Source organism: Paramisgurnus dabryanus, chromosome 14 (assembly GCF_030506205.2).
Source record: "Paramisgurnus dabryanus chromosome 14, PD_genome_1.1, whole genome shotgun sequence".
Classification (NCBI taxonomy): domain Eukaryota; kingdom Metazoa; phylum Chordata; class Actinopteri; order Cypriniformes; family Cobitidae; genus Paramisgurnus; species Paramisgurnus dabryanus.
The window spans coordinates 12,134,006-12,251,430 of record NC_133350.1 but is presented as its reverse complement, the minus strand read 5'-3'; the positions used below and the strand labels follow the sequence as shown (position 1 = coordinate 12,251,430).

Genomic DNA, 117,425 nt, shown 5'->3' with positions numbered 1-117,425 from the left:
CAGTCTCTAATAGTGCTATGCGAATGTCGTGAAAAGGTGCATGCTGAGAGAATTCCTCGTGATGTCTTACCAGCTGAGGGATCAGACCCATGGATCCTCAGAGTTCGCAAAGCAGAGAGTAATGCATCTGATGTTAGAGAGGAAATTTATGTTCCACCTGAAAGTACAGAGCAAAGTGAAGAAAGTGGAGACATACATTCACCTAACGTATTAAATGCTTCTACTCCCGAGTCAATCATCAGGGCTGTAGGTGACCTGTTGGCCAAAACAACCAAAGGTTCAGGAGATAGCAGTTCCTTTCGGCGTCTGAGGACTTTTTCAGGAGTAATTCCTACTCCGGCTGGAGAGGATAATTTGGAGAATTGGATGGAGCAAGCCATGCTTATGGTTGAAGAATGTGACCGTTCTGAAAAAGAGAAAAAGTTACGGATAGTGGAGAGTTTGCGTGGACCCGCCTTAGAGATTATTCAAGCAGTAAGGTTTACAAACTCCAATGCATCTCCCAAAGAATATTTAGCAGCAGTTGAGAGTGCTTTTGGAAGTTCCGAGTCGGGTGAAGATCTTTACTTCAAGTTCAGAGCACTACGACAGCGTCATGGAGAATGTTTGTCTGATTTTTTAAGAAGACTAGAGAAAGTGCTAATTAAAGTTGTACAAAGAGATGGGCTACCTTTACAGTCTGTTGGAAAAGCTCGACTGGAACAACTAATTAGAGGAGCCACTCAGTCTGATATAATGCTGCTTCAGCTACGCCTGAGGGAAAGAAAGCAAAACCCGCCTGACTTTCTAGAGTTGTTGCATGAGATTAAGGAGGAGGAAGTAAGGGAAGCTGAGAGACACAAGTCTAATCCTACAGTACGCAAAGTGCATATCGAAAATGAAAAACCCAATGACTTCTCCTTACAGGACCTCGCAACAGAGATCCGAGATTTACAATCCCTGGTAGCAAAGCTAGCTGTAAAAACTCAGGAAGACTTTGCGCCTGAAAGAAAGCAGAAAAGCCATCAAGCTGATGAGTTTTCGGAGGACAATCATGAAGTGAAAGCTTTAAAGAAGGAAGTTAAGAAACTTAGACAGCAAGTAAAAGCAATGTGTGTTCAACCAGCCTCAACAGCTGACAAAGAGGAGTCCCAGGAGAAAAAAGAAGTGTGTTCAGTAAACTTCACTCGACCCAGAGTAGCTGGAGTAAAAAGCTCTGAAGATTTCTTTTGTTACCGATGTGGCGGTGATGGACACATAGCTTCAAAATGCAAAGCTCCTGAAAATGAGAAGAAAGTGATTCAGAAACTCATTAATTCATTAAGAAAAGTTAAAGGAAAACAGAGAAATGAAAATACCTCTGAGGAAGAGCAGACTTGTTCTGTAAAAAGAAGTGCAGTTCAAATAAAGCGCATCCCAAGTATTCCTGACGGTCTGGTGGGGCCATCTTCAGTTATACCCGTGAAAATAAATGGTACGCTTTGCCAAGCTTTACTGGACAGTGGATCAGTAGTAACCATTATCTTTGAAGATTGGTATAACCAACACCTGTCCAACACTCCTATTCAGCCCATTTCTGGATTATCCGTATGGGGCTTGAGTGAATCCAGTTTTCCCTACCGCGGATATATAGAAGTGGAACTTCAGTTTCCTGAGAAAATGACAGGTGTGCAGCAGTCTATTAGTGTGTTGGCCTTAGTGTGTCCCGAGCCCTCTGGACCTAAACAAGTCCCTGTGCTTATAGGTACTAATGCTAGCATGTTTACTAGATTAGCACAGCTGTGTAAAGAATCTGCTGGTGTAGACATTGCTCGTACAATGCCAATAACCCTTCAAAAGCCAAAGGATGCTGGAAATGAGGTTAGCGACTTACAAGACCCAGATGATGCAGTAGCTGAAATACGATGGTCAGGTCCAGGTTTATTGAGTATTTCGCCAAAAAGTGAATGTCAAGCTATCTGCAAAGTTAAGGTAGTAAAGTCCATTGACAAAAGTATCCTTGTGGTAGACCAGCCAACAACATCAAGTAGTTCTCCTGAGGTGTTTGTTAAGCCTACCATCATTCCCTCCTCAGCAATACAAGTAAACAACTTTCCTGTGTTTCTAAGAAATGTATCACAGAAAGAAGTCTGTCTTCCAGTAGGGAGTGTAGTTGCTAAAGGATACACCACTGAAGTTGCCACAATCGTAGAGCGAGATGATTCAGATAAAGGATTACCTCTTGATACCAGCCTGTTTAACTTTGGAGATTCGCCAATTCCCCAGTATTGGAAAGACAGATTAGCACAAAAACTGTCAGAGAGACCAAAAGTCTTTTCTGTCCATGAATGGGACGTAGGATCTGCCAAAGGAGTGGAACACCGCATCCGCCTTAGTAACAGCACGCCTTTCCGGGAAAGATCTCGTAGGCTGGCACCTGCCGACATTGATGACATCCGTCGCCATCTACATGAGTTACTTGCGGCGGGAATCATAAAAGAATCCAGAAGTCCGTACGCTTCTCCCATTGTAGTGGCTAGGAAGAGGAATGGGGCGGTGCGTATGTGCATTGACTACAGAACACTAAATTCAAGAACAATTCCAGATCAATATACAGTACCTCGGATTGATGAAGCGCTCGACTGTCTAGCTGGTAGTAGGTGGTTCTCTGTGTTAGACCTAAGGAGTGGCTATTACCAGATCAATATGGCTGAGGAAGACAAGGAGAAAACAGCCTTTATATGTCCCCTTGGTTTCTACCAGTTCGAGAGGATGCCGCAAGGAATTTTTGGGGCACCTTCCACGTTCCAGAGATTAATGGAGAAGGCAGTCGGAGACATGAATCTACTGGAAGTACTGGTGTACTTAGATGACCTCATAGTGTTTGGCAAAACACTAGAAGAGCATGAGACACGCTTGTTTAAAGTCCTAGACAGACTGGAAGAAAGTGGATTAAAAGTTTCACTTGACAAGTGCCAATTCTGCCAACCTCAGGTAAAATATGTAGGGCATATAATATCTGAAAAAGGCATTGCCACTGACCCTGCCAAAATTGAAGCAGTGACAAATTGGAAACAACCCACTGATGTAAAGTCTCTTAGATCCTTTCTGGGCTTCTGTGGGTATTACCGACGTTTCATAGGCAGTTACTCTGCTATAATCCGACCCCTCACTGAACTTACCAAGGGATATCCTCCCACGCGACTTGGCGTAAAAGTAGTAAAGGATGACAGGAAGTACTATAAAGAGTCTGAACCTTTTGGAGTGAGATGGACAGAGGAATGCACTGAAGCTTTCCAGAAGATCATACAGTGCCTTACCCATGCACCAGTGTTAGCATTCGCTGATCCAACAAAACCCTATATTCTGCATGTGGATGCCAGCCTGAATGGTTTGGGAGCGGTTCTAAACCAAGAGTATCCAGAGGGGTTGAGACCGGTAGCATTCGCTAGCCGAAAGCTGAAGTCATCTGAACAACGTTACCCTGTCCACCAACTTGAGTTTTTAGCACTCAAATGGGCAGTGGTAGACAAGTTTCATGATTACCTGTATGGAGCTAGGTTTACAGTGAAAACTGATAACAACCCTCTCACCTATATCCTTACAACTGCTAAACTCAGTGCTGCCGGACATAGGTGGTTAGCTGCGTTGTCCACCTACAACTTTAACATCCAGTATAGGCCAGGGAAATCTAACATTGATGCCGACAGCTTATCCCGCAATGTATTTTCAAATCAGAACCAAGAGTGGGATGAAATACCACCATCAGGTATTCAAGCTCTCTTTAAAACCACTGAGGTCCAAAAGTGTGTAGATCAACTTGGCGTGTCACCAGAAGTCATACCTGAATGCTATGCATTTCCTACTAGGTTGGATGTAGGTTCACTTGAACAGTTGAGTATTCAAGATTTGAGAAAGGCACAAGATGAAGATCCTGCTATCTGTATAGTGAAAGGTGCTGTAGCCAAAGGTCAGTTATCCTCATTGTCTGATGCTACCTTACTAGAAGTGAAACTACTACAAAAGGAAGGAAGGAAACTAGTAATACAAAAGGGATTACTGTTCCGAGAAGTGAATAATCAGCAAGACAAGCACTTACAACTTGTCTTACCTCCGAAGTATCGGTCAGTGGTCCTACAGTCGCTTCATGATGAAATTGGCCACCTAGGAATAGAGAAAACATCAGCCTTAATCAAAGATCGTTTCTACTGGCCAAAAATGTCAAATGAGATTGAGCAGTATGTAAAAAACTGTGGAAAGTGTATACTTCGAAAGACACAACCCCAAAGAGCTGCGCCATTGAGCCAAATCACAAGCAATGGTCCCATGGATTTAGTTTGCATAGATTTTCTGTCGCTTGAACCTGATTCTAAAGGAGTGTTTAACATCCTGGTAGTCACAGATCACTACACTAGGTATGCCCAAGCCTTTCCAACTAAAGATCAGAAGGCAGCTACCGTAGCCAAAGTGTTATGTGAGAAATATTTTGTTCACTACGGAATACCTGCACGTATACACTCGGATCAGGGACGTGACTTTGAAAGTAAATTAATCCATGAGTTACTGAAGATGTTGGGAATTCAAAAATCAAGGACTACCCCTTATCATCCTCAAGGGGATGCACAGCCAGAGAGATTCAATAGAACTTTACTGTCTATGCTTGGAACTCTTGATAAATCTCAAAAACCAAAATGGAGCCAGCACGTCAGTCAACTAGTGCACGCTTACAATTGTACGAGAAACGACTCGACTGGATATTCTCCATACTTACTTATGTTTGGACGGGAAGCAAGACTCCCGATTGACCTTTGTTTCTCTGTTTTATCAGATGGTAAAGCTGAGAATTACCAGCAATATGTGTCTAAACTCAGGAGTGACCTAAAAAATGCCTACCAGGTTGCTGCAAAAGCTGCAGATAAAAGTCATGGAAAAAACAAGAGACTTTATGACAAAAGAGTACGAGATCAGTTGCTGGAGGAAGGAGACCGAGTTTTGATGAGAAACTTAGGAGTCACAGGAAAAAATAAATTGAGGAATGTATGGAATTCCATGCCTTATGTAGTCATCAGTAAGATGCCAAACTTACCTGTCTACCGAATAAAACCTGAGAAAGGGCAGGGAATTGTGAAAACCATACATAGGAATCACCTTTTGCCTATTGGATATCTGGTAAGAATGCCAGAAGAGAAAGAGGAACAAAACAAACCTCAGATACCAATGACAAGATCCCGTTCATGTCAACAAATTCAATCCAGTGGTGAAAACACTGATGATATTCCTGTGGAGGGAAGAAGTGAGGAAGACAGCATGTCTTCTGATTCCGAATCTGATGCCCGTTTACCTCTACAGACTGTGGAAGAGTTACTGAATTTATCCAACTCTCAGACGCTAATACCTCTTCAACGTGAGAAGAGCAGATCCATTCTTCATGAAAGTGAATCTCTACAAAAGAGTGATACTATTGAAGTAGTATACACTGCAGACAATCAAAATCAGGAGCATGTAGAGAGGACTCAGGAAAGAGAACGTTCTGTGGAAGAAAAAAGACCAGAAGTTGAAAGACCTACCACTCCAGAGGAAATGCAGAACTACTTACCTTTCCCTGAAGATCAAGATGGTGATGATAATCCCAGGGGTCTAGAGCCTGTTAGAGAAAGTAGACCTAAAAGAGAAAGAAAACCTGTAGTGAAACTTAGTTATGATGAGTTGGGTAAAGTAACAAACCGTCCAATCTATACAATTACCCATGGTATGCCTGTCCATTGCAGTTTTGTTTCAGAGGGTAAGAGAAGTAATTGTAACACTGTTTGGTGTCACCCTCTGGCTATTTGTAATATGTGTAGCAGAACATTTGTAAAAAAGGGTATTGAACATCTTTAACTATCTATCAGTTTGATGAGGACCTCAAACATTTAGAAGGGGGAGAGTGTAACCCGGTGAGTCTATTCAGACTACCATGGCAACGGGAATGAGGTTTTAATTATAATTTGTTATAATGTTATATTGCACATTTTAGTTACTTACTCTTTCATTACAGATGTGTTTTATAAATGTACATTTAGTTTTCTTGTTTAAATAATGTTTTTAAGTTATTTCTTTTTACGTGATGACGTGATGCCTGCGTGTGACGAGGAGGGGAGAGCGAAAGCTAAGAGGGAGTAGAGCACGCAGAGTTGAGGTTATGAACACGGGGATTTTAAATCGATAATCCTCTTAATATACTGGTGTTAAGACTGTCACTTAACATACGTGAGTTGTGTTTTGCCTATAAGCACTTATTTGGCAAGTTTACATTGAGTTTCGTATCGTGTGGGACTGAACTGTTCATCACGTGCGTTGAAGTGGTTAGCCGGAGCTAAAGCTAACGGATTGTTTACATTTGCCGTGGGTTACCAGATAGCGCTTCGGGCATAGTTACACGCCCGAAGTTCCTCTGGCATCGCGGGAGAGATCGACGCCACAACAGATAGCGCTCCGGGTGACCGGAAAAGCCCGGAGTTCCTCTGTTGCAACGAGGGACATCGCCATTACTCCAGCTCGAGACGAGGGTTTCCAACGTCGCGGACGCTGCACCTAAAGCACCATCAGGCCTGCAACGTAGGGTGTATGTGTGAGTGTGTGAGAGTGGGCCCACGTGTGTAAGTTTATATATCATTTAAAGTGATATTGAAGATACTGTGATACTTTCGGTTTTGAATATTGAAAGCATTCATTTTATTTAAGTTACTATTGTGTTACATTGGGGTACAAAGTTGTTTGATAGACAACTAATTGTCTATTTGTTGCTGACGTAGTTATCTACGTGTTATTTCTTGGAAGAGTACATTTGGTTGTGAATTTCAAACTAATACATTTTGTTTACATATCTTACTTACATTTTATACTTTATTTATTGATTTCATTTGCCAATTTTATACATAAAAGACACAAAAGACACAATTGGTATTTGCTGATCTTTATTGCTGCTGAAGGGAAACAAAGTAAATAACTTATCTGTTAAAGTTAAGTACCAAGTTAAGTAAAAGAACTATACTTACCCAGGCCCCATTATTATTATAGTTCATTCTATAAAAAGGGGTTACATATGTCATCCAAGCAGTGATGGTAAATATTGCTTCAGATCATACGTCATCAAAGCAGTGGCGGCCGGTGATTTTTCTTTAAGGGTGCTCGATGTGAAGTTCGTCACAACATGTATGTAGCCCGTCATGTGTGTGGTACCTTTTTTCAAAAATGTGTTCTGCGCATCGAGAGATCCTGTGTGCATCACTTGTCTGGTCAAATAAGTGCCTGCTGCACATGTGTCAAAACCGTTTATGATAAAAGAGACGCTCACGTTCACAAAATACACGCAAGACACTTCCTTAACAGTAAACTCTGATTACGCATGAGATTATGCTGGCAAACGCGAGCGTCTCTTTTATCACAAACCCTTTAGACGCATCTGACAAGACACGTGATTCACATTAATCTTGTGCCATCAGTGATTGTGAAAACTGGGGGGTGAGGTGACTTTGGGATTCTGATTTACGTTTCCTCATTCCTTATAGATGCATATGTGGTTTTTCTTTAAGGTTTGTTTGGTCATAGCAATGTTTTATTTTTTGTTTTTGTTGAAGACGCAACTTTCATTCTGACATATTGATCCTATCTTAGCCTTCACTCTCGGAAGAAATTATACAAAAGTTGTCACTGGGACGTTACCTTTTGAAAAGGTCCTAATATGTACGGTACATATATTTACCTCTAAGGTACCACTGTGTATCTTTGAGGTACCAATATGCACCCTATAGGTACAAAAGTGTACTTTTTTAAAGGTACCGCACTAGTGACAACTTTTGAGTGTACATAGGCAACATAGACTACTCTACGTTTCCCAATCCTGGTTTTTGAGTACCCCATCCCAGAACGTCTCCTTATCACCTGATTTAACTCATCAACTTTGTATGGGGAAACATGTTTACCATTCTGGACTTAATAAAGGAAACATTTAAAATTTTCTAAGATGGGGTACCCGAGGACCAAGATTGGGAAACACAGCTCTACCCAGACCATATTTCTGCTTTTCACCCTCAGCAGTAATACTAGATTTTTTTTACAAATCCATACTCAAATTTAGGTACAAAGAATATTCATTTTCTTTTGCTTTCCATAATAATTCATTCAAGCTGGATTCATTTAAAGTCTTTTTTTGTCAAAATACTGACCATTTGCAAATGTATTTATTCGGATTCAAGTCCTCTTAAAACCTTAAATGCTGGTAAAGGAAAACATGCAGTCTTCACCCTGTTCATAAAATCATCAAATACACCATGGGCACATTTCATTGAACTATAAAGAACTTTTCTGTCGCTCATATAAGAACTTTTAAAATGGGTGTATTTGTTTAATAATCATATCCATATCTTTTCAAGTTATGGTCAATTCAAGACTTTGGCCTCACCTATTGGACTAACTGTGAAATTAAAACTTTATTTATGAGGACTTTTACAGCAGTAATTCGGTTATGGACATGATGATAAATATTGCTTAAGATCATATGTCGTCATTGCATGAATGATAAACTTTCACTTTGATGTGAAATGTGATTCAAAGTTACTATAGCTTCTGTGGGGCAAATATGCAGCACTTGTGTTGCTTTATGTTTTTACAGTAATATTTTTTGATGTACTAGAATGAGTCATAAAGGTGTGGATATACAGTACAATGAGTAAAGCCAATATGCCACATTAATCTTGTGCCATAAGTGATTGGAAAAACTGCATTGGGATTCTGATTTATGTTTCCCTTATTCCTTATGGATGCGTGTGTGGTCTTTCTTTAAAGGGGCAATCAGTAGGATCTACCCCCATCTAGTGGTGAAATTGTATTTTGCATTTAAACGAACAGTGCTCTCTAGCGCCTCGCCTTTCCAAATGTGTGTTGCAACTACGGTAGCCGTTATAAACTCACTGATCTCCTTGTCCGTTGCAGCTGGTTCATGTGTTCTGAATGAAAACGCGTTGTGGAAACGCGTTGGTAGGCTAGTGCTTTCTGTCCCTCTCTGCTACTATAGTTTATCAATACCGCGTGACGACATGAATGCCTTCTTGGACTTACCCGTTTAATGTTAGTAAAGAGAAGAAATTCTAAGCTTACAAAGAAAAGTCAGATCATTGGCAGAGGTCATTTGACACCAACGAGGACATATTTATGAATAAAGACATTCATTTTGATTAATAAAACAATTAAAACCCTACTTACTGTCTCTTTAAGGTTTGTTTGGTCATAGCAATGTTTCAAAGAGCATTAATGTTAGTCTGACATAGTGATCATATCTTAGATAGGAATGTTACAAATGGTTAAAATTTTGACATTTGAACTTAAAGGGACACTCCACTTTTTTTGAAAAAATGCTCATTTTCCAGCTCCCCTAGAGTTTAACATTTGATTTTTACAGTTTTGGAATCCATTCAGCCGAACTCCGGGTCTGGCGGTATCACTTTTGGCATAGATAAGACCCTTAGCATCGCGCTCATTAGCAGCAGGCGAATGATGTTACACAGCCCCCGAAAATAGTCACCTGCTATTGAAAGTTACCAAGGGGACTTGTACCATGCTGAAGCCATGTTACGGCAGCAAAGTCTTGATTATTACGCCAGTATGAGAGTACAGTCCTAGCCATATCTGCCTAGAAAATCACAACTTCTCATTTTCCATCGGCTTAGTACAAGATGTTACTACAGAAGAGTCAAGTTTTAAATAGGAAAAATATGGTCACCTGACGTGCGTAAAACTCCTGATCATTCTTTAAAGATGCCTCGGTATATTGTAGGTCAAGACAAAAGTGGTGTTCGACTTGCGGCATCACAACACAAGTGATGATGTAATGAGAAACCTATGATGAGGAGAGGACTAACATAAATATAAATGCATCACTGGTGCCCCCTAGTTACAATAGACTGTTACTGCAAGTGTACTTATTAAACTATTATAAAAACTGTCCTTCTTGCCTTACAATAACTGTGAAAATCACACAGATCAATACAGCCAGTCCCTGTTTAGATTTTAAAGGTTTAATGGTTGTTTCAGTACAGATATTTGCTATATAAGTTATAATACAAGTAAAAAAGAAAACAAGAACAAATGAATTGCTAATATTATACTCCATAAAAAGACAAGAAAATTATTCTGTTTTGTAACAAATAAATGATTCAGTAGCAACAAGTTGTGTAAAGCAAAATATATTAGTACTGTACATACACTGTAAAACATTATGTGATTCATAGCAACATGTCTTTTAACTCAATAATATCATTCAAGCAATTTTAACTTTTTTTATAAGTTACAGCAAGTCATCATGAGTTAAAATGACTTTTACAGCCAATTTAATAAAAACGAAAAAAAAAAAGACAAAAACAATGTAAAAACATGATTTCCAAGATTATGTTTCAATGTAAACATAATTATTTGTCAACAAATACAAACATTGCAAAAATAAAAACATATCATGCCAATGTACTATAGCTACGTCTAAAAAGAGCAGAAAGTAAATAAATAAAAAGATAATAATAATAATAATAAAATAATAATTTAGGTCAAACCCCACCCCTGCATGTATCACATTTCTCTATTTTTAAAGAAGTTTAACAGTCAGAGTTTATCAAAATGTTAATCTACTGTCACCATAAGCTAAAAGTCCAGTTTTTTATTGTTTACCTATAGCAAAATTAGCAGACGAGCTTGCTTAATCCAAACAATCATTTCAGAAATTCAAAAGATGCTCAATAAAAGCAAGCATTATGCATCATTGAGATTATAATGTCGACATTCTCCAAAACATCAGATAAATATTCTCCATCTCTCTTTACATCCTTACATCATATTGCTCTGGTCTGTGTGTGGTGGAAGAAAAAAGTATTGTGATTAAATATCCAAACTAAACAAGTAATAGTGAAAAATTAAACATACAATCAATTAATTGAATCTGATTCAGGTATGGCTTAGATTTTTTTAATTTGATTTTCTTAAAAATTTAAATCCATGAAAAATCTGCATTAACAACATCTTACCCTACAGGTGCATTATCTTGAAAAGGTCTATAAGTACTCGTCGCTGCATGTTCTGCGACAGAATGGTCAAAATGTTCAGTATTTTATGTCGTTTTATGATGTATGCACATTTAACAATGCAACAAAAAGCAAACATACCTCGTGATGTAAAATCGAAGAAGACGTCACCAAATAATGACAACTTTCTTTTGAATAACGCCTTGTTGCTAGTGAGCAAACAGAAATGAGATTGATAAGTTGTTGATTTTTGGTCTTTAAATAATTTAAATAATACATAAACAATAAAAGCAGTTGTACTGACCTATTGCCTCTAAACCGAAGCACAACCACCACAATCACAACAATGACAATCACAATAAAAGCTGCTAAACTCCCAAACAGAGCAGCATAGAAAGCGGCTCCTCTGCGGTAAAGCTCACAGTTGGTTCCATAGTACTCCTCAAAGTTTGATCGATCACACCTGGACAATTACACAAAGGTTAGGAGAGAAACTGTGATGATGTCAATCACTAAACTGAACTGACTCTTATGCATTGCAGAACTTACTGGCATTCTGGTCCATTTATCGCATTGAAGCATTGACCACGTTTACTGCAGTAATTCGTATTATTTTCACATGGCCCCACACAAACCCATGTATCATTTTTAAGCTCCGCTGTAAAGTTTGCAAATCCCGCAGTGCAATTCACATATTCCTGTAAATCTGTAATATCTACTCACACAACAAACACAAAAAGGTGAAAGAGCTTTAATTACATCATACAAAACATCCAAAGCTTCACTTAAAAAGTTTATTTAAACTGAAATAGAAAATAATCATGTTCATATTTTAGTGAAAAACTTAGACATTTTATAAGATTACTTACCTGTTATATTAGATGGCTCCATGGTTATTTCTGGAATCTCAATGGAAACATTGCCGAGAGCAGCAGAGAGATTATTAAAAGAGTCTGAATCATTAAAGATGTTTTTCAGTGTGGGTTCCAGATCTTTGTTTAAAAACTGAATTTGTGTGTTATTGTTGGGATAGTTGTATTCAGCAATACTGTCAGCAATAACACTTCCTGGCCTGGAGAAAAAAAATGCATTATTATGTATACATACAGTAGGCCTACCATAATAATATGATTTGCTTGTGAAGTGTTGCTGTTTTTTGGGAAAAGTATCTTACCGTAGTTTTGTAATATTTACATCTTTGAAGTTTCGTACATCTGCTCTTCTGCAGAGAATTGAAATCTGTCAAAATAATAAATAAACACATAAACAAATAAATGAAAAGAGCAGACAAAACATTTTTGTAAAATTGCAATGCATAAAAGTTTTTATTTTCAATGGTAAAATTTGGAAAGATTTTGTTCATCAGATGTCAGTCTTAAAGTAAGATTTAATGGTAACTTTACAATAAGGTTGTATTTGTAAACATAAATGCCAATTATGTATAAATAAATACTCACACATGCATGTATAATTTTAAGAAAAAAAGTATTTTTATATATTAAGTATTTATAAGTTTATAGTATAAATTATATATAAATATGAAAATGTATATACAAATGTAAATATTTCATAAATATATACTTGCATCTTGTGTATTTATGTATACATAATTATTATACACATATATATGATGTAAACAGAAACTTTTATTTTGCAAATGATTAGTTGCGATTAATTGTTTTGCAGCCCTAAATTGCCAACATGAAGTAACAATGATCAATAAAGCTTTTTAGCATTTACTATTTGTTAATTTGTTAATGTTAGTTAATGCTAATGCAGTTATTTATGTTATTCATTGTGGTCATTATGTCCCAGATAGCACATGTACATCTGTAAGATGTGTGGTAAAGATCTGGAGATCTGCCCTGCGTTCCAGTTTTTATGACCTTCCCTCGCTAACGTCACAATCGTATTGCATTGTGGTATATGGAGCTGCCTGAAGTGTACATATGAGGTAGACTCGCTCCCTCAGTCAAAATCAAGGGAGCGAGGGTCTGTCCATATAAACTTCCCTCGTCCACTTGATGAAGTGTGACGCACTTCAAAATGGCGACAGGGATTCCCAGAGGGGAAGTGTTTAGGGAAGGTCGCGAATGTGTGTCTTAAACTGGAGTGGAACGCAGCCCTGGAATACATTTGGTGTTTAAAAACATCTTATAAAGGTCTTAGAAAGAGCTGTTTTACATACATTCTAAATCAAAAACGTCTTGCAGACGTCTTTAATATGTCTATATGACATACTTTAGGAAACGTCTCATTGATGTATTGCAGATGAGCAAACAATCTAAATAATATGTCTTGCAGATGTAAACGCAGACATCAAATAGACATCTCCGAGATGTATGTGTGCTATCAGGGGTGTATTATTGTTAACAGTTAGGCTACATTTCATTTTAACAACATAATAATATATGCTGAAGTTAACATGAACTACTGTACAATAATAAATCCTGTAGAAGTATCGTTTAATAATTAATGTACAAATTCAACCTTATTGTAGTGTTACCAATTTAATTTAAATTTAAGATATCGCGTGTAGCCACATAACTAACATTTAGGTGCGAAACAAAATACTAAAAGTAATTTACAAATCAAACACACGTACAATTTAAATATATTGTAGGCTAGCTTACCAATATCAGTTAACACTTAACTTAAATAGGTCACCTGGCTCACAGTGAATAATCAACCTAGGACAAACAGCTCTATGTCCATGTATGTTTTGAGGATTGCTCTAAATCTGATCTCTATCAAAAGTCCTTCACAAAAATGGAATTATCTCAGCTTTTTGCTCAAAATTTGGTGTTTTTAAAGAAACCTGCCCATATTTGATAGGTGATAAAAAGAGAAGTAATAAAGGTAGGACGAAACATTTTTTTTTAAGCAGAGGGTCTGTTTTTTTTCATTTGGTATATTGTATGCTTATATATTTAAAGTAGAACATTTTCTGTAAGGCATTAAACTTTTGTGAAAATAATGAAAAATGCTGGTGCTGACTGGCCACATTTTTAAAAAACGCTGGAGGGAAAGAGTTAAAGTCCCCATGAAATCAAAACGGACAATTCTTATTATTTAATGGAATATTGCAGTGTTCATTATAAACAATTTATCTGTGTAGGTTATTATAATTTTTTTTTATTTTAAAATCAGAAAATTTACTACCGCCTACTTTTATATATCCAGTTGATTCACAGTAAAAAACATAAGCCACACCCCTTATTTTCCACATGTGATTTTCTGTTTCAGGGTCATTCTACAGACATTTTTCTGTCCCTTGCCTTTACAGAAATATTACTTTTGAAAAACTTTAGGGTTACAATTTCTTCATATTTTAAAATGAAGGAATATGTTTTTTTGAACAATTACATATTCTTGAGTCATCAATATGGCATTCTTTTTTATTTCTTTTTTTGAATTCCAAGCACCACAGTGCTCGTCCACAGTCATGTAAAGAGGGTAAGCACTCTAGTTTAAGCTCAAAAAGGTCTACATTTTAAAATCTAATGATATATACATAACTATCAAATATATTATGTAAATGGAAAATAAACCCAAAATTGTTTGAACACATAAACTCAAAGGGTAATCTAATAATGTGGTGTAAGTTTTAAAAAAAGAAATAAATCTTGTCATACCAAAAATGCACATTTCTTTAAAATGACCCTTCACTTGAAAATACTGAATTTTAAGGACAAAAGTGAGGATTTACAGTAGACTTTTCACAATAACATTGCATGTTTCACTGTGGCACACCTGGCTAAATAATTTGTAGGGGTGTGCTAATATATCCATTTATGAAGGAAACATTGAATTAAAGGAGACTTTAATATCTAAGTTGTTGTCATAAGGTTACTGGATGCATGCATGGAATTAAAAAGGTGTAGGCTTTTCACAATTTATAAAATAACTATAAAGAATCTTCTCTTCTAGACAAAGTTATAAAATTAAATACAGAGACATTTAAAAAAATATTTAATAATACACAGCATTGAAACAGTTTAAACGTGTGTTTAGAACATACAAAGTTTTCTTTTAATAAAGGTAACAATACTTACCTCACGTTTTAAAATGGAAGTTAGATTTTTGTATTGAGGAGAATTTACATTTCCATACTCTGGAAGAAAGTCCATCATAAGTGTAAGAGAGATCTTTGCCTTCCTTGTGGGAGTGTTTCCAGCTGCGATTAAAATATATATATGTATAAATGTTAGAAGCATTTAAATTTTTCAACAAACTTAAACATTTTTAATTTTAATTGCATATAATTACATGATGAATACTCACATAAATCAGCTGGGGAAGAACCAGTTACAAAATTGCATTTATCCCCGAAAGTAGGGGGTTTGCACAGACATTGACATTTTTTAATTGTCTGATTGAAGAAGCATGGGGACCCATTACAGTCACAATCCTGACAGGTTTGAGCTGTTGAAATTAAAGTTGATTTTACTGTTGTAAATAATGTAACTTTTGAAGTTCTTATTTCCTCTGTCGCAGATGATGGTGAAGGTTTAGATGAGCCTGTGGTTTGTGTTTGCTTGCTTGTTGAGCCTTCTACTGTAGTTGATGATATTCCTGTTGTGGATAAGGTAACTTCTGAAGTGCTCGTTCCTTCTGTGGTAGGTAATGGTGTTGATTCAGAAACACTTGTGGTTTGTGTCTGGTGACTTGTTGAGTCTTCTACTGTAGTTGATGATATTCCTGTTGTGGATGAGGTAACTTCTGAAGTGCTCGTTCCTTCTGTGGTAGGTAATGGTGTTGATTCAGAAACACTTGTGGTTTGTGTCTGGTCACTTGTTGAGTCTTCTACTGTAGTTGATGATATTCCTGTTGTGGATGAGGTCACTTCTGAAGTGCTCATTTCTTCTGTGGTAGGTAAAGGTGTTGATTCAGAAACACTTGTGGTTTGTGTTTGGTCACTTGTTGAGTCTTCTACAGTAGTTGATGATGTTTCTGTTGTGGATAAGGTAACTTCTGAAGTACTCGTTCCTTCTGTGGTAGGTAATGGTGTTGATTCAGAAACACTTGTGGTTTGTGTCTGGTCACTTGTTGAGTCTTCAACTGTAGTTGATGATATTCCTGTTGTGGATAAGATAATTTCTGAAGTAATAGTTTCTTGTGTTGTAGGTGATGGTGAAGATTCAGAAACACTTGTGGTTTGTGTCGACTCACTTGTTGAGTCTTCTACTGTAGTTGATGATGTTTCTGCTGTGGATAAGGTAACTGCTGAAGTTCTCGTTCCTTCTGTGGTAGGTGATGGTGTTGATTCAGAAACACTTGTGGTTTGTGTCTGCTCACTTGTTGAGTCTTCTACTGTAGTTGATGATATTCCTGTTGTGGATGAGGTCACTTCTGAAGTGCTCATTTCTTCTGTGGTAGGTGATGGTGTTGATTCAGAAACACTTGTGGTTTGTGTCTGGTCACTTGTTGAGTCTTCTACTGTAGTTGATGATATTCCTGTTGTGGATGAGGTCACTTCTGAAGTGCTCATTTCATCTGTGGTAGGTGATGGTGAAGATTCAGAAACACTTGTGGTTTGTGTCGACTCACTTGTTGAGTCTTCTACTGTAGTTGATGATGTTTCTGCTGTGGATAAGGTAACTGCTGAAGTTCTCGTTCCTTCTGTGGTAGGTGATGGTGTTGATTCAGAAACACTTGTGGTTTGTGTCTGCTCACTTGTTGAGTCTTTTACTGTAGTTGATGATGTTTCTGTTGTGGATAAGGTAACTTCTGAAGTGCTCGTTCCTTCTGTGGTAGGGGATGGTGTTGATTCAGAAACACTTGTGGTTGGTGTCGACTCACTTGTTGAGTCTTCTACTGTAGTTGATGATGTTCCTGCTGTGGATAAGGTAACTGCTGAAGTACTCGTTCCTTCTGTGGTAGGTGATGGTGTTGATTCAGAAACACTTGTGGTTTGTGTCTGCTCACTTGTTGAGTCTTCTACTGTAGTTGATGATGTTCCTGCTGTGGATAAGGTAACTGCTGAAGTACTCGTTCCTTCTGTGGTAGGTGATGGTGTTGATTCAGAAACACTTGTGGTTTGTGTCTGCTCACTTGTTGAGTCTTCTACTGTAGTTGATGATGTTTCTGTTGTGGATAAGGTAACTGCTGAAGTACTCGTTCCTTCTGTGGTAGGTGATGGTGTTGATTCAGAAACACTTGTGGTTTGTGTCTGCTCACTTGTTGAGTCTTCTACTGTAGTTGATGATATTCCTGTTGTGGATAAGGTAACTTCTGAAGTGCTCGTTCCTTCTGTGGTAGGTGATGGTGTTGATTCAGAAACACTTGTGGTTTGTGTCTGGTCACTTGTTGAGTCTTCTACTGCAGTTGATGACGTTTCTGTTGTGGATAAGGTAACTGCTGAAGTACTCGTTCCTTCCGTGGTGGGTGATGGTGTTGATTCAGAAACACTTGTGGTTTGTGCCTGGTCACTTGTTGAGTCTTCTACTGTAGTTGATGATATTCCTGTTGTGGATAAGATAACTTCTGAAGTAATAGTTTCTTTTGTTGTAGGTGATGGTGTTGATTCAGAAACACTTGTGGTTTGTGTCGACTCACTTGTTGAGTCTTCTACTGTAGTTGATGATGTTTCTGTTGTGGATAAGGTAACTGCTGAAGTACTCGTTCCTTCTGTGGTAGGTAATGGTGTTGATTCAGAAACACTTGTGGTTTGTGTCTGCTCACTTGTTGAGTCTTCTACTGTAGTTGATGATGTTTCTGTTGTGGATAAGGTAACTGCTGAAGTACTCGTTCCTTCTGTGGTAGGTAATGGTGTTGATTCAGAAACACTTGTGGTTTGTGTCTGCTCACTTGTTGAGTCTTCTACAGTAGTTGATGATGTTCCTGTTGTGGATAAGGTAACTGCTGAAGTACTCATTCCTTCTGTGGTAGGTAATGGTGTTGATTCAGAAACACTTGTGGTTTGTGTCTGCTCACTTGTTGAGTCTTCTACTGTAGTTGATGATGTTTCTGTTGTGGATAAGGTAACTGCTGAAGTACTCGTTCCTTCTGTGGTAGGTAATGGTGTTGATTCAGAAACACTTGTGGTTTGTGTCTGCTCACTTGTTGAGTCTTCTACTGTAGTTGATGATATTCCTGTTGTGGATAAGGTAACTTCTGAAGTACTCATTTCTTCTGTGGTAGGTGATGGTGTTGATTCAGAAACACTTGTGGTTTGTGTCTGCTCACTTGTTGAGTCTTCTACTGTAGTTGATGATATTCCTGTTGTGGATAAGGTAACTTCTGAAGTGCTCGTTCCTTCTGTGGTAGGTGATGGTGTTGATTCAGAAACACTTGTAGTTTGTGTCTGGTCACTTGTTGAGTCTTCTACTGCAGTTGATGACGTTTCTGTTGTGGATAAGGTAACTGCTGAAGTACTCGTTCCTTCCGTGGTGGGTGATGGTGTTGATTCAGAAACACTTGTGGTTTGTGTCGACTCACTTGTTGAGTCTTCTACTGTAGTTGATGATGTTTCTGTTGTGGATAAGGTAACTGCTGAAGTACTCGTTCCTTCTGTGGTAGGTGATGGTGTTGATTCAGAAACACTTGTGGTTTGTGTCGACTCACTTGTTGAGTCTTCTACTGTAGTTGATGACGTTTCTGTTGTGGATAAGGTAACTGCTGAAGTACTCGTTCCTTCTGTGGTAGGTAATGGTGTTGATTCAGAAACACTTGTGGTTTGTGTCTGCTCACTTGTTGAGTCTTCTACTGTAGTTGATGATATTCCTGTTGTGGATAAGGTTACTTCTGAAGTGCTCATTTCTTCTGTGGTAGGTGATGGTGTTGATTCAGAAACACTTGTGGTTTGTGTCTGCTCACTTGTTGAGTCTTCAACTGTAGTTGATGATGTTTCTGTTGTGGATAAGGTAACTTCTGAAGTACTCATTTCTTCTGTGGTAGGTGATGGTGTTGATTCAGAAACACTTGTGGTTTGTGTCTGCTCACTTGTTGAGTCTTCTACTGTAGTTGATGATGTTTCTGTTGTGGATAAGGTAACTGCTGAAGTACTCGTTCCTTCTGTGGTAGGTGATGGTGTTGATTCAGAAACACTTGTGGTTTGTGTCTGCTCACTTGTTGAGTCTTCTACTGTAGTTGATGATATTCCTGTTGTGGATAAGGTAACTGCTGAAGTACTCGTTCCTTCCGTGGTAGGTAATGGTGTTGATTCAGAAACACTTGTGGTTTGTGTCTGCTCACTTGTTGAGTCTTCAACTGTAGTTGATGATGTTTCTGTTGTGGATAAGGTAACTTCTGAAGTACTCATTTCTTCTGTGGTAGGTGATGGTGTTGATTCAGAAACACTTGTGGTTTGTGTCTGCTCACTTGTTGAGTCTTCTACTGTAGTTGATGATGTTTCTGTTGTGGATAAGGTAACTGCTGAAGTACTCGTTCCTTCTGTGGTAGGTGATGGTGTTGATTCAGAAACACTTGTGGTTTGTGTCTGCTCACTTGTTGAGTCTTCAACTGTAGTTGATGATGTTTCTGTTGTGGATAAGGTAACTTCTGAAGTACTCATTTCTTCTGTGGTAGGTGATGGTGTTGATTCAGAAACACTTGTGGTTTGTGTCTGCTCACTTGTTGAGTCTTCTACTGTAGTTGATGATGTTTCTGTTGTGGATAAGGTAACTGCTGAAGTACTCGTTCCTTCTGTGGTAGGTGATGGTGTTGATTCAGAAACACTTGTGGTTTGTGTCTGCTCACTTGTTGAGTCTTCTACTGTAGTTGATGATATTCCTGTTGTGGATAAGGTAACTGCTGAAGTACTCGTTCCTTCCGTGGTAGGTAATGGTGTTGATTCAGAAACACTTGTGGTTTGTGTCTGCTCACTTGTTGAGTCTTCTACTGTAGTTGATGATGTTTCTTTTGTGGATAAGGTTACTTCTGAAGTACTCGTTCCTTCTGTGGTAGGTGATGGTGTTGATTCAGAAACAATTGTATTTTGTGTCTGGTCACTTGTTGAGTCTTCTACTGTAGTTGATGATATTCCTGTTGTGGATAAGATAACTTCTGAAGTAATAGTTTCTTTTGTTGTAGGTGATGGTGTTGATTCAGAAACACTTGTGGTTTGTGTCGACTCACTTGTTGAGTCTTCTACTGTAGTTGATGACGTTTCTGTTGTGGATAAGGTAACTGCTGAAGTACTCGTTCCTTCTGTGGTAGGTAATGGTGTTGATTCAGAAACACTTGTGGTTTGTGTCTGGTCACTTGTTGAGTCTTCTACTGTAGTTGATGATATTCCTGTTGTGGATAAGATAACTTCTGAAGTAATAGTTTCTTTTGTTGTAGGTGATGGTGTTGATTCAGAAACACTTGTGGTTTGTGTCGACTCACTTGTTGAGTCTTCTACTGTAGTTGATGACGTTTCTGTTGTGGATAAGGTAACTGCTGAAGTACTCGTTCCTTCTGTGGTAGGTGATGGTGTTGATTCAGAAACACTTGTGGTTTGTGTCTGGTCACTTGTTGAGTCTTCTACTGTAGTTGATGATGTTTCTTTTGTGGATAAGGTTACTTCTGAAGTACTCGTTCCTTCTGTGGTAGGTGATGGTGTTGATTCAGAAACACTTGTGGTTTGTGTCTGGTGACTTGTTGAGTCTTCTACTGTAGTTGATGACGTTTCTGTTGTGGATAAGGTAACTGCTGAAGTACTCGTTCCTTCTGTGGTAGGTAATGGTGTTGATTCAGAAACACTTGTGGTTTGTGTCTGCTCACTTGTTGAGTCTTCTTCTGTAGTTGATGATGTTTCTGTTGTGGATGAGGTAACTTCTGAAGTGCTCATTTCTTCTGTGGTAGGTGATGGTGTTGATTCAGAAACACTTGTGGTTTGTGTCTGCTCACTTGTTGAGTCTTCTTCTGTAGTTGATGATGTTTCTGTTGTGTATAAGGTAACTTCTGAAGTACTAATTTCTTCTGTGGTAGGTGATGGTGTTGATTCAGAAACACTTGTGGTGTGTGTCTGCTGACTTGTTGAGTCTTCTACTGTAGTTGATAATATTCCTGTTGTAGATGAGGTAACTTCTGAAGTGCTAGTTACTTCTGTGGTAGGTGATGGTGTTGATTCAGAAACACTGGTGGTTTGTGTCTGGTCACTTGTTGAGTCTTCTACTGTAGTTGATGATGTTTCTGTTGTGGAAAAGGTAACTTCTGAAGTGCTTGTTCCTTCTGTGGTAGGTGATGGTGTTGATTCAGAAACACTTGTGGTTTGTGTCGACTTACTTGTTGAGTCTTCTACTGTAGTTGATGATGTTTCTGTTGTGGAAAAGGTAACTTCTGAAGTGCTCGTTACTTCTGTGGTAGGTGATGGTGTTGATTCAGAAACACTTGTGGTTTGTGTCGACTTACTTGTTGAGTCTTCTACTGTAGTTGATGATATTCCTGTTGTGGATAAGATAACTTCTGAAGTAATAGTTTCTTCTGTTGTGGGTGATGGTGTTGATTCAGAAACACTTGTGGTTTGTGTCGACTCACTTGCTGAGTCTTCTACTGTAGTTGATGATGTTTCTGTTGTGGATAAGGTAACTGCTGAAGTACTCGTTCCTTCTGTGGTAGGTGATGGTGTTGATTCAGAAACACTTGTGGTTTGTGTCTGGTGACTTGTTGAGTCTTCTACTGTAGTTGATGATATTCCTGTTGTGGATAAGGTAACTTCTGAAGTACTCGTTCCTTCTGTGGTAGGTAAAGGTGTTGATTCAGAAACACTTGTGGTTTGTGTCTGGTCACTTGTTGAGTCTTCTACTGTAGTTGATGATGTTTCTGTTGTGGATAAGGTAACTTCTGAAGTACTCGTTCCTTCCGTGGTAGGTGATGGTGTTGATTCAGAAACACTTGTGGTTTGTGTCTGGTCACTTGTTGAGTCTTCTACTGTAGTTGATGATGTTTCTGTTGTGGATAAGGTAACTTCTGAAGTACTCGTTCCTTCTTTGGTAGGTGATGGTGTTGATTCAGAAACACTTGTGGTTTGTGTCTGCTCACTTGTTGAGTCTTCTACTGTAGTTGATGATATTCCTGTTGTGGATGAGGTAACTTCTGAAGTGCTCATTTCTTCTGTGGTAGGTGATGGTGTTGATTCAGAAACACTTGTGGTTTGTGTCTGCTCACTTGTTGAGTCTTCTACTGTAGTTGATGATATTCCTGTTGTGGATAAGGTTACTTCTGAAGGACTCGTTCCTTCCGTGGTAGGTGATGGTGTTGATTCAGAAACACTTGTGGTTTGTGTCTGGTGACTTGTTGAGTCTTCTACTGTAGTTGATGATATTCCTGTTGTGGATGAGGTAACTTCTGAAGTGCTCGTTTCTTCTGTGGTAGGTGATGGTGTTGATTCAGAAACACTTGTGGTTTGTGTCTGCTCACTTGTTGAGTCTTCTACTGTAGTTGATGATATTCCTGTTGTGGATAAGGTTACTTCTGAAGGACTCGTTCCTTCCGTGGTAGGTGATGGTGTTGATTCAGAAACACTTGTGGTTTGTGTCTGGTGACTTGTTGAGTCTTCCACTGTAGTTGATGATATTCCTGTTGTGGATGAGGTAACTTCTGAAGTGCTCGTTTCTTCTGTGGTAGGTGATGGTGTTGATTCAGAAACACTTGTGGTTTGTGTCTGCTCACTTGTTGAGTCTTCTACTGTAGTTGATGATATTCCTGTTGTGGATGAGGTAACTTCTGAAGTGCTCATTTCTTCTGTGGTAGGTGATGGTGTTGATTCAGAAACACTTGTGGTTTGTGTCTGCTCACTTGTTGAGTCTTCTACTGTAGTTGATGATATTCCTGTTGTGGATAAGGTTACTTCTGAAGGACTCGTTCCTTCCGTGGTAGGTGATGGTGTTGATTCAGAAACACTTGTGGTTTGTGTCTGGTGACTTGTTGAGTCTTCTACTGTAGTTGATGATATTCCTGTTGTGGATGAGGTAACTTCTGAAGTGCTCGTTTCTTCTGTGGTAGGTGATGGTGTTGATTCAGAAACACTTGTGGTTTGTGTCTGGTCACTTGTTGAGTCTTCTACTGTAGTTGATGATGTTTCTGTTGTGGATAAGGTAACTTCTGAAGTACTCGTTCCTTCTTTGGTAGGTGATGGTGTTGATTCAGAAACACTTGTGGTTTGTGTCTGCTCACTTGTTGAGTCTTCTACTGTAGTTGATGATATTCCTGTTGTGGATGAGGTAACTTCTGAAGTGCTCATTTCTTCTGTGGTAGGTGATGGTGTTGATTCAGAAACACTTGTGGTTTGTGTCTGCTCACTTGTTGAGTCTTCTACTGTAGTTGATGATATTCCTGTTGTGGATAAGGTTACTTCTGAAGGACTCGTTCCTTCCGTGGTAGGTGATGGTGTTGATTCAGAAACACTTGTGGTTTGTGTCTGGTGACTTGTTGAGTCTTCTACTGTAGTTGATGATATTCCTGTTGTGGATGAGGTCACTTCTGAAGTGCTCGTTTCTTCTGTGGTAGGTGATGGTGTTGATTCAGAAACACTTGTGGTTTGTGTCTGGTGACTTGTTGAGTCTTCTACTGTAGTTGATGATATTCCTGTTGTGGATGAGGTAACTTCTGAAGTGCTCATTTCTTCTGTGGTAGGTGATGGTGTTGATTCAGAAACACTTGTGGTTTGTGTCTGCTCACTTGTTGAGTCTTCTACTGTAGTTGATGATATTCCTGTTGTGGATAAGGTTACTTCTGAAGGACTCGTTCCTTCCGTGGTAGGTGATGGTGTTGATTCAGAAACACTTGTGGTTTGTGTCTGGTGACTTGTTGAGTCTTCTACTGTAGTTGATGATATTCCTGTTGTGGATGAGGTAACTTCTGAAGTGCTCGTTTCTTCTGTGGTAGGTGATAGTGTTGATTCAGAAACACTTGTGGTTTGTGTCTGGTGACTTGTTGAGTCTTCTACTGTAGTTGATGATGTTCCTGTTGTGGATGAGGTAACTTCTGAAGTACTCGTTCCTTCTGTGGTAGGTGATGGTGTTGATTCAGAAACACTTGTGGTTTGTGTCTGGTGACTTGTTGAGTCTTCTACTGTAGTTGATGATGTTCCTGTTGTGGATGAGGTAACTTCTGAAGTACTCGTTCCTTCTGTGGTAGGTGATGGTGTTGATTCAGAAACACTTGTGGTTTGTGTTTGGCCACTTGTTGAGTCTTCTACTGTAGTTGATGATTTTCCTGTTGTGGATGAGGTAACTTCTGAAGTACTCGTTCCTTCTGTGGTAGGTGATGGTGTTGATTCAGAAACACTTGTGGTTTGTGTCTGCTGAGTTGTTGAGTCTTCTACTGTCGTTGTTGATATTCCTGTTGTGGAGAAGGTAACTTCTGAAGTACTCGTTTCTTCTGTGGTTGGTGATGGTGTTGATTCAGAAACACTTGTGGTTTGTGTCGACTCACTTGTTGAGTCTTCTACTGTAGTTGATGATATTCCTTTTGTGTATGAGGTAACTTCTGAAGTACTCTTTCTTTCTGTGGTTGCTGATGGTGATGATTCAGGAACACTCAATCCTTCTGTAGTAGGTGATGGTGAAGATTCAGAAACACTTGTGGTTTGTGTTAACTCACTTGTTGGGTCTTCTACTGTAGTTGATGATATTCCTGTGGTGGATGACATTAATTTTGATGCAGTTATGTTTAGTGAGTCTATTGCAGAGGCTGATTTATTGGTTGATATTTAGACATTTTTATTTTTTATTATTATTATTAGATTCTCTGGTTGGGACATTGTTCTCAGTGTTTCCCATAGATCTGAAATTTACTTGTGGTGGTAGCTGGTGAAAAGGGCAATCATTATCCACCGACAAAAAATGGTCTACTATACATGTGACAAAGAACTAATAATGTGTGACACAACACAATACTTTGATTTATTAAACATTAATATTAATTTCACATTATACTGCATTAATCTAACCACCCCAAACTTTCTTTGCCATAAACAAAGCTGACACTGTTTGTCAAAGCACGACGAAAACATTTAATGTTTTTGCACTGATATATAAAGTAATTTGATGACCCTTTTATTCAAACTCAATATTTACAATACTATGTATACTATAGCCTATTAATAGACAGTGCAGGTCAATAGATTATAAATGTGACTGATGTTATAATGGTAATCATTTCTATTAGATAGGCACTTTTACTGCTTCTGCTTTCTATTCCTCTTTTGCCGATTAAAAAAAGCTTAATCCACTCATTATTTCAGATTTAAAAGTCTACTTGCTGCCCCAATGACAGACTTTACATTACAGCTTTGCGTTTTTTATATCCTGAGTAGAGCTTTGCTCGTTCAGTATTAGCACTGCTTTTTGCTACAATCTTTGTGAAAACTGTTTAGATTTTAGTAAAGATATGGTCTATTAATAGTAAGATTATTAAAAAATGGAATAAAGAAAATGAAGCGGCACGTGGTCTGAAACAGCACTCGAGCTTTAGCGCGGTAGCGCTCGCGGCCGTTCTCCGATCGACTCGGGTTTTACACACAATATTAATCAGACTTGGGACCAGAAGCAATGAACTAGGACCGACCCGGACCGGACTGACCATTTAAAATATAAACCCGGAACCGTACGGGTCCCTCAGTGAAGAAAGACCTCTAATGGTAAAACTCTGCTCAAGTTCAGAAACATGAAAGAATACTATGTGACACTGAGGTTGCTTCGCGTCGCACCCAATTCATTGAGAAACAGAGAGCACGTGAACGGACACTCAACGGGAGAGACACAACGTGCTTGCACGCAAAATGAAGCCAACTTGGATGCTATAAACACATATGCACATAAGCATATGCGACCATTTTGGTTGCAGTGTAGTTCCCTGGCGGCTCCGTATGTGCTGCAGTTGATCCAGTTTGCCGCGCTGGATGATGAGTTTATGACGCGTACATCATCTTCTCGAAGAAAATATATAACTTAGGCTGTGCGATAAGACAAAACAGATAAACAGACACAAATCTTTTTTTGGACGTATAATAATATTTTTAACTTTAAGAAAGTGAAACAACCTCTTACTGAGTAAAGTAACTTAATGCAACTTATTTGTTAATATTAAGGAATGAAATATGTGTATTTATTACGAATGAATATGTTTTTACCATGTTATCTTAAAGGGACATTCCACCCTTTTTTGAAAATATGGTTATTATCTAACTTTCTAACTATGCTCATAGTTAAACATTTGATTCTTACCGTTTTGGAATCTATTCAGCTGATCTCCGGGTCTGGCGCTAGCACTTTAAGCATAGCTTAGCATAATCCATTAAATCTGATTAGACCATTAGCATCGCACTAAAAATAACCAAAGAGTTTCGATATTTTTCCTATTTAAACCTTGACTCTTTTGTAGTTACATCGTGTACTCAGACTGACGGAAAATTAAAAGTTGCAATTTTCTAGGCAGGTATTAAATTAAGAGAATATTTCATAAATATGCAAAATCAATGTTTATTTCATTTCACGAATTGCTTGTATGTTTCTCAGTTACTATAATGATGTATTTGAAATATTAGCCTTATATCGGCCACATTGCTCTCTTCATATCGGCATGGTCAAAAACCCCATATCGGTCGAACTCTAGTTATGTTTCCTATGGTAGATTACTGTAAGGTCGCAGAGGTAAATGTTTATTCCGTTTTGTTGATGGGTGAAATATTTTTTGTATTTGGTGTTTAATGTATATTATTTGCAATATAATGTTTTTTTAAATAATCTATTTTGGAATACATTTTAAGGTAATGGTTATGGTAATGAATGTATAAGACAATGTTTACACAATATTGTCTGGTCATATTAGATATGTGCATGCATAATACATTTATTTTTCTTATTCACAACATTTGATAGTTAGCCTAAATTTTAAAAAAGTGTCAATAGAAGGTAAAATTTAAGCTAGTTTAAGTAAAAAGTCTTTGTTTTGGGATTTTTATAAACTATAATAAACATATTCTATATTAAACGCCCACACACACACAATTTTAGATTCATATATGCTTCACAATCCAAGATAAATCAGTATTAGTACGATTATAAATATGTGGTAAGCAATATGTTAACATCATAATAAGTATTTTTATAAATACATTTTATTGTGTTTAATACAATTTTGATTAAAACTTATTTGTATTTGAGAGTTTATTAAATCTTACCTTCCTGTGTTGCAACAGTCATGAGTGTTAAATACACCAGCAGAAATGTTTCGTTTTTCCAGAAATACATTATGAGATTCTTTCCACTAGATGGTTATTTCTTTTGAGAAAATATAAATATTTGTAACAAATCCTGTTGTTTTGCTGTCTTCAGAAAGTCTTTTTAAAATTCAAATAAGCATCCAAAGGCACCTGCCATCAGGGTTTTGACTGATGATGAAGACCTGCGCATGTTCCTTATCAGTCAGTGTCATGAGGTATTTTTGTGTTAAAGAAAGTTAAGTTCACGCCTTGAGTAAACCACACTGATTGGGGTTGAGTGAGGTTTGGAAATACCTGATACAGTTATATGACCTCAAGTCGTCACTTGTTACACCCTTTACAAGTAATGTTCGGTCTGACCTAATCCAATAAATCCAAGACGAAAAGAAACACTTTCGTTTACCTGTAAAATACTGTATTTATTATTAGCATAAAGTTTTGAAAGATTTAGTAATACATTTTGTTTATATTTTAAGTAATATATTCAATCTGGGGCTTCTGTTCTCATATTTATAATCACTTGGAGTTAAAATGTGGCACATGTTCATTGTTTATATGGCAACCACAGGAAAACAGTGACTCTAGATAATAATATATTCACTTGACCTATGGCCATGTCTTCCACACCTGTTTACGATCTCAAAATAGCTTTTACGTCATTCTTAATATATTACTTACAAAATGTCAATCATACACGAGGTATGCATTCATTTTTAAATGGCATTATCAACCAGTCACTACTTTTTTGTGGTCAGATGAGGGGTAAACCAGGTCATGTCAAGATGTCAGAGAGTCAATACACTCACACATAACAGCACTATTTACTTATGAGGACTTTTACAGCAGTGATTATGTTATGGACATGACAATTAAAGTTGCTTCAGATCATATGTCCTCAAAGCATGAATGATAAACTTTGACAACTTGATGTGATGAGTCCTTGATCTGAAATGTTATTCAAAGTTACCATAGCTTCTGTTGGGCAAACATACAGCATTTACGTGGCTTTATGTTTATACAAAGTAATATTTTTTGGTACTAGAATGAGTAACAAAGGTCTGGAAATACAGTACAATGAGTAGAGCCAATCTGTCACATTTATCTTGTGACATTGAAGATTGTGAATACTGCATTGGGATTCTGATTTATATTTCCTTATTCCTTATGGATGCTTATCACAGTTGCAAACTCTCATGAGACAAATAAGCAACTGCAGCTTCAAAAACAAGCCCAATATTATTTAATTTCAGCATTATAATTTATATTTTATTACCAATAAATGAGCCTGCAACATATTAAACTGAAACCTCATCTTTATTATAAAAAGATAAACAAGTTATTTAGAAAATCTAACACCTTGGAGGCTGTGATATGATTGGAGAGATTGAAAAACAAGGAGGAAAAGACAAGAGCATTAATGGGAGCTGTAACATATTTAGCTTAAAGGCAGGGTATCTCATTTGATCCAGAAATTTTTTTAGTTATGCTGGTTAAAAGTCTCCTCATCCTGATAGCAATCACTATGTTAAGTTGTCTAAATGTATTTGTAGATATTTATGTCATCTGTGAAAGGCGTAGGACCAAAAAATGTTCAACCAATCATAGATCTCGGTCCGAACAGACTTTGCCTTTTTTGTCCCTCATCCATAAGCGTAATTTGAATGCCACTGCGCAGCCTGTTCACGCAGACACCATACGTCATTGGCGCGTTTACGTGCACTCACCTCCCGTCTGTAAACAGAGGGAGAATGGCAAACGTTCCTACTGAATTGACAACCTACACAGGCGGCACAAAACGAAAAACATGTTTTATAACAACAACAGCAAAAACTGCTTGGATCAGCAAAGAGCAAAAACCCAAATTAACATCGGTAACTTTACTGCTTTACCACGAGATGCAAACTACATGGAGATAAATGGTCTGAAAGAGTCGTTGCACTGTTTATTTTGGTAAGGTAGGTACGCGATATGTTTGTATTTAGATGGATTCAGATATTCTACTTTGATGAAACATTGTGTTGCTTATGAAATTTGTGTTCGTTTACGGATTAGCGTAACGATATAGTTACTATACGTCTACACAACCGAAAGTTTGCTTTAACTAATTCTGATGTAAACACGTTGTTTATGTTGGTTATTTTGGTAATGTTATTCACTTTGTACTGTAAAGTTTTCTCACTGATGAACGATATATGAGATGTGGACGTGTTCATGTGTTTTGAAAGAGGCGTGACTTTGGATGGTGATTTGAATGGAGGGTGGGATCGTGATTTCATTGCTAGTTGGCTACCCTTAGCATTTTTCAAAATAAGATACCTACCTTTAATCGAATAAATTTGAACCATATGTCTCTACTTTTAGTATTAGCATAAGACTACTTGTTTTATACATTACATATTCATACATCACAAAAACATTGTAAAAATTACACATTTACCTTACCTGTCCATCATCTCCTCAGCTATCTCCTCTTGTCTATCATAACAGGCTAACGTTAGTTTAAATTACAATTTTGTGGAGTTCGGTCTCGCGAGCACGCTACCTGCACAGTGAACATGACTTTTCTCCAAAGAGGGGGAGAAGGGGGCGGATTCGTTGGGATGTTTATAAGAATTACGCCACAGAACTTATATCAGCCGTGTGCAGACAGTGTCAATTAATGCATTGGATATTGAGAAAACAGATTTCCTAACAAGCAACCTTTTTTTATATACCGCTAAGCACAAAAAAACGCAACCCGCAACACATTTTTTTAATGCGACTTGCCAAAATAAGAAGCCCAACGTCACGTATTATAAGCGGACTTGGCAACTCTGATGCATATGTTGTCTTTCTTTAAGGTGTGTTTGGTCATAGCAATGTTTTATTTTTGGTGAAGACACAACTTTCAAAGAACATTGAAAAAAGTGTAGTGTCACTTTAAAATGGTGCTAAAATATGTAACATTTTGGTATAGATATGTACCTCTGAGGTGCTGTACCAATTTGTATCTTTGAGGTACCAATATTCCCCTTTTTTTTACAAACGTGTACTTTTTGAAAGGGTACTGCCCTAGTGAGTGCCCATGCACAACATACTCTACAGAGTATGCATACAGACTGTACAGAATACATAAATGCATATAAACTGTATGAATTTCTGCTCTTATCTCCAGCAGTAATCCTAGATGTGTTTTTTTTTTTTCATACTCAAATTCTTTTTCTTTTCATAATAATTAATTCCAGCTAGAGTCATGCAAAGGCTTTTTTTGTCAAAATACTGACAAATATCCTACATTTATTTATACGGATTCAAGTCCTCTTAAAAAATCTTAACTGCTGGTTAAGGAAAACATGTCTTCACCCTGGTCATAAAATCATCAAATTCACCATGGACACATTTCATTGAATTATAAATATCTTTTCCATCTCTCATAAAAGAACCAAATGGGTGTATTTGTGTAATCAAATATCTTTATCGTGCCAAGTTATGATCAATTCAAGACTTTGGCCTCACCTATTTGACTAACTGTTAAATTAAACTTTATTTAAACAGTTCGACTTTTGACCTTTTAACTTAAGAAAGCATACTTATTTGAATAAAAATACTTGTAAACTATTAACTGGTGACTATAGTGCTCTACCAATTTTTTTTTTTTTTTTGCAACATTGTGCAGTATTTTGATGTCGGTCTGCGTGGCACTGAACACACCCGTCTGCGTGGTTTTTGACTCGTGAGACAAAAATAAATTTTAGTCGCATAACATTGGGTAATATTTTTTGTTGACATTTAGAAAAACATTTTGCGCAAATCTTTTAAAGCAATCAGGCTAATGTTACTTAAAGACGGAGTGCACAATATCTAAAAAATGCTTTGGAAAAGAGAGTCGGGCCGACTACCAAAACACACTCGTAGCCAATCAGCAGTAAGGTGCGTGTCTACGAAACGATATCGTTGCCTGGGTGGCGTATTTGTGGGACGGGTCTATCAACAGTAGGGGTTTCACGATTCTCCAAATCCTCAATTCGATTACATTTTCGATGCTAAGGTCACGATCTGATTCTTGATTTTAACTTTGTTTTTGAAAGAACAGGTTGCTATGCCATTTTTAAACTAGACTTTAATGAAATATAATATCTGACCTTGAACCCGGAAATGCCCTCCCATGTTAGTCGTGCTGCCAGTGGAAAAATATGGTACACGCATATACCTGATAAAACTAAATTTCCTGGCAGATGAACATTCCTGTCAGTACTTTACACCTTAAAGATGCTTTTATTACCGTCAGATGAGATTGTGAGACTATACCCCATTTAATACCGTGTTTAAATGCTGTTTTTATAACTCTTAAGCAACTGAAATAGGTTCTGAAACTTAATCAGATCTCAGTTGAGAGAAACGACCGGTCTTGGCACAGACGCCGTTCTGCTGTTCAGGTGCTATAATTGAGTTTGGGCAGTAGGCGCTTGCTGTTTTTTGTTTCCATGTAAAGATCAGTTGGCGTGCTGTCTCCTGCATGTGCCATGCTATCTTTTAACTGGCTGTTTGTTTAGGTGATTTCAAATGTCAACATTGGCTTTCAGAGATCATGGACCCTGCCTTTAAGAAAAATAATATAAGATAAATAAAACAAACAGGATATGGCTAAATGTAGCATTAACAAACTTTTGGATCAACCTCAGTATTTATATAGAATATGAATTCAACCATTGAAATCTTCTACATATCATGTTTATTACCTATTTGTCAGAGTACTGAAAGATAAAACAAGTAATATGTGCCCTTTAACCTATTAAATAACTACTTTTATTGTTTACCAGAATATGAGTGTACTCATGTAGATACGTCAGAGTTTCTAGCTATAAAGCGTTACACAATTGTGTCTAAACATTTATAGGGACTGGCCGTTTGGCCTGATATTAAATATTTAAGGAAGTGTATTTCAACTCAAGTTTCTCTGTTAGATCATTTATTAATTTCTGAGTCTATCATTGGTTTCAAACAATTTCAGATAAGCGGTTTTAAACAGATTAATGATTATAGGAGTCAATTTAAATGAAAGGCGAGTTTTGTACTTTGGGTAACAAGGTTTACATAAAGAAAAAGATCTGTCATATGATGTTTAAATGTAAGTTTTCAACATGTTTTGAACAAATTATTATAATAGTACAAAAAACATTTCAGTGAAATGAAATCTTAGTGCATCAACAGTAAAATGTGACGACATCACTACTGAGAATCGGATAAATAATTGTGAGAAAACTTTAAACACTTTATTTTGCTTTTATAGTACAACTCCTTTAGCTTTTCACAGCTCTGCCTGCTTTTCTTCTGCATCTTCAATGTCCAACTTTATTTCTTCTGTAGAAGCTGCGTTCCGTCTCCGCTCTGCTTCTGTTACTGTCATTGGATGCAGTGGGAAAAATCCAGCCAATCCTATTCAGAGCAAGACATAAATCAGTCTCATATGCACTCTCGCTTCAATTTCATCTCAAGTATATAACCTACAGACAGATAAAAGGGAAATATACAGGACCAAGCGTGCCGCACAAGCCCTGAAAAGTGAAGCCAAAACGTCTCAATCGCCCCCCAGTGACTGGTCCCAGTATAGGTCATAAACCCCGCCTCCCCATGTTATTCAATGGGACTTGAGACCAACTAAAAAAAATTAATTACACTTCAATTATCTTTTTTCAGAACCTGGTTTCTGTCATTTATTGTAGTTTTTATCACACTGATGTAAATTAAAATGTTTGTTTTTAAAATAAGTTTGTGTTTAGTTAGTTATTTAATGATATAAAAACGGTGGAGTCACGTCATGATTGACAGCTGTGATATCGTGTGATATGCGCATTCTGCGATAGCGAGGGCGGGGTTTTGATTTCGTGGCTTCACTTCCTGCTCACTACTGCGCATGACTGGTCCCGAAATCGCTACTGCACAGAGTCAAGACCCAAGATGTCAGCGCCATATCGGGACACTGGCGGCTTTACTTTTCACTAATGGAAGAGAGCGAACAGGCGTCGTCCATCTTTTTTTACAGTCTATGTACAGGACACATCGGATGCATCCTAATTCGTCTAATTATACTATTCCCTAAAAGTATGTACCGTTTTTTCAGGGGTGGGACAAATATCAAAACAACCAATCAGTGCATTGTTCAACGACTGATAAACAAAGCAAAAGTATCACAGCATTTGAGCTGTAATGATTAATTGTGTAAATGCGTCTTTTCTCAATGTATGAATTTTAATGAATTACGGTGAAATCCCAGGACATCCAAAAGCCAGAGGGCGCTCTCGTGCAGAAACTCATTTGTGCCACAGAAGAAATTCGATAACAAACACTATCCTAGGAAATGTCTATATAATTATTCTTATCGCTGTTATTCAAAATGTTTCTGGTATTTTCATGATAATAAAGAATAATTTTTTTTTAATTAAATTTTGTTTAACGAGTGTTGCTTTTTAAAATGCACGTTATAATTGACTTCTTATGGCTGTTTCACACGGTACGTGGCAGCCGCGAGTGTTTACTTCATTGTCAAATATTCTTATCGCTGTTATTCAAAATGTTTCTGGTATTTTCATGATAATAAAGAATAATTAGATTTTATTTATGGACGTTTCACACAGTACGTGGCTGCCGCGATTGTTTACTTCATTGTCAATAGAAGACGTGCGGAAAGTGACAAAACGGGGGAGGTTGTAGAAGTGAAGCGGAGTCAGTCTGCACGCCTTGCTCGTGCAACCAAAATCATGCCCCTTCCACGGACAAAGCTCTTCACAGCAGGCGCCATTAAAGATAAACATATTTATAATAAATGCTGCACAAAACACTTACATAACACAAGAAAAGCTGTTGCCATGTGGTGATATGAATACTGTTTGAAACCCCATTACTGACCCCAACACCATAGTACACGCATAAGCTGCGCATGAAACAAAGAATGACACCCTTGCGATTCAGAATTGATTTCAGACAGGTATTTTTGATGGGAACGCAATTAATTGTCACAGCCCTACATAGCATCCAAAGCGCTCAGCTGAATAAAAGCTGGCAAGCGCCTACAGTCAGCGTCCGCCTGGCGTTTTCAGCCGCGTTTAAACGCATTGGTGTACACTCCCCCTAACTCTATTCTATAGAACGTGTAGTAGGTGAATTGGGATGCAGTGATTGTCTTTACATTGTCTGCACTCAATAAAATATTTTGAAAGATATAAAAAAATCTGATTACAGTCTTGGTTTATAGTTGGGCTTTACTCACCCAGAAGTTTGGCCACAGGTTTGGAGGGATGGGCACCACAGCCAATCCAGTATTTGATTCTGTCGTAATTAAAGGCTACAAGTTTTTCATTATATATGTTAGGGAGAGGGTCGTACGACCCCAGCTGCTCGATATATTTACTGTCTCTCGCCCGTTTATTATAGGCGGCCACGATGCGGTAGAATGGTCTGTTGGTGGCGCCCCCTAGCGCCAAGCGGATCACCACATGCCCACCGTGATATTTTTTTAGCAGTAAAGATGCTGTTATGAAGAGAAACAAAGAATCACGTGTAAGAATTACAACGAAATGAAACCTTAAATCTTTAGTTAAACATTAATCTATTAAGACAACCACACACTACTTACACAGGTGGACCATGATTCACAGAATATCCGTAGACAAGGAAAGTAAAGCTAGTTATGAAACACAAAATATTATTTAGTACCACAAAATACTAAGTGTGTAAACGCATGTTTCGCTTGCTATACAAAATGCACATAATATATCCAGCATTTTTGAGCATGGAACCGCGCTATGTAAATACATTTCGCAACAGATCGCAAGTAACGTTACCTTTATAAATCCGGAAACTGCATGTAGACACCTCTATAATCGTATTAAATGTACGCTTAAAGTGTGTATATGGCTCAAACAGACGCAACTAAATGCAAGCATTCAACAACATGACATTCGCAAGGGCGCAGCCATGTTTCTCTTGCACGACCGGAAGCGCGTGTACGAATTCTACTACGCTGAAGGATTCGGTTATGAATATTAAGTACGTAACGTGCGTCTACGTTGCAGGAACCTAACCAACCATCAGAGCGACGTAATTAATATTCATGAGGTAGGCGTTCGCCACAAGATTCACCACTTCGGCCATTTCTCAATCCGAAGGCTGCAGCCTCCAAAGGACGCATTTTGAGACTGCATACCTCATCAAGACTGTCTTATTTCAGAATTTTAACAATTTAAATGTTGACTATTAATGTTAGTTAATCGTAAATTGTTGTAATATGCTCATGACTTGCGAATATAATGCTCAGTTAACTTAAATAAACCAGGGTTGATGACGTATGAGCCTGCATATGCGACCTCCTTTTGCAGCCTTCGGATTGAGAGCCTTCGTTTCCTGAAATAATGGATTTTGGCCACAAGGTGGCGGCTTTGAACTAGTTTGTGTTTTGCATTGTGAGACATGTTTGTAAGAAATGTTTGAGTGTTTTACGTTGCGTACTTTTTTGGATGTTTCACAGTAGCTATAGATTTTTGGTGCTCTTACCAAAATTAACCATGGTTATTTTGTGGTAATCATGGTTTAACTAGTAACCATAATGTTTTTGTTATAACTCTATTAAAACCATGGTTATTATATTTATCATAAGGGTGGTAGTATAATGTGTGGTTCAAATAATACCATAGTGTTACCCGAAAACTTTAGTACTAACTTTAGTACCATAAATACTATAGGGTGAATTCAGCTATAAAGACACGGTTTGTCATCAAGATGATCGTGTCCCAATTTATCTGAGTTTATCCTGTGTTTCACTGTTTTAAATCATTTCAGACAGTACGTGCAATGGGTTAAATGTTGCAACATTGAAATCAATAAACAAAAGATTTTTAAGAAAGTCAATGAAGAGTTTAGTAATGCACAGCAAGCCAAATGCATCTTATATGGTAAATCAGCAGCTGAAAACTCCCATTGATTTTCACATGTGCCTGATACTCTTGTGAAGATCTCATGCTCATCTGGACTATAAGACAAGCTTTTACAGCTGTAATCATGTGTGACACTCTTGTTCAGCATTTTAAGATGAAAGAAAATTCCCCACCTAAAAACAAGGTCTGTTAAAAAAAAACAAGCGGGACCTTAAAGGAATAGTTCACCCAAAAGTAAAAATGTTGTCCTACTTTATTTTATTTCCCCCATGTCGTTGTTTGAACCGCCAATGTCTTTCTTTATTCTTCAGAACCCAAACAATAATTTTTTTTAAAAGTGTGTCTGAACTGTTGTATAAGGATGTTTACTTAAAAATAATTTATGCAACTCCACAAGTAGAGGAGTAAATGTCTTCAGGACACCTAAAATAAATGACACAAGTATATAACACGTCTGGGTCATTATGAGGCTTGAAGGTTTTTTTTAGTTACTATAGGAGTGGATGGTGACTGAAGATGAAATACCCATTAATATTCTCTTTCTAACACTTTAATTATTGGGAAGATGTGATGAACCCATATATGTGTCACATAAATGCACATTTTCTAAGAGCTGTGATTTGTTATTGCACACCTCCACTTTTATTTATTTATTTATTTAATCAGAGGCCGTGCACATTAATAATACATAAATATGTAAAATGAGCAACCAGTATTGGCTATTTTTTTTAATCACTTAGGTGTTATTTGTCTGAACGTCTTCACATTTACGACGAAGAGTGGCCTCGCGTGTCAGGGATCAAATGATGTGTTTTATCTGTCATGGGCTTGTGGATGGATTTCACTGAAACTAATTTGGACTGCATGCAAAATGAACTTTTATCACGGATAAACAGAGTTTCCTTCATTCTATTAAAGGAGAGAATTGTCTTAACTGATTAACAGACATACCAGCATGTTTATCACATGTCATTGGTGAAAATCTCATGATTGTTTTATTTGGGAGCAATATTTAAGCATACAGTGGCAAGAAAAAGAATGTGAACCCATAGAAATGATCTGGCATAAGGTAACAACACACAAATAATTCTAGTTTCTTGTGTCTTTTTTTAAACACCAATTAAACATTCACAGTGCTGGAGGAAAATGTAAGTGAACCCTTGGATTTAATAACTTGTTAAACCTCATTTGGCAGCAATTACTTCAAGCAAGCGCTTTCAGTAGTTCTGAATCAGACCTGAACATCATCCAGAAGGGATTTTTGCTCATTCCCCTTTACAAAACCGCTTCAACTAAGACACATTTGTAGGATTTCTGGTGTGAACCTCTGTCTTGAGGTCATTTCTGTGAGGTTCAGGTCTGGGCTTTGACTACTAGGCCACTATGAAACATTTTGTTTTTCTTAAACCAATCTGTGGTGGATTTACTTCAATGCTTAGGGTCATTGTCCTGCTGCATTAACCAACATCTACTGAACTGTCGGACAGCCACCCTGACATTATCCTGTTGGATATTTTGTTAAACTTGGGAATAAATTTTCCTCTCAATGATGGCAAGTGGTCCCTGAGGCAGCAAAGCTTGCCCAAATCATGATATTCCCTCCAACATACTTCACTGTTGGGATCATGTAGGTGTGCCATAGTATTTTTTTCGAATAATTAAACTTTTGTTTCATCAGTCCATAAAATATTTTCCGGGTTTTTAAGTTTTTTGCAAACTTCAGGCTCACAGCAATGTTTTTCGGGAGAGCAGCGGTTTCCTGATACTCGTGGGTTCTTCCTTACTTTACTGATTTTTCTGTGTTGTGCCTTAGGAGTCATCTTGGTTGTGTGCCCACTTCTAGAAAGGGTAGCTACTGTATTAAACTGTCTCCATTTATAGAAAATTTGTCTAACTGCCGACTGATGGATGTCTAAACATTTTGTGATTGTTTTGTATCCCTTTTCAGCCTTATGGAGTGCAACAACTCTTGATCGGGTATCTTTAGAGAGGTGTGGTTCATAACATACAGTATACAGTACAGTACAGTATGTATACTATAGAAAGGATAAAATGACAGCATGCTTCATATAACATGATCATACGTGCATTAATAAAAAGTCACGTCACTTTTTTTACATAGTACATAGGGACTTTGTTATCCAAGAAACCAATCTATTTCATAACATCTAGTTCATGGATCACCGTTATCTTAAAATGAGATGGTCTTTATGAAATAATTTGCATGCATGTTTGACATCCGTAAATGTTACAATTATAATAAAAATTATTGAAAGTGATGATACACGATCAGATCAGTTTAAGTGGCCTTATATATGTCCTGAAGGAGCGCAGAAACAAATCATTAAAAAGAATTTATGAATGTAAAAGCTCTTTTTTTAGAATTGGGGCTGCGCTCTTCTTCATGTCTTTAGCTGAAAGGGAGGTCAGACCAGACAGTGGCAGCAGAGGATAGTCACACTTCATTAAAGATAAGAGCGTTTAAGAAGGACACTTAACTCACTGTGACCTTCCTGCTGGGTCGTGACCTAATCACACTCTGGAGTGTCCAGACCCTGAATGAGCAGACGGGTTCAAGGGGTCATGCCTCTGTTTGCGGGATGCAAGGGGATACGACCGTGGCTTGTTTGATCGTCTGATGATGCACGACAGATTTTCAGTGAGATCACACAAAGACAGTTTTGTAGAGAACTAAAGTTGTGCTCTTCAAAAACAGGCATAAATCTATAGTAAATGGCTGCTGGAGTGATATAGGTCTACATCTAAAGCGTCTTTTTATGTTTAAATGCATCAACTACCATGACAAGGGCATCTATCAGTGTTCTTTTTTAATGCATATATTACAATGTATTTATTTCCATTCTATCCCACGAGAAGCACATATCCCCAGATAGGAAAATAAATTGCAATTTTGTACCATTACAATGTTGTCAGAGCTGGTGATCGGGAACCCAGCAGGATCTTAATTTAGGTCAATGAATCCTAATATTAGTTTAATTTTCATGCTGTGGCATAAACAAAATGTCTTTACAGAGAAATTGCTTCATACAGTCAATTTGGAAGGAATATCACTCACAAAACCATAAGTTTGAATGGATTGTTGTTTTTATGCATTGTGTGAAGTTGTTGTAATATATTACACATATGTGACCCCAACAGTCATAAGCTGAATAAATAAGCTTTCCATTGATGTATGGTTTGTAAGAATAAGACAACTATTTGAAAATCTGGAATGTGTGGGTGCCAAAAAATCTAAATTTTGAGAAAATTGCCTTTAAAGTTGTCCAAATTAGGTCCTTAGCAACACATATTACTAATTATAAATACATTTTTATATGTTTACGGTAGGAAAATTACAAAATATCTTGAATATGATCTTAATATCCTAAAGATTTTTGGCATAAAAACTTTGACGCACACAGTGTATTGTTGTAATGCTACAAATCCAACATGATCTCGAGCAAAGTCGTGTTATAGTCACGAAAAATTTGATTAATTTATTTGTGTCCATGGCAAGAAATGCAGCTTTTTTGTGCCTTGAGCACAAATGTCTTTTTTGTATCACTCGCACAAATTTCTATAAATAGTTTTCCATGTCACGCATTCTTTTTCGTGTCCTTTTATGTATTGTTTTTTAAATCATTGTCGCTTGGGGTTGGATTTGGGGTTAAGTGATTCTAACCCCAACCCAAAGCGACAATGTTAAGAAAATATAACAAACAATGAGAAAACAATACATAAAATGACACTAGAAAGAAAGTCGTGCCACGGACACGAAAAATATTTATAGAAATTTGTGTGAGTGACACGAAAAAGACACGAAAAAGCTGAATTTCGCGCCACAGACACAAATAAATTAATAAATAAATGTAATTTTTCGTGACTATAACATGACTTTCCGTGAGATCAGTCTGTACAATTCCGACTCATTTTGTGGTCCAGGGTCACATATCATTTTTGTTATTTGTTTTAAATTGAACACATGAATATATAGAAACAAAATGTAAATTTGAGGTGATCAAAATAAATATTATTTAATATGAATATTCTTATAATATAAATATATGAGAATAAAAGAAACAAATTAAAAAATTAAAATGTTTTCAGTCTGTCAGGCATTATTGGGACACTGCTGAAAAATGGGCCGTGCTGTCACTGAGGCAGTACTCTTTCAAAAGCTCCTAATATTAGGGTTGTGATGACGATAGTCAGACATATGGCCGATAGCGTTCCTTTATGACGATAGTTGGCATGCTTGCCCATTATAGTTTTATATTTTATTATTATTATTATTATCATCATCATAGTTACTGTGCCAGGGAGTGGGAACAACACAGTCGCTGGTTTTAACCCTGGATATCCTCGGGTCAAATTTGGCCAATGTTAATTGCTGCTAATAACCCTGCGCTCCTAACAAACTCTCTAGTGAAAGGAAATGTCAGTATTGTCACAGGCGGACGATTTCACTATAGGGCATATCGTGCAAGATATGCAATAAAAAGTTTACAATTTGTTTAATTCACTCTGTGGTTAACATTTTCTGACTTTTTCAAACAATGCATATTGACATAAAGGTCAGAATCAAAAGCGACTTTATGCCTTTAGATCAAGCAACATTCAAAAATATCTTCAGTTAGTCTGTTCGCCTCCTAAGCAAATGCTGTACTATTCAGCACAATGGTGACGACCTAAAAAACACAATCATAACACAAACTTGTTTAAATACCAACACAACCAAACACTAAACAGTAATATGTCTCCTACTTATTTTATCTTTATTAAAAATTTGTAAAATAGCACTTAATTTCTACATTTGCTCTTATTATTCAGTCCCATTCCAAGCATGCTGGTAGCTGGAAATCTGCCTAAATTTGAAAAAGAAGCACGTTGAATTAGACTTTTTAAAGATGTCAAATAAATCTTTGGTGTCCCCAGAGCACATATGTGAAGTTTAAGCTCAAAATACCATATAAATAATTTATTATAGCATGTTAAAATTGCCACTTTGTAGGTGTTAGCCAAAATGATGAGCTGATGAAATTCAAACACTGATCACAATGATGGGGGTTTGTTGCAATTAAAACTCAATTGTGCTTTTCTCCGCACTAAATGGCAGTGCTGTGGTTGGATAGTGCAGATAAAGGGGTGGTATTATTATAATAAGAGCTCCTTATGACATCATATGTTTACCAAAACTAAGTTACTGTGTTGATCTTTTTCAAATTTTCTAGGTTGATACTGCACTGGGGACCAGTCAAATTTTCATGCCATGGCCCCTTTAACATGTTTAAAATAGTAAACTGGATGAGAAGAAAAAAATATTATTTTAAATGTTTAAGCTGCTTGACTGAAACTGAAGTTAAGCCAAAAAGTTGCAATTTCATGTCAGTTTAAAAGAATGTAACAGTTAGGGACCATTTTTTGGACATTGTGGAACCTGATTTTGATGTGTTTTGTTGCATTAGTTCAACATCTGTTTATTTTTTGTCTGCACATTTTGAGGGTTTTTTTGTGGATGCCATTGACTTCTTGAGTCTTATGCTATTATTAGACTTCTGCTGAAAATTTTCTGCAAAAAATGCTACTTTACTGTCACCATTGCTCACTCTAATCATGCTCAAAAGACATCCCATATAGATTTCTACATACGAAAGGAAAATTCATTTCAAATATCTTTATATTTGAATGACAAAGACAGGTGACGTGCATGCTTGTAGGTGATAAGGCTTTTGCCAATCCCAACAAATTACTTTTTCAACTGCTGTTTACCAATAAGTGCCAAAGACATCTGCACCGCACGCTTGATCAGCCCCCACATTCATGTTCTCCTTTAGGAGCCCCTCAAAGATCTGAAAGATGTGGGGTCCTTTTCCTATACTCAAATTCATCTCTGCAACCCAGCCGGCCTCCTACTGCGCCTCCTCTAAAGCCTGTGAGAGGAGGTGTCTCCCTTTGGCTGCATGGGTAGACATGCTTTCAGGCTTTTAAATGTACATATTTACACTTTTCCAAAATGTTTAGGAACTGCTACATTATAAACAGTAAGTTTTCTATTTTTATATTGTAAGATGTGTTGTAGCACGACTGTGCTGCTTTAAATCACAAAACCAAAGGATTAAATTTGTGTCATTTGTATCACTTGTGTTTTCGCAGACAGCAGACAACTCCGGGCCTGATCCGGACCAGATCTGCACCGGAGCCACTGACTTTGGCGTGGATCCGGCCCAGAGTCATTTGCTGTCTAAAAATTGGACCGGTTCGTATAAACAGGTGAATGCTGTTTATTTGGATGTGGGCCACCTTCAAATGCCCTGTCAATCACTTAGCCACACCCTTGAATCATAAAGGGTGAGTTTTGTACAGGTAAATATTTTTTCTTCAAACGTTCAGTTTATCCTTTTATTGGAGGTTATGCAAAATATTGAATATTGAATTGTTTACAACACAAAGTATTTTGGCAACTTCATCTGTGAAGCACATGAAAGGAATGGGGTTTGAATATAAATATGTTTAAAAAGGTTTAAAATGTAATAGTTATACAATACATTCAAAGTTCTTTGAGAAACATGAACATAACTACTCCACTGTGGTGTGGTGAATAGGCCAAAAAAGTGATATACAGTAGCATAAAGATATTGGCTTAGTCTTGTTCCTGTTAGACTCTTAATATCGTATCCTCTGTGCATGTCTCATTTCTCAGGGATAAAGAAACTGTGAAGTTCCTACAGAAAAACGTTCACACACCGCTTAAAAAACGTTAACTTTCTTTGTCTGATAAAATAATTCTGCTGGGGAAGCAATAACACATTGTGTTAATACTCAGCAGATGTGAGCATGCCTTAGCAAGTTAACAAGAGTCCATGGGGAGTGAGGACAGCGTGAAGTCAGACAGGAAGAGGTCGGACGGTCTGCGGTTGTGTACCGACCTGGCAGCACAAATCTGGAGCCCATCCAGGGTTTATAACACAGCAGAACTGGCAGGTTATCCAAAAATGCAATTCTTGGAGTTGTCACTGTGTTAATGCATAAAATGGAGAAAAGGTAATGTTTGCTGATTTGATTGATAATAATATTTCTGTTCTGGTTTGATTTCAAGACCAAAAGTTTTAGGACCCCACAAGTGTGGTTTGTTTTTTAAGCAAGGAGGTTCACATCTCTATCAAGAAGATTCTAATGCAAGTAATGAAGTAAACAAATTACATTTCTTGTTTTTATTAAAACTTAATGTAAATAAAGCAAATATAGGATAAACTATATTTAAAACAACAATTTAAACATCAAAATAATATTTCGTAGTTAACATCGCCTGCTAGTGGTCACTAGCTTACATTCACTTATGCGACATGGAGTGAATTCTTACTAAATGAATCTTACTAAATGAAGTATTTGTGGTGTTGTTGGATTTTAGTAGGCCTATTTTTAAATAAATTTCTCTTCTGAAATTGTTTATGATACATGATTATGTTAAATTCATATTAAATATAGTGTTAAATAATACAGATATTTTGTATAGACTTAATTTGTATATTTTTAGCCTTGTTCTCTGTTTTAAATTAAATATTTTGGTTTCCACTGACACCTAAACAGTTTATATTTTGATAATTATTTAAATACAAAACAGATATATATATAAAAAAAACAGAGACATACCTGTATCCTCTGAGTAATGCATTTTCCATGGTCAAGTCAGCCGGATAACTTTAAAGATGAATGTTTTTATAACATTATCCATGACATCACTTTGGAGTGTCTGTGGAAAGACATCTGAGAATTTGATCTCCAAAGATTACTTTAACTTTCTCTGACTGCGTTTTCATAGATAAATCGTAATGCGTAAAGGGAATTCATTTTTGATATGAATCTGTATCTCTATCAATGACCAAAACCTTTATTCTGTTTGATTTCTTATTGAAATAATAATAATAATAATAATAATAATAATAGGCTTATAATTATAATGATAAAGTGTTTTAGTAACTGTAAAAATATGTACCTTCCTTTAATTTAATATTTATTATTTGTTTTATTGATAATTATTAATATAACGCACCTTATCAATAAGGTGGCTTTCTGTGTTGCTCTGGCCCATGCAGCTCTCCAAACTGGGCCAGTGATGGCCAGAGCTCCGCTGGCGGGCAGCAGGTCCTTTCCTACCGGCGCATCTGCATGTGAAATCGCCATTTCACCCCGCCACACTCCCTAATTGTTGTAAAAATTATTTGTGAAATTGCTTTCCACCAGGAGTGTTCGCCACGGCAATTTCCACACAATCTTAGCGCGCGGCGGTCCCACAGAGCTGAACACGCGCACAACAGCCATTCAACTTAAAGAATTTGGAGGATTTTTATGTGCGGCAATAAAACCCACAAAAACCTCACAGTAACAAAAAGTGAAGCTACCTGAACTCTTTAAAATAAACCATCCAAATAAACCCAAAAGGTTTTACAGGACAATCTTTTTAAATGATTTTATTATAAAAGGTTCTTGATATGATTCTTTGTTCAGGTTATGAATAACCATTTAAAACATTTTAAGAATGTAAAAAATGTTACGTACACCAGATTTTACTGTGTGCCTGAACGTATATCAGATGAATGATTATTATTAACAATAAAAAGAAAACTTTGCCTTTTTAATCTATCACTTCTATTGATGGAACTGATAAACATCCATACAGGTTATCATTTCAAACTCTTCAGCCCAAATCTCTGTGTAAATATTATTATTATTATTATTATTATTATCAGGTCATCATACAGAAGCCATCGACGTCCAGAGTTCATGACGTTTGAGCTGGTGTGTTATTTACTCTCGTTAGAACTGCATTAGAAACACACTTTGCTCTGTAGTTGTATCCCCATGAATTTATTATAATATTCATAATCATAAAATGAATGCAGTAATATGAAATAGTGCATTAATTCGATGGGATAGACTGAAAGGTCGAGATAAAAAATCCTTATATTTAAATTCGCACATATGTAAAATGAATTTTATGTTAAAATGAATTTAGAACCGAACGAATGTTACATTTTTAGTACGTCTTTATTTTTTATATTTTTTTTGTCAAATATGTAGGCTAATAGAAAATAGAATATATTAAAAAAAATATTTTTAATAAAATTTATATGAAATAAGTAAATAATTAGATAAATAAAATTCAAATAGTTAACAGTTTGAGAGAGAGAGAGAAAGAGAGAGAGAGAGAGAGAGAGAGAGAGAGAGAGAAAGAGAGAGAGAAATTAGATTGACGTTTTAGTTCAAATGAGAAATGAATGAACTCCTTGTAACATTTCCTGTGTTGACTTAGAGAGAAAGTGGGAGGGCATTGAGTGTCTGTGTGTTTTCCTCAATGTTCTTCCCGATTGGACGATAGGTCTTGGGCTTTACCCCTTCTCTCCACGATGAATAAAAGACTGCTGAAGAGCCTATCGTCACCCTCGCTTTCTCCTCCCAGAATGTGCGCCAAAGTTGGCCACTTCAACAACTCCCAGACAGCAAGCAGATGCTGTAATCACAACTAGCACCACAATATTTACTTACAATTGCTTTATAGATTCATACTGTGCATTGCTCATCCTACTCTTGTTTTTACACAAAGTGCTGTTGAGCGACAAAATCTGACTTTTTTCAATAGACACTGTGTCCACTGGAGTGTTTGGATTTGTTCCTTTTTTATTGCATGTTTTAAAAGATTGGACAGTTAACAGTTTACACAGCCTGAAAAGCACTGGACGTCTCCGTGTGACTGATTTCTGTCATTTAATAGCCAGAGTTTGAATTGATTTTGGAGTAGTTGGCATGGCTACTTTACCAGGTACAGTTCCTCGAATGATGCGCCCGGCACCAGGCCAGAACTACCCAAGAACCGGATTCCCATTAGAAGGTATGAAAACTTAATAACCTTTTTATGTCATCTTCAAACCTGTATTTAAAATCGTTATTTTTAAATGCTTTGAGTAATGCAAACAAATGTCAACGACTTTTGCGCATTGACATTTAATGATTACCAAAATAGTTGTATTAGCAATTTTCTGCAACGAATTTTTTTAGTATCATTATTTTAAAATTGATAACAAATTGCATATTGTCATCTCACATAATTGTGTAAAAGCTTAAATGTATACATGTTATTTGCATGCGGTGCTGTTGCAAGTCTTTTCCACCTCAAGCAAACTCGTGCTTAAGAGCAGTTTGAAGAAAGCGCACCAACCTGCACGAATTTTGCAATCTGTGGGATTTACTGAAGTATCTCGCAGCAGTGAAGAGAAATAAAACACAGCATCACCAATATTTGTGTTGCATGACTGGGAATAATCGAGGTTTAAAGTGGCACATCTTTAGTGCCTCTTGTATGACAATCAGTGTCCTCAAGTGCTGTCTTCAGTCGTAACACGGACAGACTGCTGATCTATAGAATGAATCTTTCAGGAGGAGATTTACCATTAATTCTTCAGCCTTTAAATAAACATGAGACCCTCGGCATGAATAGTTTTATAAGTGTTTGTAGGCTATTTACATATCACGTGGTAAATGATATTATCTGATATGATAAGTACGATATGATATGGTTAATCAGAACGACAGCATGTAGATGTTTTTGTGATAAATCCTGCACAGAGCCCGGAGGACTTACTTTCCAAATGTACCCCTGAAACTGACATGAATGACAAAAGAATAATCTTCATGTGAAATATGTTTTATGTGAGATATTTTGGCAACGATTTACATTTTGTATTATTTAAAGTTACAAAGAAATAACAATGCGTAATTGCATGTGTTGCGCAAATACTTTTTTAAGCGAATTTGGTTTTCAAAATGTTTTTCCATATAAAGTGTGACGTTTCTCTTACTGGATTGTATTATTGATATTTTCTGAACTTTTTCTGGACAGTGTCCACGCCTCTGGGTCAAGGTCGAGTGAATCAGCTCGGTGGAGTTTTCATTAACGGAAGGCCGCTGCCAAATCACATTCGACACAAAATAGTGGAAATGGCCCATCACGGCATCCGACCGTGCGTGATCTCAAGACAACTGCGAGTTTCACACGGCTGCGTGTCCAAAATCCTCTGTCGGTACCAGGAGACCGGTTCCATTCGTCCTGGAGCTATAGGTGGTAGTAAACCCAGGGTAAGTCCATGAATTTAAGTGCGCACTGCACACTTAACTAAAATTATTTTAGTGTTACAAATGCATACAAATGTTTTAGTTTATAAACAATAATTAAAAATGGTCTTCTCCCCAAATTATTCTTTCCTCTCCAAATACTGGTCGGCATTAAAGCAAGTTGCAACACCTGACGTTGAAAAAAGGATTGAGGAGTACAAACGCGAAAATCCAGGAATGTTCAGCTGGGAAATCCGGGACAAATTGCTAAAAGACGGTGTGTGTGATAGAGGCACGGTTCCTTCAGGTGAGGCCTCCTCCGGTAAGCACAATTTCCTTTTTATTTAGATACAGAAAGTCACTTTGTTACTTTGCGTAATTCGTTTAAATAGCCTAGAAAAAATCATTTTGCCTTTATTCACTCCAGCACTTTGCACACAGAACAAAACGAAATTTTGATCTCTAAATAGTGTGATATAATTTATTATTATGCATGTTTATCACAGTAACATTTTTATTGAGGTAATATTATCTCTCTTTATAGTTAGTTCCATTAGTCGGGTTTTGAGAGCTCGTTTTGGCAAGAGAGATGATGATGATGACTGTGATAAAAAAGATGAAGATGGAGAGAAGAAAACCAAGCACAGCATCGATGGGATTCTCGGGGATAAAGGTCAGATGGCTTTTATATTTCTCACTATGAGCTATAAGATGCGACACAATGTGGTGCGTAAAAGTTTAAGATTCTTACAGTGAGATGAGTTGACAGGTCAGTTTATGATGGACTGGTGTCGTAATTGGTGCTGTTGTTCCAATTGCTATTTTATTAGTCATTTGAAAGAGACAGATGCTGCAGTCCTTCATTTTCGCCAGGGGGAATCTGTGCGCCCCTTTGGAAATGGCACAAATAGCTCTCATTATTCATGCTGCTAGCTGCTCAGTACTTACTCAATTATTTATGTGAGCCCTGACGTCAGGTATTTAGCCTGGTAAATTAATTTGTGTGGCACATTCCAGTCCCCGCTCGTTTTAACGACCCCCTAAACGACAACTGACAGTTTGACCCGTCTGAGAATCAATGTCAGTTTAAGCAGCTACATTGTGCGAGACATGTGGACCCTGGAGAGGTGACTTGTATTGGCAAAATTATAGATTCATGCGATGTATTATTATTATTTGTATTATTATTATTATTATTATTAATTTATTAATTTATTTATTCTAATATTTATTCTAACATTATTATTTGTTTTATATGAATTAAATACTTGAATTTTAATCTATATATTTATGTTTGTGAATTTCTTTGGATCACATACAACGACCTTTTTATGCGTTAGAAATATTTCAATTTTAAATACTTTTCACTTGTTTCTATATCGCTTTTTTAAATACTATTTTAAAATAAAATATACTTATTATAATTAAATTGTAATATTAAACATGTAGTTTATTATTCACATTTTAAACATTAAAACAATTGGCAATACTTTTATAAATGCCGATATATTTATATGTTTATTTCATTTTGGATTTAAACGGGTCACAGAAAGCAGCTAAATTTAAACAGATTTTTGCCTTTTTTTCGTGGCCATGAACGAGCTGGTTTTAAGCCTTTGTAACCTTCAAACTGAGATACAAAGGAATAAAGCTCAGGAGCGGGACAGCCAAAAGAGTAACTGGACCGGTGACCCCCATTCAAAGCACCCAGAAAGAGGGGGGAAACTTTCTTTTAAGGCTAAAGAAAACAAGAAAGGAAGATAAATTATTCAGTGCACCCCGCTGATAGATAGTTTTGTAATAGGAATGAGCGTTTACAATTGTAAACGAAATATTTCATGGTGCAAAACGGCGTATTTTGCGGTTTTAGTTGTGCGTAACTGCGTTGTCGGTTTGAGACTAAAATAATGCAAAATTAACATGATATATTTTATCCTAGTATGATACGAATTGAGTTGCTTTAAATAATAACATGAAATGGCGATATTTTGAAATAGAATTTTAAAACTACTGTAATTATTGAAGGCGCATTATCTATCCTATCTAATTTTTATAGTATTTTATTTCTATTCTCCAAACTCTATTTATCTAAATAACAGCAAAAAGGCTACACATTTCCTTATATGAATTTACACACATTCCAAACATGAGGTTTATTATTTAAAAATGGGTAAAAAGGTGCAAACGCTGTCGATGCCTACTTGTTGTTTTATGACAGAAGCAGATGTGTGTGGTTGTTGTTAATTTGTTGGAATCTGGTGAATGCGTCACAACTGCTAATTATTCCAGAAATCTGTCATTTACAGTCGCTCGTTTTCGGCGAAACACTAAATTCACTGTTAAATTCGTTGGAGGGATTCTTTTAAGTTTACCATCCGGATAACATTTAATAATGTTAAGACTTATTAGAGCAGCCGCTGTGCTGAATGGGCGTCTGTGTTGCTGTGGAGTGTAGCTCGCAGGCATTCGTAAGAAACACATTTATCCTCAAACAGCGCTCGCGCGCCGGGGTTGCGAGCACTGCGCAGTAATGTAGAAGAGGCTTTAAGCCCCGATTAAACTGAGCCCCTTTTTATTTCTTTTCACTTTCATCTCTAAACGGCTCACAGTGACTCGCCCAGGGCGTAAATTTAAGAGATTTGAAGTATATTTTATGTTGGATTTATTTACTCACTTATTTACTTATTTATCTGGCATGTTTTTTAAATGCGTAATTTCTATGACCTTAAAAAGCACAGGTTTAACATTTCAGAAAACAAACACACCACATATGCTAGATATTGCCTATGCCGCACACTGTGCAGAACAGCATGTGCCAACCTAAATATCCTTAACTATGACTTCCAGATTTGGTTTAGTGGCTAATACAATAACAATAATGTTGTGCACCTGCCATCCTCGTTACGGAAATAGAAAATATGATGAGCGACAGCAGAGTTAGCACAAACCTGCCAAACTTAATTAGTCTTCAATGGGTTATAGCCGCGCGCCTGACAGCTCACCTGGTGCTCTTTTTGTCTGGGGGCGCATCAGTTAAACGTGTCCACGCGTCCATTTTTGAGAGTGGCTGCAGACACTTCAGCAAATCTGTGGATTACCTGAGATTTTCAGTCTAATCAAACAAAGTTCAGGGAAGGGGTTAGGAGTGTTGTTATGGGATAATAGTGATGATAACCTGAAGGAAAACAGTTGTGGGTGTTTCGCAATGTGATGCTGCGGGTTCGGTTACACTACAATTAGGTGGGCCATATTAACCCACTTCAATATTTAGAACAGAATAAAGATAAATTGAAAAAAAGAAATCAGATCAGTTTTTAGTAACTTTGAATAATGCGCATTTGCCAATACCTGGACGCACCAAGCAGTCAATTATTTTCTCTCTTCCTCTCGCATTTATATGAAAATCAAGCAAATAGATTCGAGTCTAAACCCTCACTGGAAGAGACGCACAGGGAGACATTTTGAACAAATCCATCTGGAATATAATATGTTACAGGGCGAGAAAGAGAGAGAGAGAGAGAGAGAGAGAGAGAGAGAGAGAGAGAGAGAGAGAGAGAGAGAGAAAGAGAGAGAGGGGGGAGATTAAGTGAAAGTAAGGGAAAGTTATTTAGCTATTAATATTTTTTTTTCTCCTCGGGCGTCGAGAGTCACTCCATCTGCACTTTCTTGCAGCTATTTTGGCTGTGCTGAAATTGTGGGAGACCCAAATGTTGGGCAGAGATAACATAACCATCAGAGTGTGGACCGTCATTGCATTAAACACGGATTAACCTCTTCTCTCCCGTCACCCTGTCTCAAGCTCCACAATCTGACTGGAGAGGGATTTTCTTTGGTGTATAGACTTCAGGGTTTAATGCGTAGATGATGAATACCGCAGAGTGACAATACATTTTATAAAATATATTTAAAATTACATATTTATAAATATTTATAAAATTATGTAGAACAAATCAGTGTATAGTATAAACGACAGAATTCTTTGTTGGGAGATAATAAGTTGAACAGATATAAGCTCATAATAACATTACACTGCATCTACTGATTATGGACGCTTGCGTCCACTTCGACCTCATTATTAAAATCCCAATAATGGCACTTCTAATTCCTGGAACCAATCAAATTTACCGAACCAGATGCAATTGACCAGATTTGGATTCAAGCATTTGTTATGGTGAAAAGAGGCATATACAGTATGTTATATTTATATATGTTTCCAAACTCAGTTAATGTTTAAGTACATTGATTGTCATTTTTTGTTAAAAGTATTTTTTATCATTCGTTACGCATAAGAATTTAAGCAAAAATGTTTACATTGTATTTTTTCTCTTTTAATATTTCAATAGCTGTAGGTCTTGTTTAGTTTTAAGTCAGTTTTACACCACAGACTGTGAAGTTTGATTCGTAAAAGCCTTTTACTTAGACAAAACACTTGGTACAAACCAAGTTCACCATTTCTTCTCAACAAGGTTTTCTTGACTGTTCATTATGGATACATTGTAAATCTTTGCACAGATATTATGGAAATATAATTTTTCTGTTCTGTCTTTACTTCCCAACTGTTAAAGTGGAAATCTAGAGTGCACATGGAGAACTGGAGACTTTTACGCACATTAAAGCTATTTCATTATCTGCACAAGTTAATAACTAAAGAGGATTTAATTCTGAAACCCAGATGTAATACACGAATAACACATAATATATGCGTGATATTTCTGCATAGATATTTGCATGGGTCTTTATGCGTAATTCCCTCTCCACGCGTAGACTTTTAATGGATATTGCCCTGTGTATTTTGTGCGTTCCTATCTGTTTAATGTTTGTAATATGCGACTTAAATACACAATTGATTCTGACATGTAAATTGTCATTTCCGTTTTAACCATTGATATGTGAGGGCGGTTCACACTTGACACACACAAGCTGTGATGCGGATGAGCTCTGGCCTTATTAAACTGTGTGTGGGTTTGGGAGGAGGTCAGAAAATGCATGCACATGTCATGCAATTGTATATTATTTTGTTGTGGTTGAGCAACGTAAAAAAATAAAACCTGACAATTTTCTTTGTTTGACACATTTTACACTTTTTATTATTATTTTAGAAATTTAATGCAGTTTATTTATGGATAATATAAACGTTTTTTTCACAAAGTATTTCTTTACATAACCAAAGGGCAACATTTTCACTGATTGTTATACAATGTAAACAGACATGCAGCTTTTTAAACTATATGTCATTGAAAGGCAACCAAGCGTTTAGTCTTGCGCTCCTGTTGTGTCGCTGCTGTTAAAATTAAATGTTTGTTAAATTATTTAGTAGCCTAGGCCTATATGATTATTATACGGAATTAGGTTGTTTAGTTTTGTATAGTATTTTTTTTATTTGCTGTGCGTTTTCCTTTTCTCTACATGTATCATTGCGCTGTGCATTTGTTTGAATAACGTCAGTACCTATTACGCGCTGTTTTGCAGTTCAGTCGTGTGGATTTAACTCATGTTTTAGTGTTTCTTTCAGTCGGTACTTCACAGATCCGTTCAAGTGGCTTTTAAAGAACAATTGAGAATCCCGGGATGCGGTAAAATGGCAGTGACCGGTAACTTCTTTCACACTTGGGCAGGTCATCTCGCTTCAGTAACCACAGCATATAGAGTTCACATCCACCCCTGAGAAAGCAACAAGTGCCATACGCTGAATTTATTTCATTTAACCTCTGATCCTGAAATCACGTTAATAGACGCGTCAGCAGTTATTTGTAAGACAAATTGTAATTATAGATAGATCATCGTTAGGTTTGATGCACCACCTACACCTAAAACAAACACATTTACAACAACAATAAAAATAACAGAATATAAAAGTAAAATTATATTTTTTTAAATTATATATAATTAATTATACCAACATAACAACAAAATATAAAATAATATAGTAATAAAGACAATGACAATAATAATAATAGACTATTAATATTTATGAGTACCATAAAATGATTATCATGAATTATTATTATTTCCTTATTATTATTATTATTATTATATAGGCCTAGTTTTAAATATATCTTTCTCTTGTTCGTTCGTCAGTAGTATGTAACAGTGGTGATTTTTGTGCTTGACTTAAACTTGACACAGATTTTGCGCACAGAAATATACGCGTAAACCTGTCAAATCGAATTAGCGCATTAAAACGCATAAACGCATCCTTCAGAAATAGCCACAAAATACAAAAGATAATGAAATTTACTCTCACATTAATGCTGTTGTATCGAAGGCAGTACAGTTTTGTAAATATGATCAAGTTCGTAAATGTTTTGGAGTCGCTTGAGACCCCATAGGCGAGAAGGAAAACCTCGACTGTGGCGTTCCGTTGTAATTGGGGGTGAAATTCATTAGAGAAGACATCCATTAAAAACCTTTAAGTTTTCCACACATTTTAAAGGTATGAGACTGGATTAATGGCTTATAGCCAATACTGAAAATGATTGCGTCTTTAAAATTTGTCCTGCCTGTCTAACGGGTGTCACACGAAAAATGAACAAATAAATACAGATTCCTCAAGCTTAATATGTGTATATAGTAGCTCAATTTATAGCAATGGGCAATGTCTTATCCATCATTTGGTGTCTTATGCAATAGAATAAGCTTAAATATTGAAAAAGATTATACAAATGTATTTTTCTATTCAAAAGGAATACTTTTTGTGCCTTGAGAACATATTTGCATTCTCACTTTTGTTTGCTTGTCAATACATGTTTTTGTTTCTTGAATAAGATATGCTGATGTTTGGATCATCCTCACTTTTGAAAAGAGGAGAAATCAATGTCGTCTTTCCCTGTATGGAAAACATTTTGTTCCTTTAATTGAATTCTGCCTTTTTCTTCTTGTGTTGGGCGTAAGACTCCTCTGAAGTCTTACAGCTCTCTGTCTCTCTCTCGCTCTCTTCCATCTATTGTCAGAGCAACTGCTCCTAAAAAGGAAATAAAGAAAGAAAAGAGCAAGAGAAAAAAGGTCTCTGTTATTTTCTGTCTTCGGATTCAGTCCACGGCCTATTCAGACCAGTTGATGAACTCCTTCAAAAAGTTTATTAAGGCTACGAAAACAATGCGGACTAAAGCCTTTGGGCTCGCGGGCAGACAGTTTATAAACTAGCAGCCATTGTGCCTGAAAGGCAGATGCGTGAATACTATTGAATGGAGGCCTCAAAGTGACACGATGGAGCTGGACAGCAGCTTGTTTAGTAAGGAGCGCTTGTGGAGGGGATGGACTCGGTGTTGTCTGCATTAATGTACATCTGGGAGATGAATCTCCACTCGAACACACACCGATAGATACTTGTCCCTTTAGCACATCATGCTGTGCTAACTTTATTTCAATTGAGTTGCACAGAGTTTTTGTGAAGCAAGCTAACTTGGTGAAAGCTGTAGGGTGAAGCTGTCTTGTGGAAAATGCATGCTTCCCATCTTGGTTTGTGAATTAAAAAGACCTCACTCTTCTCCTCACTTCTCTCTTCTTCTTTTCTCTCCTCTCCTCTTCATTTCTCTTCTGCATTGCTCTGCGATGCCCTGGCAGGTGTCAGCATTAGCAACACAATTGGCTCTGAGAGTCTCACCCCAGCGAGACTGTTAACTTTAACTGCGTGAGATGCCATGAAAAGAGGACCATGAAGAGGTTTTGAAGGGGAGGAGGGAGATTATGCTTTGAGACAGCTATTAGTGGGGATGAAGCTTTTCTAAACAAACAACGAAGAAGAAAAGAGACGCCCAAGAAAAGATCAATAATGTGTTAGTTTTCTATACTGAGCCCCGATGGCTCTTAAGTACCTATTTTTCGTCTTTGTTATTATATTTTCTTTCTTTTTAGTGAGGTTTTTCTTGATATTGTAAGTATCGGCGATTCGATTTAGTCTCAAATCATAGAAGCCGTATTTCGATGATTTGAGAGCTTGTGTGTTGCATGAGGCTTGTATGGTAAATTTAGATCAATTGGTGTACTTTTACTTAAAGTGTTTTTTTAATCAGACGTTGTTCAGATCATCCAAGTCTTAAAACTATCTATATGAGAAATAAAAGAGATAGAAATAAGATAGCATGCAGTAAAAGCACAGAGCCATGCAATTTTGGAAAAAACTTGTTTGAGGTCATCTGATTGTTTGGGAAATGTCTGACTTTTTTTTTGCAAGCTTTTTTTTAGCCCATTTGGAGACAATAAAATTTATTGTGAAACAGGAGACGGTCAGTAGAAGCTGGAGGATAAGCAAAAGTTTCTGTTTATTTGCTATTGTTAAAGAAAAAATGAGATGTTAAACAGATCTCTTTGTAATTTTAATTCCGTGGTTGTATTGATCTTATTGCAATGACATTTTAAAGAAGTAATTTTTCATTTTTAAAACATTGAAATGGAGAAAATCTGCTTCAAATGTTATCAGAAGTGATGTGAAGGGGAACCCTTTTTCTAATGAAAAACATCTAAAGGGAGATGGAGATAATGGATAGGTTGACACCGGGGTTGCTGTAAGTGCTTCTCTTGACAAGAAAAACAAGTTTTCCAAATGTCATTTATTTGTCTTTCTATCAGTCTCTGATAGATCCTGACCCTGTGTTTGGAGAAGATGAAAGTGCTCAGTATTCGTCAGTAGATCTCATGGGCTTTGGCTCAATGATGTTATTAAAGCGAAGGCAATTTTGTTTGAATTGGTTGGTTTAGACTCAGGATAGCACTCAGGGACGTAAAAGTGTCTCTTGTTTTCTTTTGTTTCTGTGTGAAGTACGTCTTCCCAAGTGAAGATTTTGATTGAATTGTCTTTGGACAAATAAAGCTAAATTTGTTACAGCTCTCTGTGGATGATGCATTGAAGACTGAGATTTAACTATATGACAATAGAGTTACAATACAATCATAAAACCCCATTCACGTTGGTCTTTGCTTTTTTATAGGTGTAAAAGAAGTGACATTGTTTCATTGTTTTGAGATTTTGCTCTTTGTTTCTTCAATCATCATGTTTAATTTATCTAAACTTTGTCTCTGTTTATTCACAGTTTATAGTTATCTGATTTAAAAGCGTGACTTTACAGCAGACTAGCCATTGTTTGTAAGGTTTTTATGCTCTAATATAATACTGTAAAAAATACACAGCATTTTTCTCAAAACAAAATAGATATTTTTGTAACTTTAACTTATAAAATCAAGTTAAAATTGTTTAACTTAATTTTTGAAGTTATGTTAACTTTTCACAAGAAAAAACTTAGAATAGTAGGTTTAATTGACTTGCAGAACCAAGTGGTTTTAACTTCATCCTGCATTTTTTTTTACTGTGCATAAATTAACAAATTCCCATCAAACAATAGCCGTCATTTCACCGTCTAGGTAGACCCGATATAGTCCGGCTATCAGTAACCCACTTTTAACCAAAATAAACTTGAATTTGGTTTCATGTCGTTAAAATACATTGCGAGATGTGTGATGTATGTCATTTATTTTTATGCTTTGGTTAGGCGTCTACTATATTTTCACTTACAGCCCAAATTTTTCCTTGTTTTAGCCTGGACGTCTGAGCTAGGCTATTAGACGTTTTAAAAACAAAACATTTCTTGCTGGGTTCATGATATTGTGCTCAAGTTTTATTTTTAATGATTGAAGTCACTGCTAAAAGTTACCAATTTACAAAAGCACTACAGAAGCATCTTGACATTTTTCTCATGTGTCAAAATCAGATCAGCATGTTTAAAGACATTTCCCTATTTTGTCTATTGCTGTGCTTTGTTTTTATTGCATCTAATGTCCCCTAATATGTGTGGTCTATCACAGTGGTTCTCAAACTTTTTCCGCATGCGGCCCGCCTAGTGTACAGTGCATTCTTTCGCGGCCCCCCAAAAGAAAATTTATGACAAAAAACTGTTCAAAAATTTAACATTTTAATTAAACAAAAAATATTATGTTATACAGAGTAGTTCTGTTGGTTAGTAGCCTTATTTGTTTAGGTTTAATTACACAGAATTCATGATAAATTAATGTATTTTATAAAATGTCATAAAACTGGGGCCCCCCTGGCACCATCTCGCGGCCCCCCTGGGGGCCCCGGACCCCAGTTTGAGAACCACTGGTCTATCATATTCCTAGTATATTTATATTTAACCACCGCTTAAGAAAACCACTTTAGTACATGTTTTGCTTTTTCTCCTGATATATCAGAGGGAAGTCAAATAAAAATGCATGTTGTGTTTTGTAGACAAAAATATAGATATGTAGACATAATAAAGAATGAAGTCTGATGATAATGAAGTCTCATAATCTAATGATGAGATGAAGAGCATCAAAGTTTGATTTTACTTTGATTTCAATTTTTGACATTACACAGAATGAACATTTACATTATTAGCATGAAAATATTATGTAGAAAAATAAATCTGCCTGGGTTTTCACAGGCATATTTATATTAATAGACTGACAATAACCCTCAAAAGCCCTGTGTTTATCCCCGTTACGTCAAAGTTTTTGACAGTTTAGCACGAGCTGCCCAGGCGTGTTAGAAAGTACAGCATGCATTCCCCCTAATTTTATTACAATGGCGAAATGGCGCACATAATGTGCAACACTAATTACGTTTAGAGGCCTTCGCCCAGTCTGAGAGTCTGATGAATTACAGCCGCTCACACCATGCTCGAGTGCTTTAAAATCACCATTAGCCCATGCTACTTATGGCCATAACATCGCCCATTTTCTGCTTTTGATGTGCTTTGCAAATGGAATCTTCATTATTGCCATTTAACGTGTTGCCGCTCGTTTTTTAAGGCTGCTCGAAAAGACAATAAACATGTTCGTAGAGTGTTACGAATCAGAAATTAGTTTCTTCTTTCCACCAAGTTAAAGAACACGCAGGTGTTGACCGGTGAGTTTACAGAAGCAGCGAATGGTAGAGAGCAAACTTCAAACGAAACAGGCAAGACTTCCATTTTAACTAATGGGTTTATTTAGCCCTTCCCAGTCGGTTCCTCCCTGGGGCGACAGGCACACTCATTTTAAATGCCCTTACGGTCCAAAGGCACAATATAGAGCGTTGATCTCTGTATTGAACTTCAGCTGCTAGGGATGCACACCAGTGTAAACTAGTAAAAAAATTATTTTTATGTCTCTTTTAAAGTTTCGTCTTGTGCTTGGATTTGCCTTAATTACCAAATTCTGCAGGAAAAAGTTGATTTCAGTATGATTTTAAAAATTTCTTAGCAAAGTCACAATACTTTTTTTTAGTAAAATTAACATTAAATGATCTGAGCTTTGCTGTTTGTCAACAATGGTCATTTTAATTTTTGTCTTTAAGTATAGTGAGTTAAAAAGTAATGCACTTGCATTGGATTTTGTCTGTAGTCTGTACTGTATAACTTCTTTCAAATAAACTAATCTTTTTGTTCTTGCTATATATAAACATGTGCTTCTCAAAGCTCAGAGATTAGTATTTGATTTCCTACAGTATTTGTAGGTCTTCTGTACTCTTGTCATGGGCTCTTTCAGTTTTACTTTTCTCTTAACTTCATTACTTAACTGTGACCTTAATTAGCAGTGACCAAACCCCAGGGATTAATTCCCATTCTGGCAAAATGGGATAAAGGGAATGTGGTGTAGAAAAGTCCTGCTCTCTATGAACTGTAGCAGTAGGGTGACGGCTCAAGGAGGCATCTTCTATTTCTTATTTTACTCGTTTCCTGTGGAGAAGGGAATTCAAAAGGATTCGCTCCAAAGTGCATGATGTGTTTGCTATAATAAATAACCTTGTAACCCCTAGAAATGATAAATTGAATAGAATTTATGATGCAAATTGCTAATCTACCATGCACACTGAGACAACTTTTGTAGTATTGATTCTTTGGATATACAGTGTGGTCTTTAAAGTCTGAGAAAGTGATTAAAAAAGTATTTTCTATTTAACCAAAAAAAATTATATCAGATTTCATTTAAGAACAAAACCCCACAGAGATTGTAAGGCTCGTGGAAGAAAAGTTTTTTTTTAAGCATCTGTTTATTATTTATTACTGGTAGTTTCTCTGCACTGTAAAAAATCTTTGCTGCCTTAAATGATTTTTGTTAAACAACAAGAGATGAGTTGCTATAATTTATAAAATGACTTTTTTCAACTATCTGTAGTTATAACAATTCATCCCTAGTCAAGATAAATAATAGTAAGTTGAAATTACTTAAATCTGAGTTGATTCAACCAAAAATTTTAGGCAGCAAAGATTTGTTTACAGTGTGTGTCTTATCAAAACCTAATCCTAAAAGGTTTAGGATTGCAAAAAATGAAATAAAGGTATTGTCAAATAATGACAAAGCAAATTATTTCAACCTGATCTCATGCACTGTAAAAAAAAATGCAGCATGAAGTTAAAGAGCACCTATGGTCCAATTCACATTTTAGTGTGTATTAGTTTATGTTAACGATATGCAAAAGGTACAAACCCCAAAGTAAACGATGACGCGAGTTATCCTCTCCAATGTAAATCTCTTTTCTTGGACTACTACAAACACACGGATTGTAGGCAACAGTACTTCCTGGGATTGGTGATGGATACAAGACCGACATTATCATAATTCCTCTCGCTTCAGACTCACAGCCTGTAAATTAACTCCTGTTAGCATTGCATTGTGACAGAATCTTTCAAACATGGTAAGGAGCAACACATTTCCGGCTGACGTCAGAGGTATTCAGGCCAATCACAACTTACAGATTAGCTTGCCAATCAGGAACACAGAGCTTTCAAATCCGTGCGTTTCAGGAAGAGAGTGAAATCTGGAGCTACAAAAATGTACAGTATGTGGAAAATAATGTGTTTTTAATCATAAACCACGCGAACACATTGTATTACACCAAATACACAAAATAACGTTGTTTTTTAGCAATGAAATAGGTGCTCTTTAAAAAAAACTTGGTTTTGCAAGTCAATTCAACCTACTATTTTAAATTATGACTTAAAGTTGACATAACTTATAAAAACAAGTTGAAATTAACTTTCAATTTGTTAAGTTAAAGTAACATAAAAATATATGTTGATTTGACACAAATTCTGCATTTTTTACAGTGTGGGAATTCATACGTATTTTACGAGTTGGCTAATTTGTATGAATTCCTGTAAAACAAATCATACAAAACGTACTATTATTATAAAAAACAATAAAGAAACTCCACCCCTAACTAGGGCTGCAAGGTACATCGAAAATGTATTGTGATAACTGTATGCACGATACCCATATCACAGATAGTTGCGATAACGTAAAACTTATTTTACGCATCATTTGTGTGTTGCGTGCTTAGATTGTCCAAATTAGACCAATCAGAAGGGGCCTTACCAAATACCCACCAAGTAGGTCTTATACAGTTATACTATCAGCAGGGAGTGGACAATAAATATGGCAAGAATAGAGACGAGCAAGGAAAACGACAGTGTCTAAAAAGAACGGTATGTCTGAAATAGTTTTTTTTTTTGCCTGAATTAGATGTCAGAATATGTATTACCTGTTTATTTCAGTATGATAATTACATATCTAAATGATTAAAAAAGCTAATAAAAATAGCATTTCTCTAGAGAAACAATATATCGCATGAAATAGCGGCATCGAAACATTAAACCGCAGAATCGCATATAGCATATTTTCTCAATATCATGCAGCCCTATCCCTAACCCCAACATCGCAGGGGCAAAAGCCAATCGTACAAAAACGTATGAATGTGGTCGTATGAATCAAAGGGGCCATGGCACAAGACTTTTTTAAGATGTCAAATAAACCTTTGGTGTCCCCAGAGCACATATGTGAAGTTTTAGCTCAAAATACCATATAAATAATTTATTATAGCATGTTAAAATGTGCCGTTTTGTGTGTGTCCTTTAAAATGCAAATGAGCTGATGAAATTCAAACACTGATCTCCATAATGGTGGTTTGTTGCAATTAAAACTCAATTGTGCTTTTCTCTGCACTAAACGGCAGTGCTGTGGTTGGATAGTGCAGATTAAGGGGTGGTATTATTATAATGAGAGCTCCTTATGACATCATAAAGAGAGCCAAATTTCATGTGCTTGTTTACCAAAACTTAGTTACTGGGTTGATCTTTTTCAAATTTTCTAGGTTGATACAAGCACTGGGGACCCAATCATAGCACTTAAACATGGAAAAAGTCAGATTTTCATGCCATGGCCCCTTTAATACCAATTAGCCACCTCGAAAAATATGTACACATTTCCATATCTTATGATGGTGTTGTATTCTTTACTATTTGAAATCGTTTAATTAGTTATTTTGACCATTTAGATCATCCCAGAATAACACGGATAATCCAGTTTCACTCAAAGTTGTTTGACGTACCAAATCTGAAGACAATGCTACGAATAGTAATTGCATTTTCACTTTTGTGCCGTCAAGCTTTTGCACTTCATATGTGTATGTTTATGTATAAAATCCCACCCTTCAAGCCCTTCACGCTCTCATATTTCGGCACGCCTGTCCCCTGGCGCTGGAGCACAGGGAGTCAATATGTCAGTATTTATCGATACCCCACCGGTCTTCGCGGGGTTGTCAGGCCTCTATTCAACCTCTAATGGCCCCCTGAGGTTCAGCGTCTATGCAGGCTGAAAGCGAGAAGAGGCCCGGAGCCCGGCCTGTTGTTGGATGTTAGGCGTGTGTTCCTATGGCCGCCCTGCACCTTCACCCGTATGAAAAGAGCTATAAAAGACCAACGCCTTAGCTGCTGCTTCTGCCCCTCTCTTAAAGCGCCCTGAAAGAGAAAAAGGTCTAATTGTTTATTGTGGGAGCCAAAGATTATAGATCCTCCCCTCCTTTTGCTCTTTTTCCTTTCGTCTATTTTGTTCAGGCTCGTCTTTCTCCGCGCCGTAAAGGATGTGATTTTTATCCCGAATCTCGTGAAAGGATCAGGAGAAGAATGTTTGTGTCAGACAGTGGCAGTAAGACACTTTGACTCTCTGGAAACAATCGACAACTGCAACTTGTCTCACATTTTGTGCATTGCCTGTTTTGTTTTCTTGGAAAAAGTCAAGAACTTGGTTGGTTAATGTAATCTTACATGTCTGAGTTTCAGAAGGGATACAAAATGCATTAAATGCAAATCTGCCAAATGCGTAAATGTTCAGTATGCTTTTTGTCTATCCTAAAATCTTTTGAGAGAAACAAAGTTGCTATTTAAATGATATTTTCCTGAGCTTTAAAAGAGGAACCTTTAGGCAATGAAATGTTGCTATGGGTGTCCTCTTGTCTTATTGTCACCATACAATCTTGCATCATGGGATATATTATACAGATAAGGATTTGTTAATCCAAACCTTGTCACGGGCATCTTTTACATTTTGTTGTTTGAACATTTCGTCAGATCGGCTCAACCCTGTGGGGTGGATGATTGAAGAAGCACGGAGACCAACCTTCGTCTCCAACAATGCAAATTTTCCTGATCTCGCTGCAAACCTCACGCTCTCTCCTTAGGCACCAGAATCAAAGGTTCGGTCGCAAACAGACCCGGGGAAACGGGAGTTTTATATGCAGGCCGTGAGCCAGAAAGATTGCACAGAGAGGCAGATGCATGTCAGAGATATCAGATCAGATCGAGAGGAGAACTGCGGCGTTTTAATTCACTCAATCCCTGTGAGTGACAAAAGTTAAATTGCTCCAGCGACAATAAATAAACATGTAAACAAAACGTTAAGCAGGAAAGCTGTTATTTTCGTCTTGTGGGAACGTGTGGGGGATAGTAAGAAAGATACGTTGTCAGTTATGCTCAACCGGTGTCATGTGCGGCTCGGAGGCTGGTCCTATTGAATGCCTGTAAAATAGCAAGCGTAAGACTTGATTGTAATTATGCTGGAACTAATATGCTTTTCAAAATGAGCCATTATGAGCTAATGCCGCACCGCAAAAAGCTCTGCCTGTTTTTGTGCCTCTGTCTTGGGTAGTTTGCAAGGTACAGCTGATATTGAGGCCATTGGTTACGGTATTAAAAAAACGGCTGCATAGAATTTTAGCGTAATGTTGAGCTAATACTGATTCAAAGGCAATCTGAGAAGATGAGACTGGAGATTCCTCTGCCTCCCTCTCCTCGTGTCATGGAGGCTTTTTATTATCCTCCATCCCTGACTAATTCCCCGGATTCTGATGATGTCAAAGCAGCACTTTGAAACGTGCTTTTCGATTGTGTTTCTTATAAGGATCTTTGACATCCTTTTAGGCTCTTTGATTTGATAATGATAGATCGAACTATATTTGCAGAGGAGCCGCACAAATCACCTTCGATGCTATTGGCTGATATAATTAAAGGCGTTAAGATAGATCTCTGAAGTACACGTGGACAAAGAGAGCTGGAATTGGGTGGTACTGAAGGTATTACCGTTTTCATTTTACAGCTTCAATGGTAATGGCTGAAAGTGTGGAAATGCTTTGAAACATTTTGTTAGTGTTTCTTCTTTTGGCTCTTGTTAGGACTTAAAAGTTTGTTGCTCACTCTTAATGACTTCTTAATGGCCTGTACATCTGTAAGCTAAAGTTCATTAAAGGATTAGTCCATTTTCTTACAGATAATTGACTCATCACGATGTCATCCAACATGTTGATGTCTTTCTTTGTTCAGTCGAGAAGAAATTATGTTTTTTTGAGGAAAACATTCCAGGATTTTTCTCATTTTAATGGACTTTAATGGACCCCAACACTTAACAGTTTTAATGCAGATTAAAATTGCAGTTTCAAAGGACTCTAAACGAGTCCAAACGAGGCATTAGGGTCTTATGTAGCGAAACGATTGTCATTTTTGACAAGAAAAATAAAAATATGCACTTTAAACCACAACTTCTCGTCTATCTCCGGTCATGTGAGGCGCTAGCTCGACCTCACGTAATTGCATAATGACGTCGAAAGGTCACGTTTTACATATATTAAACGCACATTTGCAGACCATTTTAAACAATAAACTGACACAAAGACATTAATTGGTATCATTCAATATACAACAACGTCCGAACGGTCCTCTTTCTCCACACTTGTAAACACTGGGGCGTAGTTTCCCCTTTGAAACTGTTAAGTGTTGGGGTCCATTAAAGTCCATTGAAATTAGAAAAATCCTGAAATGTTTTCCTCAAAAAACATAATTTCTTCTCGACTGAACAAAGAAGGTCATCAACATTTTGGATGTCATGGTGGTGAGTAAATTATCTGGATTTTTTAAAAGAAAATGGACTAATCCTTTAAGATTGCATTACCTCAAGTTTTTTCCTAAAATGTGTAAGTACAAATACACCATAAAAGTGAAAGTTGGATCTACTTTATCTCCATAGACCCAAGCTTTGGTTTGGCTTACATTTTAGATTTCTTCCAGCTATTTGGGGTTAGGAAGAACCAATAAATATAATAAACAAATATTTTTCTTTGAACATGAAGCAGTGTAAGTGTTCACGTTTGTGGTTCCAGTTACACAGAATTAAGTATTATGGTGCAACAACCTTTATGTGGGAACTGGTGTACGCACGTTTCCAGCCCCGTTTTGTGCATACAAATTTGTGCGTTTTTATGTACAATTTGCTTCACCCCAAAATTGGGGTTAGGGTTAGGGGTGGTGATTCATTATAGTTTATTTCATAACAACATATGTAATCTTACAATTTACTTCATACGAATTAGCCAAATTCCCGTGAGATCAGACGAGATCAGTTTATCTTCCTCTAGCTCTCCGAAGCTCAGCTTCGGGTTTGTTTTTAAATGAAATCTGATCTTAATTCTTCAGATTCATTTAGTATGCACCTGATACGTTACACACTGGCTGAAAGTCAACATTTGGTTCATATTGGCCCCTGAAGGAAAACATTTTCAGCCTTTAGCGCAGAATGAATGGAACATAATGAGACTTTAATTGCCTGATAAGTGAGCAGAGGACTTTATCAACATCCCCAGAACCCTCAAATAGAATTACAGCTCTTTTATTGTGCGCTGGATTAGACGCCATGTACCTTATTGTTTCAAAACAGGGAAGAGTTCTTGTGAATTGACCTCACATTTGCTTAGACTTAATTGCATTTGAGCTGCAAATGAAGCGTCCCTCGGTAATTGCGTCCCTGGAATTTTAAACAAGAAAGCGGATCCAGGTATACATTTGCAGAAGAACGATACAAGGACACTTAAACTGTTGGTTTACAGATAGCAGTGTCTTATACTTGCACGACATGACACGTTGCTGTACCCCATTTGGGACTCATGCTCCCCTGATAGAGGCCATTATCCCGATCGTTGCATCTTTCTGGGACAGAGAGAGACACAGGCCTGCATGATGAACCGGTCTATCTCTGCCTGCATCTGTTTCATTATCATAATCCTTTTCTGTGATTAGAGGCCTGTTGACCTTCAGCCGGATGGCCGCAGCGCAACAGAACAGCAACAGCAACCTGAGTTTTGTTGTTTAAGACTTGCTGATGTATTACGTGTGTTTTAGGGAAATATTTCAAGTCGTGTGGTGGGATTTGACACGGTTACAGTATATTTATGGTTAAACGTGAAAAGCCTTTGATGCGTCATGTCGGACGTAAAACGGTGTCAAAAGTAAACAAAGGCAATGTAGTTTAGGCTACGCTAACAGAATCTTGCCTCATGATTCATGTGGCAGAACTGTGCGATGAAACACAAATCACAGCGGCACGTCTTTCCCTCCCCCTCAGGACGCCGAGGTGACTTTGGAAAGTGATCCACGGACCGCTGTGCCCGTCTCAAGTGTTGTCATGGTGCGTTAGCGACAAATCGTTCCGGCGCATCCTCATGAAAACCAACAAAAGGATATCCAGGATATGTACATATTCAACTTTGTATATTCAAGGGTTTTTTGTGTGCGTTGGAGTGTCGACCGTCGTCAAAAAAATCTATCTTTATTAAAAGGGGAAAGACGGAGGAATTGATTTAATGAATGCGGCCGCATGTCCTGCGGTCGTATGTAATCCATCGAGAATCATTGAGCCTGAGCTCGGGGAGACAAAAAGACATTCTGTGAAGACTGCTCGAGTGGTCTGTAATGATAGTCTCCATATAATCCCATAATTCCTTGTTTAATTAAACTTCAGAGCCGGTTTGCAGTTCGGCAACTGAATCGGTTGCCGAGCGGAAGGGGGTAGTGGTTCTTCATTGTTGAATACTCGTGGATGCGCAGGGATGCGAGAACATACTCGCGCGCTCGTATACATACTAATATACAAACACTTTTGCACTCCCACAGGCCTTTTTGTAACCTCTTTCCTGGCGGTCTGTCAGCAGCAGAAGAGTTTCTGGCAGATGGGGCTTTGAGAAAGACGATCAGGCTGGCGAATTGAAATGGGGAAACTCGTGTGAAGTGGTCCAGGGCGCAGAAACCTGCTGATCAGCAGTGGGCAGAGAGCGCACGTTGGCTCAAAGGAGATTTGTCTCTGCCCTGGCAGCTGTGGCATTGCGGGGGAAGCAGTTTTAAACACCATGCATGATGCAAGACCAGAAGGCCGGAAGCAAGACTCGCATGCTACGCCGCTTGTTAGCACTCGTGCGTTTAAAAAAAGTGAGGTTTTAAAAAGAAGAGCTCACAAATGAAGTATGATGCAATTTTAGCATCGATTATCATGCTAATGTATTTCAGTAATGTATCTTAACGCACTCCGTATCTCTCCTTACAAATGTTTCTCTTGGCTCCGGCACCGATGTGCTCGCCTTTGTGCGTTGGAAAATACTCCGCTGGCTAAAGCTGCCATCTGCACTTGTCTTTGCAAAAAAGTAATGTAAAATATGTTGTAATATATTTTGAACACAAGCTGGATACACAAAGGAAGGGATTCAATGGGCCAGAAGTCTCCTACGTTCTTCTTGCTCCTAGGAAGTCGCCTCAGGCTGCCGCGGAGAGAATGAGGAGGACGTGGCAGAGCAAGGTGTCTGGTGTAGATTACTCGAACCTTTGCGATTTTGTCCCTCAGGCCTCTCTGGGGCTCAGTGGCAGGATTATACGTCTGAAGAATTCTCACATATGATTAAGACTCAATAAAACAGTATCTTGTGTCGCATTGACATGTGGAGATAACACAAGCATTAATATTAGACCGGTGGACGCTCTCAGCTTTCAAGATCGTTTTTTACAGTGCTCGCTGGGGTGACGCTTAATGCAATTTTCAATTGTTGTCTGTGTCACGCTTTGTCTCGAACACCACACTGATTATTGTGTTTTGTGGCTAACGCAGGTAACCGCACGGATGAAGCTTCGGATGTGGAGTCGGAGCCGGACCTGCCCCTGAAGAGAAAGCAGAGACGCAGTCGTACCACCTTCACGGCGGAGCAGTTGGAGGAGCTGGAGAAAGCCTTCGAGAGGACACACTACCCCGACATCTACACCAGAGAAGAGCTGGCACAGAGGACCAAACTTACTGAAGCTCGCGTGCAGGTTGGGCATCAAGTCTTTAATACTGAGGTTGTGGGTTTGATCACACAACACTCTTAAAAATAAAGGTGGTTCACGATGCCATAGAAGAACCTTTTTTACTGTTGGGTTCCATAAAGAACCTTGAACATCTGAAAATCCATTTCTGTTTTCTTTATAGTGAAAAAAAAAATACTATGTACAGGTAAGAGAGAAATGGTTGTTTGGGAAGCCAAAAATGGTTCTTATATGGCGTTGATGTGAAAAACCTTTTGTAGTATCTTTCATTTTTAAGTTGACTTGGATAAAACAACCACGCAATGCATAAATGTAATTGATCAGATGAATTTGAACTACCTTTGTGTATATAAAGTATGATAAAATCAATTGTTCACATTGCTTTTTGAGTTTTTTATAACTCTAGTAGACGATACGTGACCCTGGAACACAAAACCATTCATAAACGGTATATTTGTAGCAATAGCCAAAAATATTACATTGATCGACTTTTTATGCCAAAAATGATTAGGATATTAAGTACAGATCATGTTCCATTAAATATTTTGTACATTTCCAACCCTAAATACAAAAAATGTATCATTAATATGTGTTACAAAGGACTTAATTTGGACAACTTTTAAGGGCGATTTTCTCGAAAATAATTTTTTTTTTGCACCCTCAGTTTCCAGATTTTCAAATAATTGTATCTCCAAATATTCTCCAATCCTGACAAACCATACATCAATGGAAGGCTATAAATCCTACCCAGTCTCATGTAGATGCGTATAAATAGCACAAAGTGTAAAAATCGTGCAATATATACGCCAAATTTCACTTTGGCGTGCATACGCCAGTCCTTCCCATTCACTTAAACGGCGCATCAATGGGTTAAGGGTTAGATTTGAGATTTGCTTAAGAAGGTTATTTAATATACAGGTTTCTCCATGTTTTTATCTATATTTAAGCCATGGTCGCTTGGAGTTGGGGTTTGGGTTAGGATGTCATTTTTATATAACAAAAAGTTGTTCTAAGCCTAAACCCAAGCGAAAATGGTAAAAAAATAAAAAAGATGTGCCGTTTAAGTGAATGGGAAGGACTGGCGTATCATATGCACGCCAAAGTGGAATTTGGCGTATGTATTGCACAATTTTTACACTTCGTGCTATTTATACGCAACTTCGTGAGACTGGTTTCTATAAATCTCAATTTCAAATGGACACTTATGACTGGTTTTGTGGTCCAGGGTCACAAATTATTCTTGCACTACTCTTGCACTTGCATGCTTACTCTTATAACAGTTTTGCAATTGCCCTCAAAATGTCGCCAGCATAAATCAATCTAGCTTCTAGCAAGTATTTCCTTTCAACTACCGCCTTTAGATCTTCTTTCTAGGGTCATTTCCACTCTACAGTATTCATCCAAACTCCCGTAGTTATTGGGAGGTGTTTGTTATATTTATTTATCCAGCAGAGACTAATTGTTTGACCTCCCTTCTCCTTTGGGAATACATCACTCATAGTCACATGTCAGTTAGAGTCCTGCCCTTATTACTTTCACCCGAAGTCTTCCTGACAGTTTGCGAACCCTGCAGTTTTATGTAACATCGCAAAGCAAATACAGTAGAGTTATCGCAACAGCTGCACTCTGAGCTAGCAGGAGACAAAAAGAGAGAAAAAACACAGACAAAATGCATTCCTGATGGATTTCTCATCTCTTCCCTTGGCCGGCGATCGCTTCCCAGCACTTGAAAGCTGGCCGCTACTTGTAAATCCCTCTACATATCAGAAAGGAGTCCTCTGGGGACTCTGTCCTGACAATAACATTAATCAATCAAGGGCTTGTAAAAGAACTGGAGAAACCCCGACCCTACCCCCACCTTCTCAAAAACTCACAACTTCTGTGTCAGCCTGGCACTTTGTACTCTCAGAGAAAAAGGTACAAGAAGGTACAAAAGTTGTCACTAAGGCGGTACCTTCTCTAAAAGTAATTTTTTGAGGTACTGGTACCTCAAAGGCACTTATCTGTACCAAAATGGTACATATTAGGACCTTTTATAAGGTAACGTCACACTGACAACTTTTGTACCCTTTTCCTTAGATTTTGTGGATTCCAGCTACCACTGCTTAGGTTCCCCATTGGAAGGTTCACTTTGCAAAACACAAATGTTTTTATATCCTTTACTTTGTCACTAGATACAATTTTTGTATTAAAAGGGCCCTACAACAGTCATATGTCCAATATAAGTCCTTCCAGAAAAACGCAGAGGTTTTTTTTTTGTGATTGTTGCGGGCAAAAATCCTTGATCTTGCGGCACGCTTTAAAAACAATGTGATGGAAAATGCAGGATAGTTATTCAATTGTATGCAATGAAATTGCGAGAACTTGCAAAAACTCAGCTTTTTTGCAGCTTTTGTAGCTTTTCGTTGATGTTTATGTCGCGCCATTACGTCCCATTGCAACAGGGGACATACTGCGCTTGTCTGAAGTAAATGCAAAATTTTTCGGCTTTCTGCTACATACATATATGTGACTTTTTGCTAAATAAAATCATGCAAACCCGCTCATTTTGCGCGTGGAAATCTATGCGACGAAAGTGCAGCGTATTTTAAAAGATACGGCCGATTATGCATTGAATCATGCGATCGCAAAATCGCGTTTTTCTGGAGGGACTGCCATGTAGAGATCTTTGTGGCGGGTTGCATAAACTGCTTAGACTAGTCTTACAACTCTTAAACTTTTAAAAGTCAGTTACTGTACATTAAAATGTAGATTGGCCTAATTTAAATTCCAAAAATAAGACTGGAAAAGTAGCTAAGTAAGTTAGTCAAACTAGTTCTTAACCTATGTTTATGCAATCAGCCAATGATTTTACCATCACGTCTGTCTGGGATTGCACACTTTGTCCATGTGTACCAAGGCACAGGGCGGTCACACCAAATGTTAGTGTTAATACAATGAATTGATAAATAAAATCAAACATTCTCACTTTATAGCATTTGTTTCAAAGTTGACAATTTTTTACAGGACTGTACTGTAGTTTCTAGGGTGGTTATTCCAAACATCTTGATGTTGCCACAGGATTCAGTCGCAGCTTTAACAATAACTTTAACTATAATAGGAACTATATTAGCGTCCTCACCACCAGACGATAACGTTATACTAAATCGCGCACAGGCTGTAGTATTCATGCAAATCATTTGTATTTGCACAAATCATGTTTTATCATACAGTGCTGGGTTTTTCTGGACCTCGGCGATCAGCTTCTCCACGGTGCCATATGTCATTTTAAATACTTGAGCACTTTAAATTTGAATAGATTTGATTGGCTGTCAGTGGTTTATAATTCATCTGCTGGAAAAAAATCCCTTATAATGATATCGATCCTTATCTTTATCATTATGAATTTGTATAGTTATAGTTATTCCTATCGTCCATAGTGTGAACGGCCCTTAACTCAATAATGGTGAGATTAGATCTCTTTGTGGGCTTTACTCTTATAAATGATTAGTTAATGGCAAAGGACTTTAATATTGACAAGATAAAATAAAAAACACAAAAACATCTTAAAACATTTTGTTGAAGCATCTAATGTACATCAGACATTTACAGGCTGGATAACTGATTCAACATATGTCTTCTTCTGTCTCCGAGCACTCAAGGAAGAAGACATATGTGTCTAAATGGTTGCTTTCACACTCTTGGGACAACGTTGAAAGATTTATGTTATGCCTGTTTTCTCGCAATATTTCAGGCATGATGTGTTCAGGGGAGCGATTTGCATTGATTGTACGTTTATCTGAGACATCTGCTGAGCTCCGGTGTACTGAAAGCCATTTATTATTACTTAAACAGCATTGCGAGAAGTTGAGATCAGGATTTTGAAGGATTGGAGAGGAGAAAAATGGAAAGAGTTTTTAGCTGAACAGTACTTTGCTAGCTAGGTCCTGTTCTATAAATCCTAATATTGTTTTGGATTATATTTATTTGTGCATATTAGCAGTTAAGATAATAGTCAATGGACCTAGAGTTTAAAAAAATACTAGGAATGCACCAAAAAATCAGCCTGTAAAAGATTAAAGCATTTTTTTCGGTCATCGCAGAAAATATCGCTGAATATCGGTATCGGCACAGAAACTTTGCATTGGTGCATCCCTAAAAAAATACCTCTGATAGGTAAATCAACTAATGCTGAGTTAATGCATGTACTAATCTTAAACCAATAAAGAGTCAACATTACATGTTTTTTAGTTGTTAGTTAATGCATTAATTAAAAGTGACCTCATGTGCTGAGTCATGAGTTATATTGTAGTTAATGAAGACTTTTCTTTTTTATTAGTACATGCCTTAACTCAGCATTACTTCATTTTTAAGTAAGAATTAATTTAGGTATTAGTTCATTATGATTCATGGACCTTTATTATAAAGTGTTACCAATATTTCTAGACTGCAAGAATCCCCTGCTTGATGCATTTATAACGTTTGATGTAAACGTTAAAGAAAAATTAAAAAGGCACAACAACTAAAAGGACACATCACACGCATAATAGAGTAAAGCGAAATCATGTGAAAGTATTTTAGTCATGGATATAATTTGTTAATGCAATTTATCTCACAATCTAATTATAAAACACTTTGAAATCTCCGAAAGGTCAACTCAAACTGAATCATCAGTGAAGGTCGCCCTAAGAGACTGAGCGAAGTGAAAGTCTTCGAGAGGGAATTTGTCCGTTCTCTGTAGAGTCCATTGTTAAAAATCTTTCCCTCCCCGAAGAAACCCCCCTTCCTCTAAATGGTAATGTCATGTGTGCTTTTGTCATTGACTTTTAACTGCTTCAGCACCATTAAAGGAGCGAGTCTGCTGAAATACTCATGTAATAGTGCAGTTCATCACAGCACAAACTTTGACCTCTTATTGGATAAACATTTAAACAGTTGATGATGCATTTAACACATCCAGAACACCAATACATCCGAGTTTGGCATCAAATGCATGGTTACATGCATGTGCCAATAACAGCTGCATTGGCAGAAATGTGGTGTTTCATGGCAAGAATACAGGACTTGTTATTGCAGCTACTCTGAGAGATATTTTGCAGAAGTTCTCATTTGTTTGGCTTTGGGTATGTCGGTATGGGTTTTTGTATCTCAGACCTTTGGCCCGGCTGCCGACCTGCTCTGCCACAGCTGTGCGAACCCATCCGGCAGATGTCAGTTTAGTAGGGAGTGGAAAAGAGGGCAATGGGGTGAGACAGGGGCCAAACAGGGGCCCAACACCCCTGGATCATCCTCTTGTCTTTCTGCAGTCTTGGGGTCACTGATGCACATGGTCAGAAACTTGAATGTAAGTGCACCAAATGTGTCGACTGTGTTTTTAAGTCTACACTTAAAAAAATCATGGTTTTTAACTCAGCGTTGGGTCAAAAAGGGATGAACACAACCTGCTAGGTTGTCATTTAACATATACCCCAATTGTTGGGTCAAATCATCACTTTTTGACCCAACGCTTGGTTGAAAATATATCGCAGCATTTTTTAAGATTGTACACGTTGTCAAGTCAAGTCACATTTTTATAGCACTTTTTTACAATGTTTTATTGCTGCAAAGCATCTTTATGTAATTTGGTTTTATATTTTGCTGAGTACATAGCCAATGAATTTGTATGCTTATTTTTTTCATTAATTTATAATTAAATAATGACATTTATCCAAAAATTATATTAACTTTTTATTGGTATGAAAATTATATTCTAATTATATTTAATCAATTCTTTCATGCAAACTTACGTCATGTGTTTATGTATTAAGGTGCTTTCATTCCAAAACGTTATTCGGCAACGTACCCTTAGCTATCGCAGTTTTTCACCCTTTCTGACAAATCAGGGAATCTGATCCATATCTCACTCGGGTCAAGGGATGAGTAAGGAGTTGTGACAGGAATATGTAGTCCCAGCAGCCTCTTTCTCCCCATAGTCCTGCTGCTTTGGTTGAGGTTAAATAAGCAACACATAATGACATATGACATCTAAGGAAGTTAAATCACCTCTTAAACCATTCACAGAAACAAAGTTAGTGTTGGCTGTAGTATTAGGTTATGCAAAGCAATCCCTTTTACAAGCAACACACATTTTGCATTAAAGTTGGCAGTAACTAAAGACGTACGTGTTTCTTTTATGAAGAATAGAAATCAGTTTGCTGATGTCTTAATCGCAGCACATAAGGATGGATGTTATTTTCGTACTGCACTGAAAAGTCTTTTTGACACAAAAATATTAGTATTAAGTAATTTATGTGATCAGATAGTAATACTATGGTACTTTGTTACGTACTAAAGTACAGAATGATTTCGATATACAGTGGGTTTTACTCACATGTATTGTAGATGTCGAAAAAGCATGTTACCACTGACTGTACCATATCCTAAAATATATTAAACTAAATATTTGTTGTGTAAACAGTGGCTAAGATTAAGCAAATGGGGCGGCTCAATGGGTAGCACTGTGGCCTCACAGCAAAAAGGTTAGCGGGCTCGATCCTCAGCTGGATCTTTCTGTGTGCAGTTTTCCGAGTTATTCCTTGTTTCAGACCCAGTTTACTGGAGATTATTGGAGATTTTATGTATTCAGAACATTGCTTGCTAAACTTAGTTGTATTGCATTTGTTAGTATAAAACAGATGTTACACTTGTTTGATTCACTGAAAACACAAGGCCAATCCTATCATTTATCAGGTATCATCTATCAGGTTTTGGTGGGATTGTTGGGGATGTGATCTAATATTTTGCTAAATTTATCTGTAACTGTTTTCTGGGGTTACTTGAGCCCAATGCACCACACTTTTATGTGTTTATATGTGTGTGTGTGTGTGTGTGTGTGTGTGTGTGTGTGTGTGTGTGTGTGTGCACATCAAGCCATTGGACTGCAGTGTAGGAAACACCCTGTAAAAGCAGGAATAAGGAACACCGTCCCTGTGCACGTAGGTTTATCCCGTTTATCCGTGACAGGTGTGCGCAGTAAACACAAATCTCTACAGACTCTTGCATTGGACACAGAGACAGCGTTGAGTCTGGACAATGTGCTTTGGTTCATAGCACTTGGGTTATAGTGAGTAACAAATACAACACATTTACACACAAAACTGACAAGACAAACAGGCATGTAGTAACCATTCAAACATTTCACAATCCCACAGTTTTAGATAGAAGTAGTTGTAGACAAGATGACATTCAGTAAGATCTGCAGGAACTAACATTGTTTACTGATGTACTAACGAAATATACAACAATTGTGGCAGAAATAAAATATTTCTTAAACCTTTATCACAGTCCCTTTCAGCGTTGGGAAAAGTTACTTTTAAAAGTAATGCATTACAAAATTAAGTTACTCCCCAAAAAAGTAACTAATTGCGTTACTTAGTTACCTTTTATGGAAAGTAATACTTGCGTTACTTTTAAGTTACTTTTACGTTACTTTTTCTGACTTGGCTGAGGCTTGATCTCTTTCAGGCCTTGCAGGTGTTTTTAAGAAGTTCTGCATTCAGAAATTGAATATTTCCGTCGCAAAAAAGCTAATCTCTGGCCTGCCATCTCCATATCTGACTCAAACTGTTCTCGCTCAGGCGCGCACACATAGATTGAATTCAATTCGAATCGAATGATTGAACATAGAGTGCATAATTCTACGTGACTATGTTCAGTTTAATTCAGTAGATTATTTTTTTTATCAAATTAATTAAACTGAAAAGTAACTTGCTTTACTTAAAAAAACTCAAATATTAATGTTTACATTTATAAAGTAATGCGTTACTTTACTCTTTAAGTAATATACTTACGTAAAGCACGTTACTTGTAATGCATTATCCCCAACACTGGTCCCTTTAGGAAAGTCGTGCCACTAGGCGGCCATTTTCCTACGCAGTTATTTCAGTCATGCAAGACCAAAGTCCTATCTAATGGAGAAATACTTAAATCACAATTAAACACCATCTGACCAACAATTAAACCTGACATCAAATTTAATACAACTTTAGTTTCTTAAAGGTGCAGTGTGTAAATTTTAGCGGCATCTAGTGGCGAGGTTGCGAATTGCAACCAACGTCTCAGTCCACGGCTCACTTCTCGCTTTTGAAAAACATAGAGAAGCTACGGTAGCCGCCACAGGACAAACATGTCATAGTCGGAGACAACTTAGTAAAAAAAAGTTTGTCTGAAACATGGCGGCACAAAATGGTGACTTCCATGTAAGGGGACCCTCGGTGTATGTGTATAAAAACATCTTATTCTAAAGTAATAAAAACATAACGGTTGATTATGAAAGGCCTTTATACACCCCTGATATTATAGTTATGTATATTATTTTGCATTTCTGTTAAGAGATCCTTCAAAAAGTTACACACTGCACCTTTAAGCTCAAATTGTGCAAAAAACATTGTTTCAAGGTAATCAAGCACACAGGTTGGCAAGCACCTCATGTTACTCTGTAAAAAGCTCCTCCCCCAAATAATCATCTGTCTTTATGGATTGATGATTGGTTCCTTCAACTGGAAGGCGGGACTTCCGTCGCCAAAGCGTCCATAATGAGCGTTGCCTTGTCCCCCATATGCTTAATCTTGTTATATCCAATATCTTTGCCACTCTTATTATTATTATTATTTTGAATTAGTATTATTTAATTCAGGCTGTTTTTGCTGTAACAGCATCATTATTCATCCTCACCCCATTACAAGGTGATGACGGTGCACAGCGTGAAGGTTTGTCCTCCTGTGTGTTTGGTGTGGATGAAGTGCGCTCAGTGGAGTAATTAGACGCGATTTAAGAAAAACAAGAAAGGGAATGTGGGACTATTCAAGGTGAACTCTATGTATTGTGTTTAAATCCAGTTTCCAAAGGGAAATACACTCAACAGTCAACATACACTGCAGGGCACCACAGGCACATGGTGATGCATCTCTCCAAACCTCTCCTGTATGTGGATGCATTGGGAAAAAATAACTTGATAAAATAATCGACTGCTGGCATTTGGGTTCATTTGTATACCTCCCTGATGCCATGTTTGTTTCAAAGGCAGCTAATTCACTTAGACAAAAAATGCTTTGCAGGCTCCGGTTGTGATTAAGGCAGGCGGACGCCCCGCCATGCACATGGTAAAGCCACAAGATCTTCTGGCTGCGTCTTCAACCTTCTGACTACAGGGATGCAGGCAGCTCGCCGAGATAGAGCGTATGAGCGGACGAGAAGGATGAATCCAAAATCTCTTTGGGAATTGTCATCGCATTATGAGTTTTACAGATTGTGTGGTCTTACAGTGCAGAGATCAGTTCATGTGCGAGCGGATAAATGTGGAGGAAGGAAATCCTAAATAAAGCCAGAGAAGAAACATGTTTGCATGTATGCATAGGAAAGACATTTTTACTCCTTATTTATTTATTTGTATTCCTCTTAAGGAATTTAAGAAGAAACATCCATAACTGACTTGCTTAAATTAAATATACTTTAAGTCTCCTAAAGAGCAACTCCTGAACAATACAGTTTTCCTTGTTGTTATCACAGAAGAAAAGATCCGCACTTCACAGCAGAAGAAAGAAGGTAGAGGGCAAGAAGATGAAAGGATAGATGGGTGGAGAGTGGGGTTCAAAGGTCATGGGTCAAGAGGCACAGCACAGGAACGGACACTTTTGGGGTTGTGGGGGAAGGAAGCATCGATCCTCATTTTCCCAGCTCCAGGTTCGAGCAAACTGTTTGTCCAATCACAGCAGGAGCGTTAAAATCCCACCACATACATTTGCAGTTTTTCAAGACATTGGACCATCACATTTGGGTCCTTTATCTCCCTCTTTGAGACTGTTGGGTGGGGGCTTCACTTTTTGCAAGAAAAAGTCGAATATCGCACTTGACAGATGGGTAAGAATCATCTCTAGTCGGCGATCTATTGAAGTCGTTTGAATGAGATGCTAGCTGTTAGCGGCCTGACAGTTTTGCACATGGACAATGTAAGCAACGCTTTGTAAGAAAGGGAAAGCGAGTATGTGTGTGTGTGTGTTTTGTCGAGTGTGTCTATGGAGTCTTACATCAAAATGGAGTGTCTTCTTGTGTGCGTACCATGAAAGTGAAACTCTTAAAGGCGCGTTTAAAAAGGGACGCCCCCTCTTTGTGGACACTTTTCAGCCCGGCGTATTGAGAGGCCTTTGTCTCCACCTTTCATGTGGACGCACAATGGACCGGCCCGTTTTAAACACAACAGTAGATGAACTGCGCTGACAGTGTATTAAACGCGGATGAATTCCCAGTGCATGGCATAGATCAATGTCTGCAACCTTTCACATACGCACGGCTTCGGTTCTTTCCTGCGTAATAGAGCGAGCTGATGTCTGCCAGAAACTCTTTTGATGGAAAAGTCGCTGCCCAAAAAGTGCAAATTATTCTTGTTTAAAGATTGTCTTGTCTGAAAAATGGGATGTAAATGTTAATGATGTTAAAGTACTTCAGTTTAAAGGGATAGTTCACCCAAAAAATGAATTTTCTGGCTCTCATGTTGTTACAAACCTGTATGAATTTCTTAATTCTGATGAACACGAAGAAAGATATTTCGAGGAATGTTTTAACCAAACTGTTCAGAGGCCCCATTCAAAAAAGAAAACTATGGAAGTGAATGGGGCTCATGAATGGTTTGGTTACAAACATTTCTCAAAATATATTTCTTCATGTTCATCAAAACAAACAAATGTATAAAGATTTGTACAACCTGATCGCACAAATTTCCATGAAATAGTCACGCATTATTTTGCTCAGTTTTTTGTGGCATTGTCATGTTTTTCCACCATTTTTTCCACCACGCATTTCTTTTCCGTGTCAGTTTCACATATTGGTTACTCAACTTTTATTTCTATTTTTAAACAATTGTCGTTTCGGTTTCGGTTTAGATTTGTTGTTTGTGCTAGGATGTCACTTTAAGTATTGGTTTACACAATTTTTTGTATGCTTTTTAAACCATTGTCACCTGACGTTAGGGTTAGTGAAACTGACACGAAAAAAAAAATGCTTGCCATGGGCACGTAAAATTGTGGAAATACGTGACAATGCCAAGAAAAACTTAGCAAAATAATGCGTGACTATTTCACGTATTTTGTGAGATCAGGCTGGATTTGTAACAACATGAGAATAAACTATCCCTTTAATGTGCAAAATCAACTATACACCCAAAATATTTTGGGTTACTTTCAACTGAGTGTTGGGTCAAAAAGGGATTGTAATTTAATCTATGCTTGGTTGTTTCAACCCAAAATGCTGGGTTATTTTAACCCATTGTTGGGTCAAATATAAAAAAATTTTGGGTCGATTTAACCTAGCTACTGGGATTTTCCCTTTTAACCCAATGCTGGTTTGAAATAAACCAACAATTACAAACTTTTCAAAGAAAAGTTTTTGCCCATGATAAAAAAATTGGATTTTTGCATAAAATAAAAAATTTGAGTCGATCCATCTAATCAGTTTTTTCAAATACAATCTAAGTCAAGTCATATATGTATCAAGTTTGATATTAAGCAGTATCTGGGCCCTATTTTAACGATCTGAAACGCAAGTGCGAAGCGCAACGCGCAAGTGAGTTTGTGGGCGGATCTTGGGCGCTGTTGCTATTTTCCCGGCATGAGAAATAACTCATGCGCCGGGCGCAAATCAATAAGGGGTTTGTCTGAAGTAGGTTCATTATTCATAGGTGTGGTTTGGGCGTAACGTCAAATAAACCAATCAGAACGCTATCCAACATTCCCTTTAAACGCAAGGGCGCAAGTTCCATGGCGGGTTGCTATTATTATGACGGATTTACCAGGCGCACGGCAGGAGCGGTTCACAGCCGAGGAGACCGACGTCCTTGTAAATCCCAAGCTTGCCAGCATAAATCGGGCACGCCGTGTAACGGGAGGTGGATCTGCCTCTACACAGACGCCAGCAGAGGACATCGCTGCATCCACCCTCACCGCTGAAAGGGTTTGGGGGCTTTGAAATCGGACCCAAGAAACGCAAGCAGGTCCAACCCCAAAGTACTCTTACAAATCAAGTTCACATACATTAAGGTTTCTTGTGAAAACATTTTAATTATTATTTACATAAAATAAACGTAATACAGCCACACAATAAACTTATGAAAATATTTTAATCGTTATTTGCATGATAATTTTTTAACGCAGCCACACAATAAATAAAAACTATCACCACAATGCTCACCACTATGATTTCCCTTATCTTGTGAATTAATATTTTTAAGTGTAACAATTTATGATTTGCAAAAATAACTGTTGCATCTGTGTAGATTAGATAAGCAAAGTGTATGCGCGTTGTGCACGCTATACATTATGGTCAAGCATGCGCCCTTAAAATAGCATAATGAACAACGCGCAACGCGCCACTGACTTTAGACTAGTTTTTTTTGGTTAGTAGCGCAATTGTTTTTTGAAACTGCAAAATAGCATAAGAGATGGTTTGCGCCGCAACACGCCTCCTTTTTGCGCTGAACCGCCCAGGGAGCGCAAGTTCATTCCCTAGTTTGCTGACGTGCGTCTGTGGAGGGAAAAACCCCGCTGTGCGCCGGCGCAAAATACGAATGATACATGCGTCACTGACAAAGTCAATTGCGCTGGGTGCAAGATAGAGCCCTCTGTCTCAAATTATGTGCATTTCTCCAACAACACAGCTGTCATAAGTGCTTTAGGCTGTCTTTAAAGTGTCCGACAGGTAAATAAATATACTGAAGATGTCTGTTAAGGAGATGTGTGGGCTACCTCTGACCTCTTTACAACCTCTCATCTAAAAGAGGTTGTTTATACAGATCTCAGCTTTAGCCACTTAACTAAAACAACAGAGACTTCACCATGTGCTAACAGACAGTTCCCATAGGGACGCACTCGTTGCCGCACACGTCTATGAACCTGTACATACCGTACTGTACGGGTGATATATGAAATATTGTTAAGAAAGGAATATTGCAAGTGTATGTCTTTTAAATTAATTTCCATCTTTATCTTGCCAGGTCTGGTTTAGCAATCGAAGAGCTAGGTGGCGTAAACAAGCAGGGGCCAATCAGCTTGCAGCTTTCAACCACTTGTTACCCGGAGGGTTTCCACCCACCGGAATGCCAACCTTATCGACCTATCAGCTTCCAGAATCGACATATCCCAGCGCCGCTCTCTCACAAGGTATGAGCTGTTGCAACAGTCTTGTCCAAAAAAGTGGAATTTTCGCATGTACTTAGAGGGTTTTGCAGCGAAAGACAGTCAAATTTGTTAAATACCAATTAAATGACTAAAGTGCCATTTTAATTACTGCCTACAATATTTTCAATACCATTAAAGTGAAATTCCTGAAACTAAATATAAGAGCCTGTTAAAAAACCCCCGCAAAAGAATACATATTGTGTGAATGACTGTAAGCATCTGTGTTTGTATTTCAGATGTAAGCAGTACGTTACACCGGCCACAGCCTCTGCCCCCGTCCTCCATGCACCAGGGCGGGCTCTCTGCAGACAGTAGCTCCGCCTATGGCCTGTCGTCCAATCGCCACACCTTCTCCAGCTATTCAGAAACCTTTATGAGCCCATCGGCTTCAAGCAACCACATGAACCCTGTGAGCAATGGCCTTTCACCACAGGTCAGTGCAATGTGAAAATAATGACACGCATTGAATGAACGTCTGACACAGTTCAGAGATCAAGAACTTGTCAGAATTAATCAAGTATTTGCTTCTTTAGCGAATAAGGCACATTTTTTGGATTGAAGTTGAAGGTTTTGAGCAAAATCCTGTTAAGTTTGTCTATCTTTGAGTCTCATGTGTAATATGCTTGGTTTTAAGCTGGGAACATGGAAACATTTTTTTTTGTGTCAGAACCAGGTCCTCAAAGTTAACATAAAATAAAAATAGACTTTTTATTTAAGAGGTCATATGATGTTGCTTAAAAGAACATTATTTAGTGTATTTAGTGTAATGCAATGTGTTTAAGGTTAAAAAAACACATTATTTTCCATATACCGTACATTATTGTTGCTTTTCTATGCCCTGTCTTTCTGAAACACATTGATTTTTATTAAGCTCATTAAACTGAAAAGTGCGGAGTGCTCTGATTTGCCAGCTATCCAGTGGGTTGGGCCTGTATCAGAAATGTTACGCCCCTTACCATATTTGGAATATCAGCTTGCAAATGCATCATATGCATCTCCACGACATGTCGGCAACCCAACTGTACTAAAGTGCGAATAAAAGTTATGCCTTCTTTTTTTGCAAAAACATTTAGGCGGGGTTATTCAAATCTTCCCACATAGTTACGTAGATATGTAATGACTTGTTTGAATAAAACATTTTAGGAAGGTGTGGATGAATATTTCTTGGGGTTTGAGACTTTAATCTTTGCGACTTTGTGCAAGAACAGCTTTTAACACATTAAGAAACGCAAAGAAAAACGCATCATATGACCTCTTTATCATACATTTCTGTTGTTTATCATGCACAATTTTTAAGTGCATGCTTTTTAAAGTGTCCTGCTTTACCTGGAAATATTTCACATTATGGATATGGAAAAGCGTGATTTTATGTTGACTTTCCTAAAAGAAAAAAGTTATTTTCAGGATGAATTTTCAGTTTTTAGTCACGGTTAACCTGTATAGGTGGTGAAATGGTTAGCATTGTGGATTATTGTTTCTTCAGTTAAGTTCATTTGTTGTATGGGCCAATAGGGGTCATCAGACCGGACGTCGTAGTGTTTGTAATTTTTGGAGAAAGATTGTGATCCTGTTATCTTCCTTAAAGTGACTTTCTGTGGGAAATGTCACTAACCGATGCAAAATAACACGTATTGATGTAAATCGCATGTAAGGAGCGAATTATACAGAATTATCCATCAATACTGGGAAGTCCTGCCGACCCTCACCAACAAGATGTGGCTAACAAGCATAAAATAAGATTGAAATGGTGCGTAAAGAGTTAAAAATGAATTTCAATGCTGCATTTGTCCACAATTACCCTTTCGTTCACACATGTTTTATTGGGGGTTTTCCTTTTCTCTCGTGCTTTCTCAAAGCAGATTGAGAAACATTTTCAGTATTACCCTCGCTTTTTTCTACAGAGAAGAAAGAATTAAGGATTTGGTGACAAAAAAGAGCTTTTCCTCTCGTAACTAGAATGTTGGAAGGATAACATGGGCGTCTTACAGTGCGCGAGATTGTTAATCGTGGCACAGGGGCTTTGAGCGCTTAATGCTTTCGCTCCAAACCTCCGTAAATACCAGCAGACGTGGAGGTCTTTCTGTATTAATGGGAGCAACGCTGGCTCTCGCTGTTGTGCTTAAATACTTTTGCTTCAGAAATAGTAAATGCGTCTTGGCTAATTTTGTGGATTAGGCTTGATATGAAAAATCTATTTTCAGATTTGTTTTTTAATCATTCCTATTAAAATTTAACTAGTAAGTCTGAATATATTTTCAACTAATGTCTGATGAATTGGGGAATTATCTTCGGTACAAGCTTGACTTACATCATATTTAAAAGTCCAAATAATTTACTCACCACCATGTCATCCAAAATGTTGATGTCTTTCTTTGTTCAATCGAGAGGAAATTATATTTTTTGAGGAAAACATTCCAGGATTTTTCTCATTTTAATGGACTTCAATGGACCCCAACACGTAACAGTTTTAATGCAGTTTAAAATTGCCGTTTCAAAGGACTCTAAACGATCCCAAACGAGGCATAAGGGTCTTATCTAGCGAAAGGATTGTCATTTTTGACAAGAAAAATAAAAAATATGCACTTTAAACCACAACTTCTCATCTATCTCCGGTAATGTGATGCGCCAGCGCAACCTCACGCAATACGTAATCACGTCAAGAGGTCACGGATGACGTATGTGAAACTACGCCACAGTGTTTACAAGTGTGGAGAAAGAGGACCGTTCCAATGTTGTTGTATGTGGAATGATACCAATTAATGTCTTTGTGTCAGTTTATTGTTTAAAATGGTCCGCAAATGTGCGTTTCATATATCTAAACCGCTTGACTTTTCCACGGCATTACGCAACTACGTGAGGTCGCGCTGGCGCGTCACAGGACCGGAGATAGACGAGAAGTTGTGGTTTAAAAGTGCATATTTTTAATCGTTTCGCTAGATAAGACCCTTATGCCTCATTTGGGATTGTTTAGAGTCCTTTGAAACTGCAATTTGAAACTGCAATAAAACTGTTATGTATTGGGGTCCATTAAAGTCCATTAAAATGAGAAAAATCCTGGAATGTTTTCCTCAAAAAACATAATTTCTTCTCGACTGAACAAAGAAAGACATCAACATTTTGGATGACATGGTGGTGAGTAAATTATCTGGATTTTTTTTAGAAATTTGACTAATCCTTTAAGAGGCGGTATTATCCCCTTCTGACATCACAAGGGGAGCAAAATTTCAATGACCTATTTTTTCACATGTTACTAGGTTGACCTTTTACATCTTTCCAGGTTGACAGAAGCACTGGGGACCCAATTATAGCACTTAAACATGGAAAAAGTCAGATTTTCAAGATATGTCCCCTTTAAAAAGGTGCTAATATGTACCATTTAAGCACACATATGTATAATTTGTACCAATATGTGCCTCTGAGATACTAATGATGCCTTTAGGTGTAAAGGTGTACTTTTTGAAAGGGTACCATCCCAGTGATGAATAGGGACCATTTTTTGACAATTTATTTTGACAGCTGTGTTTGGAATTAAATAAGCTTTGCATTTATAAGGTATTTTTCATATAGCTGGTATTAAACAATCGAATCTTTAACTACCACCAACTTTACACTCCAAAACCATCAGTGACCTTTCTGCCCGTGATGCTGACCAAAAATAATGTCCTCAATTTAAACCAAGTTGTCTTTTAGATGAAAGTTATCTCCCTTATATTGGAACTTTGCAGACAACATCTGTCTGGCGGAGATAGTCGCGTGTACTCGGACCACAGACCTATTTCTCCCAACGTCTGCTTTTGATGAGCTGCTGGTTGCTGGTAAAGATTGACCAAACGGTTGTGATTGGCTATAAATGGGTTTGGGGTGGTCGAGTGCCAAGAGTAATGGACCCCCGCTGATGTCAGCACAGGTGTCGGTGTAACCCATCCAGACAGCGCGCATTTTCCCATTACAGCCCAGTAGAAAAGCCATCCACCGGCGGTTGTTGTTGTAGTAGTCCTTGATTATAAGTTTAGGCGGTGAGAGTGATGCAATGTCACTTCAGAGTCTATTAGGCATTGCTTGGCTGAGCTGCAGGTATGTTTTCGTCTTTTGGGGGGAGGCGTTTCACTCCATTTCATTTTGTTGCACAGCAGGTACTGGATAAGGACACAGACCTCGAGTGATGTCAGGGAAAACAAGTCTTTTCCTTTTCCTTCCTTGGAAACCATTTCATTGGGGGAAATCTGTAGACTCAATGCCAAAAACAAGATTCAAGGGGCTAAAGGTCTAAATTATCAGTGTCATATAATTGTATATTTCATTACTTAAACCTTTTAAATATTCATACTGATACAACAAATAAGCAGGAGCAATCTGTGTCTCTACCACATTATGCATGATATCAGGTAATGATGAGAGACTTATATGTTCTCCATTATGAATCTAAAGGGGTTTTTAAAAGTTAAAATGTTTTGGCAAAGGTATTTAATGTAAATTTCACTGCTTTGAGTGACAGGGACACCTGCTGGGAGACTAAGAAACAACTGCACAGAAGAAATTGTGCAGACCAATGTGATTTGAGCCCCTACAGTAATTACTTTAAAAAATATATTTTAAGAAATATTTTAATAAAATATTATAGAGGTCACCATAGTTTCTGCAGTTACTGTTACTACGGTAAAGCCATAAAATATTATTTTTATATTATACTATTGTAAGAAGCTTTCTGATCTCTATTAAGATTAATATCTTTTAACTGATTGTAATTTGGTGTAAGTTATTGTTGCCATAGATTTTAGATGTTAGAAATGTTGGTACAGTAGGCCAATTTGTATTATGTGGCTTTGTTAGTAAAGTACTGTGCTTACCGATAAACAAATGATCACTTTGGATAAAGGCGTCTGCCATATGCATGAATGCACATGCAAAAGTTTGATTAAACCATAAATATAACAGTTTTGATAAAGAAAAGTATCTGTTGCGCATGAGAGTCGTGGGAGCGGGTGCTGAGGAATAAAACTGGGCTCATGGATGGATAGATGAGTGCGTAAAGCAGCGCGCGAGCGGGGTTGGGTCTCGACACCGGGGATCAGAAAGAAATACGGCGCACAGCCGAGCCTCCCTTTGATCCGTGTCCCCGGGCCTGCTCGCCCGCGCCGTACCGCACAGCACAGCACTGCGCGCTGACACCAGCCGCTGCGCACGACTGTCAGACAGAGATAAGCGCAAAGAAGCTCCAACCATTTTCCTCTTCCATCAGCCCTTCACGAAAAAGGCGATGAATTACGTTTAAGAGCCCCTTGCTGGCGTCGACTAAAAAGGAAAGACACCTACCTCACCAATTTCAAGTGCGCGCTTCTCTCGCGCTCTCCGGTGCCTCGCGCTTTTGACAAGACATTAGGCACGTGAATATCAATGAGGTTCGTGTAGTCCCACACATTATTAAATCTCGCGCATTAAGCCCCAGACCGGGCACCGTGTCAGCTGGCGCGCTCTCGAATCAAAGCGGATGAGCGCGCATTTATCCGCACCCGGTGCGCTTTCGGAGCGCGAGGGGGGAATTGATACTTAATAATTAGAAACCATATTAAAACAGATACTGTTTATATTTGGCAGTAATGGAGAAGACCTATAAGAGGCTTTCCAAAAACAAGACCTGTCTGTCAGCTGCCAAAAACATCAGACAGACAGAAATCGTCGCCTTGGGCAAAACGACTGTAGTTTTGGTAGAAGGCTTAGGTTTGGGGGTCTCTGAAGACTCGGTTTTTAGTTTAAGTAGTATTAGGCCTATAATTACAATTAATGTGCATGTGCGCGAAGTGATGTCTAACATAGTATGGTTGAAGACCAAAATAAACTACACTCTTAAAATCAGGTTGGAGGGATTTTTTTGTTTTAAAAAACTTATCTTGGGCTTCAATTTTTATTAGTAACTTTTTCATCTATAAGATTCTTTTATTTTAGGTTAAAAGCAATTAGAAGTATAAAGTTATTTATTAACTAATAAAAGTTTTCTTGTAACATCAGGCTGGAAGTTTGGTCACTTTTGCTCATATGTTTAGCATCCTATGGGTGACTTTGACATAAAAAAGAACCTCTTATATTTAAATCTTACACTTAAAGGGTATAAGGATCAAGTACTGTGGCCTTTTTCTAAGTTTAGCAAGTAGAACGTTCATGAATTTTGATGCAACACACATGTGAGCGTCTGGTTTATTGCTAAGGTTCCAGAGGTGGTTGGTATCATGAGATCAGGTCATGGATCCTTCACACCTGTCTGTGTACTTTAACTTCCATTTTGGCTTCTCTGCAGAGGCCAATACTGACTTTCTCATCTCCGAGAAAAAGATTTTTAGGTTATATTCCTGTTTTTCTACCTTTCTAATCTCTTTCTTCAAGACAATGTTGGTCTTTCTCTCTCTCTGTCTCTCTCTCTCTCTCTCTCTCTCTCTCACTCTTCTTCCCCTGGAGAGGAAGAGATGCGTTTCCTGCGTTTAGATGAAAGGCTACTGCAGACAATAAAAATGCTATTTAAATGCAGGGCTGTTTGTATGCGGGTGAGAGATATTTTCCCCGGCCGAAAGCGAGCTGCAGCGTCCTGATAAATAGCAAATATAAGGGAATGCGATTTACATTTATCTTGCAGAGGCAGCCAATATAAATTTCAGCAAATCCTAGAAGATAGGGATTTAAAGGAGGAAACCACTGAGACCAATTCATATGCCGTGTGTCCCACGCAACTGGAAATGCTTATAATATGGAGAGTATATAGCCAGATATAGACACACATGGAAACACACACACACTGATCATATCGAATTTATTTATTTCATTATATTTATTTATATTTAACCTCTATATATGATCTCCATCTCATTCTGGTATTTATATAAATGCACAGCAGATATGATCACTATGTGTGTGTTTGTATGTCTATATACTGTATGTTTATTATTTATAAAAAAAAGTTCAGCACGAAGTTTGATTTCCTTGGCTGCATTTATTTCAGTTCATGCATCTCTGTTGTAAAAGTGTATTTTATTAGGTCTATATCAACAGGTGAAGGTGTGGGGTTTGCCTGGGCTGCATGAGTTCAACAGGTTTTAAGGGTTTGCGAGGTCACTGCTGGGTTCAACAGACATCGATAAACCTTCTTTAGTAGCCATCCACTTTTTGTCATCTTTGTGAAATGTGCCTCCTGTTAGTTCCACATGCCACTATGACAGGTGCATAGAAGTGATTAATAATCTAACTTTACCAACCCAAACCTCCATTCAACCCCCCCGACCCAAAACCCACACAGGTAATCTATGGATTGATGTCTCAGGTTGCCTGCGGACCGAGACCCGCTGAGCTGAACGTTGCTTGTATCATCATACAGCTGTCTTATGGGCACCACACTTTCCAGATTTATTTTATTAAGGCTTTGACTGTTAGATATAGACTATAAGAGTTGCAATTGCATGCTTTCTGTTAAACAGTACAGTATATCTGTGGTTTAGCAAGAGATGAATGAGATGAACGGAAAACTCTGACAGTTAAGTGGCTTTGGATAGCAATACATTAATGTGTTATGTACTCTATAGTTCCTCTTCAGTATCCAAGGTTTGCAAAGGTCTGTAAAATGAGCTGCTCAGTGTCTCAGCTGGCTGTTTTCTCCTCTTAGACTCCAGCTGTGCGCTATTTCACTATTTATTTACATGTAATTATTGCTATGAGGTGCAAATATTAACACTGTCAAGAACAATTTGACCTGACATTTTTCACCGCTCCGGTCCCCTGCTGATTTTAGCAAACAAACCTTCTCTCTCTCTTCCCCGGCCTCAGTAAAATCACTCCAGTGGAATTATAAAATCTGCCATTTAATTTGGCGGAGGCAGCAGTGCAATGAGGTGCTGTGTGTGTGTGTGCACGTGTGTGTGTGTGCACGTGTGTGTACGTGTGTGTGTGTGTGTGTGTGTGTGTTTAGATTCTCTTGTTCCTTTTGGCTGAACGCGTCCCATGCTCACTCAAGCATATTACTGCAGGAGAAAAGATGATTGTGCCTCCACACGTTCTTCAATTGCGAGCAAATAGATGGCACATTAACCTCTGGTTAGCAGAGACAGACTGCGGGTGACTTTGGATGGGAATATTTAAGGAGCAGATGCTTTGCTGTTGCAGAAGAGAATAGTGGGATTTGTTGCTCTCCTGGTCAGTTAATGCTTGCATATCTTTGTTTAAGTCCTTTTTTAGTTGTGTACACCTGCCACAAAATCACACTTGAAAGTTTTAAACATATACATAATGTATAACCGCTATTATAAGCTTGGATTTTATACAAAAGTTACCCTGCCATAGGAGAACTGACCATTCCTCTACGATAGGAGTTTTGGTTCTTTGTCGCCCTATTGGCTTGCTTACTGGCACACTGTTTTAGTTTAGATCGGCTTAGCATTTTGTAAATTTGGTTAATAAAGTTTTTATTATAATGGTAAAGCTACAATCTTTAAGACACCACTGTTTCAATTTTGTAGGTGTGTGATGCTGTGGAGCACATAAGGATGCTATAATGTTTTTAACATTGCTGTTCATGGTATTATTGCAAATCCTTTATGTACAGTAATGCCAAACTCATGTATTGATATATAAGGGCCATTTCCATGTAAGATTAAGGGCATGCCTAGTTTAAAATGACACTTGTTATTTGTTATATTAATTCACAAAATGCCTGAAAGTTGAAGAAAAAGTATATACGATTTTATGAGACTGTAATAAATCTATAAATTTAAGGACAATAAAATAATACCATATGTGACCCTGGACCTCAAAACCAGTCATAAGTAGCACTGGTACATTTGTAGCATAGCCAACAATACATTGTATGGGTCCAAATTATAGATTTTTTTATGCCAAAATCATTATGATATTAAGTAAGATCATGTTCCATGAAGTAAATGTCCTATTAAATAAATTGTATAAATAAATAAATAAAAAATGTATTTATCATTAATAATATGTGTTGCTAAGGACTTCATTTGGACAATTAAAGGCGATTTTCTCAATATTGAGATTTTTTGCACCCTCAGATTTCAGATTTTTAAATAGTTGTTTCTCGGCCAAATATTGTCCTATCATGACAAACCAAACATCAAGAGCATAAATAAGCATCGAAAGCTTATTTATTTAGTCAGTTTTTTATTTATTTATGTATATTTATTAATAAATAAAATATATATTATAATGTTCTGAAATGACTGTAGAAATTATATGAATGCTTCATTTTAGATAAACATTTAAAATACTAATATAATTAATATTAATAGCTATTTATATTATAACTTTATTAAAGTAATAAAGGCCTCATATTCAGATTAAAATAAAATAAAGTTAAAAAAATGTTAATACTTGTATGGTCAATATATTTATTCAGATAGTTGTGAGCATGCAGTAGTATTACAGTAGCTACTGAGAGTCTTGTTGAAAACATTTGTCTACGGCTGTCAACGTATCCGCTGATAAGATGTGAGACTGACCAAAGAAGATGGGCAGAGAGGGAAAGAGAGACCATATGCACACTATTTAGTACAGTAAACATCCTTTGAGGAGTGACAGCTTGTTTTAGTGGCTGATAATGGCCTTCATCTGTGTCCCGTATGTCAGTGCCCAGATTCTGTCAGAGCCAATCAGAAACTAATTGAGCTCGATTATCACGCCCACCCAGTTTATACTGAAACCAGCTCATGTTCCAAAACCCACCAAGCTGTCTAACTAGACAGCATTATATGACTATTACTGACTGGAAGGCTGTTGTAAAAGTTATGCTGCCCTGTAAGATATTTTGATAATAAATGAAATAATATAGCCAAATGTATCTAATATTTTTTTGATATTTTTATTATTGTTGTTTACTTTTAGCGTGCTCTCCATGTAGTGTCCCAAATCAGTCATTTATGAGTGCATTCAACATAAAGCTTTCATCTCACATGTGACAGATGTAGATTAACATTGCATTAATGCATTTAGGAGACACTTTTATCCAAAGCAACTAACTCACATTTGCGCTGCTAACACAATGCTTTACCTCTGGAGCACATATTTAAAGTTTCATTCCTTCATTTTCTCACCTCTTCTCTCTCCTCCACCCGATTTCCGTCGCCTTTTTCTCTTCTTCATCTCTCCGTCTCTCTTCTGTTCGGAAGCCTCTTTTCACTTTTGATTAATGTGCTTTGGCCAATTACGGGTGTGACACAGCGATCTGCCCCATCATCTGTTCTCTGTCAGCATTGAGGAGGGCTGAGAGCTCACAGGACGTTTAATTGCCCCGCGCTCCCCTTCCACCGTGACCAAAAGCCTCTAATTGAATTTATGCAACCGCTGTTATTTTTAAATAGTCATTTTGTCTCAGATGTGCACCGGTATGGGAAATGTGGGAGAGCGGTGAAACCAGTCTTAAATATGCTGGGTTTTATTTATGTTAATGTATTAGGCCAAATACGGAAACCCGGCCATTGGGTTAGGTTGAAGGTTAGGAAATTAACCTACAAATTCTAGTTTGTTCAAATTTGACCCAACCGTAGGTCTTAACATCTTTCGAGTGCATAGTCTTTTATAAAAGCTTCTGGTTATCAGACAATAAGATCAGTAGATTATTCAAACTAAGCCATGTATTTCTAAAATAATATACAATATAATGTAGTGAAATTTTCAATTTACACTTTTTTAGTTTGGGAAATCATTAATATCTGAACGTAAAGGGTTAATTTTGTATTTTGGGGTGAGTTAACCCTTTAAATTTAATATAATTTAATAGCATCTTTAATATATTAATATTTGTGACCTGGACCACAAAACCAGACATAAGGGTCAATTTTTTAAAACTGAGATGTATACATCATCTAAAAGCTGAATAGAAAGCTTTCCATTGATGTATGGTTTCATAAAAAAGGACAATATTTGGCTGAGATACAACTAAAAATTGAAATCTGAGGGTCAAATCAGATCAAAATATTCAAAAATCAAAATATTGAGAAAATCTGCTTTTAAAGTTGTCCAACTGAAATCCTTAGCAATGCATATTACTAATGATTAATAATTTTTTTTACATATTTACGGTAGAACATTTACAAAATATCTTCATTGAACATGATCTTTACTTAATATAATAATGATTTTGGCATAAAAAATCTATAATTTTGACTCATACAATTGTATTCTTGACTATTGCTGCAAATAAACTTATACGACCTATGACTGATTTTGTGGTCCAGGGTGACATTTAAATATTAATATGGCCAAATATATTAGAGTTGATCTATCTCATTCAGCAAAATAAGCTTTTGTTTGTGTAAAATAACGGCAATCCTAAACAAAATATTTACATTGCTAAGTTTTAAGTAAAGTTACAAAATTTTATGTTGAAATATGACCTAAACTTTTATAGTATTTCCATTCTTTATTTCACCTCTGTTATAATCCTGAATGTCTGTCGACAGAGTTGATAAATGTCAGAAAGCGTTATTTGCCGTAATCATCGCCCCAGGACTGTCCTTTGAAACAGACAAACAATTGACAGTAGCAGCCTCTCGCAATTTCCAGTGGAGGCGACTATCAGGCCGACAGATCTGAAGTGAAGTGAAGAGATGATATTCTGGTGGTCTAAGATAACTTACACACACCGAGAGCATCGATTCTCCCTTCATTTACCCTCCTGACCTGCACGAAACTTGAAGGTACCACTGGAGGGCATCGGGGTGAGGGCAGACGGGAGGAACTCTCTAATCCACTCTGGGCTAGATTAAGACTAAAGTGTGTGTGTGTGTTGGCCGAGAGCCTGGTGAGGGTTCAGAGGACGTTACTATCTGCTCTGTTGGCAGGCTGGCCCTTAGGCAAACACAAACCTACTGGAGTCTTTGTACTCTTAAAAGCCCCCTGTTTCTCTCTCCGCACCATAAACCCCCTCTTCTCAAATCCTCTGTCTGTGTGGAGTCCATGCAACTCACTCACTTTTCCTTCAATTATCTTTTGAGGATTTTTAAGTGTGCTCCTTAGCTTTTGCATTTAATTTATTTACATAGCGATGTTTTACTAAGAATGGATGCAAAATGCATGCTATGAAACTAAAGTTTTTAGTAGTTTTGTTTTTTTTAACCTAAGTTACTTTTTAATTTACCATCTCAGCTCAACTGTGTTTTGAGTATAATACTTTTTTATTACATAAAAATTTACATTTATGCATGTGGCAGACTCATTTATCCGAGCGACTTAAAGTGCATTACAATGTATACATTTTTTTTATCAGGATGTGTGTTCCTTAGTTTCGAACCCATTATCCTTTGCTCTGCTAATGCAATGCTCTGAGGAGAGCTAAAAGTTATGAAAATAAATCAAGTCAAGTCAAAAGCAATTTTTGAGACTTGTCTAAGGATCATTTTCATTCTTATACTAAATCTTTAAAGGATTAGTTAATTTAAAAAATAAAATCCAGATCATTTACTTAACCACCATGTCATCCAAAATGTTGATATCTTTTTTGTTCAGTCAAGAAAAGATAAGAAAACATTTCAGGATTTTTCTTATTTTAATGGACTTTAATGGACCCCAACACGTAACAGTTTTAATGCAGTTTAAAATTGCAGTTTCAACGGAGTTTCAAAGGACTCTAAACGATCCCAAACGAGGCATAAGGGTCTTATCTAGCCAAACGATTGTCATTTTTGGCAAGAAAAATAAAAAATATGCACTTTTAAACCACAACTTCTTGTCTTCCTCCGGTCCGCAAGCCGACCTCACGTATATGCGTAATGTACAGTTGTGGTTTAAAAGTGCATATTTTTTATTTTTAAATGACAATCATTTCGCTACTTAAGACCCTTATGCCTCGTTTGGGATCGTTTTTGGAACTCCTATTTTAAACTGCATTAAAAATGTTAAGTGTTGGGGTCCATTAGAGTCCATTAAAATGAGAAAAATCCTGGATTGTTTTCCTCAAAAAACATATTTTCTTCTCGACTGAACAAAGAAAGACAGCAACATTTTGGATGACATGGTGGTGAGTAAATTATCTGGATTTTTTTTTTTTTTTTGAGAAAATAGACTTTTTGGATCCTTTAACAGTAACAATTTACAATAAGCTTGTATTTGTTAATATTAGTAAAGCAGTGGTTCTAAAACTTTTTGGGTACGTGCCCCTCGCTCGTGTAGGGTGCATCCCTTTGTGTCCACCCCAAAGAAAATTTGTCACATAATCTCAAACTTAGAATTTGAATTAAACGAAATATATGAAATTATATATTGTAGTGCTGTTGGTTGGTAGCTATATTTTTGTTGGGTTTGATCACACAGAATTTATGAAAATGTATATATTTTATAAAATGTCATAAAACAGTTTCTCGCCCCACAGTTTGGGAACAATGGAGTTAATGCATTAGCTAACATGAACTAACGATAAAATTTACTTCTATTGCATGTATTTATCTTTAGTTTAAGTTCATATATCAGCATTTACGAATACATTTTTAAAATCAATATTGTATCTGTTAACATTAGTTAATGCACAAAGCAATTGCATTAACATTAACAAAGATTAATAAATGCTGAAAAGCTATACTGCTTGCATTTACTAATGTTTACAAATAACTTTATAGTAAAGCGGCATGGCCTTAATATTATTTTAAAGCTCTGGATTTAAAATATTTTAAAGCTTTTTCAACTATTTGCAATCCAAACCCACTTCTCACTATGTAAAAAATTGTACGCATGTGCAGTTGTAGCATAATCATAATGTTTGACTTTCATGAAAATTGCCTCTTGAAATATTGTCATCTGCACCCTACAGATTCCCTTTAGCTGTGCAGTTCTCTCGCGGTTTCCCGAGCTCGACTGAACACGAAAGCATTCGTCGTACATTTAAACAGACAAAAATATATAATTTGACTGTTCAGGAAATGAGTTTGGAATGAAAGCATTCCTTTCAGTGTGTCGCAAATGCACTTTTTGTTTATCTGAAAGGATGCACATTGTATCAATTTACAATTCTGGTGCAAACCCTTGCCTCGGGGTGGAGGGTCTCAGAAGTTTGAGAATTAATTAGTTTTTTTATTATTATTTATAGAGTAATCTATTTGGAGAGAGAAAGGCGTCGCCTCTGGGCTGCGTCCTTTAAACACTGGAGCCCTTGACTTCCATTATCTACTCGACACACAACATACAACAAACGAGAAAAGCAATGCGCGAGATAGAGCCGAATCAAAACAAAGAAACAAATGTATAACCTACTTGGGGGGGGGGAGTAATTGAAGTACGTGGAATTGGTGTTGAAATGAGGGTTTATTTTATTTGTGAACTACATTGTGCTGTATTATGAGCTATTATTGCCAGTGTTTGCCCGAGGTGCTTGTTTCGCAGACGAGTGCAAGCACAGATATGTCACACGCTGAACTGTGCTCCTTTATCAGATGAATACTCTGAATGATATTGATTTTTGTTTATTTAGCTGTGTTAATGTACTGGGTGGGTAGATTTGTAATACAATCTCAGTTGAGCTTAATCTTTCGCCTGCAGCAAAGTTCAGTGGTTACGCCTTTTCTTGGTCAAGGTGCATGAAGGTCAAAACTCCCCCAACAAAATCTTCATCCCCGACAGAGCATGAGGTGAAACTGTTGAGCACAGCTTAGATGTCATTGGTTAAGAGTATCAACAAACTAATGAGAAGTCATTAGTCGATGTCATTGGTAAGGATCAGAAAGCTGAGATGTCATTGGTCAGAATCAACACAGCTGTGATGTCACTGGTCAAGATCAGTAATTTTGAGATGTCATTGTTCAAGTGTATCAACAAACTTGAATTAGTTTGTGCTAACTTATTGTTTAGTTCTTAATACTACAATAAACCCTTAGCCACCTTTAGCCACTGTGTTTTTTTTTAGAAAATTCAAATCAACACATCTGAGATTGGTCATTGGTCAGGATCAGCAAAGCTGAGATGCCATTGGTCAGGATCATCAAAGCTGAGATGTCATTGGTCAGGATCAGCAAAGATGAAATATCATTGGTCAGGATCAGATAGGCTACAGGTAACTGAATTGTCATTGGTCAGGATCAGCAAAGCTGAGATGTCATTGGTCAGGATCAGTAAGCCGAGATGTCATTGGTCGGGATGAGTAAAGCTGAGATGTCATTGGTCAGGATCAGAAAAGCTTAATTGTCATTGGTCAGGATCAGCAAAGCTGAGATGACATTTGTCAGGATCAGATAGCTGAATTGTCATTGGACAGGATCAGAAAAGCTTAATTGTTATTGGTCAGGATCAGCAAAGCTGAGATGACATTTGTCAGGATCAGATAGCTGAATTGTCATTGGTTAGGATCAGCACAACTGAGATGTGATTGGTCAGGATTAGCAAAGATGAAATATCATCGGTCAGGATCAGATAGCTGAATTGTCATTGATCAGGATAAGCAAAGCTGGATGTCATTGGTCAGGCTGAGTAAAGCTGAGATGTCATTGGTCAGGATCAGAAAAGCTAAATTGTCATTGGTCAGGATCAGCAAAGCTGAGACGTCATTGGTTAGGATCAGCAAAGCTGTGATGTCATTGGTTAGGATCAGCAAAGCTGAGATGTCATTTGTCGGGATCAGAAAAGCTGAGATGTCATTGGTCAGGATCAGAAAAGCTAAATTGTCATTGGTCAGGATCAGCAAAGCTGAGACGTCATTGGTTAGGATCAGCAAAGCTGAGATGTCATTGGTTAGGATCAGCAAAGCTGAGATGTAATTTGTCGGGATCAGCAAAGCTGAGATGTCATTGGTCAGGATCAACAGAGCTATGTCACTGGTCAGGATCAGAAAAGCTGAGATGTCATTGGTCAGGTTCAGCAAAGTTGAAATATCATTGGTCAGGATCAAAACATCTGAGATGTCATTGGTCAGGATCAACACAGCTGAGATGTCATTGATCAGAATCAAATAAAGCTGAGATGTCACTGGTCAGAATCAACACAGCTGAGATGTCATTGGTCAGGATCAGAAAAGCTGAAATGTGATTGGTCAGGATCAGCAAAGCTGAGATATCATTGGCCAGGATTAAAACATCTGAGATGTCATTGGTCAAGATGAACACACAGCTAAGAGGTCATTGGTCTGGACCATCAACATACCCGATATTCCATTGATCAGGATAATTCAGGGATTTTTATTTAAAAACATTTATATTCAGTGCGTTTGGTTCTCTTTATCTCTTTTTAGGAAAAGTCTGAAGATTGATCCCATCGTTCCCTCTGTAATAGAGCTCAGTCTGGCCTGCTGCTGGAATTTTGTGTTGTATAATTAGAAGCATTGATAGAGAAATGAATCCTGATTGTCTGTCTCTTAAATTAATTAAATGTGCATATAAAGAAGGAAGCAGTGCAATTCAACTTCAATTACGCGATAACTAAATCTCTCGCACCCCTACAGCTGCTGTTTAACCATCATTCCACCCCACGACCTCCTCGTGTGGCCACCCAAAAGAGCTACTTGTGCTTTCCATTCACTAATCTGCTATAATCAGGAAACGTATGAATCTTTCAGCCATATGGCCACATAACATGTGTCTTTTATAAAGACGGGGCAATGAATCTCCTACTTATGTGGATCCGTGTCACATGGAACAGGGCTCCATACTGATAGAATTAACATGAGGAAACCGCTAACCAGTGTTATGTGTCTCAAGTGTTCCATATTTCCTGCAAAACACCGAATCGTAATATGATTCATTTTTTCCTCTGTTTCGTGCGAGTCTCTCACTGGGGCTGGGCGAGATGTCAACAAGGCCAAAAACAACTTGTATGTGAAATCTCGAGACTGTGGTTGTTTTGGATGTTGTTGTTTTTTGCCGTGGTGATGTCATTGAAGTGAACTGTGTTTAAACTCGTATGGATATGAGCGTTGGAAGCGTCTGTGTGTTTTTAACCTACTCCATGATGGTCTAATTGGTTTAGCAGCCAAATGGAGTCAAAGGCCAGAGTAGCGTATCGAAGCCCAACGTGAACCCGATGTGTGAAGGATGCGGAGGGAAATGCATGTGTATGACTTCCTGGTTGAAAACAAAAACTAAACCATTGTTTTTTTAAATAGTTAAATGATTTAAAGTGTAAATCCTGTAAAATCACAGTATGTTATGTAACCCATTTTTTTAAGATACAGTTTTAAAGAAATTCTTATTATATATGTACAGTACAGCATCATTTATTCAACCAGATATTGTTGTTAATGCTGATAAACTTGGATGTTATAATAGTTTAAGAGCTACAAACAGGAGAATATTATTATTCATGAGTGTGGGCGTGTCTCTGAGCCCTGGGTGCGCGATTATCTGCTCCCTTAGTGCTTGTTATGCTGGAGGCATCGGGACAGAGGTCTGTCTGTCACCCATGCTGTCCTCCGATGGATCTGTCTCACTCTCTTTAACTGTATCACTCTCTCTATCACTGCTGTTAATCGCTTTGGGACTCTTGTGTCTTGTGTTCTGGACCTTGTGCACTTTTCTCACTTTTTATTTAGATGACCTGATGTGTGATAAGAACTGCTCATATAAAACCCAGCCAGGCCACATAAAGCACAAAAAAAATTCCATACGAAGGGAAAATACTGTGGTACACTTTAGTATTTACTAGTGATGCACCGATGTATCGGCTGCTGATATGTATCGGCCAATTTTTGATTAATTTGATTTTTTATTAATTTGCATATCGGCAATAGCACAAGGCAGATACGGATTGTTTATTAAAGGGGCCATGTCACAGGACTTTTTTAAGATGTCAAATAAATCTTTGGTGTCCCCAGAGCACATATGTGAAGTTTTAGCTCAAAATACCATATAAATAATTAATTATAGCATGTTAAAATTTCCACTTTGTAGGTGTGTGCAAAAATGTGCCGTTTTGGGTGTGTCCTTTAAAATGCACATGAGGGGATGAAATTCAAACCCTGATCACAATGATGGTGGTTTGTTGAAATTGAAACTCAATTGTTCTGTGAATTATTTTCTCTCTGCACTAAATAGCAGTGCTGTGGTTGGATTAAGGGGTGGTTTTATTATAATAAGAGCTCCTTATGACATCATAAGAAGAGCCAATTTTCAATGACCTATTTTTTCAAGTGCTTGTAGAGAATGGTTTACCAAAACTAAGGGTTGATCTTTTTCATATTTTCTAGGTTGATAGCAGCACAAGGGACCCAATAATAGCACTTAAACATGGAAAAAGTCAGATTTTCATGCCATGGCCCCTTTAATTAACTGCAGGAAGGCAATACGTTGCATGTCTGTTGCATAATCCAGCATTTTTTTTTAAATAATTATGAAAATAAAATACTTCCCAAAACAAAATAAAATGTGTACAAATTATAGACGTCAGACGTGCGATGGGGAAAAAATAGTAAATCATGTAGTTAATCACGTGAGAGATTACTCATTCACATGACCCATGTGGTTTTTTTTTTAATCTGGGAAAAGACCAAAAATCGCCATTTTTTTTCCTTCTGATTATGTTGGTCAGTTCAGTGTAAAATAGATCCAATCCATGTTCAGTAAAAATTATTTGATGCAAAAATAAAATAGCTAATAGGCCAAAAGTATAGTACGGTGCCCCAAAGGGGACATGGAGCAAAAATTAAACAAAGTTTAGTTTCGCGTGCGCACGTGAAACTATTGCGTATGCACGTGGAACTATCGCGTGCTCACGTGAAACTTTCGTGTGCTCATATGAAACTTTCCCATGCTCACGATAGTTTCATGTGCGCGCGATAGTTTCATGAACTAAACTTTTCAAAAAAAATTCTGCACATGAAGGTTTTGCGTGAGCACATGAAACTAAACTTTAGATTTTTTACTCCAATGTCACCTTAGTGGCTTGGTAGTACAGTGTTGTATATAAGTGTTTAATATTAGTATCAGGCCAATAGTTGTCTGTTTAAATCGGTATCAGCCACAAAAAAAATCTAATCGGTGCATCCTTAGTATTTCCTTTAGTAAAATTTAGTAACTTGTAGGATACTGTATTATAATAATTTTTGTTCATATTTACTGCAGTATCTGTATTATTAATTATAGTAAATTGATTAACTGGAGTAAATACTGTAGTAAACTTGAATCTTTACTATGGTAAAGTTTAAACACACTACTGCAGTTAAGACTATTGTTTTACTACCATTTACTAGAGTAAACAGTACAGTATCTTAGTATTTTTTCATGTGGGAAGTGGTAAGAAGTATTTATTTGAATCCATGATATTAGCAAAAAATGTGCCAAAAGTGTCCTCCCAAATTAGTGACTATTTAATGCATATTTCTGCAGTTTGCTTGTAGGCTTTTTCCAGGAGCCCAGCTTTTTAATCAAATAAAAAATATGCATTATGAACAAAGTCATGTTTGTGATCATACTCAGACGTTTAGTATAGTAGCAAATAAATGAGCTCAGTTGTATGTTTCTGTACGCATTATTCTCAGAATTGTGTGATTTCAGGTCTTAGAGTGCCAAATTTAAGGGGTTGCAATGTGATTGGTCAGTTTTTGTCCTGCATAAGATTGCTTATTTTCTATCTTTCCCTCTCTCTGTTTATAGGTGATGAGTATTTTGAGTAACCCCAGTGCGGTGTCCTCTCAGTCCCAGCATGATTTCTCCATCTCTCCTCTTCATGGCGGTCTGGAGGCATCAAACTCCATCTCAGCGAGCTGCAGTCAGCGATCAGATTCAATCAAGGGTGTGGACAGTCTGGCATCGTCCCAGTCCTACTGCCCACCTACATACAGCGCTACCGGTTACAGTGTAGACCCGGTCACCGCTGGTTACCAGTACAGCCAGTATGGTCAGAGTAAGTCTACATCACATATTTCTTTTTTGTCTTTTGTTTTTAATTAGATACCATATCACCTCAGGTATTACGTATTGGAAGCGAGTCAGCATTTTAGCACTTTCGGTTTCATTTTCCTGAAGTTAGTGGGTTTTTTGAATGGGGTATTGCTTAAAGTCAGGTCACATGCAACTTAAGCAACATTGATGGTATCGTAAAATATCAAAATTGTTGCTCAAATTTCTAAAAGGATTTGGTGCAAAAATCTTACACTGCATTTCTATACACACATTCATTAAACAAACTGATGAGTTAGTTGACTTTATTAGGAATCAACAGTAAATTGACTTTATCCCATTACTTGATGTGCCACAGTTACACCGGCAAGAGATCGATGTCCATTTCTGACCATCTCAAGACCTATCAGATCAGGACAGACACATGCTCCTGATAAAGAGCCCAATCGTGACCTCAGGCTCCTCTGTTAGTCACACTTCTCTCCTCTTGCTTTGGAAACGGGGTTTTCAAAGGCCACTTTTACACCCCTGGGTATCCGCTGTCCTTTTAGGCACCTTGCACACAAACACACTGAAGCTTGAGGCCAGGAAAGAATTGATTGATTAAATTATGATAATCAGATGCTGATGTTGTCACAGAAGTCTTTATATACCAACAGAAGATATGAGTTAAAGTCAACATGAAGTTAATATTAACCCTTTACTCCTTAATGCGCGTTTACGGTCTTATTTTATACCGTTCATTGGTGCACATTATTACACAGAAAAAAGTTGTCATCTTTTTACTCTTTATGTAACTTTCTGTTATGTACAGAGCACAGATTCTGATGAATCAAATCAGATCCTGGTTTCTTATTGAATGTCTTTTTACTGTAGTAATGCATGTGTTGTATGGGGTATATATAAAATTATATTTGTTATGGGGGGTGGGGGGTGAATGCATTTACTTATGTAAGTTTGGGTGTTTGAGGGATTGGACACACGTGGGTTGGTGTATGGTGTGTGGGATTAGACATGTGTGTTTGCATGTGTGTTGTTTGTGGGATTGGACATGTGTGAGTTTGTGTGTGTTTGTGGGATTGGACACGCATGTGTTGGTGTTTGATGTGTGGGATTGGACACACGTGTGTTTGTGTATGGTGTGTGGGATTGGACATGTGTGTGTATGTGTTGGATTAAAGATGTGTGTGTGTGTGTGTATGTGTGTGTGTGTGTTTGTGGGATTGGACACACATGTGTTGGTGTTTGTGGGATTGGACGTGTGTATGTTGCATGTGTGTTTGTTTGATTGGACACACATGTGTTGGTGTTTGTGTGTTTGTGGGATTGGACGTGTGTATGTTGCATGTGTGTTTGTTTGATTGGACACACATGTGTTGGTGTTTGTGTGTTTGTGGGATTGGACGTGTGTATGTTGCATGTGTGTTTGTTTGATTGGACACACATGTGTTGGTGTTTGTGTGTTTGTGGGATTGGACGTGTGTATGTTGCATGTGTGTTTGTTTGATTGGACACACATGTGTTGGTGTTTGTGTGTTTGTGGGATTGGACGTGTGTATGTTGCATGTGTGTCCCTGCTGAAAAAACAGCATCAAACCAGCATGGACCAGCATGGGAATTATGCTGGTCTATGCTGGTTTAGCTGGTGGTCACAGCATACCAGCACCAAAACACAACATATGCTGGTATGACCAGCATGGGATGCTGGTGCTAATGCTGGTTTGATGCTGGTTAAGCTGGTGCTAATGCTGGTTTGATGCTGGTTTAGCTGGTGCTAATGCTGGTGCTGATGCTGGTTTGATGCTGGTTTAGCTGGTGTTCACTAGCAAACCAGCACCAAAACACAACATACTGTATGCTGGTTTTGCTGGTATGCTGTTTTTTTCAGCAGGGGTTTGTTTGATTGAACACACATGTGTTGTTGTATGGTGTGTGGGATTGGACATGTGTGTTTGTGTTGGATTAAAAATGTGTGTGTGTTTGTGGTATTGGACATGCATGTGTTGATGTGTGGGATTGGACGTGTGTATGTTGCATGTGTGTTTGTGGGATTGGACACACATGTGTTGGTGTATGGTGTGTGAGATTGTAAATGTGTGTTGTTTGTGGGATTGGACACACATTTTTGTATGTGTGTTTGTGTGTGGGATTGGACATGTGTGAGTTTGTGTGTTGTTTCTTGGATTAGAGATGTGTTTGTTTGTTGAATTAGAAATGTGTTTGTGTGTGGGATTGGACACACATGTGTCGGTGTATGGTGTGTGGGATTGGACATGTGTGAGTTTGTGTGTTGTTTCTTGGATTAGAGATGTGTTTGTTTGTTGAATTAGAAATGTGTTTGTGTGTGGGATTGGACACACATGTGTCGGTGTATGGTGTGTGGGATTGGACATGTGTGAGTTTGTGTGTTGTTTGTTGGATTAGAGATGTGTGTGTGTGTGTGTGGGATTGGACGTGTGTGTGTTGCATGTGTGTTTGTGGGATTGGACACACATGTGTTGGTGTATGGTAAGTGGGATTGGACGGGTATGTTTGTGTGTTGTTTGTTGGATTAGATATGTGTGTGTGTGTGTGTGGGATTGGACGTGTGTGTTGCATGTGTGTTGTTTGTTGGATTAGAGTTGTGTTTGTGTGTTTGTTTGTTGGATTAGAGATGCGTGTGTTTGTGGTTTGTGTAGTGTATGTGAGATCCGTCAGAAGGTGTGGTGGGGTTGATGGAGGAGTTGTGATGACTGAATGTCAGGTTAATTATTAGTGAGATTGAGATGAGTGATCTGTTTAATGAATGAGAGGAAGGAGCAGCTGAAATTAAAGAGAGATTGAGGCCAATATGAAGCATGAAATTTAAAACGCTCAGAGTAATAAAGACTGACACACACACACACACACACACACACACAAACACACACCATCTCTCTCTCTCTCTCTCTCTCTCTCTCTCTCTCTCTCTCTCTCTCTCTCTCTCTCTCTCTCTCTCTCTCTCTCTCTCTCTCTCTCTCTCTCTCTCTCTCTCTCTCTCTCTCTCTCTCTCTCTCTCTCTCTCTCATTCATGTTATAAGTGTATTTTTTTATTGAATGCTTTAGTTAAAAATTCAATAAAGTGTTGAGTTAACTGTATTAATGTGTAGTGCAGATATTTGTAAGTAAAATAATGTTCATGAGATAGTCTGAGATGAACTGTATGTGGAAAGTCCAGCTCATGAAAACCAATCTGTGTGTTTTATCTTCTACAGCCGCTGTCGACTATCTGGCCAAGAACGTCAGTCTGTCGACCCAGAGGAGGATGAAGTTGAGTGATCATTCAGCAGTGCTGGGACTTCTGCAGGTGGAGACAGGACAGGCCTATTGAGTTCATCCAACCCTTCTGCATCTGATCTGACCGTTAAAAACTCCAAAACGCACTGCTCTCAGACGCACACATCTCTGTAACCATGCCTGTGTTTCGGAGAGGTTTTCTTCATGATTCCTGAGAAAGAAACTGTTGTCATTCCAGTTGATGTGACCGACTGTCATCTCATAAATCTGAGCAGGTGAACTGATGAGAGAGCCATGCAGCTGAACAGACGTTGTGTATGAATCTCAAGTCTCATTTGCGCTTGTTTTCTATCGATATTGTTATTACGATTGCCCTTACAATTGTTATTATGATTCTTGTAAGTAGTGTTTTGTTTCGTTGTTTCAGAATTCACACTTTAGCATTTATTCTCATTTGAACTTGAAGTCTTTACGTGAAAGGCAAGCAGTGGGTTCAGACAGCGGAGTCTTATTGCTGGTTTTTCACTTTCCAGGCCCTGCTGCCCTCCTCACCCCTAAAGCCATAATGTTCTTGAATGATTTGACCTTCCATGCCTTCATAACTTCACTTGACACATTCCATACGCACATGGCCACTCTGTGGGAAGTCTGGCTTTGGGCATTCTGCTGGGAATAAATGGTGCTTTTAAAGGATAAATTGTTTTTTTTCCTCTCGAATGCCTGCACTGTCCTTAGTAATAATATTGGTGGATTATTATTGTTTTTTTGAAAACAGGATTTGGAAGATGGGGCTTTTTCTTCTTACCGAGGACCCCAATAGATAATCTTAAACACGCACGTTATGCTTTTGGTAATAAAAACAACAAATGTTAGCTATTTATCATTAATTTAGGTTTGGTTGAATTAAATGGGCACAGTAATTAAAATGCACAAGTGTTTTTTAGTAGGGATGCGCCAATTTATCGGCCAATAATCGGTATCGGTTGATAAAAGAAATTTTATCGGTTATTGTCCGATAGTTTAAAAACAGCCGATAGTCATGGCCGTTATACTCAGGAAAATGCAATTAATTTGAGCTCTGTGTATAGAAAATGTAATGAAACAACACTAATTAAATTCAATAGTAATGGTCATTATATGAATGAATAACATTAAAAAAAATTATTAATGGAAACTATCGGTATCGGCAGATATCGACTATTGGTAAAAAAATATGGAAAATGAAATATCGGTGCATCTCTAGTTGTTAGTAGTGATGCAACGATGCAACATTTCTGTGCCAATACCGATATTTGATTACTAAGAATGACATCTACCGATAGATACCGATAGTTTTGATTTTTACTCCTAGATTTATTCCTAAATTGCCAGGATATAATCTTCCCTGATCATCGGCTGTTTTTAAACAATCGGCCGATGTCCTAAAGTTGGAAAAATGCTTTTATCTGCCGATTATAGACCGATATATCGGTGCATTCCTAGTTTTTAGACCAAAGTACACTTTTTGACAACATTCCTTTACTCTCTACCCCGATTCTAAGCTTTTAAACTGTGAAAATCCTAGCTTGCAAAGTGGTCAAACTTTTTCTTTCTTTCTGCCTGCTTATCCATACATGCATTTCCAAATTTTTTCCTCCAGAAATGACTCAAAAACCAACATCAGGTCTCTTGTAATTTAAGATCTCATGCATTCGCAAGTACACACAAGAAAAACTAGTGATTATTTGACATTTGTGTAGCACTCACAGGTGACACTTTGACACATAAATGGAATTGTACAGTAGATGACGAAGATTGTTTATTGTTTGTTTATAAAGAATATGTTTTATACTAAAACAAAAAGGTGTTGTGTGGTAGTTGAAGCAGGGCATACGTGTAAGTCTTATATTGTAATTTTGTGTTTATATTTACATTTCTTTGCTTTTTAATAGTTATGTATCATTTATTTCTTAGAATTCAAAGTGTATGTGAGGAGCTCTTGATTAAAGACGATATAAAATTTCACATTTAGGATTGTAAGGAAGTTGAATCGTATTGTTTATTATTCTGGCACTTATGTGAAACAACAATGAAGAAACTGATCACTAATGCTTAATATTGACATTCAAACCATTTGGAAGCAAAGACTTTGTGGTGAAACAGACTGTGGAAACACAGAGCAGTGTTTGGTGCTAACTGACTGCTTCCAACTCAAATGGACTTCAAGCGACCGTTTTATTGGATGTCTATATGAAGAATAGAACTCTTAAAGGAACCGCATGACCCAAACCCCGCCCCCTTTCCCTTTCGACTGTTTATAAAACCATCACAAATGAGCAATGAAATTCAATTACTTCCAGAAATAGGACCTTCCACAGCTAACGCCTTTGTTCATAAACATTTGGACTACAAATGATATTACCCATCACGCCTCCCTGTGATGTCAAACTGGACATCTGCTTTCTTTAGCATTTGTGTTTCGGCTTTTCTCCATCTTCTTTCAGCATGTGTGTATGTTACCATGGTATAATTTATTCTGCTGTATGAAGTAGTAGCTTTAGTGAAAACCTTGTATTTGGTATTTACTACCTTCAGACTGTTGGTGTCTTTACTGTAACACTGGCATAAATGTTGTCAATTAAAGATCTAAAATTCACACATGGATCGGTTTCAAGTCTTTCATTTTTAAAGTATTTTTTTGTTTTGCTTTATAACTTTGAGATGCTATTGATTGTGTGATACTTTTGGCCTTTGCCATTTTAGAAACATAATACCAAAATAAAAAAATATCGAATGTACCTTTTGGAAGAAAAATAACAAAAAGGTTAGTAAGGAAAATATGGACAATCATATAAAGCAGCATGTTTGAATCTAAAGGGACACTCCACTTAAAAAAAATATATATGCTCATTTTCCAGCTCTCCTAGAGTTAAACATTGGATTTTTACCATTATGGAATCCATTCAGCTGATCTCCGGGTCTGGCGCTACCACTTTTAGCATAGCTTAGCACAATCCATTGATTCTGATTAGACCATTAGCATCGCTTTAAAAGATGACCAAAGAGTTTCAATATTTTTCCTATTTATAATTTGACTCTTCTGTAGTTACATTGTGTGCTAAGACCGACGGGAAATTAAAAGTTGTGATTTTCTAGGCCGATATGGCTAGGACTATACTCTCATTCTGGCGTAATAATCAAGGACTTTGCTGCCGTAATATGGCTGCAGGAGGTGCAATGATATTACGCAGTGCCCGAAAATAGTCCCCTTAGTAAGTGATGAGTGACAAATGCATTGACCGGATGCTTTACAGTCTGAAATTACATTTGATTTATTTGACCAAAATTTAAACTTAGAACGAGTTCAGAATATGGTTAAACAAAACATTGAAATCAAAAGCAGATGAAAAATAAATTACTTAAATATTTACGACTCTCATATCTACAGTTTCTCTGTTCCTATACTTGTAAATTGCTTCAATCGTAGTCACTTTGGATTATAGTGTCTGCTTAATGAATAAATGTAAATATTAATTATAGTTTTGGATAATATAGAGAAACTAAAGTACCAATAATTGAATACCAAGATGTTGATCTATCTGCTTAGGTCACCTACACAGCTATTTTCATTATTAAAATGGTTTTGGAGATTATGATTATAATAATTGCACTGAAATTTCTGTTGCAACATTTGTAATATGTATTAAAGGGTTTGGGACAGGGTTTAGAGTAATCCAGGACTAGGCCTTAGTTATATTTGAATAATAAACAAAATAATGGCACTAATATATTTTAAGCTATGTTAGTGAAAGCTGTTTATCAATTAAGGAAGCTCAAAATGCATTTTAGTCTGGGACTAGATTAAGCGGGAAAATCACCCCTTTATGTAATAAATGAGACTGTCCTCCAACCTTATATGTTGTTTGTACAAGCAGCTTATTATGACGTGGAGTTATGTTTTAGGGATAAGCGCCCTCTAGTGGACAGAAGCTTATTACAACATGTGGTTACTTTCAGGCATTTGTAAATCCCTTTTAATGTCGCACAACTTTGTGTGTGTGTATACATAATTACTATATGTGTATTGTGTATATGTGTATATCCTTAATTTAGCAAAATAAAGGTTCCAGTGGCCGGTTGCATAAACATTTAAGACTAGTCTTAAAAGTTAGTCATGAATTTTTTTCTTCGAGACTGATCATAACTGTTTAAGTATGTTACATATAAAGGTAGATTGGTTTAATTTAAATCCAAATAATAAGACTGATTAGCCCTGAGTAATTGCTAGTTAGTCAGTATCATTCTTAAGACGCAGTCTTAACGTCACGCTATGTTTATGCAACCAGCCACAGGAAAAACAAAAAAGTGAGGATTTATATATCATGCAGATAAATCTGTATAGAGTAAGATGAGGTATTATCCTCACATCTGTTTATGCTTAGGTATTTAAACACAAATACCTTACAAAAAGACAGGGTTTAAGTCTAGTCCCAGACTTAAATGTATGTTTGAGCTGTCTTAACTAAAAGCAGCTTGCACTGACATATCTGATAGATATATCAGACATTATTTTGTTTATATATTAATGCTATGGTTTTTGCTTTTCTGTGATGTTCATGTTTGTAAAACCTATGTAAGTGTCCTAATATAAATAAACCCTAGTCCTGGCTTAATCTAAACCCTGTCCAGGAAACCGCCACTATTGTTTTTTCCAAAATTGACCTCTTTCTGCTCATCAATGTCCTGAGGTATGCTTGTGTGTCTTTCTGCAGAGGATCTATACAGTGTATGTGTAGTTGTTCCCGCCGCGGTATGTTTTGGTTTGGTTGGATTAAGTCAAATCTCATGTTCTGGCTGTCTCCTTTGCCCTTACATAATTCTTTAAATGTCTACCTCTCGCCCTCCACGAGACTCCGCCCAGTCGGCCACACATCCCTGTCTTTGTTACTCTCTCCTCTCTCCCCTTTTGATCCTGTAATTGATTGACTACAGGAAGTGGACCCACAAGAGCCAATTCCTCTCGCTTCTCTGGAGGTTCTGATAAAGCGGCGGGCCGTAGACGTGTTTCCCGCACCGTACGTATGGCCATTGAAGGTGGCTATGAGCCACGGTGGCTAAGCCGTGAGCTTTCTCTAGGGGCCGAGGCTTGTGTCCTGCCGGTAATGGGCTTGTTTAGATCACAGGGATGGAAATGAAACCCCTGAGCTGCGGAGAGACGGATGCCGGTGGACTCGTATCTCCCAGGAGGCAGACCTCACGACGAGAAGACTGAGCCGGGAGCCGGAGAGGAGGGGTGATAGATTTGGATCTCATTTTAAAGAGAGAGGAGACTTTAGGGAAACTAGCGATGAGGTAGCAGAAGAGGACAGGCATGAAGAATGAGAAGGTTGATGGACCTGCAGGAGCTAAGGGACTGAATGAAGGAGAGTTTGATGAAGCCATTATTAGCCCACTTTCAGAGCCACAAAACAGAGTAGAAGATTTGATTTATAGACCAGCTGAAATGTAAACAACAAAGCCTAAAGGAGAAAGTTGCTTTTTATTTAAAGTTTTGCAAATTTTGTCTCAGATGTTTCTCCTTAAAGGTAAATCTACAATTAAATGAGGTGATTGTTGACAGACTGTATTAGTAAAGTCTAATTTATACTTCTACATCAAGTGTACAGCTTAGCTTACACACAGACACAAACCCTATGCCATAGCCTAAGGTGTAGCCCAACGCGCAACTCTACAAAAATGTAACAACGCCTGAATTTTATGCGAACCGCAAGCACTGTGATTGGTCTGTTACAAACACCTCCTTGGGTCAAAAAAAAAATCTGCGTCCCATTTTGGTGAAACAAGACCAAGTTGAGGAACAATACCTGATAACTCAAGCTGCAACAAAAGCCGCTGTCTATTTACCTCCATCACTGCTGATGCTTCTCCAACAACGTACGCAACAAGCTGCTTCTTTTTCGACTTTTGCCTTAAAGGACAAGTTCGGTATTTTACACTTAAAGCCCTGTTTTCAGATTGTTTATGATGAAATAGAACGGTTTTGACTGAAATTTGGACATATGATGCTGGCCCGAGAATTTTCGGGTGTTTCTTGTATCACCTCCCACCTCTATAATGGCTTTATAGGTGCACTGGAACAATCCTTCCTAAAATGCATTAAACTTTCATTTACAAAGACGTGAAACTCACCGAGTGGTCAGGGGTGTTTACTGATATGCTCACACAAAAAACGCATTCCAACAGGTTTTATCATAGTTTTTGTCCAACTCCATTGACTTGTATTAGATGTACTGTGAGGTACGGTATTACCCCGCGCCGGGAACTTTGTTTCTATTCTTGCAATTGGCAAATATGGGTATTTTTCTTCAAAAATACAAATTTTTGAGCAAAAAGCTGATATAATTGCCAGCATTTTTGCCCGCCAGCATTTTTTGTGATTTTTACAAAAGTTTCACAAAATGCCTTCCAGGAATTTTTCTTAAAAAAATATATAAACATGCATCAAATATATCAAATGAAAGAACAGAAAAAGCTGAAATAATTGCATTTTTGTGAAGGAATTTAGTTCAGATTCAGAATGATTATCAAAACATTCACGGAGTGTAAAATTAATAAATAATTTTTTGCTTCAGTTTTTTATAAAATTGGGAAATAGCGCCAACTAGTGGATAATCGCTGTATTAAAGATTACCATAAAAACTCTGGAACACATTTTTCATGCAAATGTTCTCTCTTGGAGGGGAATGAGTTAAACAGTTGCGAAACGCGCTATATGAATAAAATTTACTTGACTTGCACTTGTCGTGTGATGCGCTAGCGTGACCTTTCGTACCGCGTCACGTTGAAAGGTCACGTGTTACATATATGAAACACACACTTGCAGACCATTTTGAACAATAAACTGACACAAAGATTTAGTATCTTTCCACATACTGTAACAGATATCCGTCAGGCCCTGTTTACACGTAGCTACATGGTTATTTTGAAAAACTGAGACATTTCCCTCCGTTTGCGCCCTTCGTTTACACGCAAACAGAGAACTCGCCTCTAAATCCGATTCTTTCTAAAAACTCCGGCCAGAGTGGAGATTTGGAAAATCTTCGGTTACACGGTTACATAAACTGAGACAAACAAATGTTTAGGCAGCCAACGTCACAGTATGCGCCAGAGCTCGTACCTACGCCAAAAGTGCGACCTTGTTCAAAAAAGGAACAGGAAGTGATTCGTTGCTGTTTTCGGGATTCTGATTGGCTTACGTTGGCTTGAGCTTCTCGTTACACCTCCAGCTAAAGGTTTGGCATGCTTTTGGCGGCATATAAACACGGGTACATGTCAATGAGTGATTTTCTGAAAACTGACATGTTTGCACAAATGTTCTCGTCAATGTTACCGTCAATGTTACCTGTGTTTTGTCATCTTCTTCAACCTGTGAAAAATAATTCTCCAGTGTTTTTTTATCCCTGTGTTCATCATTGTCTTTAAGTAAGTGTAAACGTGACACATACAACAACATCGGAGCGGTCCTCTTTCTCCACACTTGTAAACACTGAAGGTTAGTTTTACATGTCACATGCGTAAAACATAAGGTCAAGCTGGCACAAAATCATGATTGTTTCACTAGATAAGACCCTTATGCCCTGGTTAGGATCATTAAGAGCCCTTTGATTCTAAACTGCATTGAAACTGTGAACTGTTGAGGTCCAATAAAGTCCATAAGAACTTTATTTCTTCTCGACTGAAGAAAGAAAGACATCAACATTTTGGATGACATGGGGGTCAGTAAATTATCAGAATTTTTTTATAAAAGTTGGATTATTCCTTTAAAGCTTTTGTGAAGCAGAAAGATTCTTCAGATGTTAAAGGTTCTTCATGGAACCATTTGGCTTAATCTGTATGTGTGTTACCTGGGAATCAAACTTTTAAACCTCTGTGTTGCAATGCATGAGCTACTGGAACGATGTATGTCTCTGTATTTTATTTACAGACTGCCGATCTGAGACATTGCTGAGATCTTATTTTTCTTCTTATTATATACAGCAGCTGGATTTTTTCCCACCTATTGAGCACAAACAAAAGAAATCATCATGTTCTCATTTGAATATAGTCTTGGACCTGACTATTTTATATCTACATACTGTATATATGTAAGAAAATGAGGATTTAAATAGACCCAGAAGAGCTGATCCAGGCAGATTAGACTTGAGATGTTCGTCTTCAAAGCTTATGTGTCTTAACACTAGCACTACCGGAATTCTATAACTACTAGAACTGCCAATAGCGGTCATTTTGACTGTTCATACCAGACAGCAGTGCATGTAATTTTTGTCACGTTATATTTACTTCAAAGCTTCTATGGTCATGTTTTATGAAAAATGTGGGGTAATTTAAGCATACATAATATAATATATTCGTGAAATTATTGTGTAAGAGCGACTAGACCTCCCACAAAAGTGCATGCCGCAATGTGCTTTCCGCAATTTGCATCCGGCAAGCTGGAGATCAAAGTTTTTCACCGCAGTTTAAATGTTGTTTTTGAAAGTCTAAATGTCAACAAATATAAAATAAAGCAGAATATTTCGTTAGATAAAAACATATTGTGAATTTTGGAAATGATTACATCTGTCTTTATTCAATACATTTTGACTTTTGGAGTTTACAATGCTTTAGCATTATCGGAAATAATTGACACACGAATCGGAAACAATTTTATGCAGCCTCTAATGAAATCTAGAATAAATAAATAGTTCTGTTATATTAGGACAGATAATAAACATTTTGATCGAACTGTCAAGAGACCAAGAGACATCGCTCTCTGCTCCTCCATCAGACTCTGCATCATCAATGTTCTCAAGCAAGGATAAAACCTCAGTGACAGTCATTTTCTTTCTTGTTGCCATTTTGACGGTAAAACTAAGTTTTAGCTTAGCAAAAGCATACAAAACTGCCAGAGAAAGGTTGCTAGGCAACAGCTACGCACATCTTTAACGGCGGGAAAGAGCGCTGAGGAGATAAAACGCCTGTAATATGTGCGGTCAAATTGACCGCTATGGCCATTAGAGGTAGAAATACTCAGAACTCGTTTGTGTTTTGTAATTTTAATAAAATAACAATGTTAAAATAAAATTTACATTAATTTAAGAAAAGTCATGGAACTGTAGTTATATGGGTTTTATTTCAACAAAGTTATTACATTGCAAATCTTTAAAACGGTCAAAATGACTGCCTTGGTAGTTCTAGTGTTAAGAGAGGCGCGCTGTTTCTGGCAGTCATGCCTGTCACAGTGAAAGCACTTACAGAGAGCCATAATTCTCCAAATCCCATAATTATTGCACGACACATAATGTACCTGCGCCCCTGCCTGTCTGACGTCCGACTTTAACTCGGGCTTTGCGCAGACAGAGGCCTCTATAAGCAGGGATTTCGGTCTCATCTTTGGCAGCGGGACATCTTAAAAAGAACATATATTGCCTTTTTATACAAGACCTCAATTTGCAAAAGCAGGTCGAATTAAGATGTTTAAAGTCGATTGGTTGAATGTGTCATTGTCATTCGCCGTTGGATTCGGATAAGTCTTTGGAGATGAGGTGCACCCGTACTGAAGTGTTTCTTCAACTTCTGAAGGAGAGCTCGAGTAAGTTCTTCAAATCCCCCGAGCACGTCTGAGGTCGGCACAGAAAGTATCACATTTATACATATCAATTGTTTATTTTTCTTACTCTTATACTCACATCGCAAAGCGTACACATTCACACACACACAAATCTCTTCTGTAGATAAGCGGTTTGTGAAAGAATAAAGGGCCACTGAAGCTGTAAGAGATGCTTTCTTGTGATAGTTCTGCTGTGAAGGCAGGTTTCGATTTACATATAAAAATCTGCACTCGGCTGGCGGACTAATTAATATTAATAACTAAAATGCAAATGAGATCCGACAGAGGAGGCCCTTAATGGAGGAACAAACCGGGGTTTTGTCGGGGATCGCTTCATAAGCCTCTTCTGAACGTAACACGGCCGCTAACATCCGTGACGCCTGGGCATAGACCGCAATACACGGAGACAATTTTTCTAGATAATAGCCTATCACGCAGGATACCATTTAAATTAAAAAATGCAATTTTCACCTTGAAATGAACAAATGATTACATTTTCTATACAAATTAAGGCATCCAGGCTGTGGCTGGGCGCAGCGGCAGGGCCATGAAACGGGACATAATTGCCATGAAATACATTTTCAAATATTTGTATTTTGTCCATCACTTTTAAACATGCCACTCTTGGCTTTTGCGGCTATGTGATCTCACCTTCTGGCAGAGAAAAAAACACAAAAAGGAAAAAATCAGGGGAGATAAAACGTGTAGACGCAAAGGAACGTAAACACATATTCACTCGATTGGTGTAGATGAGCTTTGCAACCCCTGTGGCTATCTTTAAAAGCCAAATTATACATCCTTATCAAAGTAATCGTATCTTACACTTATCTGTGTCTGTGATAGACACCCTCTCCTCCCTTTCTCTCTCTCTTTCTCAACGTTTCTATCTCAACACTTATTTATTTGTGATTAGGGACAGCCTTTGAAAATAAATAATTGTGAGTTACTCTGGATTTTCTACTTCAGGCCATCTTTCAGATTTCTGATAAGTTTCCAGACTTAAGTGCTTGGGGCGGATCTGTAGAGTAATGGGACCAAAATCTCCACGTCTTCTTTCTTTGTCTTTGTTTTTTAAGTGTCTGCTTCACATTTCTTCTTCATATAATTTCTTTAGTGGAATTCTTTCCCTTCGGAATGTATTGTAAGGAAATTGATGATGTAATGGTACAGTAAAGCACACAGGTGTTTGTGTGACGAGGTGAAACACACATTCTGTCTTCATGTACTCAACCCCATGTCAAACCAGAATGCTTCAAAAAAGGTTTGCAAAAAGTGTTGTGTTTTTTAAACGCACACTCACTATGTAATTTCATACTAATGCTGGTTTATAACAATATGAGGGTACGTATAAAGAGCAAAATTGTGATGGTATATTCTTTTAAAGGAGACATATCATTAATATCTGACTTTTTTTCATGTTTAAGTGCTATAACTGTGTCCCCAGTGCTTATATCAACCTGTAAAATGGGAAAAAGATCAACCCAGTAACTTAGTTTTGGTAAACTATTCTCTGCAAGCATGTAAAAAATGGTAATTGAAACTTGTGATGTCAGAAGGGGGTAATACTGCCCTTTAATCCGCACTATCCAATCGTGGCACTGCCATTACGTGCAGAAATCAACTCATTTGCATTTAAAAGGACACACCCAAAAGGCAATTTTAACATGTTATAATAAATTATCTATATGATATTTTGAGCTAAAACTTCACATATGTACTCTGGGGACACCAAAGATTTATTTGACATCTTTAAAAAGTCTTGTGAAATGTCCCCTTTAAATTCTTTTATATTTATGATTTAGAAGTTTTCAGTTGTTTTAAATGAGCCTATATTTCATTATATATACATTATATAACACCACATTTCTTCTTTTGTACAGTACCCAAAAATGAGTTTACAGGAAAAAAATTGGCCGCTATAGTTGCTGGAAAAACAATTTAGAAATGTAAACAACTTAAACAAAAACATAAATACATTATTTTTACTCTCAGTCCAAAGTCCAAAATTTCACATTACTTTATGTACACTTTTGTACAGTATACAAAAAATCTGTTTACAGTAAAAACTGTATTTGTAAATATATGTATTTATGAATATATAAAAATAACTATAAATATTTACTTAAGTTACATTTTTACAAATATTTAGTCCAAATATTTTGCATTACTGTATGTACATTTCTATACAGTACACAATATATATATATATATATAAACTAACTATAAATATTTACTGTAAAATAGATTTACTTTCAAAATCCAAATATTTTACATTAATTTAGATAAGGTATTAAGGAGCCCCTAAGAGGACATGGAGCAAAAATGAAATAAAGTTTAGTTTCGCGTGCGCACGTGAAACTATCACGTTTAGTTTTGTGTGCGCACGTGAAATTATCGCGTGCGCACATATGTGAATCTTTTGCTGGAGGTGAAGGTTTCGCGTGAGCACATGAAACTAAACTTTAGATTTTTTTCTCCAAAGTCACCTTAGGGGCTCGGTAAACTATTGTATAATACACAAAAAGTCTGTTTATGGTAAAAAAATAAATGTATAAAATCTTTTGCTTACATTTTTCTGTTGAATCAACTCAGATTAGATTTATACGGAGCCCCTAACGGGACATAGAAAAAAAATGTAATAAAGTTTAGTTTCGTGTGTGCACGTGAAACTATCGCGTGCACACGTGAAACTATAGCGCATGCATGTGAAACTATCACGAAAACGACAGTTTCACGTACGCACGCAATATTTTTACGTGCGCACGCGAAATTAAACTTAAAAAAAAATTCTGCACACTCCATTTTACTCCAATGTCACCTTAGGGGCTCGGTAGATTTACAAGATATTTTAACTTACTGACTAAAGATGAGTTGTTATAACTACAGATAAGTTGTGATAACTTATAATATGAAGTTGATTTTATTCAACTATATTTTATAAGTTTTTTATATTTTATAAGCAACTCATCTCTTGTCAAGATAAATAATAGTAAGTTGACATGACTTGTAAGTTGATTCAACAAAAAAAAATTTAAGGCAGCAAAGATTTTTTACAGTTTGTATTTGTAAACTGTTTTTATGAATATTTATATGGTCATTAATTCTTTTTACATTAAATTCCTAATATTTTATGTTACTTTACAGTAAAACTGAAATATAATGAGTTTTACTGCTATCCAAAAACCAGGTCTTTATTGCAGCATTTCCCCATTATTTTTCAAGTAAAATGATAAACTTTTTTTACAGTGTAGGGATGTTGGATCTTCCAGATCTGTGGTCACACTCTTCCTCTCATTCATGTCTGAACACAATGACAAAAGCGCTGACAGTGATATGGAAACAGGTCCCATTAAGTCCTGATCTTCTCTCTGTTTTCTCCTGAAGGAGATTCTGTCATCCAGAGGTGCACGTCAGTTTTCAATAGATGACCTCTTAATGCCCAGGGTCAACACCACACTGGCAACAATTTCACACTGAAGATGAAAGGAAATGAACAGGCAGGACGCCGTGGTGACCGAGCGAGGAGGAGCGGACCGACCCGACCCGCTTCACTGCATTCAGGAAACAGAGGACCGGGTGAGCTGAGAAGGTGATGACCTCACTGACTCTTACATCATAAGAGAGGAACTGAATGTTCATTGAGAGTCACAGCAGAGTAACAACAAAGTAGTGATACAGTCAGGAAGAACACACTGTCCCTATCATTCAAATATCTGATGAGCTGAAAAAAAGAGATCCTATACCGCTGTATCAGAAAGCATATAACAAACAACTCCATCACAGTGTGGTACAGCAGCTGTGAGAAGAAACGAGGTGAAAACCACCCAATGCATCATTGGCACCCAAACTGTTCTGCAATCTATTTCTACAGCTGTCTCCTCTCTTTATCTGTCTTCTAATAATAACGTTTAAGAGACAGTCAATATACAAATCTCCTGAGATGTAAAGGCAACCTTTAATTCAAACATATATTTCCTTTA

At 37.4% G+C, this 117,425-nt stretch overlaps 2 protein-coding genes across 3 annotated transcripts; one reads left to right on the top strand and one right to left on the bottom strand.

Moving 5' to 3' along the window:
* Positions 1-32,397: 32,397 nt before the first annotated feature.
* Positions 32,398-35,147, bottom strand: mrps16 (mitochondrial ribosomal protein S16). The gene is made up of 4 exons (XM_065259114.2): positions 34,980-35,147; positions 34,772-34,819; positions 34,406-34,666; positions 32,398-32,574 (listed from the first exon to the last, which is right to left on the bottom strand). Exons 2-4 carry the CDS (start codon positions 34,782-34,784, stop codon positions 32,447-32,449), a joined length of 402 nt encoding a protein of 133 aa, XP_065115186.1. The 5' UTR covers positions 34,785-34,819; positions 34,980-35,147; the 3' UTR covers positions 32,398-32,446.
* Positions 35,148-45,254: 10,107 nt separating this feature from the next.
* pax7a (paired box 7a) lies at positions 45,255-106,458 on the top strand. 2 transcript variants are annotated; one of them, XM_065259112.2, is made up of 9 exons: positions 45,255-45,954; positions 46,963-47,198; positions 47,352-47,481; positions 47,719-47,847; positions 67,383-67,582; positions 80,577-80,742; positions 80,997-81,193; positions 100,317-100,566; positions 103,796-106,458. In XM_065259112.2, the coding sequence occupies exons 1-9, from the start codon at positions 45,870-45,872 to the stop codon at positions 103,909-103,911; spliced, it is 1,509 nt and encodes a 502-aa protein (XP_065115184.1). In that variant the 5' UTR covers positions 45,255-45,869; the 3' UTR covers positions 103,912-106,458. The 2 variants fall into 2 exon arrangements, with proteins under 2 accessions (XP_065115184.1, XP_065115183.1); XM_065259111.2 differs by having other exon boundaries at positions 45,256-45,954; positions 47,352-47,496.
* The last annotated feature ends 10,967 nt before the right edge of the window (positions 106,459-117,425 follow it).

What these genes read in the sequence shown, in the direction of transcription:
- pax7a (XM_065259111.2), top strand. Translation starts at nt 45,870, where the DNA reads ATGGCTACTTTACCAGGTACAGTTCCTCGAATGATGCGCCCGGCACCA. An exon ending in AACCGGATTCCCATTAGAAG is followed by an intron (nt 45,955 to 46,962) that starts GTATGAAAACTT and finishes TTTTCTGGACAG; the next exon opens with TGTCCACGCCTCTGGGTCAA. An exon ending in TTACTGAAGCTCGCGTGCAG is followed by an intron (nt 67,583 to 80,576) that starts GTTGGGCATCAA and finishes TTATCTTGCCAG; the next exon opens with GTCTGGTTTAGCAATCGAAG.
- mrps16 (XM_065259114.2), bottom strand. An exon ending in ACCTGTGGCCAAACTTCTGG is followed by an intron (nt 32,575 to 34,405) that starts GTGAGTAAAGCC and finishes TGCTCTGAATAG; the next exon opens with GATTGGCTGGATTTTTCCCA.